General features: G+C 35.7%; 1 protein-coding gene across 1 annotated transcript; it reads right to left on the minus strand.

Moving 5' to 3' along the window:
• Positions 1-23,185: 23,185 nt before the first annotated feature.
• LOC131937690 (eukaryotic translation initiation factor 2 subunit 3-like) lies at positions 23,186-90,545 on the minus strand. Its single transcript, XM_059295293.1, has 3 exons — positions 90,276-90,545; positions 89,899-90,189; positions 23,186-24,265 (listed from the first exon to the last, which is right to left on the minus strand). The coding sequence occupies exons 1-3, from the start codon at positions 90,543-90,545 to the stop codon at positions 23,339-23,341; spliced, it is 1,488 nt and encodes a 495-aa protein (XP_059151276.1). The 3' UTR covers positions 23,186-23,338.
• Positions 90,546-144,179: the final 53,634 nt, after the last annotated feature.

The following is a 144,179-nucleotide window of genomic DNA, read 5'->3' on the forward strand; positions in this document are numbered from 1 at the left end:
ATACTTGAACTTGGTACATCACATACTGCTTGAATACTTGAACTTGTTTCCGACAGTAACGTGTTACTTCATTTAACGAAAAATATACTTCAGTCCAGCTATGTAGAAATCTATAGATGAATACTTCACAATATCTGACATTAAAATGGCACGATGTACACCTCGCACACATAATTTGTTCAAGGCATTTCTTTGGGAAGGGGGGGGGGGGGGTCTAAGTACCCCCCCCCCCCCCTTAGCGAAACGGAATTTATATAGAATATATACATTTAACAGTGTCAGCCCCCCCCCCCCCTCACCCAACCCCGAAGAAAAACGTATGGAAGAAACACTGCACTAGAGTTCATTAAAACAAAACTTCTGGTACGTTGACGAAAATCTTCAGTTGAACAGATATTTCTTACATTAATTGTAACAATTAAACAATAATTGATAGTATTACTTCTATTATGTTTTTTAGAAAACAACTTATTAGTTGAATATAAAACAAGTTAATAAAAAGTCTAGTGACAATTTAAGCGCAATTTCCTTATGTTATAAATAACAATTTTAAATCGAGATAAATCATATATCCAGCAAATAAATAATGAAACACAAGTAGTTTTTTAAATCTCTTTAATAAATATTTTTTTATTACCCCCTATATTTCCGCATATTTTTTAAATCTCGTTAATAAATATTTTTTTCTATTTTATTTTGAAAAAAAAAATATGCGGACGTGTAGGGGGTATTTAGTTGTCGCGCTCTCTATATTGCTATATAGTACTGTAGTGTATTATGTATAATGTAATTTTTAAAAAAATGTGACCGAACGAAAGGATATTTTTGAAAACTTTCTTCAACAATATTGTTCTAAATTGTAGCAGGAATCGATTGGTAAATGTTTCAAGTCGCTAAGTGGTCTGGTTGCCGAGATATGGGCCAAAAACTGCATTTTTTCGAGGTTTTTTGGCTTTTCCGGGAAATCCAGGAAGGAATTCCGGGAATTTTTTTGGCCCACAATCATCTTCGGAACTTTCTTAACATATTTGCTTTGGAACTAGTCCTCGATATTGCTTCGTTGAGGAGGAGATACGACTTAAACCTGCGGACATTCCCAGAAATGACGAGTTAATAATCGTAATTCTCCAGGATGGAAATTGCGCTAAAAATAGTAAAAAGTTCACTTTCATATAGAAATCTTAGCAAACCACTTCTGCATTGAATGCATATCGTAGACATCGTTATAATTATACTATCATCTCTTACTTGGATGATACAATTTCGTAGATTACTGCAAGACCACTTCTGATACCAATGTAACACTTCGTTTTTATTGTGAATTCGTTTTTTAAAGATTAAACAATAGACTGCTCTTCATTTTTACAAATGTATTTACAAAAGTAACGAGTACCTTTATTCAGTTATCAAAACAGTTCAAGTCCTAACCGTCAACACACACAGCTTCCCCTTGCATTCATCTAGGTGGTCCCCCGAACATATTATTTACCCCGATTATATAGCCCTACATTCACTCCCTTTAGTCAGTGAGCGATCTACAAAAAGCATGCAAAATACAGTAATTGGTCGCTCGGGCATTCACTTCCGATGGCCAGGTATTCAACTCTAACAGTATCTTACATTTAGTAACTTCCAAATACTATAATACAAAGTGATATTTAAATGTTAACAGTAATATATACACAATGTCATAATTGATTAGAAAAATAAGTACTTACACACGTTAATATACTTTTTAACTTTCATTAATCATTCACTGAACTGTCGAGAAGCATATTTCTTCTTTATATTTTGCAATTATTTTTTTTTGACTTGGTGTCATCCCCTCGCTCGTGACGCATCTGGCTTGCACTACCACAACATTCCCTACATAAATGATGTCACCCATTTAATGCTAGTTGTAACAGTTACTTCCCATTTACATATATTAAATGATTTAAGGTAGATAAAATACAGTTTTGTTACATCGCTAATTATTTTGGTGAACAAGGTCATGACGTCAATACCACTAATTATTTTAAAGAAATAGCTATGGTCATAGCGGCTTCTCTTTATAAAAGATACGAAGATATCACATATATATAGAGAAAACAATGATACATCCTTCTGAATAATTGACAGAGAAAGAAAAGTTTAGTGGAATATTTTTCAATACTAGTAAACCAATGACCGGGGTGGGTTTGAGACAATGTCTAATTTACTTTTTTTCCAATTGACTTATATGTAGTTAAAAAAAAATAACCATCGACGCAATTATTATTTTTTTTTTAATAGGAAAAAGTTTTTGTGGGGGGATGGTAGCATCAAATATATATATATATATATACATACACACACACATATATATATATATATATATATATATATATATATATATATATATATATATATATATATATATATATATGAAGAGTTTATTTTCAAAATGCAATATATCCAAAATTTGGGTTTCGATAAAATCGCACTTTTCTCCTACACGAAGCCATTGTACAATTTGCTAAAACTGTTTATCAATTTAGGTTCATAACCCTCATATAAATAGGACTAGAATGGTTTTTGAAATGTACCTGTATAAAAAGATGCTTTTTTTTGGTCCCACAATTTGCGTTTCGTTGCAAAATGAGGTATATCCAGCTTTTGTTAAGCTACAAAACGCTGTATATCCATTTTTTTTCTGATAATACATCTAATGTCCAATATTTTAGTTTATTATTTTATTAAAACCCACTTATATTCCCAGTGTTACCATCTTACTACAATTGTACCATGTTTTTCTGTTACTATAAAGTGTTTTTATTGAGTAATTTCAGTTATTTGAACCATTTTCTAAATGATGCAAGTCTCTAACGAGTGACTTTAATTTGAAGAGTACAGCTTGTCTTTTCTACCGTTGAACTGTGTTAACAAAGTCTAAAGAACTAAAAAAAAGTCAACATAAAATAGTTTTAAAAGAAGAAAAAAGTTTATTAGTTTATACTGCAATCATAAAATGTAAAAGAAATAGTATGAAATGAAAGGTTGAAAACAAAAATGAGTGAAGCAAGAAAAAATTAATTCAGACAAACTAGGCACTATCTACATCAGAGTTAGAATGAGCAACATCCTCAGTAGCATCACATAGCAGTGCCTCATAAGAAATCTTTAATCTCTCCTCCACTCTTACGGCTTCGAGAACACAAAGAACAACTGTCTTTTTAGCCACCTTTACACAGTTCTTTTTTCCAGGCTCCTTTGTGTTGAATGAATCCCAGTTTTTTTCCTAAAAAAGTGGATATATTAACCATGTATTATTAAGATAATTCCACTGTAACATTAAAAAAGAGAAATTCCATAATCGGATAAACTTCTGGACAATAGTCAGTTTTTTATTGACAGTAACTGCAGTACGAGCAAATCCAATATAGCAAACTGAAGGTAAAGCTATTTACGTACCAAATGCTGAACAAAAAGAAGACTGGCAAACTTGCAGCTTGTTTCCATCACTACACGTGTGTGTTAGTTACTGTAGAACAATCACTGCTGTAGTAGACCTGTTTGTTTTTTTACAAAACTACTATCAAGGTGCACGAAAAACATTTTTTATGAAAATAAAATTCATTTTTTTTGGTCGGAATTGGGCCCCTAAACGTCGTGCCCCCCCCCCCCCCCCGCAATGCGGGGTCTGGCGGCACTGTAGTTCCGCCCCTGATATAGAAACGTAACGCAGTTTCCCATTTTTTAAACGCCGGTTAAAGAATATGGTTTGTATTTATTTTATGTGAAGAAAAATGTGATTTATTTGCTGTTAGCGTTCCAGATAAAATAAATATAACTGATCAAATCAATTCGAATTTGAATAAAGTAAAAGTTTAATTAGTATTTAATTACAGCAAATCAGTACACAATATGAGAAGTTAAACTGTTTCAATAATCTAAAACGTAGACAAAGCGTGATGCTTAAAGTTTAATAGACATCTGTATTAATACTGTTTAACCTATATTTGTTTATATGTATGTTCTATTAGCGTCAATAAAGTGATGTTTTAATTAATGCAGGATTTTGAGGGTGTAACTTCTATACATGATTTACACTTAGTTAAATTATGTGGTGTTTATTTTATATAAAAACAGTTGGATTAGTATGTGTTTACTAGTTTGTGCGCACAATCAACTGTTTAGGTGCAATGTGCTTATCAATTACATTCATCGGATAAGTTACTCACTGGTTTTGGAGGCTATAGATAAGACTTTTTGACATCTGAGCCACATAACAGAGTTCCAGATTTTTTAAGCGTACAGTAACCTCAATCAAGCAAGTTCCTAATTACTGACAAATCAAGACTCTAAAATTTCACCCATTTTATTTTTGTCAACATTTCTTTTAATTTTTTTTGTTACCTAATTAACATATTGTGTTTTTGTTACCTAATTAACATATTGTATTTTTGTTACCTAATTAACATATTATGTTTTTGATACACTCATCATATTCTAAGATTGTTACCTAATTAACATATTATGTTTTTGATACACTCATCATATTCTAGCATTGTTACCTAATTTACATATTGCGCTTGTAACTTCTTGTTGAAATATGTGCGAGGTGGGGGTTGACGCTATGTCAGTGCCGACCTAATTCTCTTCAAATATATTTTTCTTGACGAACAGTGCAAAAAAATAAAAATTGGAATCGCTGTTTCGGACAATCTCAGTAAACATTCAATTTAAAGAAGTAAATACTTTCGAAAAGGTTTGACAATATGCACGAACCAACGGTTAAAAGAAACAATAACATTTTAAAATAGTAACTATTTTATATAGCTAAGAGTTGCACATTCACACAAAATTGAAATAAAAAATTAGAACTTATAGTAAAGTCGTAATCATTTTAAAATTTATATAATATAAATATGTTCTTTTGTGAAAAATAAATATGTGAAGAACAAATCTTGATGAATTTTTAATCATTTTTATATTAGACTCTTTTTGTGCAAGTAATGTGTTTAACTCCCTTGGATTCGATTAGTTAATATTATGGCAGATAACTATTGCAGGTTAATATTTGCCAATCATACAATATATATTTAAAGGAACTCTTTATAAAAATTTTACATTTATATCAACACGTCTTTACTTATACTCATGTATATTTTAACAGTGATCGTTTCTACGCACAGATCTAGGATTGGAAACGTTGCGTTGTATTACAAATCAGTCTGTATGCTACTTCCCTTTCTTTTGGTATAATGCGTATATTATGTAGGTTTCTAAATGTATCTTTAATGTCTATTATATAGTGTTCCCAACTTATTCTCGTGTCACTTGTTGTTTGATTAGGATGTCGTATATTTTTTGTGTCTTCCCCAATAATGCTTTTTTTCCCCTTAGAATCGTGCTAGTTTTCTTTCTAACAGCTGCTTATGTCATTTCCCCCATGGAGAGGTGTTATGATGTTTAATTGCAACATGCTCTTTATGTTTAACCCTATGTATTATTGTGCTAACCAGTGGCGTAGGCGTAGCGAGGTCGGATGTCACCCGGTGCGGCACTTATTGGTGTCACCCCCAGAGGCGTAGCGGCCCTTCCCGGGGACGAATTTTCGATTTGCACCCCCCCCCCCCCACTCAAACTTTCGATATGCACCCCCCCTTCAAGTTTTTCTCTATATAGTTTGCTAATTTTTGCCTTGGTGTCACCCCCATAAATGGTGTCACCCGGTGCTGTCCGCACCCCCGCCCCCCCCCCCCCTCGCTACACCTCTGGTGCTAACTGCTCGTGTATAAAGGTGTCGCTTGTTGTTTGATTAGGATGTCGTATATTTTTTGTGTGTCTTTCCCAATAATGCTTTTGTTTCCTTGGAATATTGCTAGCGTTTCATTATGGAAGCGGCCTTTGTCATTTCCCCCATAGTGTGGTGTTATGATGTTTAGTTTTAAAATGCTCTTTATGTTTAACCCTATGTAGTATTCTGCTAACTGCTAACGGATGATAATGTGGTTCTGTCCTTATTCTATCAAGATGCTTTAATCGGAAGGTGTTTATTTTAGTTTGAATGTCGTGTAGCCCTATACCTCCATTTAATTTGTTTGTATTAAGGTTTTGTGGCTATTGTTTATAATTGTCTTTTTTAAAATGAATTCTCTAATGAGCTTGTTTTTTTGTTTTTTTTTTAAGTTCAATAGATTTCCTTCCACACAGTTCACTCCATTCGAGTCAGGAGCTAGCTGTGTGGATAGGTTGCATGTTAAAATATACATGTAATACATAGTATTGCATACAAAATTTTACAATGTCATTTTCTTGATTTTCCTTCTGTTTTCTTTGATTTCTTGTTTTTCTTTTCCGTTTTCTTGGTTTTTTATAACATAGAGTACAGGACAATACATGATCGCTTCTCGTTTATGGCCTTGCTTCTTGCGCGTATTACAATCTTGGTTGAGCAGTGGTTGATTCTTAGTTGGTAGTTGTAGTTTGAGTGTCAATGAAGGATGTTCAGATATTGGGAAGATGAGTTTGGCGTCTTGTCGTTGATGTTAGAGTTCATTGAGTGGTATAGAGCTTGGAGAGGGTAGTTGAGGTAGTGTCCTTGAGTTGAAATATCGTTTTTCCTATGTTGCTTTGATTTATTGTACATTGTAGAGAGAATGAAGATGTATCGTAGGGTTTTCTTGCGTAGTCGAATGATCGAGATGATGTTGAAGAATGTTTAGTTTTCGTGATAATGCTATGGCGAGGGTTGTCGATGAGTAGAAATTGAGAGTGATCCAGTAGTCGAGAGCTTTGTCAAGTAGTTGAAATGGGCGAAGTGAGAGTTGCGTAATCGTGAAGTTGTTTGAGTAGTTGATCTTTAAGGGATGTCGAGATGATGGTAATTGACGAAAAATAAGGACGATGGTTACACAATCACACTTATCGAATTAGATCGTTCGTTTTTCTTATTTTTATTATAAAACAAGTGTTTGGTGAGAATGAAACAACGAGAGCACAAAACAATGACTTAGTGAAAAGTATGGACAGTTGTTGATAAGACACGAATAAGTCAGGCAGCTTAAGTTTTAGTGTAATGTTTTAGATGTACTATACCGATAAAGTGTGTTTAGGGAATTATTGTGCGCAAACTTTTTCTTATCAGAAAATAAAAGTTGTATTACCGTCCTAATTAGTTGTCTAAAGATAGAATGTTGCAGAATTTTATTTTTATAGTACGGGTAATCCATTTATAGCAAAAGATGAAGAACCAAAGTATGTACAGAGAAGACAAAATAGTGAAGAGAAGAACTGTATACATTGATGGTATTTGTTATGGGGTTTCGTGAATGTATTGAAGTAGGGAATGGTGTAGTGATACATGCTTTGGGTTAACTGATGTTAAAGTTGGTAGAGTTGATGTTGCGGTAGTAGGCCTACATGTAATGGGTTGAATGATGTTTAAGTTGGTGGAGTTGATGTTGCGGTAGTAGGCGTACATGTAATGGGTTGAATGATGTGTAAGTTGGTAGAGTTGATGTTGTGGTGGTACATGTAATGGGTTGAATGATACTAAAGATATATATATATATATATATATATATATATATATATATATATATATATATATATATATATATATATATATATATATATATATATATATATATATATATATATATATATATATATATATATATATATATGTAACCTTCCCTGAGTCTATCCTGCCCGACAACGCCAATTGTAACGAGTTAAACCACTCATGCTACACAACATCGACTACAGTAGAAAGACTCGAAGATGCAGGTTCGCTATTGATCCTTTTATTACATGAATCAAGAAATGCTTCAATATAACACAATGAATCAACAGGAATGTTTCACAATAATAGTCTGAATCAACTGACCCCTAACAGTCCTCACTAGGCTTCATATAACTGAATCCACATGTCTATTGTCCTTCTTAACACAATATAACCAACTTGATATGTCACACAGACTGACTGATCTAAAGCGAGCGATGAAGAGGGAAGAGAGCGAGTTCAGCCGTCCCCTCCTATTTATCCCTTGTATTCGTACTCATCTTCGTACTTGTATTCCTCCGTAATCGATACTTGTACTCGATGTCTCCGACCACTAGTTGCGCAGTTCTAACGTACAGTCCGTGTCATAAACATCTGCATCCTATCAATCAAAGTTGACAGGCCGTCTGAATCCCCTCGTACCGTTTCCCAAAATAGCACGCGTTGGCTTTGAGATTGTTATCAGTCCGATCCAATAAGCCACCTGCTATCGGTTGCATCAGACTGATATACTGCGTCTCGGCTTATCGTTCGTTATCAGATTTGTAACTAGTAGCTAGGCCTACCCTAGTTACATCCACCCCTGCCTTTTTTTGTGTGTTTTCAACCACAAACAACGCCTGGCAGGTGCACTCCTCCAAAGTCAATCGCACAATCGTAAAAAAATTTTATTCTTCCACTCACTGTCCACGACGTTCCATTCGTATACGATTGACAGTTATACCTATTTCACATATCAACTGTGTCTACATCGTCTTCCTGAGACACAAAACAGTTCTAGAATTCACATCCACCCTTTTCGTTTGGTGCCTTCACCAGTTCAGTTTTATAGCTTTTTGAACCGTCTGTTCTCATACCAGCGCGACCATGAAAGACTTGATGGTTGCTGACAAAAAATTTCGTCTTCCTTCTGTTCCTCAAACTTCTCCGCGGACCACTTATCTGATGGTCTACTGTCTCTCTGCTTCTGGAAGGAACGGGATCCTCTTTGTTGCCGTTATCCTCCACTTGTATATCGCGGTTGTTCTGTTGATGGTGATATGGTTCCGGGATGGGTATGTGAATTTCCGTTATAGTTTCCGGTTCCCTAATTGTCTTGGATTTCCTTGTGTGTAACTGCTCTTCTTGCCTATTCCAATATTTCTTTAATTGAGCAATATTCGCCCACCGATCCGGTTTGGCGTGATCGATGGGTCTTATCTTAAAGGGGCCACCTGCTACTTTAGGCATCTCCACGACTTGCCATATCTCCTGTCCCCAGAGATCGTGGATTTTGTTTCTGCCTAACGGGTGGCTACGCAGTAATACCCTGTCATTCAGTTTGAGTGGCGGGTCCTTTGTCTGTACCGGCGGTTCCCTTCGCCGTGCTTCATGTTCTAATCTTTCCTGTACTACCCTGTACATTTCTCTAATTCTTCTCATATGTTCATTCACATATTCCAGTGCGGTGTATGAGCCAGTCATACTCTCTCTTTTTCCTAGGAACAAATCAAGAGGGAGTCGAGCCTCCCGTCCGAACAGCAACATGTGTGGCGAAAAGCCGGTTGTGGCATGGGGTGTGCAGTTGTATAGATATACCAACTCTGGGAGAAAATCAGGCCAACGTTTTTTTTGTTCAGGTTCTAGTGTACGCAGCAAATCATGCATGCTGCGGTTGAACCGTTCACACTGTCCGTTTCCTTTCGGATTAAATGTGGTTGTTCTAGATTTGTTGATCCCGTAGTGGCTGCACAGTTGGTTAATTACTTCTGACTCGAAGGCCCTTCCTTGGTCAGAGTGTAATTGTCTTGGTATGCCATATTTGATGAACCAATGTTCTATTAAAACCTTTGCCACTGTTTTGGCAGTCTGATCTCGCGTGGGCACCGCCACCGTCCATTTGGTGAATACATCAGTCATTACCAACACATGTTCCGTCCCATCCGATGATTGCTCCAACGACGTAAAGTCCATAGCCACAATCTCTAGTGGTTTTGTCGCTAGTAGGTGTCCTGATGGCTGTCTCATTTTGACAACTGGCATTTTCGCATGCTGACACCTCACACAAACCTCACAATGGCGTTTGACCTCCATTTCCATATTGGGCCAGTAACACCTCCGTCGTAATATTTTGTGCGTCCTGTCCTGACCCTGGTGTCCTGCCCTGTCATGTGCCAACCTTAGCACTTCTTCTCGTAACTGTCCAGGCACCACCACCTGGTGTATTGTCCCATCAATTTGGTCATGAATTCTCCGCATGAGAACCCCATCCTCTATACTGAGACGGTCCCACTAACTCAGTATTTTCTTTGTTTCTCGACCAAATTGTTCTCTTTCCCTTCTTCCTGGGAATTTTTGTTCCTGGACGTATTTCAATAGCGGTTGTAAGCCACTATCCGTTCTCTGGGCATCTCTTATCTTTTTGTGATTAAGGCAATTAACATCACCACTGTCCATATGTTCGGGCTCTGTGGATATGTGCTCCACCCCGGTCTGCCCGTTTTGCATCACTTGTACCCCATGAGGGATATCTGTTGACGCTCTGACCTCACATATTCCTGTCAGCGTTTCTTCCTCATCACCCGGTTTCTCGTAAGGATTCCTTGATAAAGCGTCCGCATTGCCATTGGACCGCCCCGGGCGATGTTTTCTCTCTAGGTCAACGAGTGCCAATTCTGCTGCCCATCGCTGTTCGATGGATCCCAGCCTTGCTGTAATTTGAAGTTCTTTTTCAATATCGGATAATTTCTCTTCAAGTCTTGTTTGAGACTCTTTCATTTCTTCTAGTTTGCCAACACTGTTCTGTTGTCTACTATTTTTATTTACTTCTTCCGATAACAGACACTCTAAAGATGAACATTTCTCCTGTGCTTTTAATTTGCATGAACTTCCCCTATCATCATTTTTCTTAGCCAACAAATTGTTCACTTGAAACTTTTCAACATTCAAGTTCATTTCACAGTTCATTTTTTCTATTAGTTGTGTTTTACCTTTCTTTTTCTCCTTACTGTGTTTCTGTGTCATTTTGTTTACTAAGTCATTACCTCGCCGCTCTGTAGCCTTGACCTGCCTTACAGAGGGCGATCGTTTCACCGGACAGTACCGTGCCATATGTCCGGGTTGTGAACAGGACAAGCAAATTGGTCGACCGTCAGCCGTCCATTGGAGTGATGGAGCGGCAGGTCGCGGCTGTCCAACCTGTCTCTGTTTTGTCCCGTTTTTGCCCTGATTCTCAGCTGTTGACCTGCTTTCTAACCTCTCCAATCGTTGGTCAACCTTAACTAGGTGGGCCAACAGTTGAGCCATCATGGTCTCCATCGTGTCGGCCCCTGTGGGTGGGGATTGTCTCTGTTCAGGCACAGAGACTTTGTCCACCGAACAGTTCGATTGGTCCTCATCCTCGGACCTGCGGATCGCTGAGTTCCTGACCTGAAGGAAGGTCAACTGCGGGTCTTTGTGGACCTCCTCTTTCAACTCTCTTCTTAGGATCGGGGTTGCTAGCCCCTCGATGAACTGGTCCCTCAGTAGGCGTACATCAATGTCCGGTATTTTGCCCTTTACCGAATCAAAGGCCCTGTTCATCCGATGTGAGTACTCCATCACACTCTCCGCCATTCTCTGCCTTAAGCCTACGAACCCTGATAGCAGTTGCGATCCCGACCGTCTCTCGCCAAAGGTCTCCATAATCAGATCCAGCACCTTATCTGGATCTGATTGGATGGTTTTATCGTGGCATTTGACCTCTGCCCTGACCGTCTCTCCTATACTTCCCATCAGCAGTCTTAATCTTTCCTCTGGTGACATGTATCTTGAGGCTCAGGCAGCCCTGACCTCTTCACTGAACCTGTTGGTTAGGGTTGGATCACCGTCCCCGTGAAATTTGTTGATGTGGGACTCACTGGGCAGGACCACAATATGGATCGGCTTTTTGTCCACATTTTGTCCTGGTCCATCTGGAGGCAAAGGGTCATCTTTACCGTTGCCTATCTTGTCTGACTCAGATTGTTGGGCCAGCAGGAGTTTTTGTTCCTTTCCGATATCTAAAATATCACTCCCGCGTCTGCCACTTACACCAAGGAAAAATGTTGCAGCTATGCAGCAGATAGTGTTGCCCAAAAGGGAGCTCATGACACATTTCCAGTGTCCAAGCGTTACATCCATATCTTGGTTGCCATCTTTGCACAGTATTTGTCCAACAACCCAGTTGGAGATACCAATGACAATTATCTGGATGCTGGTGGTCAGCCCCATAGCTGTCCCCAGGGTAGTTGGTGCTACAACTAGGGGTATACTGAGCCACATGCTTGCAGCAGCAAAAGAGCATGTGACACCAAGCCAGAATGATAATGAAAGGTGTCTCATCTCTGTTCTTTTCAATTTCCTCGATTCTGATTTCAGTTTTCCCTTTTATTTATTTCCTTCAAATAAAAAAGACGTTTCTTACCGTGTGTGTATGAAAAATTTTCCTCGTTCCTCAATTTTCACTGTCCCTGAATGTTCGAATTCACACACACACTAAACACAGTTATGCACAAGGTTGACTATGGGTGCCTAAAGCGGCAAGTCTAGTTGAATTCATCCTGGTCGCAGCGCCAATTGTAACCTTCCCTGAGTCTATCCTGCCCGACAACGCCAATTGTAACGAGTTAAACCACTCATGCTACACAACATCGACTACAGTAGAAAGACTCGAAGATGCAGGTTCGCTATTGATCCTTTTATTACATGAATCAAGAAATGCTTCAATATAACACAATGAATCAACAGGAATGTTTCACAATAATAGTCTGAATCAACTGACCCCTAACAGTCCTCACTAGGCTTCATATAACTGAATCCACATGTCTATTGTCCTTCTTAACACAATATAACCAACTTGATATGTCACACAGACTGACTGATCTAAAGCGAGCGATGAAGAGGGAAGAGAGCGAGTTCAGCCGTCCCCTCCTATTTATCCCTTGTATTCGTACTCATCTTCGTACTTGTATTCCTCCGTAATCGATACTTGTACTCGATGTCTCCGACCACTAGTTGCGCAGTTCTAACGTACAGTCCGTGTCATAAACATCTGCATCCTATCAATCAAAGTTGACAGGCCGTCTGAATCCCCTCGTACCGTTTCCCAAAATAGCACGCGTTGGCTTTGAGATTGTTATCAGTCCGATCCAATAAGCCACCTGCTATCGGTTGCATCAGACTGATATACTGCGTCTCGGCTTATCGTTCGTTATCAGATTTGTAACTAGTAGCTAGGCCTACCCTAGTTACATATATATAAAAGTGTGTGTGTGTGTATGTGTTTGTGTGTGAGTGTGTATACACTATTTTTTTTTAAATTCTGATTAGGATCTTGTGGTGCCAACAATTAATTTTGTTTGAAAATCTAAATATCTCCATGGATAACGATATTCCTAATTTAAAGTGAAAGAAAATGAGACAGCCTTATTAAGAAATTAAAATTCGCAGGCCCCGATCTAAAGAAGGTTCGAAACGCGATAGACAATAAAATAAAAAAAATATCATTACCTTATTATATTTATATACATTCGAAGCAAAGTATGTTGACGGCTACTTGGCATTACGGATTTATTTAATTGTTTTCTACATCAATTGTGTGACACCACAATACAAAGGCCAAGTGACTGGTAAAACCCACCCTGACCTTTAAACGCGTATACTTATACACACAATTGATAATTCGTCCTCGGCACCGAAATAGATCGCCATGCTTGTGTACAATACGTTGTCTATAATCTATATAATTTAACAAAAACCATTAATTATTTGGTATTTTTTCGCCCCCATATGGATAGCGCACTAGGCGATCACCTAGTTCGCCTTATAGGTAGCGCCGGCCCTGAATACATATTTACTAACACAACTGTATTTCATTTTCAGTATGTTACAAATAAGTCTAATTCATTTTATCAGCATTATTTTCACCTTGCGTGCTGCAGTTTTACGTATTAATGTGTGTTAAGCGTAAAGAACATATGTTGGAATCGATCATAAAAGCACATTTCAGAAGAAAACAAAAGATACCGTTTTAATAAGAGATACATCAGTACAAGCTATGTCTACATCGATAAGCACGTGTTAATCAAAACTATCGTTTGTTAAGAAAGTACGTGCTTTATATAGTTATAGGTTATAAATACAAACAAAACTAAATTTAAAAATCGTAATATGTATTTAAATCTTAATCGACAAAAATGCTACAACCATATTTTTTTATTATTTGAATAATATTAAAACAAGCATTCATGTATATTTATAAATGCTTCTTTATTTGGAATTTTTTTTTGCTAAAGGTAGTTGGTTTTTGTCCCTTGATCTATTTAATTTCATACACGGCAGACAACTATTGCAGGTTCATTTTAGCAATTTGATTAAACGTATTAATAAATCATGCCATAACAATTCAATAGAACTATCAATCTCTATTCCAATGCTATCAACACATATTTACATATTATACACCTAAACATTTTAATATCGCACATTTCTTATTGTTGCTAGGGTTTAGTTGTTTTATTTTAAAGGGAATAGTTTTAGTTCCTATATTGGGAGACACTGAAATGTAGAACACCCTATAATTGTGTGTAATTAGTTGTATCACTAATTAATATCAATCATAGTTTAATTATTTTTATGAAAATGTAAGGCTGTTGAACAGAAGACGAGTTGGAAATTAAAATACAAACCATCAAATGATGATTGTTGCATTTTTGTTAGAAAATTATCTTTGCATAACCCGACTGGTCTAGTATTTACACATTTTATTTACATAATATAAAACTACATAGCTGATTTATTAATTTATTTTTTTATACCTCAGACATTTACTTTATCACGTCTGTATACCTCAGGCATTTACTTTATCACGTCTGTATACCTCAGACATTTACTTGTTCACGTCTGTATACCTCAGACATTGACTTTATCACGTCTGTATACCTCAGACATTTACTTTATCACGTATGTATGCCTCAGACATTGACGTGTTCACGTCTGTATACCTCAGACATTTACTTGTTCACGTCTGTATACCTCAGACATTTACTTGTTCACGTCTGTATACCTCAGACATTTACTTGTTCACGTCTGTATACCTCAGGCATTTACTTGTTCACGTCTGTATACCTCAGACATTTACTTGTTCACGTATGTATACCTCAGACATTTACTTGTTCACGTCTGTATACCTCAGACATTTACTTGTTCACGTCTGTATGCCTCAGACATTTACTTGTTCACGTCTGTATACCTCAGACATTTACTTGTTCACGTCTGTATACCTCAGGCATTTACTTGTTCACGTCTGTATACCTCAGACATTTACTTGTTCACGTCTGTATGCCTCAGACATTTACTTGTTCACGTCTGTTTACCTCAGACATTTACTTGTTCACGTCTGTATACCTCAGACATTTACTTGTTCACGTCTGTATGCCTCAGACATTTACTTGTTCACGTCTGTATGCCTCAGGCATTTACTTTATTACGTCTGTATACCTCAGACATTTACTTGTTCACGTCTGTATGCCTCAGACATTTACTTGTTCACGTCTGTATACCTCAGACATTTACTTTATCACGTCTGTATACCTCAGACATTTACTTTATCACGTCTGTATACCTCAGACATTTACTTTATCACGTCTGTATACCTCAGACATTTACTTTATCACGTCTGTATACCTCAGACATTTACTTGTTCACGTCTGTATGCCTCAGACATTTACTTTATCACGTCTGTATACCTCAGACATTTACTTTATCACGTCTGTATACCTCAGACATTTACTTTATCACGTCTGTATACCTCAGACATTTACTTGTTCACGTCTGTATGCCTCAGACATTTACTTGTTCACGTCTGTATGCCTCAGGCATTTACTTTATCACGTCTGTATACCTCAGACATTTACTTGTTCACGTCTGTATGCCTCAGACATTTACTTGTTCACGTCTGTATACCTCAGACATTTACTTTATCACGTCTGTATTCCTCAGACATTTACTTTATCACGTCTGTATACCTCAGACATTTACTTTATCACGTCTGTATACCTCAGACATTTACTTTATCACGTCTGTATACCTCAGACATTTACTTTATCACGTCTGTATGCCTCAGACATTTACTTGTTCACGTCTGTATGCCTCAGACATTTACTTGTTCACGTCTGTATACCTCAGACATTTACTTTATCACGTCTGTATTCCTCAGACATTTACTTTATCACGTCTGTATACCTCAGACATTTACTTGTTCACGTCTGTATACCTCAGACATTTACTTGTTCACGTCTGTATACCTCAGGCATTTACTTGTTCACGTCTGTATACCTCAGACATTTACTTGTTCACGTCTGTATGCCTCAGACATTTACTTGTTCACGTCTGTATACCTCAGACATTTACTTGTTCACGTCTGTATACCTCAGACATTTACTTGTTCACGTCTGTATGCCTCAGACATTTACTTGTTCACGTCTGTATGCCTCAGGCATTTACTTTATCACGTCTGTATACCTCAGACATTTACTTGTTCACGTCTGTATGCCTCAGACATTTACTTGTTCACGTCTGTATACCTCAGACATTTACTTTATCACGTCTGTATACCTCAGACATTTACTTTATCACGTCTGTATACCTCAGACATTTACTTTATCACGTCTGTATACCTCAGACATTTACTTTATCACGTCTGTATACCTCAGACATTTACTTGTTCACGTCTGTATGCCTCAGACATTTACTTTATCACGTCTGTATACCTCAGACATTTACTTTATCACGTCTGTATACCTCAGACATTTACTTTATCACGTCTGTATACCTCAGACATTTACTTGTTCACGTCTGTATGCCTCAGACATTTACTTGTTCACGTCTGTATGCCTCAGGCATTTACTTTATCACGTCTGTATACCTCAGACATTTACTTGTTCACGTCTGTATGCCTCAGACATTTACTTGTTCACGTCTGTATACCTCAGACATTTACTTTATCACGTCTGTATTCCTCAGACATTTACTTTATCACGTCTGTATACCTCAGACATTTACTTTATCACGTCTGTATACCTCAGACATTTACTTTATCACGTCTGTATACCTCAGACATTTACTTTATCACGTCTGTATGCCTCAGACATTTACTTGTTCACGTCTGTATGCCTCAGACATTTACTTGTTCACGTCTGTATACCTCAGACATTTACTTTATCACGTCTGTATTCCTCAGACATTTACTTTATCACGTCTGTATACCTCAGACATTTACTTTATCACGTCTGTATACCTCAGACATTTACTTTATCACGTCTGTATACCTCAGACATTTACTTGTTCACGTCTGTATGCCTCAGACATTTACTTTATCACGTCTGTATACCTCAGACATTTACTTTATCACGTCTGTATACCTCAGACATTTACTTTATCACGTCTGTATGCCTCAGACATTTACTTGTTCACGTCTGTATGCCTCAGACATTTACTTGTTCACGTCTGTATACCTCAGACATTTACTTGTTCACGTCTGTATGCCTCAGACATTTACTTGTTCACGTCTGTATACCTCAGACATTTACTTGTTCACGTCTGTATGCCTCAGACATTTACTTTATCACGTCTGTATACCTCAGACATTTAATTGTTCACGTCTGTATACCTCAGACATTTACTTTATCACGTCTGTATACCTCAGACATTTACTTTATCACGTCTGTATACCTCAGACATTTACTTGTTCACGTCTGTATACCTCAGACATTTACTTGTTCACGTCTGTATACCTCAGACATTTACTTTATCACGTCTGTATGCCTCTACTTATTGTTAACTTTTTTATTAGTAATTTCCAGAGGCGTAGCTAGGGAATGGTTGTTGGGGCGGTCGCCCCGGGCGCCGACTCTAAGTGGGCGCTAAAGAGAGTAAACAAAATAATTAGAAAGCTCAGTTTAACCTGAAATATTACACTGTACCCAATCAAAGTTACAAAAATTCACGACTACATGGCTTTACAGTTCAACACGATGCATAGCAGAACCGAGACATCGGCAAGAAAAAAAAATGCTTGACTCGCCAAGACGACAAAGGACAAATCGCTCACTGACATTGTGGGCTTCTGTACTAGTAGAATACAAACTTTTACAACATGACTCTTCTACTGTTTACTCATTTTGTCAATATAATATTAAAATATACACATTAATTGATTGTATTTTATCGCCCTGAGTCGTGTAATGTTCAGCTTATGTAGGTCAATGCTATTATTTTCGTTTTGGCTAGTATCGGGTTGTTATAAACGATATAGATTTACAATAATACAATGTCTTTCTTTCTGACTTGAATTGTTAGAGGTTGGGGAATGGAGGGTGCTGGGGTATCGTTGTTATAGTCATTAACGACTTCCTGATAGTGTTTTAAAGCAAATATTTTCAGTAGCAGCATTGGTACTGTCGAATTAACATATTATGAATTACTGAAAAGTAGAAAATAAAACAACTAAATAGCGGCATATGATACGCCGCCGGTCGGCTGGTATATTTTATTTTACATATGTTTCTAACAATAAGAGATTGGCTACGTTTACGTTTTAGTTGTGACATACAATGTCATAACGTTTGACTTGCAGAAAACGTAGAGTTCTAATAAAATGTTCTTTATCAGCAATGTATTTGCTGCTAACGAAGTTGGTTTCACATAGAACGCAGGTGGCTGTTTCGTGTTCTGATTGTGTGTGCTTTCTTCTTTCTTCGTCGTTGTTGAAAGAGGGTAGCGGGTAGGCGGTATCCGCACACTACCTTCCTGTGTGGGGACTGTATTTTTGCAGATTTTGTTTTCCTGTCTTTTGTTATATTTGGACTGATGTGTTTTGTTGTATAATTATGTATCGATATTAACATGTGCTTTTCTAGCATCATGCTTGTGACAATTTATTAAATAGGATTGATTTTTTTTAGATATACATTCTTATATCTATAATATATAAAGCTCAATTCTGTATGTAACATCTAATAAATAGGATTAATCTTTGTGTTCAAAAGAAAATAAAATGACTGATGCAGCAAAAGGGAGGAGTGGTGTAAATTGAAAGTTTTCTCAGCTATACAAAATAAATGTTACATTTTCTAAAGGTTTCCGCTTTGTAAAAAGAGAAGCCGAATAAGTAAAAGTTGCAAAAAAGTACGAATCATAACTTACAAAGTTGTTGCAGACACATTGTAAGTAAAAAAATGTACTCAATTTTGCATATTATTTTTCAATTAATGTTAATAATCTGTTTACGTAAGTTTTGGAACCAAATGGTGGTATTACCTCCCTTATCAAAATGAAATAATAAATACGGGAGGTAACTGTTACAAGTAAAAATAATTTCGTGGATGCATTTAAATAGGGATTATTGTGATGGTGCAAGTCAAATGCGTCGCGAGGCAGAAATATGCTTTTCCCCAGGTCAGTGATTGACTAATTAACGTTAAAAAGTCTATTTAGTACAGATTGACGATCTCGTAAAGGGAGGGAGGGGGGATGGTGACCCCATTGCAAACTTGCTAACTATAGAGAAAACAATGATACATCCATCTGAATAATTTACAGAGGAAGAAAAGTTTAGTGGAATATGTTCAATACAAGTAAATCAGTGACCGGGGTGGGTTTGAGACAATGTCTAATTTACTTTTGTTTCCACTTGAGGTATATGTAGTTTAATAGAAAAAAAGTGTGTGTGAGGGGTTGGTATCACCAATTGCATATATATATATATATATATATATATATATATATATATATATATATATATATATATATATATATATATATATATGGTAATCTATCGTTTTGGGTACTTAAAATCGCCCGCGGTTATTAATGTATGAAAACGTTACCTCATTGTCAAGGCTTTAATAGAGGTATATTGTGATATGTTTGTGTCAAATATTATAGATAAATGGATAATAAACCTAAATCAATGGCTAAATATATCAATATAGGCCAGAAATCAACTTTAAACAGCAGTGTCTGCAAGCAAGATTTGCTATATAAACAGCAGCGATGTGTAAAATAGAGTGGCTTCCCCCTGAATCTTATAAAAAAAACTTTTTTTTTTTTAATCTTATGGTGTGCGTATGTGTTTTAAGTGCAGTTGGAGGACAAAAGATAGGGGTCGGACTTGGCTCGTTACCTGGCCCTGATTAACATTTTGTTTTTCCACACAAGTGGGAGTAGGCCTACTTGTGGTAGCATGACTACTTGGTATGGCTCTGAGATGTTTACTGTTGTACTGCTTGTGGTGTTACGTCTATTGCTTTGTAATTGCAGGGGCATCAGGGTGTGTTACTTGAACCATTGTAAAGTGTGTCCATTTTTTTATTGTTTCCCTTTCTGTCTTGTATTCGTCGCCTCGAGGTCCATAAGGTCATGTCCTCTACGTCGATGGTACAAGTCGGTCGCAGGAGCTCATCATTCCACGGGTTTTACTAGTCTGTTGATGTAGTCTGTCACGTTATGTTTGTAGTTGTCCTTCATAAGGCCTGAACTACAGAATGTCTTGGTCGCCGTTTGGCTTGGTGTGTTGTGTGCTTGTTCCCTGCCTTGTCGTCTAACAGTGTGTGTGTGTGGGGGGGGGGATTGTAACTTGGCGGTAGGGTGCCAGATCTGCGCATGTACTTATTGAAGAGGGGAATAATCGCGTGGTCTCCCTTTTTACCCGTCGCTCACTGACATCAACAACTGAGTCAGTGAGCGATTTTTTTTTAAAGTTAAGCGTTTCACATACAGTAGCTATCACACAATATTACCCAGGGTTATCCAAACTTGTGTAGCAGTTACACACTTTAAAATAGTGAGGCTATCAAAACAAACCTTTGCTGTCGTAAAATGTATGTAACAGATATTCCTCAAGGGGAGGAGATATATTTGTTTAGATTAAGACTTGTTAGGTCAGTAGCTAGAAACATGTTGAAAGATTAATAACCTGACCAATGAGAAGTTAGATGATAAGCCATGTGAGGCTGAGCAGGAAGTTTAGAATTAGATCGTTGCGTAGTTGGAGGTTATAGTTGAATTGTTGCAGTTCAGTAGTGTATTTACAGATGAATGGGCTTTAGAATGTAGAGTTCCACAATAACAGCTGATATCCGTTAATGTTGGGTGCACATGACAATTTAGCATATATAACAACTACATTACAAATGATTAAGTGTGGGCGCTATCCCACAGCCGTCTTGGTTTGTATTTGATGTTTGATGAGTTGATATGGCCGCCTCTAGGGCCATCAATCTACCCTAACCAAATGACTAGGATCCGCGTAATAAATAACCGATATTACACTTTGATCTTAGCCAAAAAGCCGAAAAGCAAACTGATTTAATGTATACATTTCTGAACAAAATTGTGTCAACAGGAACATGTTAGATATACACCATTAGGTCTAGTTTAAGAATACATTGATTTGATATATAGAGGTGCTTTAAATATGTCTTATATGAAATGATGTGTATTAAATTGTTCAATTCAAGAAAATTATTGAACACATACATAAAGGACACCACTTAACAGTGTGTCTTGTGAATGCAAACATAAATACAGAAGTATCAAATATCGTTTAATATAAAAAGAGAAATACACCTTTTTTTTTAAAATCGCCATCATTAATGTGTTTTGTTAAACTTGAATTTGCTTTTTTTTTTTTTAATATCGCACTTAAGATCCTGTTCACTAAAAGTTGATTCTTAAGCATCATGTACATAACGTATTGACTAGCCGGATAAGGGGTCATCCATAAATGACGTCACACTCGTAGGGGGGAAGGGGGGTCCGTAATTTTGTGATGATGTGTGATGAGGGGGAGGGGGGGGGGGTGTCAGATGTTGCGACGTCACATTTTTGCATTATAAAAAAGCAATGTTAGAAAACGAATTTTAGACGTTATTTCGCGTTTTAGATAACTGTTTTAATAAATTGTAATAGTTTAGACAAGATTTTGGAAAAATATCAATGTTTAAAAAAAATTCAACTGCAATTTTGAGGGGGGTTGTAGGTTGAGGTGTGACGTCATTTTAGGGGGGGGGGGGGGTCTGGCTTTTTGTGACGAAGTGTGACGGAGGGGAGGGGGGGAGGTAAAAATCGTCAAAAAAAGCGTGACGTCATTTATGGATGACCCCTAACATAAATCATGTTCATAATATATTGACTAGCTGGATGTAGGCAAATATAACCGAAGTGGAGCTATGTAAACGACACAACCGTTATATTAGTGAATGTCTTTATGTAGTCGTAGATCTGAACACTATGTATCTCCTCTTCACCCAATGTGTGGATGTTCCAATGAATGCACGTGACTGAAACCCTATGGTTTTGTTTAGATATTGACACATATAATGCGCCACCTTCTATGAATAGGATTGACTCAACATAACATATGTTAGACAACAATACGTTAAGAAGCTTTAGTTTTGTTTAGTTAGACGTTACATTAAAAATCATGTAACCATGGTTTAGATCTAGATTACCAGTAGGGCCTACATGCAGTGTATCGTATTATTGTGTTTAAGGGATTTACTACATGCAAATAACATTTCTAATACATGCCCACATTACTTGTGATCAGGCTCTACTGGTGGCGAATCAAAGAAGGGTAAATGTGATGGTGTTTGTAATGTGGATGTGTGATGGTAATGGTGTGATGGGTTGATAGTTTTTGTGGTGATATAGTGAAGGATGAAGTAATGTGGTGCGTGACGATAAACATTGTGGCGGGGATTGTGTGGTGATAGTGCTGTTGGTAGTGAGGGATTCTATAGGACACAATTGCCGTAGCAGATAGTGTATAATGATAGATGTTGACATTCAAGTACAAGAAACATGTACATTACACTCGACATTTTGGATAATCACGAGAACAGTTAGTTATAGAAGACGGTTTTAAACAGATAGGTGCTGTACATATACACAAATTATGGAATAACGTATTGAATTATTATTTTACTACATTTTTAATGTTTTGTTGAGATCAGTGGCGAAACTAGAAAAAAAGGGCCACCCCGCAGAGAACTTTTTTGGGCCCCATATATATATATATATATATATATATATATATATATATATATATATATATATATATATATATATATATATATATATATATATATATATATATATATATATATATATATATATATATATATATATATATATATATATATATATATATATATATATATATATATATATATATATATATATATATATATATAACGAACATACCAACATAGGATACTCATTTCGGGCTTGTTCGAGTTTTTTTTTAAATAAATTAAAAACACTTGTTTTTAATTAAAATTTATAAACAAGTTACAACACGTCATTTACGTGACTACTATTAATCTGTTTTGAAAATCTTTTTTTTTATTTTTTTTTTATTTTTTTTTTTAAAGTTGTCAAGATTTTATTTATCTGAAACCAAACTAAAATTCTCCAGCACACAAGCTGATAGAGTTAGAGAAGAAAAAAATTGGCTCAGCACATGAACGGCCCTTATGTATACAGGACAATGTGTATCAGGTTATGTGGGAGTCGCTGGTCAGCTGACTAGGATTCAGGTGTAATCTTAACACCTTTTCTAATCTGACCCCAGCCAATCAGCCTCCAGTGCTTCTCTATACGTCTGCTTAGGGCAATTTTCTCCCCGACCTCAGTGCACACAGGTGTTGTTAAACCAATTTTTGCTAAATCAGCACGAACAGCTAACACTCGACCTCCAGTAGACAACGAGCCAATGTTGACCATCAATATCTCATTTTTACTCAGTTTTTGTACCTTAGCAGCCTTCTTATCCCCCTCTGTCTTGACTCCAAGCAATCTTCTAAGGAGGAAGAAGGAAATCTCCAGCTCTGTAAAGATGTCAGGCAGTGCACCAACTGCCCCCAGTACTTGACCAACCAAGCGATCTCCTCTGCATAAAGTTGGGTCCATTTTTGTACCAACACCTATCAAACCACCAGGTACTGCATACTGTAAATCATTCTGTTCAGCATAGAGTGAGATAATTTTTGAAAGAATTGGCCGGCATGTTAGCTTGCCATCCTGATCTCTTGACACTACTCCAGGCCTTACTTCTATCTCTTGGTTTACCTTTAGGACTCCTCTGAGGATTGAACCACCAGCAACACCACCCAGTATATCGTCAACTTCACATCCAGGTTTGTTCACATCAAAGGATCGAATTACAATAAGCCTGGGCTCTGAGAGGAAATCTCTGACAGGCACGGGGATCCTTTTGATGATGTATTCACATATTACATCAATGTTATACTTCAGCTGTGCTGATACTGGAACCACTGGAGCCCCTTCGGCCACAGTTCCTTTAACAAATGCTTGAATATGTTCATACTGCTCTTTGGCATGTGATTCATTTACAAGATCAATTTTATTTTGTAGGATTAGTATATGTTTCAGCTTCATGATTTCTACAGCTGCTAAATGTTCTGATGTTTGTGGCTGTAATGGTTTCTCGCCCTATGTTTATTTTAAAGTTTTTTTATTTATTTATATTATTATTTTTAAATGCATTTCCTTTATATGCTTTGTCATTCTTTATTGTGTATTTTTATTCAAATAATAATTAAGAGAAGTAATTGCTTTTTAATTTGTTTAGTGCAAATCTATTTGAAGTTGCTTAAGAGCAACATATTTGACTATTTAGAAAAGGGAAATAAGTCATGGAAGTGGTTAGAACGTTTGCGTATCTTTCACGCGATGGATTTATTTTCGAAAGAATTTTGCCGACAACAGCATGTGTTTGATTGTATGAGAAAGAGGACTCGAGATGGTGTCTATAGAATAAAGATAATCCAACTCCAGCTGCATTATTATTTTTACAAAACAATTATTAAGTCAAAACTGCAAGAAAATTATTTGTTTTAAACTGTAAAAAAAATTAATTATGGTCGGCTGTGGGCCCCTAAACGGCCCGCCCCCCCCCCCCCGCATTGCGTGGTCTGGCGGCACTGTAGTTCCGCCCCTGGTTGAGATGTGTACGGTGGTTGTACTTTATTATTTTCTTTTGAATGTTCAACATGATCTTGTTATGAGTGGGTTGCACAGGCATTCTTAAATGTGTCTTTAATTTGTATTTAATTATTTATTAATTATTTTCCCCGCCTCAGACACGTAATTTATAGCGTCAGTTGTGTGTTCGCTTTAGTATTACAGTTTTCATCACCGGCTTGTGAGGACTGGTACAGATTTACAATAGTAATATTTCTTTCTTACTTGTAGTCTACTGTTCTTAATTTGTATTTATTAGTGTAGTAAAAATTATAAAAACTTAAACAATGATTTGCTTTTAAAATGTTACTATTATGCATTTTTTTTCATTTTTAAAGACTTTAGGAAACATGGTATAATAGAAAGAAAATAGAGTGACTTTTTAAAATTGTATTAGTATGCAATTTTTTAATTTTTTAAAGACATTCGGAAACATTTTGTTGCTTGTTTTCTGTGACTTATTGTAGTGCTAAATGGGAAGGAACTGGGAATACATCACAAAGAGTACAAACAAGATAACCATCAACCTGTAGAACATAACCCACTCTTCTGACAAATTACACAACTTACACGATGAAATGATGATAATAGTCATCGGGTGTTGTGATGGTCATATTTTGTCACTTCTGATACCAATGTAACACTACGTTGTTATTGTGAGTTCTTTCTTTCAAGATTATACAATAGACTGCTGCTCTTTTTTACAACTTTATTTACCACAGTAACGAATACATTCATTCAGTTATCAAAACAATTCAAGCCCTAACCGTCAACACACATAGCTTCCCCTTGCATTCATCTAGGTGGTTCCCCGAAATTCTCATTTACCCCGATTATATAGACCTACATTCACTCCCTCCAGTCAGTGAGCGATCTACAAAAAGCATGTACAATTCAGTGATTGGTCGCTCACACATTCACTTTCGATGGCCAGGTATTCAAATCTAACACACGTTTTACTCCAAATACAATTTACCAAAAACAGTATGTTACATTTAGTAATTACCAAATACTATAACACAAAGTGATTATTACATTTTAACATTAATATATACACAATATTATAATGGATTAGAAAACTAAGTATTTACAAACTTTAATAGACTTTTTAACTTTAATTAATCATTCATTGAACTGTCGAAAAGCATTCTTTCTTCTATATATTTAGCAATTATTTTTTTTTGACTTGGTGTCATCCCATCAAAGCTTGACTGTAGCTACGTGTACAGTTAATATAAACAACCATAACTGTCAAGATTTGACTTTATATTCGTTAAATTCGTTTAATAATTAGTTGTATATTTTCATCACACTTAAATTACACATACTATTAACATATTTATAAGTTAAAGCTGTTGTAATTTAAAAGACGTATATGTATTATATGTGAGCTAAATAACTATGATTTTATAAGGAAAGCTATAAAATCATGCATATATCGGTAAAGCAAAACATTCAAATGTGTGTATATCATTAATAATGTAAGCCATGACAGATGCATTTATTTGAAATTTAGAAGACCTTATGAGCATCAAAACCGACGATTATGATTTTTGATAAGCCCTAATAGACAAGACAAAATGCATGGAAAATACTAGCGTAACCGTCCTTCGCTTTATAGCTGTCTTACAAACTTTAGTAAGAATGTTTTATCAAGCCATTACAAGTAGGCCTACTGCATTTAAACCAAAGATATTACCTTTTTTTCTTAAGTTGAATGTGTTAAGTATAAACAACGACGGCGATATAATGTTTCTTAGATGAAGAGGCGCTGGTATATCCACACCCCAGTCAAGACATTAGTGTCTTATGTAAGTAGAATTAAAGGCAAGAGTAAAAATACTGTTTCAATTCAATTTACAGTCATTTGGCATAGTTTTACATTATTTTTTCAAAGTATACTTTGATTTTTATAATCAAATATGACGGTACATTTTGAAAACGATGTTGTAATATAAAAGTTGCATCGATGTTGTACACGTCTAACATTCGATGCATGAAGCTAAAGTAACGTTATACAGTTGTACACGTCTAACATTCGATGCATGCAGCTAACGTAACGTTATACAGTTGTACACGTCTAACATTCGATGCATGAAGCTAAAGTAACTTTATACAGTTGTACACGTCTAACGGAACGCACCTCTAAGTCATGTTGGTTTAGTGAAAACACTGTGAGCAAGGGGTTGGGTAAATTTGACGTTTTTTGTAGAAAACACTGTGAACATGGGGTTGGGTAAAGTGGACATTTGTGTGTTGTTGGTACGTAGTAGAATGATTGCAACCCCACTGATGATGTTTGTAAGAATCGTTTCAATAGAGTGAACCACATTATTGTTGCCTCCAGTATTTCCTACACATCCAGGCTTGATCAACTGTTGGAAAGGCGAAATATTTACTTGGTGTGACGATAAACTTTTTTTATTGATAATGTTTTTTGCAGTTTGTTTTGTTATTTTGTTTTCGCATTAGGTTTGTAATTTACATCGTCTGTTTGCTTAGCATGTTCGCTTTAGTATTACGGTTTTCATCATCGGCTTGTGAGAACTGATACACATTTACAATAGTAATATTTTTTTGTCGATTTTTGTTTGTTAACGTTTAAAACTAGTAATACTAATTTATTTGATGGTATAATACAGCTTCAAAGACATAAACATCATTTTGTTTTTGTTAATTGTGTGTATATAAGTTTTAGATTGCCGTTAAGCGTTGCTCAAGCGAAAAATTTTGCTTGCGTTAGAAAGAAAAGTGTACAAATTTAAAACTTCAAGAAATAAAATATAGCTTGAACTAAATAAAACTGTTATGATTAATATCAATTCTGACACGCTTGTATCAGCATACACTGTTGTTTAATATAAATTAAAACGTGTTTCCAAATTCATATCTAATTACCATTAAATTAGTATGTTAACAGTTTTAATGAAAAAAACGAACGAATAATTCCCCCTAAATGTTCTAATTATTAAATGGGAATTTACTACAATGTAAAATTTTGAATTATTTTAGCAATCAGTGAATAGCATCCTCATTAATTGTAAATTACAATTTGATCACTATTTATGAACATAGCTATGGACTAAATGCAAATATGGTTTTAAATTAATGAATTTGAAGTAACAGTAATTTATAACATTGCATTTGTATGACATTTGTTAGGTAACAACATTAAAACAAATCAGTTAAGCAGAACGACGGTATACATGCTAGTAACTACACGTTCACGTCATGTTGATTTTTGGGAAAACATTCAAACTCGATGTAGATAGCGACTGAGATACTTGATTGATGGCGTATACTTGTAAGACGATAATTACATAAACACAATGAGTGAGTTAGAACCATTTCGTTTTGTGTTGGTTATGTATAAAGTAAACACATTTTTTGCATGACTAAACTTTCTTTTGGCAACTACCCTCACCTATCTTGTCTAGTAGTAAATGTACGTATACTGTGCATCAACCACCTCTGTATGTTTAACGGAATAAATGAGTAAATGGGCATATTACAATTATTTTCATTATAGTTGTATTTGAAATACAATGTATTTTTTAAGCATAATTAAAATGCTATTAGTATAAACGTGTATAGCTTTTGTAAATAGTTTGTATAAAAGAGCTGTTATAGTGTACATTGTTACGACATTATGGCGTTTTGTACTAGTAGAAAATTACCTTTGTACAGCATGGCTCTTCTGGTATGTACACATTTTGTCTGTATAATATTAAAATAAACACATTAATAGATTGATTGTATTTTTTCGTCCTGAATCGTGTAATGTTAGCCTTATGTAGGCAAATGCTCCTTTTTTGTTTTAGTTTGTATCGGATACTAAGAAATGATATAGATTTACTAAATACAATTTCTTTCTTTTGTACTTGAATTTTCTTCCACAACCATTTCTTTATGCATAAATTAGAATATTTATTGTTAATTTCATCACACTAGAAATGTGAACATGTTTGTTTATAATAAGTGTATTTGTAGCGTCCTTATCCATCTGCATACTGTTCGCTTTTTTTACGTCTTTGTAATCTGCTGTAAAGACTAATATAGATTTACAATAATACAAGCTCTTTATGGTGTGTATTTTCTTTCTCAATAATTTAGATATGCATACACCAACATATATGATTTATTTAATTTAACTAGAAATGTTAATCTACTGTTTAGTAATCAGCGTGTACTTTTGTTAAAACGTCTCAATAGTAGTAGAAAAAACACAGTGGCAGCTACTATAGGTAAACTAACTTTAAACATGATTTTAGCCCTAACAGTGACACACCTCTACTTAAAATTTATTTTGACTGCATAAACAATGATGATAAACATAGATACAGCGTCAACATGTTTTATTAAAACATTACATCTGATTGCTGGATTCATTAAATCAAGAAAAATCCCTAGCCTCCTGTACATGATGTCTAATCTACGGACCATATTTGCTAAGATAGAATCTATGGAACTCGTATTGCCAACTCACTACTTAATGAGTTGACATGGCACTGTGTTGAAGAATAAGTGTATGGTTTTGATGACGATTTTTAAAAAAAATGTGATTAATATTACTTAATTCTAGTTACTTCCCATTTCTGTTTTAGTTAGAAAAGTAATACCTTTATTAGATAAATTATTCAATCTGTCCAAATTTTTCTTCTTCCGCAATTCTTCTATTAGAATTGTTTTTATTAACACTATGTACATTAGTTAAGAAATATTAGCTCGAGAACATATCTATTAAAGACGGAACTTAATATAAAGCGATAAAACAGATGATCAAGTACTTATGGTCATACAACAATATTTTGTCGATTTGTCGTTGAACTTCTACAAAAAAATGACGTTACTTAAGAAGAGAACTCCGGCTTACATCTCTTTCAAAGGGAAAAAAAAAATTATTACACAAGACAGAACGACAGAACTGCCTCCTTTAAAAAAATAGTTTTGTTAATATTTTCTTTTCGATATCTTATAAAGTACTGAAGATTGTTCTGATAGCTAGAATGGCAACAATCCCTATTGATAAGTACCGTTGTAACCATGCGTTATAACCATTGAAACATACTCTCCATCAAATTTAACATCACTCAACCCATTACTTGCATCGTCACAATAGTCCCTTCTTCAATACCATCACGCACCCCATCAGTATTACCAGTGGCATAGCGAGGGCGGCACTTAATGGTGTCACCCCCAGAGGCGTAGCGATCCTTCCCTGGGACAAACTTTCAAAGTTTCGATTTGCATCCCCTCCTCACATTTTTTTCTCTATATATTTTGCTATTTTTTGCCTTGTTGTCCGCACCCCACGCCCCCCCCCTAGCTACGCCTCTGAGTATTACCATCACAATATACCGTAATTCTCTTCACTACTCCGAGAGCCTCTTCCTTTCACTAGCTTTGGCGCTTCGTCTATTACTACACATTTGTTGCATTCATTTTTAAAAGACTATTTGCAAATAGTTTGTCTTCAGACAATGGATGATGCCGATATTACAAACATCTTGAATCAAGTGTAAATGTTGTTTCATACTTCTAGTCTGGTCAGGTGTATCGTAAAAGCTAAATACAGTATCGACCTATAACATACGGCATATTCATCAACACTATAACAATAAACACAATCAGACTGTTCTAAATTTTGTAACACTTATAGCTGTCGAATTTACAAGTGATTAAGACGGCATTTTAACATGTCTTTTCTGTTTTAAATAAGCCGCATGCGTGCATTAATCCAATGCACACCATTTATCGTAGTCGTAGATATATAAATATGTGCTTTATTTACCTTTATTTTTTTTTGGATTTCATGATCGCATTGACCGAACCATTCTCAATAGTTATATTGTCTACGCTAACACACTCCAATTGTGGATTATTTGAGTCGCTTGTGTCTAGACTTACGCCAAACCCACAGGTAGATTCAACAGTACCCTGGGGTTCAATAGAGCCAATGTTAAGAACTACAGATCTAAATCATTAAACTAAAACTAAAGTTTCCTACCTTATTCTTGCCTTTCAACAAATTTCCAATTATTTTTACTAAGTCATTCTGCTATCGCCGACTCATACTTACTAAAACACATATTTTATAACAAAAAAATGCCCTAACCTAAACCTTTTGTATTTGTTAGTTTTTAACTGGCACTGAAACATCACGAATCAATTGTATAAGTCGTTTTATAGATCAGGTCTGGTCAAGTGTATCGTCACTTTAATACAGTAGTTACCTGTAAACCTATGCAGTAATAATCAGCAACATTACAACAGCGTCCATTAGACATCACATGTTCTGTTTACATAAATTTAGCATAATTTGCACGTCTTGGTTTTCTTCTTTATTTTAAAGTTGCTGCTAAACAATTTGCAAATTTATATAATATTAAATTTTAAAGTTACTTCCACTTTAAAAAAAAGTATCACAACTAAGGTAAATAATCCTTAGGTTTGTTTTTAGATACATACTAGACTACCCGTCATCCCTTGGATAACTGTGGGTTTCGGGGGTCATCAATCAAAAAACATCACGTCTGTCACTCAGATGCATAGCGACCCGTCTCGGCGCCCGGGGACAAACTTTTCGATTTGAACCCCCCCCCCCCCCGCAAGTTTTCGATTTGCAACCCCCCCCCCTCAAACTTTTGATGTGCTACCCCCCCCCCCCCCCCACTCAAACTTTCGATTTGCACCCCCCTCAACCTTTTAATTTATTTTTCCAAACCATTTTGGCGCCCCCTAAGGTCGGCGCCCGGGGACATATGTCCCCCACCCGCCCCCCCCCCCCTCCTCGCTACGCTACTGCAGTGTCACTTATCGTCACAAAAAAACAGACCCCACATTCAAAAAGATGTTTTTTATCATTTAAAAACACCGAAAACACCGATTTCGGACTATCCCTTCATATACTGACGTCACAGGTGACCTACTCAACTCTACTTCACCTGCCCAGTGTCCCGCCAAGTCTCAGACAACATGTTTTTATCGTTTAAAAAACGATTCCAGCCGAGCATGTCTCTGACCACACTATCCCTTCATATGCTTAGGACAGAGAAACAGATGAACCCTACTTCACCTGCCCTGTGCCCCGCGAGTTCCTGATAGTCAACGTTATCATTCACATATAGGGCTTAAGAAAAAATAATTGAACACGTAAAAAAAAAAGTTCTATTAATTTTTATGACACTGACTTTAAAATTTAGCCTTCACTCTCCAAAGCAAATTTTAAAATGCTTTTCTGGCATATCTAGCCCTGGCCACCTATACCATGTTTAAATAATGTGAACACCCGCCATCTTGCTCGTGGTAAACATGGCCTAAAAATGGTCCGAAGTCATTCGTCAGGTCCGGACGCCATATTGTTGTTAGCAGCCGACCACGCCTCCAAGTTAGTTAGTAATCCTACTATATCTAGATATAGAACCTAGATTTAAAAAAATCCCATTTATTCTCGAATTAGATAATCATTGAAGCTAAACAAAGATTTATATAAAATAATTAAGGCCTGAAATAGATTCTAGATGTAGAATTTACATTAAGTCTAGATCTAGAATGTACATTGAGTCTAGTGACCTAGATCTAGGCTAGATCTAGATTCTAGTCTAGAATCTAGGCTAGATTCATAACTTTCCTTCAACAGCTGATCTTTAGATCTAGATCTAGAGAAATTTATTGTAAAACTAATGAAAAAAGACAGTTTAAAATTGATATAAGTGTTGGAACGTAATAAATACAGCAAACGGACGTATTGTTTAAGTTATAGCCGGCAGAAAATTAGCTTTGTAACGCGTTAAACTTTTGAATGGGCCACAAAATCTATGATGGAGTCCGCCATTTTTATTGTACCAAAAAAGTAAACACATCAAGGGACGTCACTATTCCCACAAAGTTTAGTCAATGTTTTAACATTTTCTTGGACAGATTGTAGATCTAGAGAAATTTATCGTAAAACTAAATGAAAAAAGACAGTTTAAAATTGATATAAGTGTTGGAACGTAATAAATACAGCAAACGGACGTATTGTTAAAGTTATGACCGACAGAAAATTAGATTTAGAACGCGTTAAACTTTTGAATGGGAACACAATTTTCTTCGATAGACGCCGCCATTTTATTGTACTAAAGAGTAAACAAAAACCTGTGACGTCACGGTCCCGCCGAGTGTAGTGGTCGTTTTAATCTTTTAAAAAAAAATGGGTTACTCTGCGTATGAATAAATCAATAAATTAATTAACGTCTTTAAATAAATTTGTGATTAACAGTCTGTCTTAAAACAAAAATTTTTCTCTACCTACATACTATTTTACAGCTTTCCACGATGAGTGCAACCATGCGAGATAGTCGATCAGGCAAACAAAAAAACAAACAAAAAATCAAACAAAAAAACAAATAAATATTCAAACATGTAAACAAACTTGACTTTTAGTAGTATATAGATGAACAATAATATAGGAGTAAATAAAGGAACATTAGATGGTTTGTTTTTAATTATTTCAACATGCTTATTAAACCTTTGATTTGTGTACAATATAACATCGAATAGATAAAAAAAAAGCAATAATCATTAATTACTCTGCTTAACCATACAAACTCTACAAATGTTAATTTTGATTATGTTTAATTGCAATTTTTTTTATTTTTTTATCCATGTTTGCATGGACTTGGTTTGGTTAAAAATAAAACAAAATTTAAAATAAAAATGTACGCTAAACATAAAACGCGTGGAAGTTAAAATCCCCGCCCTGCATCATTTATAAACAAAAACAAGATAGACATGATAATATTACAGGAAACTAACTTCAAATCAGCACAACACGTCCAACATTACTGTAACACATTAAATAAAGATAGACATGATACTCTTACAGGAAACTAACTTCAAATCAGCACAACACGTCCAGCATTACTGTAACACATTAGGAGCAGCGCAGGCAGTACACATGTATAAAATCCTACAGACATTTCATTATCTGGTGACTTTAGAGCTCTGGGGTGTACCTGTTGTAAAGTGGGGTGTACCTGTTGTAAAGTGGGGTGTACCTGTTGTAAAGTGGGGTGTACCTGTTGTAAAGTGGGGTGTACCTGTTGTAAAGTGGGGTGTATCGGTTGTAAAGTGGGGTGTACCTGTTGTAAAGTGGGGTGTATCTGTTGTAAAGTGGGGTGTACCTGTTGTAAAGTGGGGTGTACCCGTTGTAAAGTGGGGTGTAACTGTTGTAAAGTGGGGTGTACCTGTTGTAAAGTGGGGTGTAACTGTTGTAAAGTGGGGTGTACCTGTTGTAAAGTGGGGTGTGCCTGTTGTAAAGTGGGGTGTACCTGTTGTAAAATGGGGTGTACTTGTTGTAAAGTGGGGTGTACCTGTTGTAAAGTGGGGTATACCTAATGTAAAGGTGGGGTGTGCCTGTTGTAAAGTGGGGTGTACCTGTTGTGAAGTGGGGTATACCTGTTGTTAAGTGAATACTTGGACCAGGTCGATGCTGGGCGCTGACAAACAATGTACGACGACGATCCAATTTAAATAAAACAGGACGGCGTTCTCCATTATTATATTTTATTACATAAGCTTTACACAACTAAATCGACGGCAGACACGGACGATGACTTCTAGATCCTAACACGACGATAGCAAGACTAAGACTGGCTTCAACATGACGACAACAAGACTAAGACTGACTTCAACTATCTTCCTAACAACCCAAAACATACTCTCCTACGTCACATCCTTATTTATTTTGTCATACATTCAGAATCTTTTATTAATTCTACTACACACATACTCTCAAACCATCAACATCTTTGTTAAACCCATTCAACCACATACATACTCTCAAACTCATTCAATACACAAAAGTCCATTCACAACATACCAGCATCGACCCTGTCCATGTACTCACTTTACAACAGTCCCCATTTTGTCAAGATTGAATAGATAGATCGCTAAAAATCAAAACATAAACTCTAATGAAAGCTCTCGCTAACTCTGAATCTAGCGCAGACCCTGACAAAAGCCCAAACACCTAGTCATCAATGTAATGGGTAGGGATTAGTAATTATAGATCACTAAATATAACTCTTGAAAATGATTGTGCTACCCCTACTCCACCTTTTGCCAACAATGTAATTAACTGAATCCACACTTAATTCATACTTAATCCGCACTTAATCCGCACTTAATCCACACTTAATCCACACTTAATCCACACTTAATCCACACTTAAAATCTACGATGTAACACTATTGGTGGTCCAGACGTGTCTTTGTGTACTAACACCATATTTAATTATCCCAATAAAGTGGTGTCTTTGTGTACTAACACCATATTTAATTATCCCAATAGAGTGATGTCTTTGTGTAGTAACACCATATTTAATTATCCCAATAGAGTGATGTCTTTGTGTACTAACACCATATTTAATTATCCCAATAGAGTGATGTCTTTGTGTACTAACACCATATTTAATTATCCCAATAGAGTGATGTCTTTGTGTACTAACACCATTTTTAATTATCCCAATAGAGTGATGTCTTTGTGTACTAACATCATATTTAATAATCCCAATACAGTGATGTCTTTATACTCTGTTTTTTTTTTTAATTTATTTTTTCGTTTTTTTTATACTATATTTTCAGCTCCCGTTTACTGGTTGAAGCATAGATGTTTATTTTTTGTTGTCGATGATGTGTTGTCTGATATTGTGGCGCTGGTTAGTCTTTATTCGGTCTCTGTTATCGTAGCATGCAGTTAGTATTTGTTTGAAATATTAAATATATTTGTTTTTGAATTTCTGTCCTAGGCTGCAATAGTAATGTTTAGTGTTTTGTAAAGTTTGTGTGCTTGTTGAATGTCATTTAAGTTTGTTTCATGTTGCAGTTAACTATATGTAGTATATAATTCGAATGTGTATGCTTTGAACTTTATATTGCCTTCCGTTACTGTCATATTGAGTGTTGTAGTGTTTAGCATGCCCATTGTTTGTTATACAGTTCCTCTGAATGCATTTTTTAAAACTGTGCTTTAATTTGACTGTTGACAATGGAAAGGAATAAAACAAACAAAATCAGGTATGAATTGGACATACCTGTACATACATGTACATACATTCAAAAATCGCTCAGCTCTAGTCCTGACCTCATGAACTCAGTGATTAGCTGTGTTATAGTTTCATAACAAAAACTCTCATTTCCCCAAAGATGTATCCCTGTATACTAACTGTTAATATTTATAAAAAAATAAATAAATAATGTACAACTGATTTACTAATTATATGTTATTGTTTCCCTAACATTTGAGGTTTTTCATTACTAACTAAAAATATAGATAACATGCATTCATATTAAGAACAAACAATTTTAAAATAAAGATATAATGAACCACCTACAAGTCAAAGTTTCTAAATTTTTCAAAAAATGAGCTTTAGTTTAACCGGTGAGATTTCTTATTTAAAACAAAGTATGCTCAACACAGGAATCTACATGGTGATGATCTTCAAAAACAATTAAAAGTATCTTCATTCAAAGATGGATAAGTCAGTGATAAATGTTTAAATGTAAGAATGAAACTCCAGTCACTAAACATTCTTACCAACTCTATGGCTGTATCAACAATAACTGTGCTATTCGGAAAAGAGTTGTTCAACGAAAACATTACTAAAAAAAGATGTCCAACCAGCACTATTTAAAATAAAAATTTTGCAACTTAAAAGAAAATGAAAACAAGTTTCTTAACGTTTTACGTTTCTAAATAAATTACTACATGGATTGTGCAAATATTAATATAAGACATGTCTTACAATATATTAAGTTTGATTTAAAATTTTAAAAAATAATTAAAAGCAAATGTTGTATTTTCTTTCAAATACTATAGCAATTTTTTTTTAAAAATTGCATTTTGTAACAAAATAATATTTTATTTACCTTACTTTCTTAAAATAATGAAATGGGACGTAACTTCTATATGTCATATTTAATATCTGTGTAAGTTGTTTAGTACTAACTTTAAAAGAATCTAGAAACCCGCTAGGGTTAAAACCTTATCTAAAACTATGGTACCGATAGCAGATATAACTGTGGTTTTTTTACTATGGTGCTGTTTTATTAAAAGTACACACTCATTAATAAAACAATATGTTCACATTTCTAGTTTAATAAAATGAAACCTAGAAGTTCTGGTTCATGCATACATAGATGATTGTAAAAGAAAGTACACGTCAGAAAGAAATTATATTATTGCTATTGTAAACCGGTCTTCACGAGCCGATAATGAAGATATTAAACAAAAGCGAACAATCTGCATATGCATGCAATAGCCAAAAAAATTCAAGTTTGAGATAGAAATACAATTAAGTTATTAATCAATCTGTTTTTTAATATCACTCACACAAAATGTGCAGATACTAGACGTGTCATGTTATGCAAATATAATTATTTTTTTAAATATAAGTATAATAAAATAGTGTTGTCGCTATATTGTGTTCATCTACCTATTTAGTAAGGTATACCTCGAAGGGTATTTGTGAGCTGTTTATGTGCCTTTCAATGTGTGGGTTGATCAAGTAATAAGGTCGGTCATTTGCCGTTGAAAACCATTTGACGTAATAGAAATACTTCTCTTTGCACATACGTCATATTAATACGGCCACTTGTCATGCTAACCTATTTTTATAAAAGCTAGGCATGAACATTCAATGTGATCTTACAAGAACTGCACCTGTAAAATTGTAAAGAAAATCGCCACCATCATATGTTATCATAATCCAAGTCAACAACACTAATCACTGCGATTGGCCTCATCTGTTTTAATTTATTGTGCCATAAAATGTTACATACGTTTGACTTTTGCATGAAGAAAAGACTTACCATCAAATGTTCTTTAGCAGTATAATATTCTGAAAACATTCATCCGTTAAAAAAAAAATTCAAAATACAATGAGATATTATTCGTTCTTCAACATGTGAACTAGTGTTGGGGAATCTCCAACACTTGCTATTTATAGACGTGCTAGGGAATATACTGATAGGAAACAACCGAGTTATTAGATCGTCTAATAGACAACTGTCAATCAGACCATTTGCCTAGTAATAAACAACGTTGATTAAGGTAGTTTCATTAACTAGTTTTATATAAAAATAAATGTTCTTTCATGTGATACAGAAATACTTACGATTTTATTTACCTCAAACTATTTGAATAATATTAAACACGCATAAATGGCCACATATAGCTTAGTATCCACAACGACATTCATACACTTTTTGTAAACAGATACACACACACACACACGCACATACACATACACACACCGTCTCCCCCACGTTGATGTAGAACATGTTGGCGTTGACCACTGAGACGATCTCCTGGTACACTTGCTGGCTGGGTGACGTGGTCGAGGTGTTAGCGACGTCGCCTTATATGTTGGGCTTGTCCAGCCGCTTGAAGCGAACCAGGATCGTCTTGCCGTTGGCGTACTACCTGCTAGACCACACCGTCTAGTTGTGAGAACATTTTACAAAAGGTAGGGTGTAAGAAGTCTGGAGAAAAAGTCTGACAACAATGAAGATAAGCTATGGATGGGGGGATGGGATCTCTAAAAAAGTGTGAATTTATTTGTGAATAATTATTGGCAGACTTAATTCCGTACGCGCTTAGAACATCAATATGTACCACAGTATAACATTGTAAACTAATCAGCCATACTTCTAAAATGTAGTATTCGAAAAAAAAATCAAACTCAACAAGAGCAACAGAATTAGCACCAAACAAAATATAGTTGTTCAATGTTATTTTATTCAGAAAGCGCCTTTCCCCCATACAGTCGTTATCCTACTGTGAAAGAGTATCACGCAAATACAAATACGTATTTGTTTATAAGGGTATGATTTATTCTTTAGCACGGTATAATAAAGTACATAGTTTTATAACATTGGATTGTTTCGTTAATCGATGGTCAATTCTAAGTCTTCAGCCATATAACTTTATTGGTTTTTAACCTGTTTTTAAATTCATCTTTCGTTGTGATTTCTTCAAAAAAATTATATCAGCTTAATTTATGCCCGTGCATTGCAATCTAATCTGGTTAGGTAACGTTTAATTCACTGTATCTTGTCAAATATTACATGTACACTGGGCGTTGTGAACAAAATTACATTAAGAAGACTTAATGTACTAACGGCAGAACATTAACTGATTTGTATTAAATATTTTATGCACCACTATTCGCATCAAGGTCAGCGATTTCTAACATGTGATCTATGCTTATGTCCAAAAAATAAATAAAATATAATATATCAGTAGAACTAGTTTTTGTCTTTTGAAATGACATTTTTTTATGTGCTTTTGTGATTGATCCCTACATTTATTTTATCTATTTAATCGTTTTGAATGTATCGACAAAAATATTTTATGAATGTAAACGTAGAGTTCCATGTCTAACTAATAGCCCATACGACAGGTGAAGTAGAGTTAACTATATTCGGCATATGAAGGGATAGTGTGATCAGCACTATACCCAGCCGCAATGACTATACATAACGTAGTTCAGGTACCCATAAGAGTTTGTGTAGACTCTAGGCGTATTCATGTTATTGGCTAATTGGATCATGTAACATAACTAATCTGTTGATATTAAAATATGTTATTAATCATTTTTCTTATTTGTTTCAAATCCGTAAATTACACGTAATTGTTTTAGTAATATTGAATAGCTTTGTAAATTGCCTAATAACAACTTTAAAAAGAAAATAAAACGTATACGGCAGTAACTTATTGACATGACACATGGACAGTTTATTGATATGCAAGAAGGAGATGGGAAACTTTAGTGTCAGTGAATCGTTTGAGATGTGCTTTAATTATACATGGTGTGTAGAGGATATTTTCCGGCATACGGTGTGTTATAAGCCAAGAAAATATTAACTGTGTCGTGAGCAGGATAAGCATTCTATTTTAAAGTATTGATACAATTAAAATAGCTAGTGCAGTAACATTGATGAGTATCTTAATTAAAACAATGTGCGAATTTTACATCCTTTAAAAATGATAATAACAAAGTCCAATATTCAATATGACAAGGTTTTACGGCCTGCGAAAAACTTAATTAATCATGGTCGATGAATACTTTACAATTTAATTCAACGGAGATTTACGGCATTTAGTAAATTACAATCACTTGATATAACAAAGTTAACTTCAAAAGTACAAATTAGTTTATTATGTTTTTATAAAAATATGTTAGTCATTCACGAAAAAAATACTTTACAAAATGGCACAAGAAGATCAACTAGTTTTAGTAAGAATAAAACCTTTGACTGTGCAAATAGGAGCTGGTGGACCCCGTTGAACGCATGTAGGGAGAACCACAAGTCTAAAGTAAGTTTAATGAATTTCCTCCCCTTGAAATACCCAATGTTATTATTCTGTGTATCTCAGAATCCAGGCCGCGAAGGACCAACTAACAGTTTACAGAAAGTGTGTGTGTGTGAAAGGGGATGGGGGGGAGGGGTGGGAACACGGGTAACTGGTGAGGGTGGAAGAGAATATGGCGGTGTAACAGCTTTACCGCCATGCATGTTTTAGCGTTATTAAAAGCAATATAAAAAGACGAATCGCAGTCCTGAGAGCATTAATACATTGTGGTTTTGTAAGTTTGAAGCGTCTTCATTAAATTAGAAAGTAGTTCCCTGTTTACAATGTATAAATCTCTGTGTTTGAAGATTTATATGTTGCACATAATATTTATTTATTTGTTTGGAAATAAATACACACATCACTGAACATGCCAAAAGAGCTCAGATTGTTCTGACGATTTGCATGTCTACCAAATAAATATTAACGAGCCTAAACCTTATCATTTTAATAAAGTAAAGATTGATAATTAAAAATACAATGATATTTCATAGCAAAGAACAACCAATGTGTTGCACACATTTTAATTATAAATATATCAAAAAAACATTTGCATTTTTTTCAACCAAAAATGTTTTAATGTTAAATTGTATTTGAGAAGAAACAATGCAGATTATGTACCTTTTTTTTCCTTCTAAATATTGACACGGGAAGTAACTGTTATTGGTAAACTTGAAGAGATGTTTACATTGCTAAGAAACTGTAAAAAAGATTAAAAGAAGCTAGAAATCTTAGATGGTGGTGTAATTGTTAGAAGCTACACTTTCAAATTTATGCAGATTTTAGGTAAAACAGTCAGAGAGTACCATTGCAAAACAGGAATGCTGATCTAATGACGCTGACTGCTGTGTTTTAGTGTTCGTTAAAAATTTAAAATTGCTTATACATTGGTTTAGAGTATTTATAGTTCTATTTATTATTATTTTTTTTACAACATACGCATTTTAATAAATATAAGGCCGATTGTTGAGATTCAAGAATGAGACAGGACGTTTAATTTCGGTGTAATGGTTTAGACGCACTTAAGCGAAAAAGGGTAGATGTGTGATGTTGTTAGTTAACAATTAATAAACACATGCATCAAGGTTTAGAATATTCGTTATTATTTTAAATATTTTTGTTATAACGTTCGTGTTTTAGTGAGCATGAGTAGGCGATATCAGAAAAATGAATAAGTGACAAGACGTATGGAAAGTTTGTTAATAGACAATGAGATGGGAAGCTTTTAGTGTTATGTTTTAGATTTAACGATAGAGAATGTGTATTGAACTACTTCCCGCTAATAATTTGTTATAAGCAAAGAAAATGTGTATAACCACCCTCATCAAGTGATATGCGTGTGTGTTTGTAAGCCTTCGTCTGTTACATAATTCAAATATTTACGCAATGTTTATTACAAGAATAAAATGGTGAACAATAATGTGTGGATTAGAGCATTCAAATAAAGGCTATTGTATAGATCAACAAACCGCATGTGCTGAAACTGGAGAGATATCTACAACCATACTCGCTTAGCGTAACATGATAAGTAGAGGGTTGGAAGCAGGTGTTGGTAAGGGTCGTCTACAAACAACGACACACTATCATTGTATAGCTTAGGTTTGAATTGTGTAGCGACGTGTGACGATGGGGATGTTCCGAAAGTGTGACGAAATTTTCGAATTTTAAAACGTTTGAAACTGAATTTCTGCCATAAAATGTCACATTTACAAGCTGTTTTTTTTTATTTATTTTTTTATAACTGATAATAGCAATGGATTTACATATGCGATGAAAACCAAGCTTCGAAAAAAATGTGTAATCACAATACAGACCTTTTGTAGTGCTAGGGTTGGGGTACCATAGTGCAAAGAAAATAGCCACATTATTACAACTCAGGGTAGGATGCCAGCGTTGCCTCCACTTTTACTTCTTTAAACCATTTTGTTTTATCATAATTCTTATCTCTCACACACTTCATTATTTTCTCATTAAATAGCGGTTTGATGTATGTATGGCTGTTACATTACTTTAATTTCAAAGGGAAACAACCAAATAAATACAATTTAAGGCAGAACTGTAAAGTTGCATCGCTTTTTTTTATATTTTCAGAATAAAATTCGGAACAACCATTACATTTTTGTTTGCTTTTCTTAAGTTATTACGTATTTTAAAATAGTGTATTCGTTGAACACTAATGTTTAAAATTACATTTTATAGACAACCCCAATCCCCCATCTAAAAATGTAAATCCTTATTTTGCTTTCCACTGTCCTGGTAATTTAATATTCTATTTTTGATTTCAACAAAAGCAAAGTCTAAAGACATTATAATCCAAGTTAACGGAATCCAATATTTAGCAACACATTACAAAATAAGCCTAAGATAACTGTAAAGGGGAGTATTGGCTTATAAAATCTACAATACAAAAGGTTGAGCATATCGATGCATACCTGTTGTATTAATTCGGGCAGTTGTCGCTTTCCGGCAAGTTTCCATTCGGGCATTTGTCGCATTTGGGCAAGTGTCAATTCGGGCATTTGTGGCATTCGGGCAAGTGTCCATTCGGGCAATTGTCGCATTCAGGTAAATGTCGCATTCGGACATTTGTCGTATTCAAGCAAGTGTCTTTCGAAAATTTGTCGTAGACCCGATAGCGATACCATTAATTAGCGATTGTTAGCATATCGCGATCATATCCATGGTATTATAAATGACAATATATATATATATACAGTATCGTAGATGGTTTATTATGTTGAGCTGGTGATACAGTATCGTAGATGGTTTATTATGTTGAGCTGGTGATACAGTATCGTAGATGGTTTATTATGTTGAGCTGGTGAAACAGTATCGTAGATGGTTTATTATGTTGAGCTGGTGATACAGTATCGTAGATTGTTTATTATGTTGAGCTGGTGATACAGTATCGTAGATGGTTTATTATGTTGAGCTGGTGATACAGTATCGTAGATGGTTTATTATGTTGAGCTGGTGATACAATATCGTAGATGGTTTATTATGTTGAGCTGGTGATACAGTATCGTAGATGGTTTATTATGTTGAGCTGGTGATACAGTATCGTAGATGGTTTATTATGTTGAGCTGGTGATACAGTATCGTAGATGGTTTATTATAATGAGCTAGTCTAACTGACTCGAATCCGCGTGTTATTTAATTAACAAAGAAAAAAAGTTGCTTACACCTAGCTGTGGAATCGCTTAATAGGAAATAGTTAACACACTAGTGTCAGGTGCTTCTCTCTCTCTATCTCTCTCTCTCTCTCTCTCTCTCTCTCTCTCTCTATATATATATATATATATATATATATATATACATATATATATATATATATATATATATATATATATATATATATATATATATATATATATATATATATATATATATATATATATATATATATACTAGCGTACCCGTCCCCCGCGCGTTGCCGCGGGGATAGAATAAAGTCTGACGAAATATATTAGAAGGATATCACCAATGCATTACCAATCATATGTTCTTAGACGCATCACCTTGTTTTCTAAAACTGTGTTATTTAAATGTCAACATTGCCTGCGCTTGGATAATAATTATTGTTTATTAATCACTTACCGAAATAATTAGGTAGAACACACTTCAGTGACCACCCATATGTCAGGGACGTAGAGGGGCGCTCTCAGGAGCCCCCCCCCCCACCCCGATTACACTACCGCAGAGGCGCAGCGTAAGGCCCCTGGCTCCTTAAAACTCATAGGCTAACCCAGCGTGACAAATAGCATCCTGTAAACAATGATGCAGATTTCGTCATTCGCTAAAGTGACACAAATGAACAGGCTTTTTTTCTTGAACACATACAAACATTATTTGACGTGTTTTAAACATCAGTTCGACTGATGCAATATGCTAGCGTTACTAATGGTCTATTATTAGATGCTCGGTCTCAATTTCGGCCTGGATCGTCTAATAATAGATGCTTATTGCATCATTCGCAAAGTGACGAAACTCTACAGTAGGTTCCTCATATTCAAACAGTTATTTTTTCATCTTTCGCAAGGTGACGAAACTGTACAGGATTTCCTCGCGTTACAAAGTTATTTTTAGAAGCCTGTTGTAGTTTTACCGCTGAATATAGATCTAGTAGTACCCCTTACTCGCTATACAGGACGCTCGATTAACGGATGCCAAGTGCCAACTTAGTCGCTCTAAAACTCTGGGCGCCAAACCGTGTATTGACGAAAGTTGTACCCTATATGGCGCCGCCCGTAAGAAACTTTAGTTTTCTTTTTCGCAGAAATATTCTCGGGAGTATTCTCATCTACTTACTAAAGTTTCATGGTACTCGGATGAACCGCATCCGAGTTTTATTTTGTATATACCGTATATAGAGAAAAAAATCGCTCCCCCCGGTGGTGCGCCGCCCTTGCAATATTAAACAATATTTTTTAAAGAACCCAACCATTGAGTAATCTAATCATCTCCCCAAAGTTTCATGGTACACGGATGAACGGTGTGAAAACGAAAAAAAAACAACGAAATTTTATAAACCGTATATAGAGAAAAATCGCAGCCGCCCGTGGCGCCGCCCTTGCGAAATTAATAAAGGTTTTTTTTTTACAGAACCCTTCCCTGAATTGTTCTAATCAATTCCCCCAAAGTCTCATGGCTATCGGATAACGGTGTCACAACAAAATCGACTTATTTTATAAACCGTATATAGAGAAAAATCGGACCCTCCCGTGGCGCCGCCCTTGCGAAATTAAATTTTTTTTTTTTACAGAACCCTTCCCTAGAGTGGTATGATGAATTCCCCAAAGTCTCATGGCTATCGGATGAACGATGCCAAACCAAAATCGACTTTTATTTTTAAATACCGTACATAGAAAAAAACAAATCGCGCCCTGTCGGGGCGCCACCCCTGCGAATTTGAATTTTTTTTTTCGCAGAAACCTCCCCAGGAATATTCTCAACAACTTCCCAAAGTTTCACGGCGATGTGATGAGAGGTGTAGTATCGCATAAAGGACAGACACACAAACATACATTGCTTTTTATATATATAGATAGGTAGATAGATAGATGTAGAGGAAAATCGCACCCTCCCGTGGCGCCGCCTTTGCGAAATTAAAAATTATTTTTTACAGAACCCTTTCCTTAGAGTGTTATTATGAACTCCCCAAAGTCTCATGGCTAGCAGATGAACGATGTCAAACCAAAATCAACTTTTTATTTTTATATACCGTATATAGAGAAAAACAAATCGCGCCCTGCCGGGGCGCCACCCCTGCGAATTTGAAATATTTTTTTTTTCGCAGAAACCTCCCCAGGAATATTCTCAACAACTTCCCAAAGTGTCACGGCGATGTGATGAGAGGTGTAGTAATGCATAAAGGACACACAGACACACACACACACACACAAACATACATTGCTTTATATATATATATATATATATATATATATATATATATATATATATAAATATATATATATATATATATATATATATATATATATATATATATATATATATATATATATATATATATATATATATACATATATATATATATATATATATATATATATATATATACAAACATACATTGCTTTATATATATATATATATATATATATATATATATATATATATATATATATATATATATATATATATATATATATATATATATATATATATATATATATATATATATATATATATATATATATACATATATATATATATATATATATATATATATATATATATATATATGTATATATATATATATATATGTATATATATATATATATATATATATATATATATATATATATATATATATATATATATATGTATATATATGTATATATATGTATTTATATTTATATGAATATATAATTACATTTAATATCAAGGGGATGCATATATGTGTGAAGTGGAGTAGGTAGTTGTCCAATCAGTTGAGATGTGTAACCATGCGTGTAAATCTAAGTGAGCCGGATGTCGTATCCCACATGAGAGTTCAAGTTTTGCATGACGTGACAGGACCGCCATCTCACAAAAAGCACGGTTCGTGTCTGTAATTAAGGTGTCAGTTAAGTCAAGGCCAGTAGAACTGTGCCTAGAACTGGGCCCCACCCATCCCCACCCGCTCTGTACGCCACTGCCTGAACACTATGGGAATACTAGGGGCCTTTTAAGGATTTTTAAATTTGTTCTACCGCAGAAAAGAGGCCAGATTTCGGTTATCTTTTTTTAAAATTATGTATTAACAGTAAATATAAAATCTTCAATGTAAAATGTTACATTTTTCCAAAGAAAAAAAATGGCCCCTTTCTTTCATGTGCACCTATATTGCTTTTGCTGGCTTTTCGGTAGCTACTCCGCTAAAGCGTTATAATGCCCAAATAATAATATGTATATTAACTGCACATTCGATAAAACATTAAACTTATTTCATTAACGGCTATCACTGTAAATAGTGTGTATGCACATGAACAAAAACATGAAAGAATCATCCTTGAAAATCTGCTTGAGCCTAGCCTAGGATTGGGTGTGTTAGATATGTCGCTAACTCTCTTTTTATCAAGCCTGGGATGGGGTGTGTTAGATATGTCGTTAATTCACATTTTATCAGGATTATGTCCACCTCGTATAAAGCAGTTTTACGTAGTAGTGTGTATGTTTGATTATAAAAAGTAGGAAGCCGTCACAAAACACGATTCAGAAGACGAACAATTGTTTAATGTGTACTTATATATATTATTTACACATGTTTCTAACAATTAGAGATAGACATAAGCGAATGGCACAAGATAAAAATATCTGACCTTGATGTGATACTGGTGGATGACATATTTCATGCTAATCAATTGATATTCCGACTTTTAGTACATTAAGTCTTCTTATTGTAATTTTGTTCATAACGCCCAGTGTACCTGTAATTATTTCAAATATTTGAGGATATTAACATTATATATTTAAGAAAGTCATCAACTGTTTGTGTTAGTTTTGGTAGAACATTATTTCACTTTAATGTAGCCAGTTATAGAGCGTTGTGTGTAAGCTCTACAGACATGATTAAAATACAAAAAATTAAACTTTTTTTCTTTTTTTTTTATTAATTCAATTGTTTTAAACATTTAAATCAGTAATAATAATATATTTATTAGATTTTACACAGCATCAAAGACATGAACAATGAACATCAATTGCATATATAATAATCAAAGGGAGAAAATAAAATGGCATAAGAACTAAATTAAATTAAGGTGTGCAAACTAGGTTTCTCTTCACTACTTAGTTTAGTGCAAAAAATTAAACAAAGAAAGTTTGACGTAAAAAATGAATTGTACAGACCAGGGGTCGGCAACCTGCGGCTCGCGAGCCGCATGCGGCTCTTTTGATATCAAGATGCGGCTCTCCAGCTCCTTGCACAAATACTAATAATCTTAATAAAAAATAAAATATTTGAAATAAAAAAATGTTAGTGGCTCTTTAAAACCAGGGAAATTTTGAAAATTGTAACTTTTGGCTCTTCCGCCTCAAAAGGTTGCCGACCCCTGGTACAGACTATCATTAATTTAAAGAAGAGATCAGACGTTAAAAAATATGCATCTTATATCATTTAAAGTTTAATATTTAAACATACCTCTGTAAAAAAATGGTATTTAAATTTTCATTATCATAAACATCTAGTTTTTTTTTTAAATTATATTTTGTTGTAAGAAGAATAATAACCAGAGTTTTAGTGCGGAATTTTAAATCATTTCTTTATAAATCTCCTATTGTGTAAGGTTGCTAGTTTATGTCCCCTGATTGTTTTAGTTTCAATCAGGGCGGATAACTATTGCAGGTTAATATTAGTAGCAAATAGTAGTTTAAAGGAACTCTAAATACTTTGTGTTTCTGGTTTTGACAGAAACGCGATTAAAACGTGTCTAACGAAAATTAAGGAAGTTGTTTAATTTAGCCACTACGTCACTTTATAAATATTCTACGTCGATTTTCGTGATGTAAAAAAAAATACCCTTACGACACCCTAAATGATTTTCTATTAGAAATTAAACGGAATACTAGAATTAACGTACAAACACATTCTTAATACCTAGTAGATCATCTATGACTACCTGCCAGTATGTATATAACGTTTCTTGATAAAATGGGTCGAGAACAGGATTGGTATGGATATCCCACTTGATTACTTTTGGATAACGGAAATAAAGCGATCATTGTGGCTTAATTTTATCATCTGCTAGGAGATGAATATATTTGTTGTAGGGCTAGCGTCGTAATTGATGGCTGTGTGTTTTAGTTTAAATATATTAAATAACGTCAGGGTAAAGTGATTTAGCAGATTGATCTGTTTTCTGAGCAAAAGTTGTGAGTAGAGTCTATTTAACGATTTATGAATATGTGACCAAAGTATCAAAGAAATGATGTATAACTTACGGTTTGTTTTATCTTTAAACAATTTAATGAAATATTGAAAATCAGAATGGTTGCTCCCAATGTATTAACATTACTTCACTTGTTTTATTTAACTGTAAATTTAATAAAAATTCTTGATAAATCAATTTCATCAGCAACTGTTGGTGTCAGAAAGAATAATATTGTTCAGTAACTTTGTTCAGGGCGCCGAGTATACCTGTAATTATTTTCAATGTGTGAGGATACCAGTGGCGTAGGCAGGAGGGGGGTTAGGGGGGGTCATAACCCCCCCATAGACCCCTCGGTATATAGAAAAAGTATGAGGGGGGGGGGGTGCAAATCGAAAGTTTGAGGGGGGGGGTGCAAATCGAAAGTTTGAGGGGGGGGGGTGCACATCGAAAGTTTGAGGGGGGGGGGGGTGCAAATCGAAAGTTTGAGGGGGGGGGGTGCAAATCGAAAGTTTGTCCCCGGGTAAAAATTGGACCCCCCCTTGAGACGATCCTGGCTACGCCACTGGAGGATACCAACACAATATTGTTCAGTTTGATATCAACTGTTTATGTTAGTCTTAATTAAACATTATTTGCCTTTCTTTAGCTAGCTATGGAGAGTTGACGGTTGCACCTAAAGATATTATTCAAATGCTTAGACAGGGATTTAACAAAAAACATTGTATGTTAAGAAATATGTACTTTATACAGTTTAAAGTAATATATTTAGACATGACTCAAAGTAAAATATTAAGTTGTATTTACATTTTAACTTACATAAAAAGTGTATTAAGATTTTAGTAGTGATATTCGAACTTTTTACTTTCTCTTATATACGAAGTATAGAAAAAGTCTTGCAATCATGCAAAACAAAATCGAGATTTTTGCAAATCTCGACGTTTTAGGGCTCCCTGAGTCGGAAAAACATAGTTTTGCTATGTTGTCCGTATGTCTGTGTGTCTGTGTTAGGTTGATGAAATTTCATATATAAGCAGTATATCAAAATCGTAGATCCGTATCGACTTTAGAGCGATTTCCGATAACCGGAAGTGGAACTTTTTCTACTTTAAAATTTTTCAAAAGCCTGTAACTTGAGTACTATTTCAGATAGATAAATTAAATTTCAAATGTAAGTAAAAGTTCTAATTCTCTGCCTTCTATCAAATTTTGATTAATTTCCGTCGGAAGTAGTGATTTATGCTATTTCCGATTTCTCAAACAACGCATGTGAATTTATAAAGTACTAATAATATCCCGCACTATTATGCACATTTTATTTGGCGTTCACTTGGTGTGCAATTCTTTTTTTTTTTACTAGATTCTATTCTATTATAAAACGTTTAAGTAATTAAAAAATAGATTAAAAATATTGTCTATGTCGCGAGTTGCCATCCCTCTTAGTGTTATATTAGAATATTCGAGAATGTTTAGGGGAGATCATTCCCGGTTTATTTGATGCATACTACCGTGATGACTTTTAAATTCTTCTTTATTTAATTATCGTGCACAGTTGGTGGTTTATGTCCCTTGTTTGTTTGAGTCTCGATCAAGGCATATAACTTGTTCAGGTTAATATTAGCAATTCACGCAATAGTAGTTTAAAGGAACGCTACATTACATATTACAATCATATCAATATATATTTACTTATGTACCTTTGTATTTTAATTTACATTTCTATGCACACGTCTAGGATTGGAAATGTTGCTGTAACACATGAACCATATCCTTATCGAAGGCAATTATTTTGTAGAAACAGCTCTGATCATAGAGGCTGCTCTTTATAAAATATACGCGGGCCATCATCTCCACATTGTTACAGTAGTCAAATTGTTGCAGCTAAACAAGTTATAAGGTTGACTGTAGCTACGTGTAGGCCCTACAGTTAAAACACGAACAACAATAAATGTAAGTTTTGTTTTGTATGAGTTTATTTTGTTTAATACTGACTTATATATTTTCACAAAACATATATTATGCAAACTATTAATATATGTATATATTTAAAGCCGCAATATTTTGTTAGGATTATATTTAATATATATGAACTAACTAACTCCCTGATTGTATAGACGATTACATAGGAACGCTAAAAGAGCATGCATGTATCGGTCAAACCAACATACAGATGTGTATGTAGTGTTGATAGTGTAAACTATGAAACATGCATGTTGATAAAATTTAGGACACATTATGTGGATCCAAAACGTCGATCGAAATGTTGAAATGAGCTCTAATATGCAAGACTAAATGTATGAAACAAAAGAAAAGAAAAAAACTAGTGTACCCATCCCGCGCGTTAAAATTGGTTTAAAAACTAAATTAAAATAATTTCATCAATTATTTACACGTAGTGTATTTTGTGTAAGCTGTAACCTTGTTTTCTGAAGCTGATTAGTTAAGTGGTCGGCGCTCTACTGGATCTTCATAGTTGGGGTATGGGTTTGTCCACACTCCCGCCCAGTCGCCTGTGTCTTATGTAAGGAGAATTAAACATAAGCGTATACATACTGTTTAAGAAAACATTGTTATGTATGTCCAATTATTTTGTTACAATTAGCTAACACTTGTGTAATATAGTAGTTGCCTCGATGAATGAAACTTAATTAACATTATATGGTAATACACATCTCACTGAACATACCTTTAAGTCATGTTGATTTAGTGAAAACACTTTGAGCATGCGGTTTGATAAAGTTGACATGTGTGTGTAATGTTGGTACGTAGTGGAGTGAGTGCAACCCCACTGATGATGTTTGTAAAAAATTGTTTCAATTGAGTGTTGATGTCTCCAGTACGTAGTGGAGTGAGTGTAGCCCCACTGATGATGTTTGTAAAAATTGTTTCAATTGAGTGTTGATGTCTCCAGTACGTAGTGGAGTGAGTGTAACCCTACTGATGATGTTTGTAAAAATTGTTTCAATTGAGTGTTGATGTCTCCAGTACGTAGTGGAGTGAGTGTAACCCTACTGATGATGTTTGTAAAAATTGTTTCAATTGAGTGATGATGTCTCCAGTACGTAGTGGAGTGAGTGTAGCCCCACTGATGTTGTTTGTAAAAAATTGTTTCAATTGAGTGTTGATGTCTCCAGTACGTAGTGGAGTGAGTGTAGCCCTACTGATGATGTTTGTAAAAATTGTTTCAATTGAGTGTTGATGTCTCCAGTACGTAGTGGAGTGAGTGTAGCCCCACTGATGTTGTTTGTAAAAAATTGTTTCAATTGAGTGTTGATGTCTCCAGTACGTAGTGGAGTGAGTGTAGCCCTACTGATGATGTTTGTAAAAAATGTTTCAATTGAGTGTTGATGTCTCCAGTATGTAGTGGTTTGAGTGTAACCCCACTGATGATGTTTGTAAAAAATGTTTCAATTGAGTGTTGATGTCTCCAGTACGTAGTGGAGTGAGTGTAGCCCTACTGATGATGTTTGTAAAAAATGTTTCAATTGAGTGTTGATGTCTCCAGTATGTAGTGGTTTGAGTGTAACCCCACTGATGATGTTTGTAAAAATTGTTTCAATTGAGTGTTGATGTCTCCAGTATGTAGTGGAGTGAGTGTAACCCTACTGATGTTGTTTGTAAAAAATGTTTCAATTGAGTGTTGATGTCTCCAGTATGTAGTGGAGTGAGTGTAGCCCCACTGATGATGTTTGTAAAAAAATTGTTTCAATTGAGTGTTGATGTCTCCAGTATTTCCTAAACACCCAGGCATGACCTACTGTTAGAAAGGCGAATTATCTACTGAGTACGATTTAAAGAAATTTTTTATTATTGATCTATACATTTTTTTAATGTGTGTAAATACGAAAAGCAACTACTTTGGCGTAAGCCTATAAACATTGCTCAAGCGGAAAATTTCTACTTGGGTTAGAAAGAAAAATGTACAAATTCATAACTTTAACACATAAAATATAGAGAATAATAATAAAAATCAGTTGTGATTAATATCGAATCTTACGAGCTAATATCAGTACATAATGTTTTTGAATATAATTGGTAACATGTTTCCAAGTTCAATTCTAATTACAATAACATTATTATGTTAAAAGGTATAATGAGAAACATTAATGATTAATGCCCCTTACTATTTTCTAATTATTAAATGGCATGAAAATACAATATATGATGTTAAATTATTTTGGCAATTGTTGAGAAACAACCACATCCAATGTTAATTACATTTTGATCACTATTTGTGACTAATACAGTGGACTATATGCAATTATTGTTTTAAATTAATTAATTTGAAGTGACAGTAATATATAACATTACATTGTTCTGACATGTGTTGGTAACAATATCAAACTACACGTGAACTACACGTTCACGTCACGGTGATTTTAGGTTAACATTTATGCTTGATGTAGATAACAACTGAGGCAGTTGATCGGTGACGTATTATTGTAAGACAATAATTATATAAACACAATGAGTGAGTTAAAATAGTTGTGCTTTGTGTTGGTTAAATTTAAAGAAAACATATCTCTTTCATGACTAAGATTAATATTTGATCAAACCACGATATGCCTGACTAGCAAAAAGGTACGCGGTGCTTGTATCATCAACATTTACGGAATAACCTGATACATAAGTATATTTGACACAAATCTTTCAACAACTTGCTGATTTTGACCACGTAAAAATGATGATAAACACCGAGACAGCGTCAGAATTGTATTAAAACATTACAGCTGACAGCAGTGTTCATTAATACAAGTAGAATCCCTGGCCCCTGTTATTGTTCAATCTAACGACAATATTTGCTAAGACATAATCTGTGGAAATCGTAGTGCTAACTCATTGCTTAATGTATGGATAAATATTGAATAAAGTATTGAAAGTGTTGAATAATATTTTTTTTAGTTTTGATGACAATTTTTATGTTTCAATGAGAATTGCATTGTTCTGGTTACTTCCCTTTCAATAATCTAAAAGTAACAAGGTACATAACTTACAACTATGTACACAAGAAGATATAAATTCAAAACAATTACAAAAACGTAATACATATATAGTTTAAATAAGTATTTTTTTAAATAAAAATTAAATGTTTTAGAATATTATCAATGTTTTTTATAATATTTGTTTTCTATTTTTTTATTTATATATTTATAATTACGCACGTTTAAGCTTTATTAGAAACATAATTTGGTTCATTGAGAACATTTCAATTTAACAAAGATGCATGTTCATGACGTAATAGTCTTTCGAAATTATTTTTCAATAACACACTAAGACTTTGCATATTAATTAACGAATATCAACTCCTGAGAACAGGCCAAAGTGAAACGAAACTTGACCTAAAGCGATAACAAAGAAGATGATCGAATCATTATGATTATGGAAGAAAAAAAAGGTTTAAGAAAATAATAAGATGTGCAGATCAAATAATAATAAGATCTTTAAGAATATTATTGAACACATCTTTACATTGCAAAGTAAATTAGACATAAAACTTGTTGATTATGATCACGAAAGATAATGATGATATATGTTGTAAACACATGGACACGTCTTTACGGGTGATCTATTGCATAGCACACTATGTAAGACGAATAATAAGATGAAGCAATATATAAGAACAAACAACGGCTCTTTAACAATAAAAAAGCTTAATACTAAAAATAAAATATCTACACAACACAGACTATTCTAAATATAAATACATAAGCTAGTACACAAACTAAGATACAGTGGCTATCTAACAGTACACAAACTAAGATACAGTGGCTATCTAACAGTACACAAACTAAGATACAGTGGCTATCTAACAGTACACAAACTAAGATACAGTGGCTATCTAACAGTACACAAACTAAGATACAGTGGCTATCTAACAGTACGCAAACTAAGATACAGTGGCTATCTAACAGTACAGCTCTGATCTACTCAAACCATGTTGGAGAACTGACTAAAAATAGGGCATTGCTGGATGTGTGTGTTGTGGTGACGTCAAACGCACCTGAGTTGCAGTAGCAAAAGTGTCAAAAGTTATGTAGTTAAAGTGTAATGTGGGCTTGTCGTTTATATGTATGGTCATCATATGGAACCGTAAGGTACTTTGCTGATATAGAGTTTCAGAGAGAAGCTTGTCAAACGTTTCATTAAAAATATATTTCAATTTACAATATGAATGCGAGGGAAACGTGTATTAAACACAATGTTTAACGTTTACAGATTAAGCCTGTAAGTAAATAGGATATTTATTTTTATGTTTTTTTTTTTTTTTTTTAAAGATTAAACTCATGATCAATTGTATTTTAAAATCTTTAAAGACAATACTTTTATAATTTACCAACGTTATTGTTAATGATTTATTATATAATCTTAAACACAATTCAGCATTGATCAGCGAAGTCTTGTAAAATATCCTTTTAATCGCGTTTCTGCTCAACACCAGAAACAATAAGTATTTAGATTTCCTTTAAACTACTACTTCGTGAATTGCTAACATTAACCTGCAATAGTTATCCACCTTGATCAAAAACTGAAGATGTTAATACGAACTATCATTTTTTTTCCTTGAGTTATGTATGATTACTCAACTTTAAACTACTTAAAGTACATACTTTTTCAGTTCGGATCTTTTTGAATTATATAATGCTAAACCATCCATTTAGGTTAAAAAAATTTCCAGTTTGTTTACGGTACGGGTGACCAGAAAAATCAGCAACCTGGAAAAAAAAGTTCAAACAGAAAATAGCGCTTGTTTTCTGTGATCATATTTTCAGATTTCGCATTTTCCGTTGCTTATTATGTTTTGATATTTTTTTTTCCGATGCGCATCCTTCTGGGAAACGAGACGGTCGGTTCTTCATGCTGAAAATGTTGCGGCTAACACTGCAAAAGCTTGTACCAGTTACCAAAGCAGTTTGCCAAAAGAACTATACAGCAGCAGTTGGTGCAGTCCAAAATATTGATCCCATCCAACAGTTTTTTCTTAGATACAATTAGAGAGTGCTGTTCCAGATGTACATGAGGTTAGTTAGTTGATGTCACAGCATAATCTGAAGCCACCTTAAAGAACACGCTAGGTAATCTGGAGAGGGCATAGGGAGCTAAAAGTGTTGATATGACACATGGACGAGACTGATGAAAAAAGTTATACAGATACTGGACAATTACAACAATTGCAACACAACCAGCTTCGCTAGGGTAGCACTCATCAATAGAGACTACCAAAAATAATATTTATAGCCACAGTAAGTTCAATACCAACCCACTTCATAAAGTAAACAAACCAGGTAATTCATTTTTAAAAATAACATTAGATATATCAGTCACCAGATATTAATACATAACCAACTAAACGGTGGGATTGGGCTGCACGACATTAATACATCAGACGCAAGCACTCACCCTACACGTATTTTATTATAAAAACACATAAAAAAATAATCTAACTAGATATGTATGTTTTTTTTTTTCTAATTATTAACTAGAACTAAAACATCATGCATCAACTGCACATGTAGTTTTATACTTTTACTCTTGACAAGTGTATCGACAAACTTTAATGTAGGTCTTTACATATACACAATAATAATCAGCGTACATTCAACACCGCATGCATAGACTGTTTACCTGAATTCAGCAAGATTTGAATGTGTACCATCAACGTATATGTTTTCTTGTTTCTTTTGAAGTTGCATGTAAACAATGTTGCTGTAATTTAATGTTACTTTTGACAGTAACTTCTATTAAGCCTTTTTTTTTTTTTTTTGCTCAGCATGGTAAATAATCCAGCGATATTTTTCCTAAATAACTAATAAATAATAATACAACGGTAATTGCAAAAAAATTACTTATTTAAATGTAACTTTTTAAAAACATAGGTTTACTCTATTACGTTGTTTAATGTGACAATGAATAGAAATTGTATAACGTTGACTATGAGAGATGTACTTTGACAGACGTTATATGCTCTACCTTATTTATGTGTCCACTTGAAAAACTTAATTTCAATATATGACAGCATTTTAATATTACATGATCTTTGTTTTTTATCGACATATTTGATTTTATATAATACAAATTTTATGTTCAGACAATTATTTTAATCAGCCACTCTTCTTTTGTCATATACAATAATCTAGTGAGATCATGTTGCTAATATGTACAATATCCCTCACCATTTACACCAATAAAACCGCAACATTAGCCCACCATCTTTATTACTCGCTTTATTACAACATCAATTGCACCGTTAACATTATCCACTACCAACACAAACAGTAACACAGTTTTATGTACACCACATCATTACGCACTAACAACACCAACAACATCACAGAGCCACCGTCGGCATTATCACTACTCACTATCATCACAAACATTATCACATCACCCCATACATCTTTACCATCCATAATGTACTGTCGAATTCACAAATTATGAATTACTGAAAAGTAGAAAATAAAACAACTAAATAGCGGTGTCGGCTCGTTAAAAATATTTTTCTACACAGGAATGCGACAACGGATTAAGCAATTAATTGGCACCACAAGTCCCATTAGCAAATACGTTCCGTAGATTTGACTTTATGTACAGGGGGCCAGGATTTTTTCTTAAATCAAGGAACCCTGCAATCCGATGTAAATTTAAACACAATTTTAACACTCTTTTGAAATGTGTTTATTTTTTATGTTTTTTTAATTGCTCAGTAGCTATAGGCCACTGTCAGGGCTAACACTTTGTTTAAAGTTAGCTAACTGATAAAAAATGCATAATAATAAAACTTAAAAGGTCAATCTCTTTTTTATTATACTTATTGTACACCCAGCGTTTCGTATCGATTAAAACACAGATTGAATAATGTTCAGTTTTAGAACATCAGTCACTCGTACATTTGTAAGCCACCAAATCCAAGTACCGGGTGACTCGGGGGCCTAGAGCATTCGAGGGATGTGTGGGCGTAACCCCACAGTGATCGATGGCGAGATTTGCAATTACGTGCTTGATTAGTTGAGTTGATTCGACCAGATCTAGACCCCGGCAGCCGGTCCTAAAAAGGGCTGACCAACCAATGGTTAAGATCAGTGCAGGCTCAAGAACATAAACTAAACTTTAATCTCAGCCAAATAGGAGAGAAGCAATATTTTTTTTTTTAAACGGAACACCAGAACGGTATCCAAAACATTGATAAAATTGAAGTTTTGCAATTAAATACAATAAAAATTTAACTTTCTAAAGGTTAATAGTTTTAACAGTAATAAATGATTATTGCATTTTATATTCCATGTCAAATTGTACATTGATCAAAGTTTTGATAAAAAAAGTGTTAAACAAATTGAAAACAAGTGATCTTACTTCCTTTCAATTACTCTAATATTATTGTTCAAAATGTATACAAAAACAAACGTATGAGTTATTTACCCTACTTGCTTACAAATGTTTAAAAGGGAAGCAACTTTTAAATTTAACGTAGAAACTTGAAAAGAAAGAAAACCAAGATGGTGGTATAAGTGTCAATAGATACACGTTCAAATCATTTTGATTTTAGATAGACAGTCAAAGCATGTGATGTCAAATGGACGCTCTTGTAATTGTGCTGATTATTATGCGTAGGTTTTCAGGTAGCCACTATATTAAAGTGGCGATACACTTGACCAGACCTGATGTATAAAACGACATATACAATACATTCCTGATGTTTTAGTGCTAGTTAAAAACTATTAAATACAAAAGTTTTGGGTTAGGGCATTTGTTTTTGTTATAAAATGTGTTTTTTAGTGAGTATGAGTCGGCGAGAGCTGAATTACTACTAAATAATCATTTGAAGTTTGTTGACAGGCAAGAATGAGATATTAATCTTTAGTTTTAGTTTATTGATTTAGATCTGTAGTATTAACATGGCCTCCATCGAATTAAATCTGCCTGGGGGGGGGGGGGGGGGGGGGGCTGGCAAATCTTAACATACTCAAATAATACACAATCGCAGTGTGCTAGCTTGGACTATATGACTATTACGAATTGTTCGATCTATGCCTTTATGAAATTCAAAAAAGGTAAATAAACCACATTTTTATGTGTACGATTACGATAAATGTGTGTATTGAATTATTGCACTTATGCAGTTTGCTTAAAAAGAAAGAAATGTTGGAATGTCGTCATCATCACTAGTTGGATAGCATGCATCATGTACATAACATATTCACTAGCTGGATAACATTCATCATTTACATACAATTGACTAGTTGGATAACATGCATCATGTACATAACAAATCGACTAGCTGGATAACAAGTAGGCAAATATAACAGCAGTAGATACATGTAAATGGCACAACAGTTACATCAGTGAATGTATTTATGTAGTCGTAGATGTGAACACTATGTATCTCTTCTTCAAAAAGTGAGTAGATGTTCCGATGAATGCAAGTGACAGAAACCATATGGTTTATTTTAGATATTGACACACATAATGCGCCACCTTCTATGAACAGGATTGACTCAACACGACATAAAATAGTAGTTAAAAATACGTTAAAAAGCTTTAGTTTTTGTTTGTCGTTACATTAAAATAACATTTGACTATAGTTTAGATCTAGGTTACCAGTTCATGCAGTGTATTTTATTATTGCACATAAGCGATTTAGAGCACATAAAACACCATTTCTAATAACTGCCGGCATTACTTGTATGGATATTTGAAGACAGACTAGCTGCAAAGTTTATTTATGCAATACTAATAGACGAACATCCATAGCATGAGTAGTGAGAGTTTCTAAGTGCGGTATATCGAAGAATTGTAATTGTGATGGTGTTTCTAATGTGGGTGTGTGATGATAATGATATGAGGGGTGGATAATTTTTGTATTAGAAAGTTAAATGGTTATGGTGTGGGTGATATAGTGAAAGATTAAGTAATGGAGTACGTAACGATAAATATTGTGGAGGTGATTGTGTGTAGTGTTTAATTATAGATGGTGACATTCGAGTGCAAGGGACATGTTCATAACACATCGACTTGTTGGATAATCTCTAATACAGTTAGTTATAGAAGACGGTTTTAAACGGGTACGTGTAGTACATATACATACATTATGGAATAAGTTATTGAATTATTCCTTTACTACATTTTTAATGTTTTGGTCATTATTTTTTAATTTTTTTAAAGGAAAATAGAATAGGCCTAAGCGTAGGACGATATGTATGATTGTTATAAAAAGTAAAGCGTAGTTAGTCTACAAAACATAAAACGTATTTATTTAACTTTTATATTTCTGTGCTTTGACCATATGGGGTTTGATTGACCACCTGTGATCTAAGACCTTCTGCTGAGAAAACACATGTGGTCAAACCCCCTATGGTCAAACCACCTATGATCAAACCCCCTATGGTCAAAGCACCGCTATGGTCAAAGGCCCGCTGTGGTCAAACCCCCTATGGTCAAAGCCTCTATGGTCAAAGCTCCGCTGTGGTCAAACCCCCTATGGTCAAACCCCCTATGGTCAAAGCACCTGTGGTCAAAGGTCCGCGCACCATTATGATATTTAAGTATGATTATATATATAAATATATATATATATATATATATATATATATATATATATATATATATATATATATATATATATATATATATATATATATAATATATATATATATGTATATTTATTCATATAAAAACAAAAACATGTGAACGGGTAAAGTATTTTTGCTAGGTCTGCTAGAATAATAAAACCAGTAATCAAATTATATAACTATAATTATTGAATAATATGTTCAATAGTTTGGCATTGTATTCTGTTTGAAAGTTTGGTTAAATCTCGCTCATAACTTGTTTTCAGCTTCAAGCACAAACAATCCACTTCAACAACGATAGGCTGTTTCACTTTCCTTGCCGTTTCTTTGTGATGAATGTTTCAATTCGGGAACTGAGTTTATTCCAGGCATCTCTTCAGGTGCCCCCCCCCCCCCCGTGAAGAAAGTCTACCGCCCCCGAACGAAATGGACTTTAAATAGGTAATATATAGTTTTAACAGTTTCCACCCCACCCAAGAGATATTAGTCCGCCCTCCGCCCCTCCCCCAAAATTTCAAGTGCCCCCCCCCCCCCCCCCCGGAGAAAAAAAAGTTCTGGAAGAAACTCTGTTCGGGAATCTACAATTTAATATAAATTGCATTAAAAATAGGGAGTAACTAAATATTCAAATAAATAGCGAGTGTTTATTGTTTACCTTTAATATTATATCGTTTTGAAAAAAAATATTTTTGTGAGTTTAGAAAATATAATAAAATAATTATTAATACTTGTGCATGGAGCTGAAGAGCCGCTTCTTGACATCAAATGAGCCGCTTGCTGCTCGCGAGCCGCAGGTTGCCGACCCCTGGTATAGAGTATTGCCTCTATCCAGATTTGAATAACATGTACAGACATTAATCAAATAGAGATAAATCATTTCGATCAAAATTAAACTCGAACAAGCGAAAGCATGTTTGCACCTAGCTACCCCATGTCATACAAATATGTACTATATAGAGTTAAAGTCTTACATTTAAATAAAACTTAAAAAAAAGCAATTTAATCTTAATCGCCAAAACTTTATATTAAAACTATTTTGTTCTATAGAACACAGACAGGCTATATTACAACTAGGCAGGTCACCATAGCTCAACTACCGTCTCCTCATGTAGAGAGCACAACTAGGCAAGTCACCATAGCTCAACTAGTCTCATGTAGAGAGAACCACTAGGCAAGTCACCATAGCTCAACTAGTCTCATGTAGAGAGCACCACTAGGCAAGTCACCATAGCTCAACTAGTCTCCTCATGTAGAGAGCACCACTAGACAAGTCACCATAGCTCAACTACAGTCTCCCTATGTAGAGAGCACCACTAGGCAAGTCACCATAGCTCAACTAGTCTCATGTAGAGGGCACCACTAGGCAAGTCACCATAGCTCAACTACAGTCTCCTCATGTAGAGAGCACCACTAGGCAAGTCACCATAGCTCAACTAGTCTCATGTAGAGAGCACCACTAGGCAAGTCACCATAGCTCAACTAGTCTCGTGTAGAGAGCACCAATAGGCAAGTCACCATAGCTCAACTAGTCTCATGTAGAGAGCACCACTAGGCAAGTCACCATAGCTCAACTAGTCTCATGTAGAGAGCACCACTAGGCAAGTCACCATAGCTCAACTAGTCTCATATAGAGAGCACCACTAGGCAAGTCACCATAGCTCAACTACAGTCTCCTCATGTAGAGAGCACCACTAGGCAAGTCACCATAGCTCAACTAGTCTCATGTAGAGAGCACCACTAGGCAAGTCACCATAGCTCAACTAGTCTCCTCATGTAGAGAGCACCACTAGGCAAGTCACCATAGCTCAACTAGTCTCATTTAGAGAGCACCACTAGGCAAGTCACCATAGCTTAACTAGTCTCCTCATGTAGAGAGCACCACTAGGCAAGTCACCATAGCTTAACTAGTCTCATGTAGAGAGCACCACTAGGCAAGTCACCATAGCTCAACTAGTCTCATATAGAGAGCACCACTAGGCAAGTCACCATAGCTCAACTAGTCTCCTCATGTAGAGAGCACCACTAGGCAAGTCACCATAGCTCAACTAGTCTCCTCATGTAGAGAGCACCACTAGGCAAGTCACCATAGCTCAACTAGTCTCCTCATGTAGAGAGTACCACTAGGCAAGTCACCATAGCTCAACTAGTCTCCTCATGTAGAGAGCACCACTAGGCAAGTCACCATAGCTCAACTAGTCTCCTCATGTAGAGAGCACCACTAGGCAAGTCACCATAGCTCAACTAGTCTCATCATGTAGAGAGCACCACTAGGCAAGTCACCATAGCTCAACTAGTCTCATGTAGAGAGCACCACTAGGCAAGTCACCATAGCTCAACTAGTCTCATGTAGAGAGCACCACTAGGCAAGTCACCATAGCTCAACTAGTCTCCTCATGTAGAGTGCACCACTAGGCAAGTCACCATAGCTCAACTAGTCTCCTCATGTAGAGAGCACCACTAGGCAAGTCACCATAGCTCAACTAGTCTCCTCATGTAGAGAGCACCACTAGGCAAGTCACCATAGCTCAACTAGTCTCCTCATGTAGAGAGCACCACTAGGCAAGTCACCACAGCTCAACTAGTCTCATGTAGAGAGCACCACTAGGCAAGTCACCATAGCTCAACTAGTCTCCTCATGTAGAGAGCACCACTAGGCAAGTCACCATAGCTCAACTAGTCTCATGTAGAGAGCACCACTAGGCAAGTCACCATAGCTCAACTAGTCTCATGTAGAGAGCACCACTAGGCAAGTCACCATAGCTCAACTAGTCTCCTCATGTAGAGAGCACCACTAGGCAAGTCACCATAGCTCAACTAGTCTCAAGTAGAGAGCACCACTAGGCAGGTCACTATAGCTCAACTAGTCTCCTCATGTAGAGAGCACCACTAGGCAAGTCACCATAGCTCAACTAGTCTCCTCATGTAGAGAGCACCACTAGGCAAGTCACCATAGCTCAACTAGTCTCCTCATGTAGAGAGCACCACTAGGCAAGTCACCATAGCTCAACTAGTCTCCTCATGTAGAGAGCACCACTAGGCAAGTCACCATAGCTCAACTAGTCTCATGTAGAGAGCACCACTAGGCAAGTCACCATAGCTCAACTAGTCTCATGTAGAGAGCACCACTAGGCAAGTCACCATAGCTTAACTAGTCTCATGTACAGAGCACCACTAGGCAAGTCACCATAGCTTAACTAGTCTCATGTAGAGAGCACCACTAGGCAAGTCACCATAGCTCAACTACAGTCTCATCATGTAGAGAGCACCACTAGGCAAGTCACCATAGCTCAACTAGTCTCCTCATGTAGAGAGCACCACTAGGCAAGTCACCATAGCTCAACTACAGTCTCCTCATGTAGAGAGCACCACTAGACAAGTCACCATAGCTCAACTAGTCTCATGTAGAGAGCACCACTAGGCAAGTCACCATAGCTCAACTAGTCTCCTCATGTAGAGAGCACCACTAGGCAAGTCACCATAGCTCAACTAGTCTCCTCATGTAGAGAGCACCACTAGGCAAGTCAACATAGCTCAACTAGTCTCATGTAGAGAGCACCACTAGGCAAGTCACCATAGCTCAACTAGTCTCATGTAGAGAGCACCACTAGGCAAGTCACCATAGCTCAACTAGTCTCCTCATGTAGAGAGCACCACTAGGCAAGTCACCATAGCTCAAATAGTCTCCTCATGTAGAGAGCACCACTAGGCAAGTCACCATAGCTCAACTAGTCTCCTCATGTAGAGAGCACCACTAGGCAAGTCACCACAGCTCAACTAGTCTCATGTAGAGAGCACCACTAGGCAAGTCACCATAGCTCAACTAGTCTCCTCATGTAGAGAGCACCACTAGGCAAGTCACCATAGCTCAACTAGTCTCATGTAGAGAGCACCACTAGGCAAGTCACCATAGCTCAACTAGTCTCATGTAGAGAGCACCACTAGGCAAGTCACCATAGCTCAACTAGTCTCCTCATGTAGAGAGCACCACTAGGCAAGTCACCATAGCTCAACTAGTCTCAAGTAGAGAGCACCACTAGGCAGGTCACTATAGCTCAACTAGTCTCCTCATGTAGAGAGCACCACTAGGCAAGTCACCATAGCTCAACTAGTCTCCTCATGTAGAGAGCACCACTAGGCAAGTCACCATAGCTTAACTAGTCTCCTCATGTAGAGAGCACCACTAGGCAAGTCACCATAGCTCAACTAGTCTCCTCATGTAGAGAGCACCACTAGGCAAGTCACCATAGCTCAACTAGTCTCATGTAGAGAGCACCACTAGGCAAGTCACCATAGCTCAACTAGTCTCATGTAGAGAGCACCACTAGGCAAGTCACCATAGCTTAACTAGTCTCATGTACAGAGCACCACTAGGCAAGTCACCATAGCTTAACTAGTCTCATGTAGAGAGCACCACTAGGCAAGTCACCATAGCTCAACTACAGTCTCATCATGTAGAGAGCACCACTAGGCAAGTCACCATAGCTCAACTAGTCTCCTCATGTAGAGAGCACCACTAGGCAAGTCACCATAGCTCAACTACAGTCTCCTCATGTAGAGAGCACCACTAGACAAGTCACCATAGCTCAACTAGTCTCCTCATGTAGAGAGCACCACTAGGCAAGTCACCATAGCTCAACTAGTCTCCTCATGTAGAGAGCACCACTAGGCAAGTCAACATAGCTCAACTAGTCTCATGTAGAGAGCACCACTAGGCAAGTCACCATAGCTCAACTAGTCTCATGTAGAGAGCACCACTAGGCAAGTCACCATAGCTCAACTAGTCTCATGTAGAGAGCACCACTAGGCAAGTCACCATAGCTTAACTAGTCTCATGTACAGAGCACCACTAGGCAAGTCACCATAGCTTAACTAGTCTCATGTAGAGAGCACCACTAGGCAAGTCACCATAGCTCAACTACAGTCTCATCATGTAGAGAGCACCACTAGGCAAGTCACCATAGCTCAACTAGTCTCCTCATGTAGAGAGCACCACTAGGCAAGTCACCATAGCTCAACTACAGTCTCCTCATGTAGAGAGCACCACTAGACAAGTCACCATAGCTCAACTAGTCTCCTCATGTAGAGAGCACCACTAGGCAAGTCACCATAGCTCAACTAGTCTCCTCATGTAGAGAGCACCACTAGGCAAGTCAACATAGCTCAACTAGTCTCATGTAGAGAGCACCACTAGGCAAGTCACCATAGCTCAACTAGTCTCATGTAGAGAGCACCACTAGGCAAGTCACCATAGCTCAACAAGTCTCCTCATGTAGAGAGCACCACTAGGCAAGTCACCATAGCTCAACTAGTCTCATGTAGAGAGCACCACTAGGCAAGTCACCATAGCTTAACTAGTCTCATGTACAGAGCACCACTAGGCAAGTCACCACAGCTCAACTACAGTCTCATCATGTAGAGAGCACCACTAGGCAAGTCACCATAGCTCAACTAGTCTCATCATGTAGAGAGCACCACTAGGCAAGTCACCATAGCTCAACTAGTCTCCTCATGTAGAGAGCACCACTAGGCAAGTCACCATAGCTCAACTAGTCTCATCATCTAGAGAGCACCACTAGGCAGGTCACCATAGCTCAACTAGTCTCCTCATGTAGAGAGCACCACTAGGCAAGTCACCATAGCTCAACTACAGTCTCCTCATGTAGAGAGCACCACTAGGCAAGTCACCATAGCTCAACTAGTCTCATGTAGAGAGCACCACTAGGCAAGTCACCATAGCTCAACTAGTCTCGTGTAGAGAGCACCACTAGCCAAATCACCATAGCTCAACTAGTCTCATGTATAGAGCACCACTAGGCAAGTCACCATAGCTCAACTAGTCTCATGTAGAGGGCACCACTAGGCAAGTCACCATAGCTCAACTAGTCTCATGTAGAGAGCACCACTAGGCAAGTCACCATAGCTCAACTAGTCTCCTCATGTAGAGAGCACCACTAGGCAAGTCACCATAGCTCAACTAGTCTCCTTATGTAGAGAGCACCACTAGGCAAGTCACCATAGCTCAACTAGTCTCGTGTAGAGAGCACCACTAGACAAGTCACCATAGCTCAACTAGTCTCCTCATGTAGAGAGCACCACTAGGCAAGTCACCATAGCTCAACTAGTCTCATGTAGAGAGAACCACTAGGCAAGTCACCATAGCTCAACTAGTCTCATGTAGAGAGCACCACTAGGCAAGTCACCATAGCTCAATTAGTCTCCTCATGTAGAGAGCCCCACTAGACAAGTCACCATAGCTCAACTACAGTCTCCTCATGTAGAGAGCACCACTAGGCAAGTCACCATAGCTCAACTAGTCTCCTCATGTAGAGAGCACCACTAGGCAAGTCACCATAGCTCAACTAGTCTCATGTAGAGAGCACCACTAGGCAAGTCACCATAGCTCAACTAGTCTCCTCATGTAGAGAGCACCACTAGGCAAGTCACCATAGCTCAACTAGTCTCATGTAGAGAGCACCACTAGGCAAGTCACCATAGCTCAACTAGTCTCGTGTAGAGAGCACCACTAGGCAAGTCACCATAGCTCAACTAGTCTCATGTAGAGAGCACCACTAGGCAAGTCACCATAGCTCAACTAGTCTCATATAGAGAGCACCACTAGGCAAGTCACCATAGCTCAACTACAGTCTCCTCATGTAGAGAGCACCACTAGGCAAGTCACCATAGCTCAACTAGTCTCAAGTAGAGAGCACCACTAGGCAGGTCACTATAGCTCAACTAGTCTCCTCATGTAGAGAGCACCACTAGGCAAGTCACCATAGCTCAACTAGTCTCCTCATGTAGAGAGCACCACTAGGCAAGTCACCATAGCTCAACTAGTCTCCTCATGTAGAGAGCACCACTAGGCAAGTCACCATAGCTCAACTAGTCTCCTCATGTAGAGAGCACCACTAGGCAAGTCACCATAGCTCAACTAGTCTCATGTAGAGAGCACCACTAGGCAAGTCACCATAGCTCAACTAGTCTCATGTAGAGAGCACCACTAGGCAAGTCACCATAGCTTAACTAGTCTCATGTACAGAGCACCACTAGGCAAGTCACCATAGCTTAACTAGTCTCATGTAGAGAGCACCACTAGGCAAGTCACCATAGCTCAACTACAGTCTCATCATGTAGAGAGCACCACTAGGCAAGTCACCATAGCTCAACTAGTCTCCTCATGTAGAGAGCACCACTAGGCAAGTCACCATAGCTCAACTACAGTCTCCTCATGTAGAGAGCACCACTAGACAAGTCACCATAGCTCAACTAGTCTCATGTAGAGAGCACCACTAGGCAAGTCACCATAGCTCAACTAGTCTCCTCATGTAGAGAGCACCACTAGGCAAGTCACCATAGCTCAACTAGTCTCCTCATGTAGAGAGCACCACTAGGCAAGTCAACATAGCTCAACTAGTCTCATGTAGAGAGCACCACTAGGCAAGTCACCATAGCTCAACTAGTCTCATGTAGAGAGCACCACTAGGCAAGTCACCATAGCTCAACTAGTCTCCTCATGTAGAGAGCACCACTAGGCAAGTCACCATAGCTCAACTAGTCTCATGTAGAGAGCACCACTAGGCAAGTCACCATAGCTCAACTAGTCTCATGTACAGAGCACCACTAGGCAAGTCACCACAGCTCAACTACAGTCTCATCATGTAGAGAGCACCACTAGGCAAGTCACCATAGCTCAACTAGTCTCATCATGTAGAGAGCACCACTAGGCAAGTCACCATAGCTCAACTAGTCTCCTCATGTAGAGAGCACCACTAGGCAAGTCACCATAGCTCAACTAGTCTCATCATCTAGAGAGCACCACTAGGCAGGTCACCATAGCTCAACTAGTCTCCTCATGTAGAGAGCACCACTAGGCAAGTCACCATAGCTCAACTACAGTCTCCTCATGTAGAGAGCACCACTAGGCAAGTCACCATAGCTCAACTAGTCTCATGTAGAGAGCACCACTAGGCAAGTCACCATAGCTCAACTAGTCTCGTGTAGAGAGCACCACTAGGCAAGTCACCATAGCTCAACTAGTCTCATGTAGAGAGCACCACTAGGCAAGTCACCATAGCTCAACTAGTCTCATATAGAGAGCACCACTAGGCAAGTCACCATAGCTCAACTACAGTCTCCTCATGTAGAGAGCACCACTAGGCAAGTCACCATAGCTCAACTAGTCTCATGTAGAGAGCACCACTAGGCAAGTCACCATAGCTCAACTAGTCTCATATAGAGAGCACCACTAGGCAAGTCACCATAGCTCAACTACAGTCTCCTCATGTAGAGAGCACCACTAGGCAAGTCACCATAGCTCAACTAGTCTCAAGTAGAGAGCACCACTAGGCAGGTCACTATAGCTCAACTAGTCTCCTCATGTAGAGAGCACCACTAGGCAAGTCACCATAGCTCAACTAGTCTCCTCATGTAGAGAGCACCACTAGGCAAGTCACCATAGCTCAACTAGTCTCCTCATGTAGAGAGCACCACTAGGCAAGTCACCATAGCTCAACTAGTCTCATGTAGAGAGCACCACTAGGCAAGTCAACATAGCTCAACTAGTCTCATGTAGAGAGCAACACTAGGCAAGTCACCATAGCTTAACTAGTCTCATGTACAGAGCACCACTAGGCAAGTCACCATAGCTTAACTAGTCTCATGTAGAGAGCACCACTAGGCAAGTCACCATAGCTCAACTACAGTCTCATCATGTAGAGAGCACCACTAGGCAAGTCACCATAGCTCAACTAGTCTCCTCATGTAGAGAGCACCACTAGGCAAGTCACCATAGCTCAACTACAGTCTCCTCATGTAGAGAGCACCACTAGACAAGTCACCATAGCTCAACTAGTCTCATGTAGAGAGCACCACTAGGCAAGTCACCATAGCTCAACTAGTCTCCTCATGTAGAGAGCACCACTAGGCAAGTCACCATAGCTCAACTAGTCTCCTCATGTAGAGAGCACCACTAGGCAAGTCAACATAGCTCAACTAGTCTCATGTAGAGAGCACCACTAGGCAAGTCACCATAGCTCAACTAGTCTCATGTAGAGAGCACCACTAGGCAAGTCACCATAGCTCAACTAGTCTCCTCATGTAGAGAGCACCACTAGGCAAGTCACCATAGCTCAACTAGTCTCATGTAGAGAGCACCACTAGGCAAGTCACCATAGCTCAACTAGTCTCATGTACAGAGCACCACTAGGCAAGTCACCACAGCTCAACTACAGTCTCATCATGTAGAGAGCACCACTAGGCAAGTCACCATAGCTCAACTAGTCTCATCATGTAGAGAGCACCACTAGGCAAGTCACCATAGCTCAACTAGTCTCCTCATGTAGAGAGCACCACTAGGCAAGTCACCATAGCTCAACTAGTCTCATCATCTAGAGAGCACCACTAGGCAGGTCACCATAGCTCAACTAGTCTCCTCATGTAGAGAGCACCACTAGGCAAGTCACCATAGCTCAACTACAGTCTCCTCATGTAGAGAGCACCACTAGGCAAGTCACCATAGCTCAACTAGTCTCATGTAGAGAGCACCACTAGGCAAGTCACCATAGCTCAACTAGTCTCGTGTAGAGAGCACCACTAGGCAAGTCACCATAGCTCAACTAGTCTCATGTATAGAGCACCACTAGGCAAGTCACCATAGCTCAACTAGTCTCATGTAGAGGGCACCACTAGGCAAGTCACCATAGCTCAACTAGTCTCATGTAGAGAGCACCACTAGGCAATTCACCATAGCTCAACTAGTCTCCTCATGTAGAGAGCACCACTAGGCAAGTCACCATAGCTCAACTAGTCTCCTCATGTAGAGAGTACCACTAGGCAAGTCACCATAATAATTAACTATAACAACGTGCACGATGTTTACATTAAACTGTTTAAGGTTGACATATCAAATACGTAAGTATATTGATTCAAAATAAAACAACACATAACCACCACGACCCACACACCTGCACACTGAATTTCAACAGCGACATCAAGACGTGAATAAACGGATACCTTAGATGGGTGCAGTCTAAAATCATAAACAAAACGCTCACACAAGCACACAATACATACAGCCAATATGAACCAATAGTGAATTACAACGACAAACCCATCGACATAATCTAACCCCACCAAAACAAGATTCCCTACTTGTATACCATCGAGCAACATCCTTTCAACCAACTTTAGCATCACTCTATCATTTATTTACACCAAAACAACATTCCCTACTTATATATCATCAAGCACCCAATCAAAGTTTCTTCCAGGCATCTGTTCGGGGTGAAAGGGTTCCAACCCCTTCCCACCCCCACCCCCCCCCCCCCCCCGAAGCAAGTCAACCCCCTCCCCCGAACGAAATGGAATGTACATAGAAAATATATACTATTACCCGTGTCCGCCCCCCGTCCGCCCCTAGAAAATGTCGCCCCCCCCCCCCCCCCCAAAAAAAAAATATATCAAGTGCCCCGCGGAGAAAAAAGTCTGGAAGAAACACTGCACCCCATCAGTAGTACGATCCCATTACACCGTGGTTCTCTTTACTTACAGACCTATACACCTACGAAATAACAATCAGAACTACTACAAGTGCGCCCATTAGACATCGTGTGCACTTAAATCAGCATGATTTAAACATGTATCTATTGACACTTATTCCACCGTCTTCGTTTTCTTGTTTCCTTTGAAGTTGTTACCAAACAATATGCACTTTTTTAAATGTTACATTTAACAGTTACTTCCCTTCTAAAATATTCAAAACACATAAGGGATATAATCCATATATTTGTTCATAAATACAGTCTAAGCAACACGATAAGAGGGAATCAAATAAGATAATATCGCTTTTTTCATATTTTATTTTGCAAGGTTTTATTAAAACTGCACAACTTGTACGATTTGACACAAAACTGAAACAACAAAAAACATTTTTGTACTCTATTTAACGAGTACAACTATCGATTTTTAAATTTACAGACAATTTAATTGTAAAATTTAAGGTTAACAGTTTTACTATTATCTCGGATGGAAAACGTTTTGTTTTTAAACAAATGCATTTAAAAGATTAATTATATCGATAATATATTAACATACCGTGGCGTACACATGGTATAAAAACAATTCTAACATGTGTTCATAAACAATAACAATATACAGTATCAATAATAATCATTAAAAAAGTTTTAAAAAACCCACGTTTTCTGATTGAACTAAAAAGTAGAAAATAAATGCTATAGGCCCTACATCACAATAATGCAAGCGATCACTCTACTATAAGCGATGAAAAACGTGGGGCGCCGAAGTAAAAGTTATATTACTATTGATTAGATAATACTATTGACTTTTATTAGGGAGCTTGTAGAGAGTCAACAGTATTAGAAACTGTAAGAAAATCACGGCGCCCCACGTTTTTGCTCGCTTATAGTAGAGTGATCGCTTGCATTATTGTGATGTAGGGCCTATAGCATTTATTTTCTACTTTTTAGTTCAATCAGAAAACGTGGGTTTTTTAAAACTTTTTTAATGATTATTATTTTCTACTTTTTAGTCTTTGTCTGTTTGTTTGCATTAAAATCTTGCTATCGATTTTATCTTTTCACTTTTTTTGGGTAAACGAAGACAACTCGTAAAAAGACAACTCGTAAAAAGACAACTCGTAAAAAGACAACTCGTAAAAAGACAACTCGTAAAAAGACAACTCGTAAAAAACACGTTGTTTGAATACGTTACTGACTAGAACACATAGATTTGAACCCGTGTCGAGTGGGATAGCAATCGTGTGCCCAACCACTCGACCATATCGTCTCCCCCAAACTGGCCTACCTCCTGTAAGTTTAAACTCGGTTCAAGCTAAATTCTCTGCCCCTAAGCCTGTGGCGACATGTGATCGTTCGCTTCACTGCGCGCGAGGTACGCGTCGCTGGTTTTTTTTCTAATGGCTAGCAGAGGAGAATTATATATATAGATTATATAGCGGTCTAAAATGCTCAATAAAATGTTTCCATTGATCAGTTTAGTAATAATAACAATTGAATATTCAATGGTCATCCAAAAGAAAGCTTCCCTGAAAATTTCAGCGCGCTAGCTAACTGGGAAGTGCCAGAAATTTCGATCGCAAGATTTGATTGGAAAGACAAACAAATAAACACACAGAGAAAGCAAGTTAAAGAAAACGTGGGAAAATCATGCATGTTTAACACAAAGAACTATTATGCTTTTGGAATAATGTTGACATCGTCTACTTATACAACATTTTTAAATAATATATTTTTTATAATTTATTATTTTCTAAAATTATTCTCAAGAAAATTGAAGATAAACAGTTTGTGACGTGGTAATCTTATAAGGTAACAATGTTTTAGTAGTTAGTAAGCGAGAGTGAGATCCCCTTGAAATCTGCATACAGTGGTATATAATCAATCGCATCTTTGTATATAATGTGTCATATGCAAATATCGCCAGAACTAACAATGGAGTTGCGCCCTTTCTTGATTCCACTTAGGCAAGAGCCGGTAAGAGGAGCCACACGGACGACGTTTTAGGGGGTTTAATGAAATCATGGGCCCCACTAGTTTCAGCTACAACCATCACAATGGACCTACCGAACATTGAAGTAACGAACCTATTTAACACTCAAGCTACTTAACCAACGGTCATTCAAGTCACCATTAACTCAAACGGCACTCCTAATCTTCCTGGAAATTTAATCTAATTAGCTCACACCAGCAACGGTCATTTAATGTACCATTAACACAAAAGGCCATCCTAATGTCCCTGACCATTTAATTCACAACCTAATCACACTAGATAAAGCTGCTGAACTACGGACGTGCAGAAACCTAGTATTTCACGTTTAAACACAACGTATATAAACGACATCCAAATCTAAACCACGGCCCATACACCTTAGATTTTACATTATATAAACAGGACAAAATTAGCGGCACCCTCAGATGCAGTGCCGGCACCAGGTTATTTAGCGCCCGAGGCAAAACTTATTAAAAGCGCCCCCCCCCCCCCCCGCAATACGCCTCTGATAATACGGGGGCACGAAAACAATTGAGGGGGGGGGGCGCTTTTAATAAGTTTTGCCTAGGGCGCTTAATAAACTTTCGATTTCCAACCCCCCGCCTCTCAAACTTTCGATTTGCACCCCCCCTTAAACTTTCAATTTCCACCCCCTCAATCATTCGTTTTGCACCCCGTCCTCAAACTTTCAATTTGGCGCACCCTACGGACAGCGCCCTAGGCGACCGCCTATTTCGCCTTATAGGTAGCGCCGCCCTGCTCAGATGGTTTCACCCTTCTCTCTTCGACGACACAATACTACAAGCACTTACACGTATATGTGTAAACCGCTGTCTTATGGCTAGAACTAGGTTAGGGTAAAGTTAGGAAGTAATTTGTTTTAAATATAGATTATCATCCTGTCTTTGGATGTAAACTCCATAACGGAAATGTATCGATCGTTCGTAGGTAAGCCAGGGACGTAGTGTTATGGTTAGGGTTTATATTGTAGTATTAAGGTTTTGGTTTAGTTAGCGTTGGGATTGTATATACATGGTCTAGTATGGTATGTGTGTAGGTTTGGTATTGTAACGAGGTGGTCTAGTGTGGTGTGGGGTAGTAGGGTTAAGGTTTAGTGAGTTTGTTGAGATAGGGTTACACTGCCTGTTGTGTGGTTTGGTTAAAAAAAAACATTTTATAACGAATGGATAAAGTGATTTAAGCTTTTGATATGTACACTGGACATCGGCTTTAAGAAGAATATGTTTGTGTCAGGGTTAACATGTTTCTGCATTTTATTAGTCTTATACGTTCTACGTTTTTAGATTTGGAGAGGGGACGAGGTTGGGCTGACAGAAAAAGCTTTTAAAAAAGTGCGCCATATCGAAATTAATTTATCGCCATGTGTTCACAAGCCGATGGTCAAAATTGTAACACAGAAGCGACTCATCTAGAGTCATGCAGTCGCGATAAATTGCAAGTGAAGTAGAAAAACAAAATAAAAATCATTATAATACGTGTTTTAATATTTTGTAAACAAAAATGGGTTCACACTGGAAGTGGCATGTTATGCAAAGCTAATTTTCTACCAAAACATTAGCTAACAAAGTTACTACAATTTGCACAATAACAGTTATTTTCACAGATATTTTTTTTTAAGTAGTTATAAGAGGTTGTATTTTCCTAAACTTATTAATTTATCACACCTTTTTTTTTTATTACTGTCTACTACACGTAACACAAAGTCGCTTGAATCTTCTGCTTCAACTAAAATTATTCTAAAATTATTCCACTTGAACAGCTTCATGCTACGGATATCGTGTGCTCAGTCTTAATTATAGGGGAATAACCGGTAAAATATTTTGAAAAACAAGTACACAGAGTTACCTTTTTATTATTTTAACTTACACATTTTGATTGAATTATTCCCTTTGTTTTTGCGAAGTTATAATGTGCGTTATTTTAAAATTTACTTGTTAATAAAGCTACACAGTGGCGTAGCGAGGTCTGGTGTCACCCGGTGCGGCACTTAATGGTGTCACCCCCCCTCCCCAGAGGCTTTGCGACCCTTCCCGGGGACAAACTTTCAAGTTTTCGATTTGCACCCCCCCCCTCAAGTTTTTCTCTATATATTTTGCTATTTTTTTTGCTTTGGTGTCACCCCCCTAAATGGTGTCACCCGGTGCGGTCCGCAACCCCCGCCCCCCCCCCCCTCGCTACGCCCCTGAAGCTACATAAATAAAACAAGCCTTGAAGAGATGCATACATCTTAGTGTTTGCGCTAGGTGTTGTACTTTGATTGTATAAATGTTGTCAGGGGGGATGAATGGAAGATCTTCCGCCAGTTGTGATGGTGGGGTAAGGCAGCAATCACCAAATGTGAGAGTGGGGGTGATGAAGATAATGAGAATCCAACACACACGTTCAAGTCAAATATAATTGTATTTATTAAAAAAAAAACTACACTATCAACTTTCTACCTAACTAATCTATAATGTACTACTACTACTTCTATCTAACTAATCTATACTATGTACTTTCTAATACTACAACTAACTACGCACTCTATCTAACTACACCTCCATGACCAATTCTAACACACTACATTTTAACTCTCTACTAAACTCTACATCTTTACCTAGCTCAGACCGCTCTCTTCTATCTATCAACTGTCTACCTAGCTCTACATAATTACGTCCTCTCCCTACTACGACCTATTATCACCTGCCTCCTAACTGCAGATCCACGCTTCAGTGGTCAGATGACCGTCCCACGTGACAGGTCAGCTCCTGTACTTTCATTGGTCTCTCTAACCAACTAACTGTAACCTGTTTCTATTAACTTCTACCACTTGAACTATCCGACCGAACTAGCGTCATCACAGATGTTTTCCTTTGCATAAATGTTGTCTAAACTTGCAGAACTGTTGTGTGGTATGTTGTGTTGCGGCGTATGTGAGTCTTCCCTGAGTATCTGTAACAGTGTCGCTAATCTTGTATTTATTCTCTGATGTGGAGAGTATGCTTGTACCTCGGCAGTGATGTAGACCTATGCTGTGTACTGCCTGTGCTGCTCCTAATGTGTTACAGTAATGTTGGACGTGTTGTGCTGATTTGAAGTTAGTTTCCTGTAATAGTATCCTGTCTATCTTGTTTAACGTGTTACAGTAATGTTGGACGTGTTGTGCTGATTTGAAGTTAGTTTCCTGTAATAGTATCCTGTCTATCTTGTTTAATGTGTTACAGTAATGTTGGACGTGTTGTGCTGATTTGAAGTTAGTTTCCTGTAATAGTATCATGTCTATCTTGTTTAATGTGTTACAGTAATGTTGGACGTGTTGTGCTGATTTGAAGTTAGTTTCCTGTAATATTATCATGTCTATCTTGTTTTTGTTTATAAATGATGCAGGGTGGGGATTTTACCTCCCACGCGTTTTATGTTTAGCGTAGGCCTCCATTTTTTTTTATTTTAATTTTTTTTTTAATTCGAACCATTTGAGACCGAAAACTAACATGGATAAAAATAAAGTTTTGAAATTAAACACAATCAAAATTAACATTAGCAAAGTTTTTATTCTTAAACAGATTAATAAATTATTATTGTTTTTTTTAACATCTCCATGTTAAATTGTCCAAAAATCAAGGATTTAATAAAACATGTTGAAACAATTAAAAACAAGCTATCTAATGTTCCTTTATTTACTCCTATATTATTGTTCATATGTATCTAAAAACAAACCTTATGATTATTCACCTTATTTGTGATACATTTTTCAAAAGGGAAGTAACTTTTAAATTTAACATAAAATAAATTTGCACATTGTTTAGCAGCAACTTTAAAAGAAAGAAGAAAACCTAGACGTGCAAATTATGCAAAATTTAGGCAGACAGAACATGTGATTTCTAATGGACGCTGTTGTAATGGTGCTGATTATTATTACGTTGGTTTACAGGTAGCTACTGTATTAAAGTGACGATACACTTGACCAGACCTGATGTATAAAACGACATCACTGATTCATGATGTTTTAGTGCCAGTTGAAAACTAAGAAATACAAAAGGTTTAGGTTAGGGCATTTGTTTTTGTTATAAAATATGTGTTTAAGTAAGTATGAGTCGGAGATAGCAGAATAACTTAGTAAAAAATAATGGGAATTTTGTTGAAAGGCAAGAATAAGGTAGGAATCTTTAGTTTTAGTTTAATGATTTAGATCTGTAGTTCTTAACATTGACTCTATTGAACCCCAGGGTACTGATGAATCTACCTGTGGGTTTGGCGTAAGTCTAGACACAAGCGACTCAAATAATCCACAATCGGAGTGTTAACGTAGACAATATAACTAATGAGAAGGGTTCGTGTCAATGCGTCCATGAAATCCGAAAAAAGGTAAATAAAGCACATTTTTATATCTACGACTACGATAAATGATGTGTATTGGATAAGTGCACGCATGCGGCTTATTTAAAAAAGAAATAAATATTAAAATGCAGTCATCATCACTTGTAAATTCGTCGCTATAAGGGTTAGTTAAATTATAACTTTCTGATTGTGTTTATTGTAATAGTGTTGATTAAATATGCCGACACTGTATGTGGCTTTTACGATACACTTGACCAGACTAGAAGTATGTAACAACATTTGCACTTGATTCAAGATGTGTGTAATATCGGCATCATCAATTGTCTGAAGACAAACTAGTTGCAAATAGTCTTTTAAAAATGAAAGTAACAAATGTAAAATAATAGACGAAGCGCCAAAACTAGTGAAAGGAACAGGCTCTAGGAGTAGTGAAGAGAATTACTGTATATTGTGATGGTAATACTGATGGGGTGCGTGATGATATTGAGGTAGAGAATGTTGTGATGATGCAAAAATTGTGTTGAGTGATGTTAAAGGTGGTGGTGAGTATGTTGTAATGGTTTTAAAGGTTCCTATCAATATGTATTGTTGTCATTCTATCTATCATAAGTTCTTTAGTACTCTATAAGACAACACAACAGCCGCGAACTCTGTAAACTGGTAGGTGATAAACTCTAGAGCAAGGTCATTTTATTTATAACATCGACTAGCAGGTTACTGTCGAATACATTATTACTGTAGTCAACTAGAGTCGTGCATGGTCTTTCAACGCCATCGAGTAAATTATCCGATAATGTGAGTTACAAGAACCATGCGGCTAAATGTTTTATCGTGTTTTTTACATTTTTTTTTCTGAAAAAACATGCTACACTTATTATTATAAGGAATTAAACAATTAGAAAAACATGTTACGGCGTGTCGCTTTTAGGGTTAACATTAAATGGTACCGGGTTTCTTCTTTTCAAACTATAAAAGAGACCCATTCAAAAGTAATTTCTGTTATGGGGGTCACATATTAAGGCATCAAATGTGACAAGTATTTACAACTGATTTCAAACTAAGGCATTTTTTTTTTAAATTTCGTTATTTATGCGAAAAAACATATGCCGTGTAACTTATATTATCAAATAATTATAGCATCCTGGCTGACGATAAAATAAACAAATAGGTGATAGCTATATTTCCATTAAAAGAGTTCTAATCCAGTGTTCACAATGATGATAATTTATGATTAACATTAATTATTTCCTAACTTAACCTAACACAGTTCTAGCCGTAAGACAGCGGTCTACACAAATCTTGTCAACGTGTCTCCCTACACACATATATTGGTGTGTCCTTAACTCCACCCTCTTTTTATTCGGTCAAAGTTTTGATAATTTCACTTTTCTTCTTAGTTTTCAATTCTTCTAAGCCAGCATGATTATGTTTTAAAATTATGTTGTTTTTGTCCATCTATTTTCTCCAATTGTATATTTGGCTAATTAGTTTATTGTCAATGACATAATTTAAATAACAGCTGATTGTACACCTTGAACTACAACACATAATTTATCATTTTAATTAACATGATGTTAGGATATGCTGTGATGTGTTAATCAAACCCTAAGACAGTTAATTTATTTAAAAAGTTAACCTTTTAAACATGACGAAAACGGGGACAACCGAAGTAGAGTTAACTTTTTTTTTAAACCTCAGCATATGAAGTGATAGTGTGGTCAGCACTATGCCCAGCCGATTTTTTAGAGCGGGGTGGACTCAGGGACGGCCTATTGACTTGAACCCTATTCAAACTTGATATTTACGGGTTATCAGTCCAGCTCTCCAATGCTAGGCCGCTCCGTTCACCCGTGTATGTGTATATGAAGTATATACTCATTTTATTTTTTGTAAGGAAAATCAACATAATGTTCTATCTTGTCTAAAGCCTGTTTTTTATTTCCTTGAGCATACGTGTTTGATCAAATGCTTATATAATCGCTTTATATCAAGTTTCGTCTTTTTATGGCCAGTCCTTGAGAGTTTATATTCTTTTATTATGTGTATAGTGCAGGGGTCGGCAACCTTTAGGGGCTGAAGAGCCAAAAGTTGCAATTTACCAAATATCCCTGTTTTTACAGAGACACTAACATTTTATTTTAATATTATATTTGACTACAGTTATATATATATATATATATATATATATATATATATATATATATATATATATATATATATATATATATATATATATATATATATATATATATATATATATATATATATAGGTTTAATTATGAAATACTATTTATTCAATTTATTTTAATAAAAACAAACATTAAAGTATTTTATCTAGCTCTGCAAGAATAATAAAATCAGTAATCAAAGTATATGACTTTAATTATTCAATACTATTTACAACAGTTTCGCCTTGCATGCCTTTGGAAAGTTTGTTTAAACCTAGCTAATAAATTGTTTTCAGTCTCAAGCACGCCTCTAGATTTTAATTTTTTAGTTGGCTTCTATACTTTGTATTATATTCATGCAAGAAAACGCTTGCTTGCATGAATATGTTGACCCAAAGATCGTCTTCACTCCAAATGCCAAATTGTTCACCTCACTGTAGCATTCTGGAAGACTATTCCATGCGTCACATAGTAGGGCCTCAACTCGCGGCATTTCTTTTTGGTTTGAAAGAATCTACTATGACTATGATCGTCAGAGTAGTTTCATTTCTTTTGAATTGCTCAAATCTCTCAGTGAACCCATCATTCATTTTGTTTATAGCAATGCTGAAGCGATTCATGTTAAAAAAAGGGAAAGGGGGGGGGGGTATCTTCCTTAACGACCATCTGATAGTGTTTTAAAGCAAATATTTTCAGTGGCAGCAATGGTACTGTCGAATTCACAAATTATGAATTACTGAAAAGTAGAAAATAAAACAACTAAATATCGGCGTATGATACGCCGCGGGTCGGCTCATTAATTTATAAAGTACTAATACTATTCCGCAATATTATAGACATATTGTTTGCCGCTAACTTGGTGTGCGATTCTTATTTTTACGAGATTCTATTAGATTTTTAAAAGTTAAAGTAATTAAAATTGATGAAAAGTTATTTCTATATTCTTAGTTGCCATCTCCCATAGTGTTATATTAGAATATTCAAGAAAGTTTAGGGGAGATCACTCCCGGTTTGTTTTTTTTACTGCCACTGTCCAACTAAAACGAAAGATATACTTCAAATTGCACTTTAGCATGTAGGGAACGGGGAAAAAAATATGTAAATAATGTTGACAAAGAGGGGAAAGGTAGTTTAAGGTTTTTTTTTTTTTTTTTTTTTTTTTTTTTTTTTTTTTTTTTTTGTAGAAAGATTGTTGGTTGTAGTGCGTTGATAAAGTAAACGATGAAGCGATGGGGTGAGTAACGATAAACATTGTCGAATGGATTTTATGATGATAGTGCTGTTTGTTGTGAGGATTTATATTGGACACACTTACCTAAGCGGATAGTGTATAATGATAGATGGTGAAATTCAAGTGCAAGGGACATGTACATAACACATCGACTAGTTGGGTAATCTCTAATACAGTTATAGAAGACTATTAAACCAGGGGTCTCTAACTTGCGGCTCTTTTGATGTCAAGATGCGGCACTCGAATTCCATGCGTAAATGTAATATTAGTTACTGCTTATTTCAATGTACTTCATATTAAAGTGGCCATCCCAAATTGAAAAACAAAAATCATCGTCATATTATTTTCTCGGAAAAGAGGATTGCCTCGAAAAAAAAAAAAATACTTGTTTTTTTTTTGTTAAAGACAATGAAAAAACTTTAAAAAATAAACCGGGAGGGATCTCCCCTAAACTTTCTCGAATATTCTTATATAACTCGGAATATATACATGATTTTTAATTACTTAAACTTTTAAAAATAGTGCCGAATATTATTAGTACTTTATAAATTTACATGCTTTTTTTGAGAAATCGGAAATAGCGTAAATTACTATTTTCAGTCAACGGAAATTACTGATAATTTGAAAGAAGGTAGAGAATTAGATCTTTTACTCACATGTGACATTTTATTTATCTATCTGAAATAATACTCAAGTTATAGGCTTTTGAAAAATTCAAAGTAGAAAAAATACCACTTTCGGTTATCGGAAATTGCTCAAAAGTTGATACAGATCTACGATTTTGATAATGTTCTTGATAAGAACGAAGAAGAAGAAGAAGAAAATAAAATACTTAATTATGAAATTTCATCAACCTAGCTGTAACGGTACTCAAGTTATCGTGTTTACACACACACACACACACACACACACACACACACACACACACACACACACACACACACACACACACACACACACACACACACACACACACACACACACACACACACACACACACACACACACACACACACACACAGACACACAGACATACTGACAAGATTGCAAAATTATGTTTTTCCGTATCAGTGAGGTGTGAAACGTCGAGATTTGTAAAAATCGTGATTAAACCAATGCTACTGTTAACATGAATCACTACAACTATACTTTAAACAAAATGAGGGATGTTTTTGCTGAGAAATGTGAGAAATTAAAAAACAGATTGCGTTCATAGTAGATCCTCAACACAATAACACATGAGATCAACATTGAGCCATTTGGAAATGATGCTGGTTCGCTTCAAATGCAATTGATGGATTCGAAAACCAAGCATTTGTTGAGTAGTAAATTCACATAACTCAAGAGCAAGTTGGAGATTAAGAAAAGCACGCAAGTTGCACTTCACAACTACAGAACTCTAAAAGAAATGTCGCATGTTAAGTCACTAATATTTGACGCATGGAACAGCTTTACAGAATGCTACAGTAAGTTGAAGAAGTTGAATCTGGAGTGCTGACGATGTTAAGGTCAACATATCGTGCTAACAAGAGTTCTCTTAAATCAATTTAATAAGAAACTAACTAACAAATAAAATGTAAAGGCGTGCTTAAAAATGAACAAAGAGTTATTAGCCAGATTTAAACAAACAAACTTTCAAATTGCACACAAGGCCAATACTCCGATTGACGTAACCAATGTAAATATTCATAATCCTCATCAAATACCAATAATTGAAATAAAACTATTACATTGTGTAAATTGTTGGTTTTGGCTCTATTGTGTCAAAAGGTTGCCAACCCCTGTATTTAAGAGATCCGGGTTGAACATATAAACACATTTATGCAATAAGGTATTAAATTATTATTTTAACTTTTATTTTGGTCAGATGTGCATGGTGGTGTTAAATGTAGTGTTTTTTTTAATGTACACGAAGTATTACTTTATGAGTGGGTCGTCTGGTGTACAAATTATATGCACAATATAAACATTTTATTTGTTATTATAGGAATAATATCTTTTTAGAATTCTGGGAACTTATTACAAGTTATAAAACGTATACAAGTTTTGCATTTCAACAAAATTACAATACATTTTTTTCAACGTTTGTTATTTTGAGTATACTAATAACAGATTAGTAAACCAGTAGTTATATGCATACTTTTAGCCATGAACATTTTTTAAAGTAAAATAATAAATATCTGTTATGTTTTTCATTATCTTGAACACATATTGAAAAAGTGGTTTTAAAAAAATGACAATGGATTAATCCCATTTAAACATAAGACTAACAAATGCAAATACAATATTGTCAATGGCATGTGTAGCCTGAACGATCCACTCGTTATAAAAAAAATGTCTTGTAAATAAGAAAGCTACTGCTTTACTGTCATGTATAATACGCTTGTGACTGTATATGACTGCAATCCCTTACCACATCAACCCCATCAAGTTTAACATAACTCACTCCATTTATTACATCGTCACACCATATGTAAATATAACATCCATAATCATCACTAAAGCCAGCATATCATCTTCTACGACATAACCATTTTGATGTACATACCCTACAATATCACATCATCCCCTACACTGCCCTACACCATCAACATTACGCATTGCAATTACTGAGACTAAAAGTGACATGACTAGATTTTCTAGTTTGGTTTAGAATTTAGATTATTTTAATTTTAAAGTACTTTGAAGAGTTATGCCCCATGTACATATTCAACAAAAGTAAGGGGAATTAATTTTAAAATGTAAAAAGATACGATATGTTTAGATTTATTTCAGAGTAATTTAGAACAAAAGCTACAATAGTTTTCATTTTATTTTATAAAAAAGGTAAAGTTGTACATTTCTGGAAGTAAATACCATTTGTTAAAAGAAAAATTATAATTTATATTTGTATACATAAGTATAAAACTTAAAAAAATATGTTTTATGTTTTGTTGACTTACGACGCCTTACTCTCTATTATTTGCTGGGGCTCTGAATATCTAAGCCTAAATTTTTTCCTATACCAGGGGTCGGCAACCTTTTGAGACAGAAGAGCCAAAAGTTACAACTTACAAAATTTCCAAATTTTTAAAGAGCCGCCAATATTTTTATATTACTATTATTAATATTACGATCTTTAATTAGGATTTAGTATATATTATATATATATATATATATATATATATATATATATATATACTAGCGTACCCGTCCCCCGCGCGTTGCCGCAGGGTAGAAGTAAGTTTGACGAAATGTATTAGGATTTCATCGACGCGTTACCAATTATATGTTCTAAGACGCGTGACCGTCTTTTCTAAAAGTGAGCTATTTAAATGTAAACAATGCCTGCGCTTAAATCATAAATATCGGGACACAGGTTTACCTACACGACCGCATGTAAACATTGAGTATACATTAATCACTCACCGAAATAATGTTAGAACACACTTCGGTGACCGCCCATGTGTCAGAGACGCACAGGGGCGCTCTCAGGGCCCCCACCCCCACGATTAGACTACCGCATAGGCGCGGCGTACGACCCCTGGCTCCTTAAACTAACAGGCGCCATCGTCCAAATAGCATCCTATTAATAATGATGCAGATTTCGTCATTCGCTAAAGTGACACAAATGAATAGGATTTTTTTCTTTAACACGGCTATTAATAATGATGCATATTTCGTCATTTGCTAAAGTGACACAAATGAACAGGATTTTTTTCTTTAACACGTAAAAAAGTATTTAACGTGTTTTAAACATCAGTGTGACTGATGCAATATGCTAGCGTTACTAATGGTCTATTATTAGATGCTCGATTTCAATTTCTGACTGGCTTGTCTAATAGTAGATGCTTATTGCATCATTCGCAAGGTGACGAAACTGCACTGAAGGATTCCCTCGCGTTACAAAGTTATTTTTAGAAGCGTGTTGTAGTTTTACCGCTGAATATTATAGTACCCCTTTCTCGCAATGCGGGACGCTCGATTAACTGATGCTAAGTGCCAAGATAGTCGCTCTAAAACTCTGGGCGCCAAACCGTGTATTGACGAAAGTTGTACCCTATATTCTCAGGAGTATTATCATCTACTCCCTAAAGTTTCATGGCTCTCGGATGAACCGCATCCAAGTTTTATTTTTTATATACCGTATATAGAGAAAAAAAATCTCTCCCCCCCCCCCCCCGGAGGGCGCCGCCCTTGCAATATTAAACAATTTTTTCTTTGCAGAACCCTACTATTGAGTGATCTAAACATCTCCCCAAAGTTTCATGGTACACGGATGAACGGTGTGAAACCGAAATAGACTTTTATATTTATAAACCGTATATAGAGAAAAAATCGCAGCCTCCCGTGGCGCCGCCCTTGCGAAATTTAAAAAGGATTTTTTTTTACCGAACCCTTCTTTGAATTGTTCTAATTAACTCCCCCCAAAGTCTCATGGCTATCGGATAACGGTGTCACACTAAAATCGACTTTTATTTTTATATACCGTATATAGAGAAAAATTGCACCCTCCCGTGGCGCCGCCCTTGCGAAATTAAAAATGATTTTTTACAGAACCCTTCCCTAGAGTTTTATAATGAACTTCCCAAAGTTTCATGCCTATCGGATGAACGGTGTCACTGCAATTCACTTTTATTATTCATATATACCGTATATAGAGGAAAATCGCACCCTCCCGTGGCGGCGCCCTTGCGAAATTAAGAATTATTTTTTTAACAGAACACTTTCCTAGAGTGTTCTAATCAACTCCCTACAGTCTCATGGCTATCGGGTGAACGCTGTCAAACCAAAATCTACTTTTATTTTTATATATCGTATAAAAAAACAAATTGCGCCCTGCCGGGGCGCTACCCCTGCGAATTTGAAAATGTTTTTTAATGCAGAAACCTCCCCAGGAATATTCTAAATATCTTCCCAAAGTTTCATGGCGATCGTGTGAACGGTGTCACTGTAATTCACTTTTATTATTTTTATATACCGTATATAGAGAAAAATCGCACCCTCCCGTGGCGCCGCCCTTGATATATTAAAAATGATTTTTGTACAGAACCCTTCCCTAGAGTGTTCTAATCTACTCCGCAAAGTTTCATGCCTATCGGATGAACGATGCCAAACCAAAATAGACTTTTATTTTTATATACCGTATATAGAGAAAAACAAATCGCGCCCTTCCATGGCGCCGCCCTTGCGAATTTGAATTTTTTTTCGCAGAAACCTCCCCAGGAATATTCTCAACAACTTCCTAAAGTGTCACGGCGATGTGATGAGAGGTGTAGTAATGCATAAAGGACAAACATGTTTGATGGTAAACTGATAGTGACATCAGACTGATGGTGATGGTAGACTGATAGTGATGGTAGACTGATGATGAAACTGTAGAAACACCAAACAGACACAGGGGAAAAATTGTCCGTGTAGTTAAATCATTCCGATAAGTATTCCGTTTGTTTTTTTTTTTTGGTATCTGGTGGAATGATAAAAATCTAGCCAATGTGTGTCTGTGTGGTTGAATATGGAAATTGAGGAGATACAATTTGATTTTTTAATCCATCAGTCAGTATCGTAGTCCGTATAGTTGACTACATAACGTAATTTCTACCTGATGGGTGGTCTAATTAAGAGATAAACGAACGCTGATTAAAGTTTTTAACGTAGAGGGTAGAGGTGCGATTTTTCTCTATATACGGTAAAAAAAAATTGTATGCGGTTCGACACAGTTTATCCGAGTGCCATGAAACTTTGGAGAGTAAATGAAAATACTCTGCGAAAAAAAAAAAAATTCTTATGGGCGGCGCCCGAGTTAGTGCATTTTTTTTAATCAATACACGTTTTGGCACCCAGAGTTCCAGAGCGGCTATGTTAGTACTTGGCATCCGTTAATCGGGCGTTCTGCATTGCCAAGTCGTAAGTACTATATTCAGCGGCAAAACTGCAACAGACGCAACCGCCGGCACCTCGTCCATTTTACGACCCGAAGAGCCCCGGGCTCACCTGCGAGCACTTTAGCGCCTACATTCGTTTTTTTTTAAGTCTGTACACTATAGACACGATGGGCAACAATACGTTCATTTTAAACAGCGCGATAGGCTATGGATAAATGGATTGCTATAGTCGCTCACTAAATTGAGTCACTGCCGGGTGCGATTTGGCGCCCAGGGCTATCCCGTGAGCACTAAGCGCCTACCTTAGTTTTAAGGAGCACACTACAAAACGATATTCCGACATTCGATAATTAAACCAAGCTAGGGGCCGTACGCGGCGCCCCGGCGGTAGTGTTATCGGGTTCACGAGAGCGCCACTTACCGTCGGTAGTGATTAACGGTGATATTACGGTGAGTGATTAACTTACACTCAAGGCTTACATACAGCACGCCATGATGGTGGGCGGTAGTGTAGGAAACCAGTGCCCCGATAAATATGATCCAAACACAGGAATTGTTTACATTTAAATAACTCACGTTTTAGGAAACAAGGAAGTAGTTCTACATTGAAATATCGAGTAACTAAATGTTCTAATATAATAGCGAGTATTTAATGTTTATATTTATTATTATATCGTTCATTACTGAGTGTTGCAGACTAATACATTTATGAGTATTAAAAATAAAATAAAATAATTATTTATGTTTGTGCATCGAGCTGAAGAGCCACATCTTGACACCTAAAGAGCCGCATGCGGCTCGCGAGCCGCAGGTTGCCGACCCCTGTCCTATACTAATTAATAAAATATAAATGAACTTAAAAACAAGATAACAGAAACCTGACAGACAAGACTTTCAAAAAACCTTAGCCGGCCCTTGCTCTGTCCTGATGATAATACGGACACCGCGCAAACCACCAGCTGGCCTGTGCCAACACCTTTAATGGATACATATTCAAATGAAACTGTAAGTAATCTTCAAAGTGGGAGAAAAACCGGAGAATGTGTCACAAAAGGAGAGCCCTGTACCCGTAAGTACACTCTTTAAAAAACGCTTGCGGTGACCGTACCTGGGCAGCATCCAAAAAACACGTTACGTATGCTGATTAAAGAAATAAAATACGACGAATTCATATTAGAGGACCTATATACGAGTGAACTGAACGTAAGTCGTTCTAAAAAATTCTTAATGTCTACAACTTGGGGAAACCAAGCAAATGGTTATCTCTCTCAAATCAGATGAAATTTACAACTCTCTACATTTGGCAGTGATATGTGAACATTCGGATTATTGTAGCAGCATTTTGCTGCTGCATGTGGACAAAAATGGTCAGATGGGTCATTTAAATTGGGTACCCCCTACCATTACCCAGAACATGATCAATAAAATTATGATTGAAATATCAGAACCAGACACAATAGTTTCAGCTCTTAAAATCGGGACGAGTGATAAGTGGGCAGTCGATTTATGTCCGAACGCTCCTTTAAATGATTTACCCCTTTACATTGATCTTGAGATCGGTGGGGAAACTTACACCTTGTTACCACAACTCAATGGTATGAGATCTAAATGCCCCCTGTGTGGCACAACCAAACATGGACCAGCCGCCTGCCGAAGTTCGTATGTAAGGGAAAGGGACAATATATCGATAGACAACGATGGTGACTACTTCGATAATGATCAACTTATAGACGACAGTGAATATGTGTCAGACGACGCCACAGAAATCGAGCCAGCCCAAGAACCAGCCACAGTCATAGCCCCATCAACAGAAGGAGAATGTACAATAGTTATGCAAGGAAGAACAAGCCTCCACGGAAAAATAAAAAAAATGATAGTTTACGAAGCAAAGAAAATAAACACATTATTGAAACTGATACTATCCATAGCCCTAAACGGCCAACCCCAACCCCAACACGCCCAGCCCCAAAGGACAGAACCACGACAAAAAGGAAAACATTTAATATTATTTTATTATTAATACATTTCCTAATCTTGCTGAATGTGTGTTTGATATTGAGCCTTGATACCAAATTTGGCTTGATTAGCTCAAACGGTTCAAAAGTTATAGACCAAGTTTGAAAAAGATAAGTGAAAACGGTGTTGGGTCTGTGAGCTCAGGAAATGGGAGAAATTAGGCCAGGGAGACCCGGACCCAAAGGGTTACAATTAAAATTCTGATTAGTTTAAAAAATAATAAACTAGAATAAACCATAAAGACTGTGGCAGATAGTCAGTAAACACTGAATAGCACTGATTAGTTAATGTATATTTTGTTTTATGTCTTACCCATTTCATTATCGATTACATTTTCTCAAGCCTTACCCCTACCAAATGATAGTCTAAAGTCTAAACCTTAAATCAAATCTATTAATAATAATCCTGACAGCTATAGCAACATTGTAAATCTGCATCAGTCCTCACACGTCGCATGATAAACACAGTAAAGTTACAATGGACGCCGTGGGACAACGTCTAGACCGTTGATACATTTACAAATCCGAGACTAACAAATTTAAAAAAAAAATGTAAATTTAATACTGTCAATGGCGTTTGTAGCCGGAAATACTTGTCATAAATAAATAAATAAATAAATAAATAAATAAATTTAAAAAAAAAAAAAAATATATATATATATATATATATATATATATATATATATATATATATATATATATATATATATATATATATATATATATATATATATATATATATATATATATATATCTTGTACATTAGAAAGGCAATGCTTTACTGTCACGCTAGTGACCGTATATGTCTGCAATCCTTTACCGAAAAAAAACAAAAAAACATCAAGTTTAACATAACTCACTCCATTAATTACATCGTCACACCGTTTTTAAATACAACGTCCACAATCATCACTAAATCAATTACATCTTCTTATACTCCTTAATGATTTTGATGTCCCATCCCCACAACATCACACCATCTCCTACACTGCCCTATACCATCTAGTACTAGGTTAGGGTTAAGTTAGGGGAGTACATTGTTTTAATTATAAATTATCGTCCTTGATGACTTTATATGTGAACTCCATGACGGAAATGTAGCGATCGTCTTTTAGCTCGTTTTGTCGTCAGTCAGAAAATGTATTGTGTGGTCTATTTCAATGTCAAGGTTAGGGTTTAGTGAGGGTAGTGATTGTATGGCCATGGTCTAGTATGGTGTGGGATAGTCGTGTTAGGGTTTAGTAAGCATGAGGTTATATGAGCATTGTCTAGTAAGGGTGGGGTAGCATGTTTAAGTGTGGTTTAGTATTGTATGTAGTTTATCTGGTATAGTGTGGGATAGAAGGGTTAAAGTTTAGTGATGGTGTTGGTCTTGGGTTATTGGGTTATTGGGTTGTGTAAATTAGTTGAAATAGATTGCAAAACGTAGAGATTAAGTTGGTTTAGAATTTGGTCTGTATCCTGAGCAAGACTTTAAGTACAATCTTTTGGTTGAAAGGTTGGTATGTAACTGATGTAGTTTAACAGGTAGGCCTATATTGTTTTCTAATATGTTTTTTTTTTTTTGCAAAATCAACAAGAACATATTTTCTGTCACATAATTATCTGGGTCTGATCAGTACTACACTCTATTACTGTCTTGTGCGGGTCACGGGTCTGGTGCGGGTCACTGGTCTGGTGCGGGTCACTGGTCTGGTACGGGTCACGGATCCGGTGCGGGTCACTGGTCTGGTGCGGGTCACTGGTCTGGTGCGGGTCACTGGTCTGGTGCGGGTCACGGGTCTGGTATGGGTCACGGATCCGGTGCGGGTCACTGGTCTGGTGCGGGTCACGGGTCTGGTGCGGGTCACGGGTCTGGTGCGGGTCACGGGTCTGTTGCGGGTCACTGGTCTGGTGCGGGTCACTGGTCTGGTGCGGGTCACTGGTCTGGTACGGGTCACGGATCAGGTGCGGGTCACTGGTCTGGTGCGGGTCACTGGTCTGGTGCGGGTCACGGGTCAGGTGCGGGTCACGGGTCTGGTGCGGTCACGGGTCTGGTGCGGGTCACTGGTCTGGTACGGGTCACGGATCCGGTGCGGGTCACTGGTCTGGTGCGGGTCACTGGTCTGTTGCGGGTCACGGGTCAGGTGCGGGTCACGTGTCTGGTGCGGGTCACGGGTCTGTTGCGGGTCACGGTTCTGGTGCGGGTCACTGGTCTGGTGCGGGTCACGGGTCTGTTGCTGGTCATTGGTCTGGTGAGGGTCACGTGTGTCAAGCCTATCCTGAGAGCCGCTGACCCTCATATAAATAAAGCCTTCTATTATTAGTCCTACGTTTTTTTAGGTGTGCATGTAACATATTGTTTGAACATTAGGAAAATTATTATTACGAGCCGACCCGCTGCGTATCATACGCCGCTATTTAGTTTTTTTTTTTTTTTTTTCTACTTTTCAGTAATTTATAATTTGTGAATTCGACATTACCAATGCTGCCACTGAAACAATTTGCTTAAAAACACTAAACCCCCTCCCCCCCCCCCCCCCACGTGAAAGCAGCCTCCTCTTAGTTACCTCCTCTTAAGTTTAAAATCGTTTCAAACTAAATTATCTGCCCCTAATAGCCGTCACCAAACCCGTCTCTATGATTGTAAAATGTAAACAGCGTGAACCACAGCTCACCAGGCCATGTGAGGGGGTGGGGGTGGGGTGGTAGCGATAGAGAGGAAGAGAGGGGACTGTAAGGCGCGCTTGCAGCTTGTTTTCTAAAGGCTCCCAGAAGAGAATTATATATATAGAAGATTAGGAAACTTATTATTATTGCGGTGTCTGGCGGCACTGCAGTTCCGCCCCTGCACACCATCCTCAACATCACCTATTGCAATTACTGAGACTAAAGTGACACGTCTAGATTTTCTAGTTTGGTTTTGACATTTTTAATTATGTAAAAGTATAATGAACATTTATGCCCCATGTTCTAATTATAAACATGTAGGGGTATTAATTAAGAACTATTATTGGCGAGGCTATTTCAAGATTTTTTCAAGAGTAATTTAGAAAAAAGCAACAGATAGTTAATTTTGTTTAAGAAAAAATAAATATTGATAGACTTTTGCAGAACAATACCTTTTATTAAAGATAAAAGTATTTCTTTATTTATATAAAAAAAAACAATACTTATAAAACATACGTTTTATGATTTGTTACTCACGACGCTTTACATTTAATTACGCTCATATGACCGTTCACTTTTGCAATATGATTTCTATAGTAATACATTTATTAAAAGTACAAACAAGCACATTCTAGAGTTGTTTTTTTTTTTTTTAAACACGATTAGAAACATTAGCCACTAAACCTTAATAGAAAATATATTAAATCGAGGCTTAGGGGTACACGCCATTCATACCCATATCAACACCTTCCGATTAAAACATCTGGATAGAATAATGATAGAACCACATTATCATCCATTAGCAATATACAACATAAGGTTAAACATAAAGAGCATTTTGAAATTAAACATCACAACACAACACTATGGGGGGGGGGGGGGGAATGACATAGGCAGCTGTTATAAAGAAAACTAGCACGATTCCAAGGAAACGAAAGCACTATTGGTGAAGACACAACAAAATATACGACACTCTAATCAAACAAAAATACACGAGAATTAGTTCGACCAGGGAACACTATATAATAGAAATTGCAGATACATTGAGAAACCTACAAATATTAGCATAACACCAAAAGAAAGGGAAGTAGCATAAAGACTGATTTTTAATACAACTCAAGTTTTACGAAACACAAAGTCAAATCAAAATGTTAAAATATCATGTCACTTAAACAATGAAAGCTGTATAAATAAAGAAGAATTTAAAAGTCATCACAACAACTTTGGTTATTATTCTTCAAACAGAAAAGTATAAAATTAAGATAACTGTTATGTCGATTAAAATGTAAATACAATTCATATATTTTGTTCATGTGGTATGTTTAAATATTTAACTTTAAACGATATAAAGTATAAAGTTAATAACTTTGGGTCGTTTGTTTCAACATACATTTGCGTTCAAACTTTGTAGGCCTACAGTGCGCCATTTTTTTGTGTATATGTGTTAGATTTATGTATATTAGTCATGTCTGGAGAGGTAACACAATTCTCTATAGGGCTGGTAAGTAGTTCATCAACCAGTTCTATGGCTCATGCGGGTTTTATTGAGCTGAAAAACTGGTTGTTGACCTACTTACCAGCCCTATAGCTGGCTAAATTAAAGGGAATTAATGTTCTACCAAGACTAACACAAACAGTAGTTGACTATCTTAAAGATATGGTGTTAATATCCTAACACATTGAAAATAATAACAGGTACATTGGGCATAATGAATACAATTACAACAAGAAAACTTATCGCACTAAAAGTCAGAACATAAATTGATTAGCATGAAATACGTCATCTAACAGTATCACATCAAAGTAGGATATTTTTATCTTGCGCCATTCGTTTATTCTTATCTCTAATTATTAGAAATATTTGAAAAATAAAATAACAATTTTAGTTAACATTTTTTAAAAAAAAAACTAAATAGTACAATTAAAGTGCGAAAAAAAAAGTAAATTAGACATTCTCTTGTACCCACCCCGGTCATTGATTTATTTATATTGAAAATATTCCACTAACCATTTCTTCCTCTGTAAATTATTCAGATGGATGTGTCATTGTATTCTCCATAGTTAGCAATTGTGCAATGGGTTCACCCCGCCCCCCCCCCCCCCCCCCCCCCCCATCCATTTAGAGATCGTCAATCTGTAGGCCTACTTAATAGACTTTTTAACTTTAATTAGTCAATCACTGACCTGGGGAAAAGCATATATCTGGCTCGCGACGCATTTGACTTGCACCACCACAACATTCTCTATTTGAATGCATTCACGAAATTATTGTTACTTGTAACAGTTACTTCCCGTATTTATAATTTAAATATACTAAGGGGGATAATAAATCCGTTTTGTTTCAAAACATACTAAAACATTATATTAATATTAATTTAAAAATAATATACGTATTGTTGTTTTTTTTCATTTAAAATGTGTCTTAAAAGCTTTTAAGTTATGATTTACAACATTTTTTTGTAATTTTCACTTATTAGTCTTCCCTTTTCACAAATCGGAAAGCTTTAAATAAGCTAACATTCATTTTGTATAGTTAAGAAAACTTTGAATTGACCCCTTCACTCAACATTTCGACTCGGGTTCCCTATTTTCTTTCGAATATCAATCTCGCCACGGATCGCTGTGGTGTTGCGCCCACACCTCACTCGAAGTGCACCATGCCCTCGAGATGACTCACCCAGTACTTGTATTGGGTCACTTCCAATTTGTACGAGTGGCTAATTTTCTATTTTTTCAGCTTGACGACACCCACCTAGGTCAGGGGTCTGCAACCTTTTCAGACAGAAGAGCCAAAAGTTACAATTTACAAAATTCCCAAGTTTTTAAAGAGCCAGTATCTTTTTATTTTAATATTATAATCTTTGATTAGGATTACATATATATATATATATATATATATATATATATATATATATATATATATATATATATATATATATATATATATATTGATATATTGATATATATATATATATATATATATATATATATATATATATATATCAATATATCAATATATATCAATGTATGTAGCATGTAAGTGTGTGTGTGTGTGTCTGTTTGTCTTTTATTCATTACTATACCTTTCATCATCCGATCGCCATGAAACTTTAGGAAGCTGTTGAGAATAATCATGGGGAGATATTTGCGAAAATAAAATGTTAAATTCGCAAATAGAATAGCGATTGTTTAATGATTATATTTATTATTATATCGTTCATTACCGAGTGTTGCAGACTAATATTTTTATGTGTTTCAAGAATTAAATAAAATAATTATTAATATTTGTGCATAAAGCTGAAGAGCCGAAACTCGACATCAAAAGAGCCGCATGCGGCTCGCGAGCCGCAGGTTGCCGACCCCTGACCTAGGAGAAATCTTAGGTGGGAGATTCCGTCACAAATACCAGCAAAGCAACTTATCATATCTCAAATACTTAATACTTCCTCATCTACGATACACAATTAGTTGACTGCCCACAACTTCACGATTACTCTGACGACACCCACCTAGGAGAAATCTTAGGTAGGAGGTTCCGTCACAAACACCATCAAGTCAATTCAACATCACTCAAAGATCAACTACTCAAACAACTTCACTAGTACTCAACTCGCATAAAAATAGACACTAGTCAACAGCCTCACCTCGCCCAATTCAACTACTCAACCAAGCTTTCGGCTACTCGATCACTCTCATTTTTTTTTTCTTTTTTACAATCTTCTACACATCAATACCACGAAAAATAAACTTTCTTCAACAACTTTATTTCGCCCACTTCAACTACTTGCCTACGCAAGAATACAACGAACAATAAATCAAAGCAACCTATGAAAAAATATATCTCAACACGAGGACACCATCTCAACTACCCTCTTCAAGCTCTACCCCATTGGAACAACTCTACCATCAACGACAAGACACGAGAATCGTCCTTTCAACAATGCAACATCCCTCATTGATACTCTCAAACTACAACGACTATACAAAACTAGATGCTACCAACCAAGAATCAAGAACTACCCTACCAAGATTGTAATACACGCAAGAAGCAAGGCCAAAGAACTGCGAGAAGCGATCATGTTTTGTCATGTTTTGTCATGTACTCTATAACTGTTATTTTAATTAAAAAAAAACGGAAGTAAAAACAAGAAAACAGATTGACACGGAAAATACGAAAAGCACGGATTCAATTGCTTAAATATGTATAATATTTCATGTATGTCTATGCTCATGTAACCTGCCCTTGCTGCCTACCCTGCTCGATTGGGAAAGCAGCAAAACAAGTACATTATTAAAGTACAAAAAAAAACATATTTTCGAAAAAATAACACAATACACAGAGATACTTTTTTTCGTCTTGTATAAGTCTCAGTGTTGTAGATTTTTCTTTTTATCGTGACCAGCTATTGTTTATGTGGTGGCAGTTGCTGATTTTTTTTTTACTATTTTCGTCATGCGACTTATGAAGACCGTTGCATATTTACAATTTTTAAACTAATCCTGAAATTTCTTTCTTAAATGTACATATCATTTACAGAATAAAGAACATATACTTTTTTAGGGGGGGGGGGGTTCATTGAACATTAGCGCTTTGCTATTTCTGAAAGATAAAAGTTATAAATTGGATAAGATTTGGATATAATGATGAAAATGGTGGGTTATAGAAAAACTTTATATTAGCGAATTTGTCTCCAAAAGTTGGTGTGGGCTTCCTAAAAGAGGGAAGAAGTACAATTAGTTATACATGAATTATACATAATATATTATATACAATAGGTGATTATTAGCATTCACACTTTTCATTTGTACCTATCATCTGCAAACATTCTTCTTTTTATTTTTGTTTTATTTTTGTATTTTTTTGTGTTTATGTTTTATGTTTTAGTGTTAACATAATCAATATTTTAAAATATATAACTTCAGAACAAATCATTTTAATTAATTGAGCGTGTATGTATAGAGAGAGTCATGAAATCAATAACGTTAAACACAATGTACAGTTTAGTAATAATAGTGTAATAACAAGGTAAATAAAAAATGTATATAACTACATTTTCCTAACAATCACAGTATTAATGTGGTTGCCTCCAATTCCTATTGTATTTTATTTTAACATTTACCACGTTTTAAACGCGTGTCAATCCAAAAGTAAGCTGGAAATTGTTAGTAATGATCAGAGTCCATAGTAGTGAAAAAAGGATGGCTAAGATTAAAAGTAATATACATAGTTTAGTAAAATAAAAGAAAGGTATATAATTCAATTTCCCCAACAGTTACAATATTTATTGGGTTGTTTCTCCTTCCTACGATTTACTTTTAGATTTTGTTGATATTTTCCAATATATTACATAAAAAGAAACATTAATTTAAGGCTTCAAAAACATGTTAATCATAAAATGAGTTTAGCATAGAAAGAAAGCCCAAGACATTGTTTGCAATAATTAGAATCCATAATAACTGAAAACAAAGTGGTTGAAATTAATATTAATATTGTTAGTTTAAATTAAAGGTGAAAAACTGCAGCCAACCTAAACTCCTTACAATTTATTCGATTAGTTCCCCTGCAAATGAAGAAAGAAAGAGAGAAATGTATATCTCATGTGTGCTGCTTGGTTCCAAAGAAAACACAAAATATGCATATAACAAGAAGTAAGAAAATATAGAGTCAAACATGAAAAACATCAAAATCAGAAAACACATCTCACGAATGTTCAAGATAGTGTCAGTCTCCTTGACTCAAACCTAACTAGTGGATACCTGAGATGTAGCCTATATTAAAAGGGGAGAAAGAGGATATTTCTGAATGTGTTGACTATATTCCAGTGCCTTAAATCACGACAGTGTTGCCTAGTCTTTTCTTAATCACTGTCCTAAATATTGCTTCTAGATCTATATCGTTGTAGGTTTTTAGTTCAAATTTACATTTTTTTTTCTAGTAGTGCAAACAGTATGTCTAAAAATAGCTATTGCAGTAATTTTATTGTCATCGTCTTTTTTATTTTTAGATTTATTGATAATGTTGAGGGTAATTGCTTTGCTTAATGCGTCAGTGTTGGTGGTTTCTAGTATTGTCCCTAAAGTTTGTCTTACTGTTAGTAGTGTTGTGCATTCTAAATAAATATGTTGTTCTGTTTCTTGTACCTGTTGTTTACATATTTGACATGTTATTTTAATGTTCGTGTTAACATTTGTGTTTCTGGAGATCGCTGTATCCTATATATTTTTTTCTTTTTGTGTGTTGTTATTGTTGTGTAAGTTTCTGAAGTATCGCTAATACCTACTGTTTTGAATCCTTTAGCCTATTTAATTCGGTTTTGAAATGGTTGTAGTTGTCGCACTACTAATGTATCATACATTTTCTTGGTTTTCTCTCCTATTATGTTATTCTTTTTTATCTTGAATATTTTAAAAACATCCATATAAAAGCTGATTATCTCTATTCCTCCATAGTGTGGTGTCATGTTATTTGTCTTTAAAATTGTGTTTATTATATGGCCTATATAATAATGTGCTAAAGGGTGATTGTGCGGTTCTGTTCTAATTCTATCTAGGATTTTTAAATCATTGATATATGTGTTTATGTCGTGCAAACCCATTCCTCCGTTTAATGTATTCTGTATTAGTGTTTGATAATAACATAAAAACATTTTCAATTATTAAATACACATAAAAGCCACTATTTATTTTAAAAAAACTATATCGACTGATCGAATTATGTATCTTTTAAAGGTATTACTTGTTTAGTTAAAAAATGAATAACACCAATATGAGAAACGCAAGTTATTAGACTTTTGTCAATCAAGAATGTTTATTTTTTAGTTATGTTAAGCCACTGCATTAGATAATTTAGTGTATGCTTTTATATTATATGGATGTAAGCAATGTACTGAAAGACAGTCGGCTTCTGAAGGAATTAGACATAATCAAAGATTAGAATGGTGTCTTGTTTTATTTTCTATGTTCGTCATTTTACTACTTTAACTGTCTTATAAGTCTCAATGAGCTTTAAAGCCTGTTTTACCCCTTATTCTGCAAAAAATAAATAAATGCTAAAATGTATTAAAAATATATTTTTTACATTTAAATTTAATTTAATTAAGTCCTTAACATATATTAACTTATATATTATTGTATTACAATAAATTGAAAATATTGAAAAAAAAACTTTTTTTTTTCAGAATTACACTAACTTAAGTATTTAATACCATTAAATATAAAATAAATTAGTATTGCTGTAAATTCACTAGTGCGTGATATTAAAATTATAACAAACCAGAATAATAACAAGGAGCCGAACCGCGGCGTATCATTCGCCGCTATTTAGTTGTTTTATTTTCAATTTTTCAGCAATTCATAATGTGTGAATTCGACAGTACCAATAATTTAAAATGTAAATACAATTCATATTTTTTTCATATGGTATGTTTAAATATTAAACTTTAAATGATATAAAATACATGTGTTATTAACTTCGGATAGTTTCTTCCAACATATAATTGCGTTCAAACTTTGTAGGCCTACTGTGCGCCATTTGTTTGTGTATATGTGTTAAATGTATGTATATTAATCATGTCTGGAGAGGTAACACAAGCAGTTTTTATTGATCTGTAGAACTGGTTGGTGACCTACTTACCAGCCCTATAGCTCGATAAATCAAAGGGAATTAATGTTCTACCAAGACTAACACAAACAGTAGTTGACTATCTTAAAGATATGATGTTAATATCCTAACACATTAAAAATAGTTAAAGGTACATTGGGCGTAATGAATGCAATTACAATAAGAAAACCTAATGCTCATAAAGTAAGTAAGAACATGAATTGATTAGCATGAAATATGTCATCTAACCGTATCAAACCAAGGTCAGATATTTTTATCTTGTGCCATTCGTTTATTTTAATCTCTAATTGTAAGAAATATTTGTAAAATAAAATAACATTTTTTGGTTAATTTTTTTTTAAACTACATAGTATCATTCAAGTGGGAAAAAAGTAAATTAGAAATTCTCTCGTACCCACCCCGGTCATTGATTTACTGATATTGAAAATATTGCACTAAATATTTCTTCATCTGTAAATTATTCAGATGGATGTATCATTGTTTTCTCTATAGTTAGCAAGTTTGCAATGGGGTCACCCCCCCTCCCTTTACGAGATCGTCAATCTGTACTTAATAGACTTTTTAACTCTAATTAATCAATCACTGACCTGGGGAACAGCATATTTCTGCCTCGCGACGCTTTTGACTTGCACCGCCACAACATTCTCTATTTGAATGCATTCACGCATTTATTGTTGCTTGTAACAGTTACTTCCCGTATTTATAATTCAAATATACTAAGGGAGATAATACATCCGTTTTGTTCCGAAACATACTTAAACATTACATTAATATTAATTTTAAAATAATATGCGTATTGTTATATTCTTTTGCATTTAAAATGTGTCTTAAAAGCTTTGTAAGTAATGATTTACAACATTTTTTTGTAATTTTCACTTATTAGTCTTCCCTTTTGACAAATTGGAAAGCTTTAAATGAGGTAACATTCATTTTGTATAGTTGAGAAAACTTCTAATAGAAATCAGTTTGTCTTGCATAATCCTGGGGTTCTTCATTTTCTTTAAAATATCAAATCTCGCCACCGATCGCTGTGGGTATGCGCCCACACATCCCTTTAAGTGCACCATGCCCTCTAGATGAGTCACCCAGTACTTGTATTGGGTGGCTTCAAATGTACGAGTGGCTAATTTTCAATTTTCTATTTTTCAGACTGACGACACCCACCTAGGAGAAATCTTAGGTGGTAGGTTCCGTCACAAACACCATCAAGTCAATTCAACATCCCTCAAAAATCAACTACTCAAACAACTTCACGTGTACTCAACTCGCATAAAATAAACACTCGTCAACAGCCTCACCTCGACCATTTCAACTACTCAACCAAGCTTTCGGCTACTCGATCACTCTCAATTTTTTTTCTTTTTAACAATCTTCTACACATCAATACCACGAAAAATAAACTTTCTTCAACAACATTATTTCGCCCACTTCAACTAATTGACTACACAAGAATACCATACGATACAACTTCACTCTCTCTCAAACTACAACGAACAATAAATCAAAGCAACCTGTAATAACTAATAATAATAATAAGATATTTAATATATATATATATATATATATATATATATATATATATATATATATATATATATATGTATATATATATATATATACACATATATATATATATATATATATATATATATATATATATATATATATATATATATATATATATATATATATATATATATATATATACAGTAATAAAATAATAAAAGATCAAAGGGGTCAACAACATAAATAACAATAATCAACACCACTTTCCACTAACTCAGGGATCGGCAACCATTTGAGACAAAAGAGCCAAAAGTTACAATTTACAACATTACCCGGTTTTTAAAGAGCCACTAACATTTTTATTTCAATAGTATATTTGTTTAGGATTATATATATATATATATATATATATATATATATATATATATATATATATATATATATATATAATCCTAAACAAATATATTATATATGTAATTTTAAATAAATAGCTTTGAATATATGAAATAATGATATTTTTTCAGATGTTTCGTAATTTAATAATTTACCGCTCACCATGTATTCAACAAAAAAGTTTTTTTTTCGAAACAAACCACCTCTTCAAGCAAGACATAGTCCGGGTTTTCCTTTCAGTTTTACACTAATTATTAGCTGGTTTAGTTTCTTTGTGATATCCACTATGAAGTTGAATGTTTCATTTCGGAATGGACAATGTAATAGGAAGTACATTGAGATAGGGAGTAACTAAATATTTTAATATAATAATGAATGTTTATTGCTTATATCTACTGTTATTTACTACTCGCTTATTACCGAGTGTTGCAGACTAATATTTTTATGAGTTTTGAAAATAAAATAAAATAATTATTAATATTTGTGCATGAAGCTGAAGAGCCGCAACTGGACACCAAAAGAGCCGCATGCGGCTCACGAGCCGCAGGTTGCCGACCCATGCACTAACTGCTTTACACACTAGCACACGCTCTGACACCTGTCATCTGACACACCTCACGTGAACACTTCTCGCTCCATGTAAACACACTCAACCAAGGGATACAACTATACACCAAAGGGAGGGTACCTGTCGTTCTAGCACACAACACACACACACACACACACAAGCAGGGACACGTAAGGGACGTAACACTCTCCTGCAATAATGAGGAGGAGGGAGAGTGTTTATAATTATCTGAGCCATTCTTCAAACATTTCATAATCTGGTGACTGTAGAGCTTTGGGGTGTCCCCCCATTTTGTCAAGATTGAATTGGTAGATCGCTAAAAATCAAAACATAAACTCTAATGAAATCTCTCGCTAACTCGGAATCCAGCACTGACCCTGACCAAAGCCAAACACTAAGCCCCTGTAGCATTAAACTATCTGTATTCTATATGTCTAGTTTGTGTGCTTGGGGTTTTATATTGCCTTCACTTCCTCTTAAGTTGAGTGTTGTAGTGTTGAGTCGTCCCATTTTCTGCGACAGGACTGGGCTTCTTAAAGGTTTGAGAGTTGGGGTTTACTTGAGTTATAGGCCGACAGTTGTTAATAGAACTAAAAATAATGTCAATCTATACCCGGCACTAATCGTTGCTCAAACTGAAGTTTTACTTTATGAAAAGAATACGAATATAGGTTTCTTAAAGTTTGTAGTTTTTAAATATAATAATATAAGCATACAGTACATTTTAATACATGTCAAATCGTACAACAAATGAAGTTGTGATAAAAAATATTAAAAAACTTTAAGCATCGTGTGCACTGAAATCAACATAATTTGAAAGTGTATCTATTGACACTTCTACAACTGTCTTGGTTTTACTATTATTTCTTTTGAAGTTGTGATTCAACAACTCTCGCAGTTATTCAATAGCCACTTCCCTTTTAAAACAGCAAAGGTAAATCATCCATACATGTGTTGCTAAATAACGTTTAAACAAAAATGTAAGAGGAGTTGAAAGAAAAAAAATATAGTTCTACCAATTTTATTAAACATATTTTGTGCTAACTGTATTAGTTGTAACATTGGACACGTGATAGAAATAACGAGAAATATTTATTATTCCATTTAAAGATTTAGATTTTTTATATTTTATTACTCATTTCGGTAAAATAGTAAAACTTGAATTTAAAAAATGTGATTTTGACTACATGCCTTTTTATTTTTATACAGATATATAATAAAAATAGATTATATTTGCAATACCTTGGACGATACATTGTATTAAAACACTATTAACATTTGTAAATTAAAAGTTTAGATAATTTATTGTACACTTTTGACCGAAACTGCTATTATACTTCTGTAATATGATGCATTATTCTAGATGTAACTGTTATAATTTAATATTATACATGCTACATGGCTTTAAGAGTAATATGTTTGTATCGGGGTTTGCACGTTACAGATGCATTTGTATTTGTCTTAAAAGTTCTACATTTTTATATTTGGGAGAGGGGGGGGCGGGGTTGGGCTGGCAGAAAATGTTTGTTTAAGAAACTGCAAGTCATATCGAAATTATATTATTGCCAAGTCTTCTCTAGCCAATGGCAAAAACAGTAAGACAAAAACGACTCATCTAGAGCCATACAGACGTGAAAAATGTGCAAGTGAAGTAGAAAGAGCAAATGAAAATAATTCTATACGTTTTAATATTATGTAAACAAACGCTGTAGACATTGGAAGTGGCATGTTATGCAAAGCAAATTTTCTACCAAAACATAAGCTAACAAATCTGTAACAATTTGCTATTATTTATAGATATTTTACAATAATTGTAAGAGGTTGTATTTTCCTACACGGATTTACTTATCATACCCTTTTTTGTATCTTACTGTCTACTACACGCAGTACAAAGTCGCTTGAATCTTCTGCTTCGACTACAATTATTCTAAAATTATTCCACTTGAACGGCTTCATGCTACGGATCTTGTGTGCTCCGTGTTACTTAAAGGGGAATAACTGGTAAAATATTTAAAAAAAAAACAAGTACATGGAGTTACGCCCTTTATTATTTTAACTTACATAGTTTAATTGAATTATTAACTTTGTTTTTGCGAAGTTAGTATTGTACGTTATTTTAACATTTACTTGTTAATAAAACTACATAAATAAAATCAGCCTTGAAGAGATGCATAAATCTTAGTGTTTGCGCTAGGTTTTGTACTTTGATTGTATGGATGTTGTAAAGGGGGGGGGGGGGGGTGGATGGAAGATCTTCCGCCAGTTGTGAGGGTGGGGAAAAGCAACAACCATCAAATGTAAGAGTGGGGGTGATGAAGATAATGATAATCCAACACACACGTTCAAGTCAAAAATAATTGTATTTATTAAAAATGTACACTATCAACTTCCTGCCTAACTAATCTATACTGTACTACTACTACTTCTATCTAACCTTGCAGAACTGTTGTGTGGTATGTTATATTGCGGCGTATGTGAGTCTTCCCTGAGTATATGTAGCAGTGTCGCTAATCTTGTATTTGTCTGATGTGAAGAGTATGCTTGTACCTCGGCAGTGATGTAGAACTATGCTGTGTACTGCCTGCTCTAGTTATAATATGTTACAGTAATGTTGGACGTGTTGTGCTGATTTGAAGTTAGTTTCCTGTAATATTATCATGTCTATCTTGTTTTAGTTTATAAATGATGGAGAACGGGGATTTCACACTTTTTATTTTATTTTATTTTTTTTATATTTAACCCAAATAAATGTAAAGGGATAGATAAGCCAACGTTGGATAAACTAAAGTTTTGAAATTAAACAAAATCAAAATGAACATTTGCAAAGTTTTTATGCTTAAACAGAGTAATGAATTATTATTTTTTTTAACTACTCCACGTTAAATTGTACAAAAATCAAAGTTTTAATAAAGCATGTTGAGACAATTGAAAACAAGCTATCCAATGTTCATTTAACTACTCCTATATTATTATTCATATGTATCTAAAAACAAACCTAAGGATTATTTACCTTACTTGAAATACTTTTTTCATAAGGGAAGTAACTTTTAAATTTAATATTAAATAAATGTGCACATTGTTTGGCAGCTACTTTAAACGAAAGAAAAATACAAAGACGTGCAAATGTTGCTAAATTTAGGTAAACAGAACATGTGATGTCTAATTGACGCTGTTGTAATGGTGCTGATTATTACTGCGTTGGTTTACAGGTCGCTACTGTATTAAAGTGACGATACACTTGCCCAGACCTGATCTATAAAACGGCATAACTGATTCATGATGTTTTAGTGCCAGTTAAAAACTAAGTAATACAAAAGGTTTATGTTAGGGTATTTGTTTTTGTTATAAAATATGTGTTTTAGTAAGTATGAGTCGGCGATAACAGAATGACTTAATAAAAAAAAAAATGGGAAATTTGTTGAATGGCAACAATAAGGTAGGAATCTTTAATTTTAGTTTAATGATTTACATCTGTAGTTCTTAACATTGACTTTATTGAACCCCAGGGTACTGTTGAATCTACCTGTGGGTTTGGCGTAAGTCTAGACACAAGCGACTCAAATAACCCACAATTGGAGTGTGTTCGCGTAGACAATATAACTATTGAGAAGGGTTCGGTCAATGCGATTATGAAATAAAAAATAAATAAAAATAAACCACATTTTTATATCTACGACTACGATAAATGATGTGTATTGGATTAGTGCACGCATGCGGCTTATTTAAAAAAAGAAATAGATATTGAAATGCCGTCATCATCACTTGTACATTCGACGCTCTAAGTGTTAGAAAAGGTAGAACAGTCAGATTGTGTGTTTTGTTATAGTGTTGATTAATATGCCGCATGTTTATAGATCGACACTGTATGTAGCTTTTACGATACACTTGACCAGACTAGAAGTATGAAACAACATATACACTGAATTCAAGATGTTGGTAAGATCGGCATCATCAATTGTCTGTAGACAAACTAGTTGCAAATAGTCTTTTAAAAATGAATAGTAACAAATGTATAATAATAGACGAAGCGCCAAAGCTAGTGAAATGAATAGGCCCTATGAGTAGTGACGAGAATTACTGTATATTGTGATGGCGTGACTGCTAAGGTGCGTGATGGTATTGAAGTAGAGAATGTTATGTTGATGCAAGTAATGGGTTGAGTGATGTCAAAGTTTGTGGAGAGGTTGTTGTAACGGTTATAACGATATTTATCAATAGGGATTGTTGTCATTATAGTTATCAGAAGTATCTTCAGTACTTTATAAGATATCGAAAAGAAAATATTAACAACAACATTTTTTAAAGGAGGCAGTCCTGTCGTCCTGTATTGTGTAATAAGTATTTATTTGTTCCTTTTTGAATGAGATGTAAGCCGGAGTTTTATTCTTAATAACGGCATTTTTTTTTGTAGAAGTTCAAAGACAAATCGACAACAATATTCTTGTCTTTAAAAGTGCAATTGATATCACACAAAGACCCAGCCTCCTGAATATATTAAAACATTATATATAAAATACTATGTTAAAAAAAAGAATGATTTTAAGTGAAATGTTAATGCAACGATGGCTACTGTGATATTTGAAGTCTGACAAGTGCGTGTATTATAGGCAAACTTTTCTAATGTTGTCGTTGATTGGGTAAGGAGCTAAACTTCAACACGTACACTTAGAAAAATTATGCTGGACACTCAAGGTAAAATTAGAAGATAAGCTGGATGTTTTCCTAAAAGTGAGGTGTCCATTTGGGCATTTGTTGCAAATATTCATTCTAGAAAACGGCCTTTTGACACGCGACATTCAAGCAAGGGTCTTTCTTGAAAACGACCGGCTGCCTTTTAAAATAGTGTCAAACACAAATTGACACTAGGTTATAGTGAATACTTGTGTTTTAAAGGCGAAGAACACGTACACAAAGCTATTTTTTTATTCATCTTATGCATATGTTTTTTCGCAACCTTTAGCAAGATAAAACTTAAGTTGTTTTATTTATTTTTTCCTTTAGTTATAGGTATATATTATAGGTATTTAATGTAGATTTGACTGATATACTTGACCGGACAAGAGGTTGATTTAAACAGAAAGAATTATGTTAGATTGTTGGGGTTACGTAATATTTTTGGAATTAAATACATACTGGATAGCCGATAGGGGCATTTGCTTTTGTATTTCAATTGCTGTACATTGTGTTTAGGGAATATTGCTCAGTGAGAACAGAATGACTCAGTATACAAGTCGAATGGATAGTCGGTTGGTAGGCGAAGATAAATAAAAAAGCTTTAGATTTAGTTAGGCATTTGATGAGGAGAACATATAAAACATATAAATGTTATTGTTTAATGTGTTACTGATACATGCAATGCATGTAATTCTTGCCTGCAAGCGATTTACTCAACACAAATAACATTTTAATAACTGCAATTATCACGTGTACAAATATATTAAGATAGACTACTGCTATGTTCTTTTTAAATGCTTTTATTTAGCTTGTTCACTCAGAGTAAGAATTTTGATTGTTTTATACAAGTTTTTTTTTTTTTTTTTTCTATAGACAAACAAAATATATATTTTTTTTCTTTTTACCTTATGTAGGTAATATTTTTCTTTAACTACCAAATATTTCATATTAAAATAAATGTATTGCTTACAATAACTTTGGCCTATGAGTGGATACCATGCTAAGTTGCGTGTACCTTAACCATCAGGTACCGCTCAGATGTGGGTCTATTAATAACGTCCGACTGACTGAACCCGTCAACTCGAGATTTTTGGATTGGTAAACGTGTGTTATCCTGCTCGGCCATTCCAACCCATATACTTGTTATAAAACATAGTTCCCTACCCCAAAGTTAATACATGTAACATAACGGACACATATGATGTAGCATAGTTAAGCACATCCAGAGGTTACACCATTGATAGGGTTAACGCCATGGCAAAAAATTTAGAGTGGAATAAAGGCGTGTTAAGTATTTTGAATAACAGAGAAGTCATCCGACGACAGGGTTGGTGGGGGGGGGGGGGGGGTGACTGCAAAATCTAGTGACTTACGATGAAAATTATGCTTTTTCCACATGAATTAATGAGTTGATCATAACATCACCAAATCAATGCCATATTGCAAAATCGGAAGGGGATGTCACCAATTGCAACTGTATATATTGGCCTATGTAAACCTTAATATATACATACATGCATGCATACATACATATATAACACATTGGGTTTTTTTCGGGACGGGGGACCTTGTGACGCCACTACATTCTAAAATAAAATATATGTAACGATAAAGATATATTTAGTGTTAAAATATATTACATTTGTATTTCTTGTTTTGCAATTTTTACAAGGGTTTAGATTGCTTCTTTTTACAGAATAATATTAAATATGGAGTATTAAAAATATTTAGTAAGTAAAGATGTTATATCAATATTTGTGGTTATCGACATTGGAGACAATGTTGAGTTTACTTTCTGTTCCCGATATTCTTTATAGTATCCGCCATTATATTTTAGATCTTTTGAGATGCTATATTATTATTTTTGTGTGTATGCAAACTGCCAATGTGCCTTGTCAATAAGTCATTTTTTGTATGCTCGCTACGATTCAGTCTCACCCAACACACATCTTTTTTAACAAAAACAAATAGGAATAGCCAATACACTAACCCAATATATGTATATGTATTCGTAATTATTAACTGGCAATAACACGACATTAATTGATTGTATATGTTGTTTAATACGTCAAGTCTTGTCAAGTGTATCCTCAAACCTAAATACATTATAGACATATCCATCTACACCATAACACACATGTTAATTATAACGGCAACACACAATCGCATGCTATAACAGGTATACATGAAATCATAATGGTTTGGTCGTTTAATTTATGACACTTATACCACCCTCTTGGATTTCTAGCTTCTTTCAAAGTTTTTACTAAACAACTTACACAGCTAAATATGGCATATAAAAGTTACCTCCCATTTCATTATATAAAGCAAGTAAGGTAAATAAAGTTTACTTCTGTTCTTAAATAATTTTAAATATAAATGTAATATTAAATTAAAAAAAAATTCATTTCCTTGTATGTTTCATAATTTTTAAAAAAATTTAAGCTTCAGTTATAGTACGAATTGACATGTATTTAAATTATCTCTATTAATTTTTTTTCCTATATTTAAAAATATAAAACTTAAAAAAAAACAAAATTGCATATGTTTTTAAAAAAACAACTTCAGATCAAACAATGTTTCCTGAAGTATACTCTGCCACTTATATTTATACTTTAACTTTATTTACCTCTCGTCCCCATCACCACCACCCCTGTGATGAAGTACTATGTTAAACAGTGACAATGATGTATTATCCAAATACATTTCTAACAACATTAATGTAACTCCCACCCCTCAACCCCTATGTCCCCACTTTGTGTCGCATCATTTATCATTTGGCATTTCATTTTCCTATTGTTGATTTTTGTGTATTGTTTTATTTATAAAGCTTACAAACATTGTAAAGCTATCATTTTTTACTATATTACTATTATCATATATGTAAGGTACTTTGGTCCACAACGTACAAATGACCCCAATGACCCGTACTCCTTTTGTATTCATTGTATTATCACCAAATTAACACTTACAGTTGTTTCGTTAACTTTACTAATTCTTTTATGTGAACACCAATTTTTTGATCTATAAAACTCCACTGTATCCCCACACGTGATAGCTACACGCCTACCCACCCCTAACCTGTCGGTACTAAACATTCATCTAAACATAAACACCGACTTGAACATACCAACCTTTCACCCTCCCACTAAATCGCTCACACAGCAATCTGTTCGTCTAACCCTCCCCCCCCCCCCCCCCCCCCACCCACACACACTACAAATGGTAACACCTCAGCAGTCAGATAACACAGCACAAAATTTGACGATTGGCTTGCCTTAAAACACGCAGACACCCTCTCCACGCCTCGTCAGACACATCTACCCACTCCCCCCTCTCCCCCTCTATCCACTTACCCTCAGACATGAAAACACCACTTTCCCTTTAACTGTTCCAACGACCCCACCACCCACCCCAACATCAATTTCGAATATCTATTCATTTACTTTTTAAAGTTCTAAATCTTGTTTCTTTCCCCTCATTTAATACACAGCAACCTTTTGAAAACTCAATGCGACCAGTACATAAATAAACACTCTTTTAACTAGTCAACTTATTTTGTTTCCCTACATAGAAAATGCTCCACTGGCCCTTTGTCATTCTCGAAAAAAAAAAAACTTTCCACTCCCCACCCAGACTTCTGACACGTTTATTTGACCTTCACCCCTTTTACTGCCATCTTTTGTAATGTTTGTTACAATCATATACATGACACCATGTAAATATTCATTATGTACATGTTCAAAAACTTTCGTTTTCATTTGAAACTATGTAAAAAATGTGATGTTGATGTACTTGTTTTAATTGCAAATAAAAGTATTAAAAAAAAAAAAAAAATTATACTTTAACAACTGCAACTCCACTAAATATTGCTGCGCTGTAGTGTGCAGTACTGTACTGTGTTACCGCTATGTCCCGGTGAAAAAACTAGTTTTAATCCCCAAAATTAAGATGGCCGCCGCTTTCATTTCCCTTTAATTAAGCACATATACGGAGGTAACTTTAAAAAGTTGTAGAGAAAGCATGTTTTTATCTGCTGTTTAGTAACAAGTTAAAAAAAGACATATGGACGGACATATAATGGCTCTGGTCAGGGACGGAACTAGCGATGTCTAATGGACGCAAATAGAATGGCCCTGATCTACCATGGGGGTAGGGGATGTGGGGGATGAGACAGACCGTTTAGGTTGCCGACAGCTGTATAGTTGCTGTACTAGTATCTTTATTTTACAGGCACTATACCACGTTATGTCTCAAACATTAAAATCCAATACACAAACTGTAATGTAAAAGATGGGAAAAACATCAAATTTTAATGACTTCTGTGACTTGTGGCACGTAACACCTTTCAATTGGCATTATATCTCTTTGCCCGGTCCTTCAAAGTGTACTGTGGCGGGATGCATACACACATAGACATACATACGTATACAACAACCATACTATTTTTAGTCAGTTCTTCCACATGGTTAGAGTAGATTAGTGAAATAACACTAATTAAGTATTTAGATTAGTGATGCACTGTTAGATAGCCACTGTAGCTTAGTGTATGTACTAGCTATTTTAATTATATTTAGAAGTGACTGTTTTGTGTAGATGTTGTATATTTATAGTATTTAGCTTTTTTTTATTGTTAAGGAGCAAATTATTTCTTTTTATATATTGTTTCATCTTGTTGTTCATCTTACATGTTGTTGTACACAATAGATCACCCGTAAAGGTGTGTCCGTGTGTTCATTACATATAGCATCATTATCTTTCGTGGTCAAAATCAATAAGTTTTATGTCGACTTTACTTCACAATTTAAAACTATAATATTCCTTTTCTTAAACCTGCTTGTTCTTCCATAATCATAAGTAGTTGATCAGCTTCTTGTGTTATTGCTTTACATCATCTTCGTCTTAATTTGGCCTGATCTCGATTGTTGCTATCTGTTAATTAATAATGTATAGTGTATTCAATGTTTTTTTCTTTTTCTTCTCTTTTTTTTTTTCCCTCAGACATGTAATTTACAGCGTCAGTTGTGTGTTCGGTTTAGTATTACAGTTTTCATCACCGGCTTGTGAGGACTGATACAGATTTACAATTGTAATATTTCTTTCTTACTTGTATCCTACTTTCATTCATTTAAGATGGTTTACTTATACATAGATCTAATACAAAACGTCTAAATATAAAAAAATAAATAAATAAAAAACAACCTGAAAATGCAAATGTGTAATTAAATGATGATTCAAGGGATTTTTTTTCCCTTGGCGTAGTGGGTGAGGGGGGGGGGGGGACGGGGTGGATCTTGGGTTTTTAAGTAAAGCTGAAATAAATGTGTGATTACAGAGAATTACAATGAAACAAATTCTAAGCAACCGGGAAAGTGTATTCAAATGAAATAAACATAATTTCAAAACAGGAAATGATTGCAATATTGATTTAATTAAACGTTCTCGACTGATCAAATTATGTATCTGATAAAGGTATTGGTTGCCTAATTAAAAAATAAATAACTGGTACATTACAAACATATTTCTAAAAACAGCATTGATAAAATCGTATAGGCATTATTTTTTGTAAACTAATACTATATAAACTATTTGCATATAACGTTTGTGTAATTATTTTAACGTTGAATCCCCTATTGTAAATAGTTACAAGTTACATCTATGCTTATTAAAAAATTTTAAATGGGAAGTAATCGGAATAATGCAATTTTCATCGAAACAAAAAAGTGTCCTCTGAACAAATACAACATTCTTGAACACAGTGATGTATGCACACATCAAGCAATGAGTTGGCACCATGAGTTCCACAGATACTGTCTTAGCAAATACGGTCCGTAGATTGAACTTTGACAGGGGGCCAGGGATTCTACTTGTTTCAATGAACACTGCTGTCAGCTGTAATGTTTTAATTCAGACGTTGCCTCTGCGTTTATCATAATTTTTATGTGGTCAAAATCAGCAAGATTTAAGTAGATTTGTGTCACCGCCAAGGCTAAAACTTTATTTAGATTTAGGTTACCTAAAGCAGCTGTAACTTTTTGCCTTTTCTACTAATGTTTAGTAGTACACACTCATTACATAATAATAGGTCCACATTTGTAGCTAGATTAAATGAATCTTAGATCTTCTGGTGTATGCATACATAAATGATTCTGAAAGAAAATACACGGCATAAAGAAATTGCTTCGTTGCAAATCTATACCAGTCTTCACAGCCGATGACAAAAATAGTAAAAGAAAATCAAACTTGTCGCAAAGACATACACACGCCAGAACTACATTTACTAATAAACAAACATGTTCACATTTGATGAAATGAAACTTTGATATCCCCGTTAATGCATAGAGAAATGCATGTGGAAGAAAGTACACGTCAGAAAGAAATTGTATTGATGCAACACAGGTTAAAAACCACTGATCTTTGAGTAGTGACAGGAAGAATGGTAATTGTGATGGTACTAGTGATGGGGGAACGGATGGCAATGTAGTAGATACTACTGTGATGGTACTAGTGATGTGGAAACGGATGACAATGTAGTAGATACTACTGTTATGGTGCAAGTAATGTGTAAAGTTGCCTCAAAGTTGGTGGAGCAGATGTTGTTATGGTGATAGTTGTGCTATTCATTAGGGAATCTCGATATAATAGCGATGATAAATATTTAAAGTATTCCATAGAACATAATATCAGCCAAATCCCAACCCTCAATGGACTCCTACGTAATTGATGAGTAGATAGAAACCAGTAGAAACATTTATCACCTGACCAATGAGAACTGAGATGACCAGCAACGGGCAGCTGAGCAGCGATAGTGTCATAACTTAGTCAAAGAGCAGATTGTTTTGTTTTATCAGATTGCTGGGTCTGATTGTTTTGTTGTATCAGATCGATGGGTCTGACTGTTTTATTGTATCAGATCGATGGGTCTGACTGTTTTGTTGTATCCGATCGCTGGGTCTGACTGTTTTGTTGTATCAGATCGCTGGGTCTGACTGTTTTGTTGTATCAGATCGCTGGGTCTGACTGTTTTGTTGTATCAGATCGCTGGGTCTGACTGTTTTGTTGTATCAGATCGTTGGGTCTGACTGTTTTGTTGTATCAGATCGCTGGGTCTGACTGTTTTGTTGTATCAGATCGTTGGGTCTGACTGTTTTGTTGTATCAGATCGCTGGGTCTGACTGTTTTGTTGTATCAGATCGCTGGGTCTGACTGTTTTGTTGTATCAGATCGCTGGGTCTGACTGTTTTGTTGTATCAGATCGCTGGGTCTGACTGTTTTGTTGTATCAGATCGCTGGGTCTGACTGTTTTGTTGTATCAGATCGCTGGGTCTGACTGTTTTGTTGTATCAGATCGCTGGGTCTGACTGTTTTGTTGTATCAGATCGCTGGGTCTGACTGTTTTGTTGTATCAGATCGCTGGGTCTGACTCTTTTGTTGTATCAGATCGCTGGGTCTGACTGTTTTGTTGTATCAGATCGCTGCGTCTGACTGTTTTGTTGTATCAGATCGCTGGGTCTGACTGTTTTGTTGTATCAGATCGCTGGGTCTGACTGTTTTGTTGTATCAGATCGCTGGGTCTGACTGTTTTGTTGTATCAGATCGCTGCGTCTGACTGTTTTGTTGTATCAGATCGCTGGGATCTGTTTTGTTATATCAGATCGCTGGGTCTGACTGTTTTGTTGTATGAGATCGCTGGGTCTGACTCTTTTGTTGTATCAGATCGCTGGGTCTGACAGTTTAGTTGTATCAGATCGCTGGGTCTGACTGTTTTGTTGTATCAGATCGCTGGGTCTGACTGTTTTGTTGTATCAGATCGCTGGGTCTGACTGTTTTGTTGTATCACATCGCTGGGTCTGTTATGTTGTATCAGATCGCTGGGTCTGTTTTGTTGTATCAGATCGCTGGGTCTGACTCTTTTGTTGTATCAGATCGCTGGGTCTGACTGTTTTGTTGTATCAGATCGCTGGGTCTGTTTTGTTGTATCAGATCGATGGGTCTGACTGTTTTGTTGTATCAGATCGCTGGGTCTGACTGTTTTGTTGTATCAGATCGCTGGGTCTGACTGTTTTGTTGTATCAGATCGCTGGGTCTGACTGTTTTGTTGTATCAGATCGCTGGGTCTGACTGTTTTGTTGTATCAGATCGTGCGTCTGACTGTTTTGTTGTATCAGATCGCTGGGTCTGTTTTGTTGTATCAGATCGCTGGGTCTGACTGTTTTGTTGTATCAGATCGCTGGGTCTGTTTTGTTGTATCAGATCGCTGGGTCTGACTGTTTTGTTGTATCAGATCGCTGGGTCTGACTGTTTTGTTGTATCAGATCGCTGGGTCTGACTGTTTTGTTGTATCAGATCGCTGGGTCTGTTTTGTTGTATCAGATCGATGGGTCTGACTGTTTTGTTGTATCAGATCGCTGGGTCTGACTGTTTTGTTGTATCAGATCGCTGGGTCTGACTGTTTTGTTGTATCAGATCGCTGGGTCTGACTGTTTTGTTGTATCAGATCGCTGCGTCTGACTGTTTTGTTGTATCAGATCGCTGGGTCTGTTTTGTTGTATCAGATCGCTGGGTCTGACTGTTTTGTTGTATCAGATCGCTGGGTCTGACTGTTTTGTTGTATCAGATCGCTGGGTCTGTTTTGTTGTATCAGATCGATGGGTCTGACTGTTTTGTTGTATCAGATCGCTGGGTCTGACTGTTTTGTTGTATCAGATCGCTGGGTCTGACTGTTTTGTTGTATCAGATCGCTGGGTCTGACTGTTTTGTTGTATCAGATCGTTGGGTCTGACTGTTTTGGTGTATCAGATCGCTGGGTCTGACTGTTTTGTTGTATCAGATCGTTGGGTCTGACTGTTTTGTTGTATCAGATCGCTGGGTCTGACTGTTTTGTTTTATCATATCGCTGGGTCTGTTTGGTTGTATCAGATCGCTGGGTCTGATTGTTTTGTTGTATCAGATCGCTGGGTCTGTTTTGTTGTATCAGATCGTTGGGTCTGACTGTTTTGTTGTATCAGATCGCTGGGTCTGTTTTGTTGTATCAGATCGCTGGGTCTGTTTTGTTGTATCAGATCGCTGGGTCTGTTTTGTTGTATCAGATCGCTGGGTCTGTTTTGTTGTATCAGATCGTTGGGTCTGACTGTTTTGTTGTATCAGATTGCTGGGTCTGACTGTTTTGTTGTATCAGATCGCTGGGTCTGACTGTTTTGTTGTATCAGATCGCTGGGTCTGACTGTTTTGTTGTATCAGATCGCTGGGTCTGACTCTTTTGTTGTATCAGATCGCTGGGTCTGACTGTTTTGTTGTATCAGATCGCTGGGTCTGACTGTTTTGTTGTATCAGATCGCTGGGTCTGACTGTTTTGTTGTATCAGATCGCTGCGTCTGACTGTTTTGTTGTATCAGATCGCTGGGTCTGACTGTTTTGTTGTATCAGATCGCTGGGTCTGACTGTTTTGTTGTATCAGATCGCTGGGTCTGACTGTTTTGTTGTATCAGATCGCTGCGTCTGACTGTTTTGTTGTATCAGATCGCTGGGATCTGTTTTGTTGTATCAGATCGCTGGGTCTGACTGTTTTGTTGTATGAGATCGCTGGGTCTGACTCTTTTGTTGTATCAGATCGCTGGGTCTGACTGTTTTGTTGTATCAGATCGCTGGGTCTGACTGTTTTGTTGTATCAGATCGCTGGGTCTGACTGTTTTGTTGTATCAGATCGCTGGGTCTGACTGTTTTGTTGTAACAGATCGCTGGGTCTGACTGTTTTGTTGTATCAGATCGCTGGGTCTGTTTTGTTGTATCAGATCGCTGGGTCTGACTGTTTTGTTGTATCAGATCGCTGCGTCTGACTGTTTTGTTGTATCAGATCGCTGGGTCTGACTGTTTTGTTGTATCAGATCGCTGGGTCTGACTGTTTTGTTGTATCAGATCGCTGGGTCTGACTGTTTTGTTGTATCAGATCGCTGGGTCTGACTGTTTTGTTGTATCAGATCGCTGGGTCTGTTTTGTTGTATCAGATTTCTGAGTAGTAGGGTGTGCACCTCCCCTCCTGTCTCCACTTCTGCAGAATGTGGCGGCTCATCTGTGGGTGAAGTAGGGCAAAAGTCAACGGCCTACTTGTCACTTTTGGCGATTTTTAATGCGGTATTCGGTTCGATTTGCACCCCCCCCCCGTCTAAAATTTCGATTTGCCCCCCCCCCCCCCCACTAAAACTTTTGATTTTGACCACCCCTCCTCAACATTACGATTTGCACCCCCCCCCCCCCTCAAAATTTCGATTTGCATCCCCCCCCCAACCTTTCAATTTATTTTTCCAACCCACGTGCCCCCCCCCCCTTGCCACCCTACTTAATGCTATCTAAAACAACATTGACTGTTTCTTTGATGAAGGCGGGTGTGACCCACTTTAGCACACCTCCTTGACCTTTTCTCTCCACGTCAAGCAAGAGTATGCTCGAGCAGAGGTTGGATTTCTTGGAGATCTCTCTCATCTGTAGACTCTAAAACAATTATTCTCAAAATATTGTAACTAGCCATTCGCTTAACGTCCCTAAATTATACAGTTTTGTCATTTAACGCTGATGTATACCCCGTTCATGGATTTATAATTCTTCTATAATCAGTTTATCAAACGTAGCAGATCTTTTGCCTTTTATAAGTTATATTAGATTATTCTTTAGGTGGGTACCGACTGCCCCCCCCCCCCCCTTTAGTTTAATATGTTTGAAAAATGATTTCTCTGAACTCACATTATGTTCTTCTGGGTTTGTTTAAATGTTCACTTGGCCGAGTCCCTTACCACTTTTTCCCGACCAGACATATTTTTTTTCTTTATTGATGAACGAGTGTTCGAAAAACATAAACATTATAAAACATGAGGTAAATAATTTGGAGTACGATTGACCATACACCGGCAATGTTGGTAAAATGAAAACACACCTTCTTAAAAAATGAAGTACTTAATAAAGCTAAGGGTATTGCATCTAAATTAAACTAAATATTTAAAATTTAATCTTATACTAAATCTTTCTACTGGTTCTATCCATTGGCCAGTCAATCTTTCTACTGGTTCTATCTACTGACCAGTCAATTTTTCTACTGGTTCTATCTACTGACCAGTCAATCTTTCTACTGTTTCTATCTACTGACCAGTCACTTATAAATCTTTCTACTTGTTCTATCTACTGACCAGTCACTTATAAATCTTTCTACTGGTTATATCTACTGACCAGTCAATCTTTCTACTGGTTCTATCTACTGACCAGTCACTTATAAATCTTTCTACTGGTTCTATCTACTGACCAGTCACTTATAAATCTTTCTACTGGTTCTATCTACTGACTGGTCACTTATAAATCTTTCTACTGGTTCTATCTACTGACCAGTCAATCTTTCTACTGGTTCTATCTACTGATCAGTCAATCTTTCTACTGGTTCTATCTACTGACCAGTCACTTATAAATCATTCTACTGGTTCTATGTACTGACCAGTCAGGTATAAATCTTTCTACTGGTTCTATCCACTGGCCAGTCACTTATAAATCTTTCTACTGGTTCTATCTACTGACCAGTCAATCTTTCTACTGGTTCTATCTACTGACCAGTCAATCTTTCTACTGGTTCTATCTACTGACCAATAAATCTTTCTACTGGTTCTATCTACTTACTAGTCACTTATAAATCTTTCTACTGGTTCTATCTACTGACTTGTCACTTATAAATCTTTCTACTGGTTCTATCTACTGACCAGTCACTTATAAATCTTTCTACTGGTTCTATCCACTGGCCAGTCAATCTTTCTACTGGTTCTATCTACTGACCAGTCACTTATACATCTTTCTACTTGTTCTATCTACTGACCAGTCAATCTTTCTACTGGTTCTATCTACTGACCAGTCACTTATATATCTTTCTACTTGTTCTATCTACTGACCAGTCAATCTTTCTACTAGTTCTATCTACTGACCAGTCACTTATAAATCTTTCTACAGGTTCTATCTACTGACTGGTCACTTATACATCTTTCTACTGGTTCTAAATCTTTCTAATGGTTCTATCCACTGGCTAGTCACTTATAAATCTTTCTACTGGTTCTATCTACTGACCAGTCACTTATAAATCTTTCTACTGGTTCTATCTACTGACCAGTCACTTATAAATCTTTCTACTGGTTCTAACTACTGACCAGTCACTTATAAATCTTTCTACTGGTTCTATCTACTGACCAGTCACTTATAAATCTTTCTACTGGTTCTATCCACTGGCTAGTCACTTATAAATCTTTCTACTGGTTCTATCTACTGACCAGTCAATCTTTCTACTCGTTCTATATACTGAGCAGTCAATCTTTCTACTGGTTCTATCTACTGACCAGTCACTTATAAATCTTTCTACTCGTTCTATCTACTGACCAGTCATTTATAAATCTTTCTACTGGTTCTATCTACTGACTGGTCACTTATACATCTTTCTACTGGTTCTATCTACTAACCAGTCACTTATAAATCTTTCTACTGGTTCTATCTACTGACTGGTCACTTATACATCTTTCTACTGGTTCTATCTACTGACTGGTCACTTATAAATCTTTCTACTGGTTCTATCTACTGAGCAGTCAATCTTTCTACTGGTTCTATCTACTGACTGGTCACTTATAAATCTTTCTACTGGTTCTATCTACTAACCAGTCAATCTTTCTACTGGTTCTATCTACTGACCAGTCACTTATAAATCTTTCTACTGGTTCTATCCACTGGCTAGTCACTTATAAATCTTTCTACTGGTTCTAACTACTGACCAGTCACTTATAAATCTTTCTACTGGTTCTATCTACTGACCAGTCACTTATAAATCTTTCTACTGGTTCTATCCACTGGCTAGTCACTTATAAATCTTTCTACTGGTTCTATCTACTGACCAGTCAATCTTTCTACTAGTTCTATCTACTGAGCAGTCAATCTTTCTACTGGTTCTATCTACTGACCAGTCACTTATAAATCTTTCTACTGGTTCTATCTACTGACCAGTCATTTATAAATCTTTCTACTGGTTCTATCTACTGACTGGTCACTTATAAATCTTTCTACTGGTTCTATCTACTGACCAGTCACTTATAAATCTTTCTACTGGTTCTATCCACTGGCTAGTCACTTATAAATCTTTCTACTGGTTCTATCTACTGAGCAGTCAATCTTTCTACTGGTTCTATCTACTGACTGGTCACTTATAAATCTTTCTACTGGTTCTATCTACTAACCAGTCAATCTTTCTACTGGTTCTATCTACTGATCAGTCACTTATAAATCTTTCTACTGGTTCTATCTACTGACCAGTCACTTATAAATCTTTCTACTGGTTCTATCTACTGACTGGTCACTTATAAATCTTTCTACTGGTTCTATCTACTGACCAGTCAATCTTTCTACTCGTTCTATGTACTGAGCAGTCAATCTTTCTACTGGTTCTATCTACTGACCAGTCACTTATAAATCTTTCTACTGGTTCTATCTACTGACCAGTCATTTATAAATCTTTCTACTGGTTCTATCTACTGACTGGTCACTTATAAATCTTTCTACTGGTTCTATCTACTGAGCAGTCAATCTTTCTACTGGTTCTATCTACTGACTGGTCACTTATAAATCTTTCTACTGGTTCTATCTACTAACCAGTCAATCTTTCTACTGGTTCTATCTACTGATCAGTCACTTATAAATCTTTCTACTGGTTCTATCTACTGACCAGTCAATCTTTCTACTAGTTCTATCTACTGAGCAGTCAATCTTTCTACTGGTTCTATCTACTGACCAGTCACTTATAAATCTTTCTACTGGTTCTATCTACTGACCAGTCATTTATAAATCTTTCTACTGGTTCTATCTACTGACTGGTCACTTATAAATCTTTCTACTGGTTCTATCTACTGACCAGTCACTTATAAATCTTTCTACTGGTTCTATCCACTGGCTAGTCACTTATAAATCTTTCTACTGGTTCTATCTACTGAGCAGTCAATCTTTCTACTGGTTCTATCTACTGACTGGTCACTTATAAATCTTTCTACTGGTTCTATCTACTAACCAGTCAATCTTTCTACTGGTTCTATCTACTGATCAGTCACTTATAAATCTTTCTACTGGTTCTATCTACTGACCAGTCACTTATAAATCTTTCTACTGGTTCTATCTACTGACTGGTCACTTATAAATCTTTCTACTGGTTCTATCTACTGACCAGTCAATCTTTCTACTCGTTCTATCTACTGAGCAGTCAATCTTTCTACTGGTTCTATCTACTGACCAGTCACTTATAAATCTTTCTACTGGTTCTATCTACTGACCAGTCATTTATAAATCTTTCTACTGGTTCTATCTACTGACTGGTCACTTATAAATCTTTCTACTGGTTCTATCTACTGAGCAGTCAATCTTTCTACTGGTTCTATCTACTGACTGGTCACTTATAAATCTTTCTACTGGTTCTATCTACTAACCAGTCAATCTTTCTACTGGTTCTATCTACTGATCAGTCACTTATAAATCTTTCTACTGGTTCTATCTACTGACCAGTCACTTATAAATCTTTCTACTGGTTCTATCTACTGACTGGTCACTTATAAATCTTTCTACTGGTTCTATCTACTGACCAGTCAATCTTTCTACTGGTTCTATCTACTGACCAGTCACTTATAAATCTTTCTATTGGTTCTATCTACTGACTGGTCACTTATAAATCTTTCTACTGTTTCTATCTACTGACCAGTCACTTATAAATCTTTCTACTGGTTCTATCTACTGACCAGTTAATCTTTCTACTGGTTCTATCTACTGACCAGTCAATCTTTCTACTGGTTCTATCTACTGACCAGTTAATCTTTCTACTGGTTCTATCTACTGACCAGTCAATCTTTCTACTGGATGTATCTACTGACTGGTCACTTAGTAATTATTTTAAATGTGTGAGGATATTAAGATTATATATTTAAAACAGTCATCTACTGTTTGTGTTATTCTCAGTGGGGCATTATTTCCCTTTAATTTTAGCCAGCCATAGAGAGTTGTATTATCTCTCCAGACATGATTAAAACACAAATAATAGACAGTAATAAATAATTTTGTGCACAGGCGAATAAAGAGAGAGTATAGTTTGAAGGGAAAAAAACCAAAGTTAAAATGTATGTACTTTATATTTGTTAAAGTTAAATATTTAATCATAATCTAAATCAAAAATAAATATTTTATTTACTTTATAATCGAAAAGAAAAAAGATTTGTTTAGATGATATTTTTCTGTTTGATTAATATAATCGAAAATATCGTGATGACTTTAAAATCGATCTTTATTTATAAAGCTTTTATTGTGTAATGTTACTGGTTTATGTCCCCTGATTGTTGTAGTTTCTATCACGGCGGATAACTATTGCAGGTTAATATTTGTAGTAAATAGTAGTTTAAAGGAACTCTGAATACTTAGTGTTTCTGGTGTTGGGCAGAAACGCGATTAAAAGTTGTTTAAAGAAAAGAAAATTAAGAAAGATGTTTAACATAGCCACTACGTTCATTTATAATTATTATACGCCGATTTTTGTAATGTAAAAACAATTCCCTTAACCCTACTTACCCCACACAACAAACCCCAGTCAAAAACAGTCAGTAGTACTTGGGTTGTTAATTTAAGCTTTTAATTTTACCCTAAGTTTTTAAATATAAGTTTATTTTGATGACTCAAAAATACATCGCTTCTCTAAAAATTTTCTATTAGAAATGCCAGGCCTAAAACTAACCCTAAAGTACAAACACATGCTTAATACCTAGTAGATCATTTATGACTATCTGTCACTTGTGTATAACGTTTGCTGATAGGATTTGTATAGAAACCATAATTGATTGCTTTGGATAACGGAAATAAAGCGATCATTGCTGGCTTGTTCTGTCCTTTGTTAGGAGATGAATATATTGTACAATCTATTACAGCGGGTTGTAAGACTAGCGTCATCCCATCATATTTAATCATAAACTAAGCCAACAAACTAACCACACTGATCACTGCGATTGACTCCATTTATGTTTTAGTTGTAACAAAAAATGATTCATAAGTTTGAATTTAGCAGAAAACGTATAGTTCTCGTCAAACGTTCTTTATCAGCACTGTATTTCCTGCTTTCATAGTTAGTTTAACACAGGTAGCTGTTCCGTATTCTGATTGTGTGTATGTGTTGTCTTTTGTCCTTGTTATTGTTGAGGGGACTGTATGTTGTAGAGGGGACTGTATGTAGATGTCGTTGCCCTGTCTCTATTTATATTTGGGCTGATGTGTTTTGTTATATATGTATCCATGTGTTTTGTTATATATGTATCCATGTGTTATGTTATATATGTATCCATATTTTGGCTGACATGTTTTGTTATAAACGTATCCATGTGTTTTTATATATATGTATCCATGTGTTTTGTTATATATGTATCCATGTGTTTTGTTATATATGTATCCATATTTGGGCTCATGTGTTTGTTATATATGTATCCATATTTGGGCTGATGTGTTTGGTTATATATGTATTCATATTTGCCTGTTATTTTATATCACATGATTCGTTAGTTTGTGAAAAGTTGGTATTTGCCTTTCATGCCTGTGACAATGCGTTAATATTGGTTTATTTTATTTTATTTTGTTTCTTTTATTGTTTTTTTCGTAGAGTGTTCGTTGTATTGGAAAAAAAATGAACCTATTTATCTGTAACTGCTTAACTATATTTGAACTGAAGTTTTGTAGCTATACAAAATAAATGTTACTTTTTTTTAAAAGCTTTCCGAAGACTGAATATTCCAACACATATTAAATCATACAACATATGAAGCTGTTGAATGAAACATAAACAACAATCCACATATTTTTTTTCAATTACTAGCAATAAAATGTGTAAATGTAATTAGGAACAAAACTTGTGTATTATCTACCTTAAAATGTTTAAATTAGAAAATTAGGAAGTAACTGTTTACAAATTTAAACCTTCTAAATATAGAGAAATCAATGCTAAATATAGAGAAATCAATGCTACGTCCAACTGAACAAGTTGCAGAGGAAGACAAGATTAGTTGAATATTTTATTTTAGAGAAATCCCTGGGAACTAACTGGAATATGTGATATTGAATCGATGTGTAAAAAAAAAAAATAATTATAAAAGAATCTAAAAAAACATATAAGGCTGTATAAGTGTAGTAAATGACATCTTCAAGTCATGCTAATTACAGGTAAAAAAGAATATTCGATTGCAAAACCGTATATTTACAGGTCTCTAATGTATTAAAGTTTGATGATACACTTGTCCAGATTAGAAGTATATAAGTATTGATTCATACTTTTTAGTGCTAGTTGATAGTTACAAGTTAAATCAATATAACTATGACAAAAGTGTTTACATAATAAAACAGGGTAATTCCGAAGCCTTGGTTGGTCCAGTAATTACTACCTTGATATACGTTAAGGTTAATGTACCCTGGACAATCTGGTCATCACTACGATATTATAACTGGTCTTTCAGTTAGGCTTAGTGTGAGGATTACAATCCCTTAAATATCTAGTTAAGTTGCATCATTTAGTTATGTGCCACCGTCAATGCTAAAACCTTGTTTAGTTAGGGTACCGATAGCAATCTGTAGCTGTGCGTTTTTTTTCTACTACTATTTGGCCGTTGTAATAAATGTTCACTCTCATTAATAAACAATCGGTTTACATTTCTAGTTAGGAAATGAATTATAGATAGGTCTACTTCATAAAGACAAGTTATTACTGCAAATCATTATAATTATGCTTTCACTCGCAGAAGACGAAAATAGTAATGCGTCCTATGGCCAGAGTTCGAGACTGTCGGGTGAGTTATCCTGTACTCTATCTCTGGAACATTCGACCCAATAAACCAGCCTGGCCCTCAATAAAACATAAGTAGTGATCTACTGATGTGTTGTCTTTGTAGTTCCATGTTCGCCTTTACTTTTTATACTTTTGGAACAGTGGCGTAGCTACCATAAAGCTAGCGTAAACAAGGAATAGGGGCCCAAGACACTTAGGGACCCTTTTCCCTCTTTAAAAAATATAAACTTTTTCAATGGAAATTTAATATTTGTTTTTTTTTGTTGTAGATAATTTTAAAAAAATAAATAGAAAAAAAATCTGTTCTACTCTAGAAATGTTTAAACGTTCCAAAAAGGTCCCTCCCCCCAGTCCTTTCTTACTGTACAGACAGTGGCATTCAGTATGGGGAGGGGGTTTGGGGTCGAATAGGGCCCATCCGTTATAATAACACTACAGCCGTTTTCGCATTGTAGGGCTAGACATTGAGAGAATTAGCCTATAAATGACCTTCGACTTTTTTGTGAGATTGTACGTGTATCGCTATAAACCTCAACAGACTGGAAAATTACTTACACCTCTCTCTTAACTGTCTGCCCTCCTTGAAATTCCATTCTGCTATGGATCCATATAATTATGTATCCATATTTGCATGTAATTTTCTAGCACAGGGGTCGGCAACCTTTTGAGACAGAAGAGCCAAAAGTTACAATTTACCAAATTTCCCAGCTTTTAAAGAGCCGCTAACACTTTAATTTCAATACATCTATATATTCTAATATAATTTCGCGTGTTTATTGTTTATATTTATTATTATATAGTTCATTACCTAGTGTTGCAGACTAATATTTTCATGAGTTTTAAAAATGAAATAAAATAATTATTAATGTTTGTGCATGCGATTCAAGAGCCGCACATTGACATAAAAAGAGCCACATGTGGGTCGCGAGTCTCAGGTTGTTGTATAAGATTGATCTTTGTATTCAAAAGAAAATAAAATGACTCAAGCATTCGTGAAATCCAAACGATATAAATTACAAGTTTTTCTCAATTATTCAAAATAATGTGACCTTACTTAAAGCTTTCCTATTTGTGAAAAGGGAGAAATAAAAAGTATAAGTTACAAGAAATAATAAATCATAAACGTTTTCAGTTTTGCAAATACTTTTTAAATAAAAACTATACAACATTGTGCATATTTATTTTCAATTAGTATTAAATTAATGTTAATTATGTGTCGGAATCAAATAGATGTATTATTTCCCTTAATCGCTTAAAAAATAAAAACGGGAAGTAACTTTTACAAGTAACAATAATTGCGTGATTACATTCAAATAAGGAATATTGTGATAGTACAAGTCAAATGCGACGCAAGGCAGAAATATGCTTTTCCCCTGGTTAGTGATTGATTAATTAAAGTTCAAAAGTCTAATAAGTACAAATTGACGATCTCGTAAAGGGAGGGGGGGTGAGGTGGTGACACCATTGCAAACTTGCTAACTATAGAGAAAACAATGATACACCCAACTGAACAGCTTACAGAAGAAGAAAAGTTTAGTGGAATATTTTCAAGTTATGACCGGTGTGGCTGTGAGACAATGTGAACTTTTGAAAAAGTTTAGTGGAATATTTTCAATACAAGTAGATCAATGACCGGGGTGGGTTTGAGACAATGTTCAAATTTAATGTTTGTTTCCACTTGAATTATATGTAGTTTTAAAAAAAAATAATTTAACAATCGACGCTTTTTTAATAGGAAAAAATGAGAGTGGGGGGATGGTAACAACAATTGCATCTGCATATATTGAGACATATATATATATGTATATATATATATATATATATATATATATATATATATATATATATATATATATATATATATATATATATATATATATATATATATATATATATATATATTTATTTATATATATTTATATATATAGGACTATAAAACATATTGCATATGCATGCTATTGATGTTGGTTATAGGTAAATGGGGTTGCTTATTTATGTTTATTTTTTATGGGCTATAGTTAATTCTTCTTGATAAAATGTGTCGTCCACATTATTTTCAACATTAGTCTGTTTTTTTTTTGTATAAGAAAGAAATATACCAGCAGTCAGCGTAAATAGAATGTTGATTACGTTGAAGTTTTGCTAGTCTTTAAAATACATATTACATAGAAACTAAAACAATCAGGGGACTGAAACCAGTAACCTTACACAATGAAAGAGGTATAAATAAAGAAGGATTTAAAATTCCGCACAACAAATGTGCTTATAATTTTTCAGACAGTGTAATAAAATAATAAGCCAAGTTGTATATCTATTCAATTTTTTTTTCAATTTTATGTATGAGGTATGTTTAAATATTCAACTTTAAAGTATATAAAGTACATAATTTGTAAAACAAGATCGTTTCTTTCAATTGATGGTTCAGTTGTACGGCCTTCGCTCCAAACTATCTATCTTTATTTAATTAATGTTTTAATCATGTCTTGAGAGGTAATACACACCTCTCTATAACTGGCTAGATTAAACGGAAATAATGTACATCCAAGACTCACACAAACAGTACTTTACTTTCTTAAACATAAAATGTTAATATCCTCACACATTTAAAATAATTACAGGTACACTGGGCGTTACGAACAAAATTACAATATAAGATCTAATGTACTAAAAGTTGGAATATTAATGGGTTAGCATGAAATATGTCATCCATCAGTATTACATTAAGGTCAGATATCTTTATCTTGTGCCATTCGTTTAAATTTATCTATGATTGTTAGAAAAAATATGTAAAAAAAAATATATAAGTACACATTTTTAATTTTTTTTTTACATTTTTTCTTCTTCTAAACCTTTTGTGACGGCTTTCTACATAGTATCAGCACACACTAAAAACATTACTAAGTAAAACTACTTTATACGAGGTGGACATAAAATTGATAAAATGAGAGTTAGCGACATATCTAACACACCCCATCCCAGGCTTGATAAAATGAGAGTTAGCGACATATCTAACACACCCCATCCCAGGCTTGATAAATTGAGAGTTAGTGACATATCTAACACACCCCATCCCAGGCTTGATAAAATGAGAATTAGCGACATATCTAACACACCCCATCCCAGGCTTGATAAATTGAGAGTTAGTGACATATCTAACACACCCCATCCCATGCTTGATAAAATGAGAGTTAGCGACATATCTAACACACCCCATCCCAGGTTTGATCAAATGAGAATTAGCGACATATCTAACACACCCCATCCCAGGCTTGATAAATTGAGAGTTAGTGACATATCTAACACACCCCATCCCAGGCTTGATAAAATGAGAGTTAGAGACATATCTAACACACACCATCCCAGGTTTGATCAAATGAGAGTTAGCGACATATCTAACACACCCCATCCCATGCTTGATAAAATGAGAGTTAGCGACATATCTAACACACACCATCCCAGGTTTGATCAAATGAGAGTTAGCGACATATCTAACACACACCATCCCAGGTTTGATCAAATGAGAGTTAGCGACATATCTAACACACCCCATCCCAGGCTTGATAAATTGAGAGTAAGCGACATATCTAACACACACCATCCCAGGTTTGATCAAATGAGAGTTAGCGACATATCTAACACACCCCATCCCAGGCTTGATAAAATGAGAGTTAGCGACATATCTAACACACCCCATCCCAGGCTTGATAAATTGAGAGTTAGTGACATATCTAACACACCCCATCCCAGGCTTGATAAAATGAGAGTTAGAGACATATCTAACACACACCATCCCAGGTTTGATCAAATGAGAGTTAGCGACATATCTAACACACCCCATCCCATGCTTGATAAAATGAGAGTTAGCGACATATCTAACACACCCAATCCCAGGCTTGATAAATTGAGAGTTAGTGACATATCTAACACACACCATCCCAGGTTTGATCAAATGAGAGTTAGCGACATATCTAACACACACCATCCCAGGCTTGATAAAATGAGAGTTAGCGACATATCTAACACACCCCATCCCAGGCTTGATAAAATGAGAGTTAGCGACATATCTAACACACCCCACCCCAGGCTTGGCTTACGGTCTAGTGCGGGTCTCATATCTTGATATAAATAGTAACGAATTTTTAATGATGATTGTTTCATGTTTTTGTTGATCTGCATTCATAATATTTACCGTTACAGCTGTTTAAGAAATAATTTTAAAGTAATTTTGCGATTTAGCAAATAACGTAAACAAATGTGCTCTTCTATCGACACCCAAAAGTTCATTTGTACATTATTGTGGAGCAGCGACGTAGCTACCGAAAAACTAGCATCATCTAGGCATAGGGGCTCGTTGAAGAAAGTGGCCCTTTTTCCTCTTTGGAAAGATGAAAAATTTTTCATCTCAGATTTTGTATTTTGTTTAAATAAATAATTGTAAAATAATGGAAATTTCGTTACTTTTCTGCTGTATAACGGTATAAAGGAAAGCGTGAATGATGGAGTAATGGGTGAGTGACAATGAAAGGGGTGGATGGGTTGTTATGGTGATAGAGTTGTTATTAGTGTAGGATTCTATACGACATAATTTCATATCGGAAAATTATAGAGGATGTCATTCTAGTGCAACGTATTTTTCATAATACACCGGCTAGAAGGGAAATCTCTGATATAGTATAGTTGTATATTACTAATGTATGTGATGTACTTAGTCAAAATTACCAGTGAGTAAATTGTTTGTCAGGTAGGTAACAGACACTGTTAAGGGACATAAATCAGTAACATTGCTCAAAAGAAAGCGTTGCAAATAAAGAATGGTTCATAAACCATCATGATAACTTTTTTTTAAAATTATTTTTTAAATAGAATAAACAATAATTTTAATGCTAAGTTTTGTTGATTAAGATTAAATTTTTTAAAATTTAAGTTTTATTTTAATATAAAATTTAACTAATTATATAGTACATACTTTCATAACTTGGAATAGCTAATTATAAACAAGATTGAGAGTGTTCGAATATAATTTATGTTCGAAAGGATGTATTTTTATTTAATTAGTTAAATGTCTGTACATTTTATTCAAATCTGGATGCTCAATACACTAAAGCCTGTAAATGAAATAATGTTCTACTAAGACTAACCAGACCTGTAGAATACGAACATAAATTAATTGTGTTAGTATTCTTACACATCAAAAACAGTTACAGGAACAAGGGGAGTTTCGAACAACATTGCTTTAAACGCTGTCTCTACTTGTTTGCATGTCGCTATAAGCTGCCTGTAAAATGGGGTCAAAAACCCCCTGGACATAAACCCCCTGGACATAAACCCCCCGACATAAACCCCCTGGACAAAAACCCCCTGCGACATAAACCCCCTGGACAAAAACCCCCCGCGATATAAACCCCCTGGACAAAAACCCCCCGCGATATAAACCCCCTGGACAAAAACCCCCCAATTGAGGTTTATATAAGGAAAAACCAAAGATGACGAGAAACAAAATTAATATAAAAATACAAAACAAACATTAGGAAAAAACTTTTATTTTTATTATAACTTTAAAAAGACAGATTGTGAGCGATGCCTCGCAAATGCTCAATAATGGTGGACTCATTAAAATTTTTAACAACAGTTAAAATTCGAGAGCTGCTATCAATATATTTTTTTTTCTGTTTTGGTAAACAGTGACCTGAATTAATCTGTGTACAATAAACCTCTTGGAGAGATTGTTCCTTTTTAATAAAGTCAATAAATTTCCAAATATTTGGGTGGCAACATCCCATATGCGACTGAAAACTTCTGTGCCAGCCTTCAACTGAGTTGTTTGTTTTTGGCATATGGTCTTCTGCACGTGTGTGCATGTTCCAAATGTCAAGTGGAAACATAGGTTGTCTTCGACCTCGACGATGTGGTCTGCCAATATACTAGTCCTCAAAGTAGTCTGCAATCGGCATTGCTTCTTGGGGGAAAATTTCCAATAATTTTTCAAAGGCATAACTCATGTGTTCGATGGGAACAAAGGCCAACGCAGGTAGCATTCTGAGCTTGAGAGCAAATTCACTATCAACGTGGTAGAGTTGTTGAAGGCCAGAGTCCTGAATTTTTCTGTATATATTTTGGCTAAGATGGAAGAAACGTCCTTTTACCTCACACTCTGGAAATACCCTTTCAACACTTTTTATCACAGCCATTTCAAAGTCAATCATAATAGAAATTGGTTGCAGGTTTGTGTTTAAGACCGTTAGCTGCTGTAAGAGTGCTGTGTATGTTTCCTGTGTTTTGTTTTGAAGCAAGGCATAAACACATGGAACATTGACCAATGCATGGACTGTGTACAGTTGTGAAAACAATGCAGGAGCTGTTTTGAATGTACCATCCATAAACCAGTGCTGATTAACCTCCAATAACCTAAGGTTGTCCTTGGTTCCAAACAAAAACATCCTATCTTTTGATTTGGCACCGGAATCGTACAGAAGAAATTGTTGTCCATCTTGTGTCATTGTATATTGTTCAGGAATGATTATATCATCAACATTCCTTGGATCAGACAGTGGGTGTTTTAGCGTTTGACGTTGACGCCTGATGTTACGCCGTATGTGTGGAATCGAGGGCAGCTTAGCCTTGGCATCTTCAGTAATCGTAGTAATGGACTGAGTGATGATCTGCTGGGGTGTTGCTTCCGTTTCTTCTGCCAGTTGTTTCATCTGCTGCACTACTTTACACACTTCCAGTTGAGATGGATCTGGTCCATGCGAATGTTCATTACATCGTCCAACAAGCTGTTCACCACGAATCTTTATTTTTGCTTTGCATTCTGCCTTGTTGCGTCTTTTGGAACACTCAAATGACACAACGCCGTTCGCCAGATCTTTTTGCTTGACATAAACATAGCCTTCAAAAATCACCTTTAAATTTCCTTTATTGGATTGAACAAACTCCATTCCAGAAAATATACGATTTGTCGAGAAATAAATTTGATTTTATATTTATACCATGGTTCTGTATGCCAAGGTGGATATGAACCAAGCTTCCGCCGGTGAATCCCTCACATCTTTTGAATTGTTAAGAATGTGTTGCTTTGATCCGCACGGCTCCCACATGTGGATGACCTATATCTAAGGTGTTGTCGGTGCCCGATCTTTGATCAAATACAACTAAGGTCACTCCTTGATTTCGAAAAGCATTTTTTTAGGTAGAAACTATTTTCTTAAATTAATTTAATGTAATTTTTTTTTAATTTCTTGGTTCACATCATCGTTATTTTTTCTTTATATAAACCTCAGTCCGGGGGTTATTATCCGGGGGGTTTATATCGCGGGGGGTATTTGTCCAGGGGGTTTATGTCGCGGGAGGTTTTTGTCCAGGGGGTTTATGTCGCGGGGGGGGAGGTTTTGTCCAGGGGGTTTATGTCGGGGGGTTTATGTCCAGGGGGTTTTTGTCCAGGGTTTTTTTGACCGGACAGTTACAAAAGTCCTATAAAACTCGTTTGTCAGGCCATCTGGACCCGGGACTTTGTTTGAGTTCATTTATTGCTTCTAGTATGTCTTCTTTAGAGATGGGCGTGTCTGTTTTCCTGTGGTCCTCGTCGTCTGCCTTTATGGTAATTTTTAAATATTTGTTTTGGGTCACCAGGTGTCAGCATTGACCTCTTCTGATTCAAAGAGTTGTTGATAAAATGTAGTACAACTTTGTTTGATGGCTTCCTGTGTAGGTTGTCACCGTTCCGTCACTGCTTTTAATGATGTGGATGTGTTTGTTGTTGGCGTGTATTTGCTCGAGTATTATATTGTAGTGTTAGGGTTATTCACTCCCTAAAGTATTAATCCTTCTTTCAAAATGAGAGCGCCTATATATTTATATGTATGGAACTTGTTTATTTTTCCAGTTTCATCTATTTGTCTAGAGTGCTTTTGCAAATAATTAGTGTGTCTAATTAAGTTTCTAAGTATTTCTCTTGTTGCTTTCTTGCAATGCTGATTTTCCTAACTGTTTTAATAATGAGTTTTGTTATTACATGTTTAGATGCTTCTCAGAGTTCTAATACGTGGAATTGTTAGTGTATCCTAAATTTATATTCTTTCTACATTAAATTCTACTCATGTGTATTTCCAATAACCTGTTTGATTTTACTTTTGTAAATTTATCAGTTTTGTGACAACTATGTAGAAGTTTATAAAATTAAAATTTTGATTTGTTAAAAAAAAAAAAAACCATAATGGCTGTGGCAGATAGTAAGTACACATGCATAGAATGAAAGACACTGAATACTTAATGTATATTTTGTTTTAGGTCTTACCCGTTTCATTATTGATTACCTTTTCTCAAGCCTCACCCTTACTAAAGGATAGTCTAAACCTTTCATCAACACTAGTAATAATCATCCTGACAGCTATAGCAACATTGTAAATCTGCAATAGTTCTCACAGGTCGCATGATAAACACAGTAAAGTTACAGTGGACGCCGTGGGACAAAATATTGTCAATGGCGTGTGTAGTCTGAACGATACACTCGTTACAAAAAAAAAATAAGAAAGCTACTGTTTTACTGTCCTATATAATACGCGTGTAACCTTACCACATAAAACCCATCAAGTTTAACATGACTCACTCCATTATTTACATCGTCAAATCAAATTTAAATACAGCAACTATATGCATTACCTCAACCATTACTAAAACAATTACCTCAACTTCTACTCCATTACCATTTTGATGTGTCATCCCCACAACATCATACCATCCACAACACTGCCCAATACCATCAACATTACACATTGTAATTACTGACACTAAAAGTGACACGTCTAAATTGTCTAGTTTGTTTTTTTGAAATTTTTTTTTTAATTATGTACTAGTACTTTGAAGAGTTATGCCCCATGTATATATTTTACATATTTAAGGGAATTTATTCACAACTGTAATTGAATACGCTAATTTAAGATTTATTCAAGAGTAATTTATATAAATGCTACAAATAGCTGTTGCTTTTTAATAATAAAATAAAAAAATGGTAAATTACTGCATGTAAATACCATTTAATGAAAGTTTAAGTATATTTTATATATGTATACAAAAATATAAAACTTAAATAAATACGTTTTTTGTTTTGTAGACTAACGACGCTTTACTTATTATAACGTTTCCAGGTTGCGACATGTGTTCAATTTTTCCTATAAAAATAAATTTAAAAATAATGAAAACATTAAAAATGTAGTAAAAGAATAATTCAATACGTTTGTTGATAGACATGAGTGGGAGAGATATGAAGCTTTAATGTTAGTGTAATGGTTTAGATGTAATGAAACGATAAATGGTGTATTGAACTACTAGAAAATGGGTATTACCGCCCTTATCGATTGTATAAAGAAACAACGACACGACAGTACAATTTCATGTAGAAGGTTTCTCTGCGGTATGTCGTAATGTCAATATATTCACGAGGCTGGTTCTATGTTTGATGTCGTTTGCATTTTCAAAGACAACACGATTTTTGTCGATTTATCTTTGAACGTCTAGGCTTTGCTCTAAAGTGTCCATGCGCTAACTTAATCCTGCTTAAAAGTTGTATCTATATTACACACGTTCGCAGATCTTCAGAAACGATTTTTAATACACAACGCAAGTAAATACAATTTACGTGTCGTCGTTTGACTTGATACAAGAGATTTCCAGATTTTCATGTCAGTCAAACATGTAACTAGGAACACAATACACAATAACCATATTTTATTGTGTGATTACTTTGTTGCGGTTCCCGCCCTACTATTCTGCAATTTGAAATAATTTGTTTTCTTTTAAGTCGATCTAAACAAGCAGTGTCTATATTAGGTGTCCTGACGTAACCTATATTATCCCATGTACTCAAAATGTTAATATATATTTTTTAATGTCATTACTCAAGAGACAAACTCTTGCTTTGCCGGCTTCAAAGTGGAACAAACAAGTAATTACTACACAAGACAGGACGACAAAATTGTCTCATCTTAAAGAAAATATCTGTATAATCATGCTGTTAATATTTTCTTGTCTATTCCTAATTTATATTGTTTTAATAATATAGTAGGTACATTATTTTGATTTTGAAATTGAAGTTGTTTTTTTTTAAATGGGGACTTGATAAGGTTTAAATTAGCAGAGCAAAAGACACTGTATGAAATGTTTTACATTTTAATTCATGTTTTATTTTAATTATTTTCTTTTTGGTACTACGTAATTTTCTATCAGAAAATCCAGATTAATAAATTTGTGGGGATGGCCATTCTGTTGCCTCCTTATCGCTGCATCCGGTCAGTTTGTTTTAAATTCCCTCCCCCTCACAAAAAACTATGTTATTTTACTAGTCTTAGACCACAGCTCACTTAACACAAAAGGCCCCACCATCTACCTAATGTCGCTATGTAACATATAACAAAAACAAATGGAAGTTACAAATCAAATAGTGATACAAATTAAATTAAATTATTTCATTTTTTTTTCAAATGACCTGTTTGATTTTGCTTGTGTATATTCATCAGTTTTGAAACAACTATTTTGGAGTTTAGAAAAATGTTGAATAGTTAAAAAAAATACACCATAATGACTGCGGCACTTAGTAAGTACACATGCACAGACGGAATGACACTGATTACTTAACGTCTATCTTGTTGCATGATATTTTATTATCAATTACCTCTTCAAGAGCCTCTCCCCTACTAAAGGATAGTCTAAACCTTACATCAACCCTATTAATAATTATCCTGACAGCTATAGCAACATTGTAAATCTGCAGAAGTCCTCGCACGTCGCATGAGAAACACAGTAAAGTTACAGTGGACGCCGTGGGACAACGTCTAGACTACACTAGACCGTTTATAAATTAACGAATCTGAGACTAACAAATACAAATTTAATACTGTAAACGACCAGTGCAGCCAAAACACTCGTCATAAAAAAATATCTTGTACATAAGAAAGCTACTGCTTTACTGTCCTATTTAATACACTAGTGACCATATATGTCTGCAATCTCTAACACCGCAAAAAAAAAACCATAAAGTTCGGCCGATTAAAATAACTCCACTATACTCCACATACGATAACACACTAAGATGTAAATGATTGAAACTGTCAACATTTATTTTATTTTGTGAACAACTAAAATACGTCCTCTATAATTTGTATACGAAAAAGAATTTCATAAAAGTATATACATATACAGCTGTGGTTGTTGTTGTTTTTCTGGGGTGGGGGGGGGGGGTGGGGTTCTAGTTCCACCAACAATGATATTGAGTTAATTTGTTAGTGTGCTGTTATAGTTGTTTAGGTTTGTGTTTCTATTACAAAACTATAAGAAAAAATATTTATTTTTGAGTTACCGCAAGAAACGTCTTTTAAACCATGGGTAACAATAAAAGCTTAAACTACCTTTTTTAAGGACTATGGGGGAGGGGGGGGGGTTCGTTTGTTTCTATATTTTGCAACACATTACAAAATAAGCCTAGGATAATTGTAATGCTGAGTATTGGCTATGCTAAACATCTGCTTGCGATTAACATCCGAATTACAAAGTATTTATCATATAGATACATAAAGGTTGTATTGGTAAAGATTGTATTACCTAAATTTAGTTGTAATTCTTAACGATATGGTTCTTGTGATACTGCTACGTTTCCAATCCTAGACGTGTGCGTAGCAATAGTCGAAATTAAAATATGCAGGTGTATAAATAAATATGTATTCATTTTATTGTAATATTTTAATATACAGTTCCTTTGAATTATTATTGCATAATTTGATAATATTAACCCGTGATAGTTATATCTCATAATCGTTATTAAAATTTTCAAGGGACTTTTTTGCGCAAAAAGTAGTTACAAATAAAGAATGATTCAAAAATCATCATGATAGCATTCTATATTATATTTTAGTAGAAAAAATAATTTAGTTTTAATTGAATTTAGCTTTTAATACATTTTTGTATGTTACAATTTTTAGTTGCAGTTTAATTTAAACCAACAACTTTTAAATATGTGAGGTACGTTTTTTTTTTTTAATTTGAGATAGTTTAAGTTGATTGATATTATCATTTTCCGGGAGAGCTAAATTATCTTCTATCTTTATTTAATGTTGCCCCACTCAACCGGATAGGCGGATATTTCAAGGTAGCGTGCCCTCATCGCCAAGGGTCAATTTTATGTCATGGACATTTTGGAATGATAAATCAGTATGAGTATTACAAAGACACTTCTCCCACGGTCGTTTCTATTTCTGTCCATGGGTGACTACAATGTGAACTTTTGACTCATCAGCTATGGACTGAGCACAGTAAACTAAGCAGTCAAGAGAAACCGAGTTTACACACCTTATTTTAATCTAGTTCTTATGCCATTTTATTTTCTCCCTTTGATTATTTTATATGCAAATGATGTTCATGTCTATAAAACAAATTATTATTACTGATTTAAATGTTTAAAACAATTGAATTAAAAAAAAAACTGAAGACTGTATAGATATAGATGTTTGAAAGGGAAGAATGTTTGCTTTGATGTGTCTCGTTGTGATAACACAACTTTTCCGATTGCTTTAAATTTTGTATCATTAAATTAATATGAAATGATAAGTTCAACTGACTTGCTGCTCTCAACTCATCGCAACAATAGTTATGTTTAGTTCAACCACCTTTACTGCCCACATTTATCACGCTCATTACATAAAAAAAACTTAAGATCAAAACAGAAATAAAAGCTGCGAAGGTTCAAAGGCTGCCATTGACACAAAACGTCAACAACACAAAATATGTTCGGAAAATGCCTACTAAGGAGAGGCCGATCAGAGAATAGCCTACGGCAAAAATATGCAAAACACAATGGTGTGCCTAAATTTGTTTTATAATTAATTTTTCTACCACGGATTGAACTAAATACGTAACAAAAGTTGAGATTGTTGTGTAAATTATGTCTGAGTATTTTTACTTGCAATTGCTATAAACCATAAGGCTTTTAACGTCTATAAATAATGTATGTTATAAAAAAATACAACCCACAACAATAAACATACAAAAGTTTACAATTCTTCACAAAGAAATCGAAATATTTCTAAAAAGATTTTTGTGACTTTTTTTCTGTGACTATTTCTGTGACTTTTTTTCCGATAAAATTTTTCCATTGTGACTTTTTTTCTGTGACTTTTTTTCCGAGCAACAAATGTGACTTTTTTCTGTGTTTTTTTTCCCTATGACTTTTTCCGTTCACCTGGGGGGGGGGGGGGGTTAGTGTTTTAAAGCAAATATTTTCAGTGGCAGCATTGGTACTGTCGAATTCACAAATTATGAATTACTGAAAAGTAGAAAAAAAAAACAACTAAATAGCGGCGTATGATACACCGCGGGTCGGCTCGTACTTTTATAATTTACCAGCGTGTGTGTTAATTATTTATTTTAAAATTGTATACAAATTAAACTAATAGGAAAAGCCACTTAGAATGTGTGATATTGATTTGTCTGTTAAATGCTTCATGTTTTTTAAGAAAACGTTAGACAATAGGTAAAATGACTGACGTCGCAACCTCAAATCCTGTTGATTTCATATCAAATAATCGCATCACGATTAACTGGTGGTTTTCGTTTCGTACATTAGATTGTTTATAGTGGAGAGCAAGTGGAATGGTGTTTAGTGGTGCCAGTTATAATGGGATATACGGTTATATAATAGTGATGGTGTTAGAATGGTGTTAGAATGGTGACTGTAATAGTTGGGTATACGATAACTGCACTATAGAGACTCACCCTAATGTTGTTTTAGCGAAAATTCACTTGTTTGAAAGCGCCACGTTGCCGAATGGAATCTACCACGCATATAATAACACTTCTTCATCAAATTTTATAAAGTTCTAAATTCGAATACATTTGAAATAAAAAGAAAACCACAATAAAGTTTCAACTAAAACTATATTCGATATAATGAAACACACTTATCTGTAAGCGGTAGATAACACTAAAAAAACGTCTAATAATTCCTAAGAGTACAACATCACAATTTATTATGAACTAGAATTGACCGGTTTACAATCAGTTATTTACGCAGTAGTCTCTTCACAGGGTTCGAGTGGTCCACACACAGGGTTTGATGGTCCAGACACAGGGTTCGAGTGGTCCACACACAGGGTTCGATTGGTCCCGACACAGGGTTCGAGTGGTCCCGACACTGGGTTTGATAGTCCCGACACAGGGTTCTTGTGGTCCAGACACAGGGTTTGTTTGGTCCTGTGACCTACTTAGGTCGAGTCATTTTTATTTTGACATTGTATAATTCCTTATATGGAATGATGGTGTAACACCTGGGGTTTTTCCATTGACTTATTAAGGTGTTTGAGACATAAAAATTTTCCATTAAAACCTGATTGAATGATTCTGATCAGATGATTATCCCAACCAATGGCGACATGAGTTGAGGATAACCTCCCCTGTCACAGAAGTCTTTAATTGCACTGCACACTCGCAACACGAGGCAGTTTTTCTTGACCTGGCAGTCTACGAGGCCGTTTTACCTTGTTCAGGCAGCCGTCCATATTGTCCGGCTATAGACTCTGACCATTTGAACGTGAGAGTACTTAAGACCTGTGTGTGCCTTGCTTTCTTCAGTTGATTTAGTCTTCTAGTTTAATATTACTTGTCGTTAAGTAATTCTAGAAACTACAGCAGTGTTGTGTGGCCTGTGGCTGTTCTTTTGACAGTGTAGAAATCTGTGATAGTGATTTTTCCTACATTTTGTAAGTTGTGTTTTGATATTTTATACATTAAATATTTTATCTAGTTCATCTTTGTGTTCTGCCACAACTGAGTTCGCTGGTTAAATGGTCGTATGTAGATTGGATGAGTGTTAATTACAATAGTATCACTAGCTTCCCTAGACATTGATTTCGAGCCCTAGTGGTCGTTGTGTTAAGTGTTCATCCACTTAGGCCGTAAGGCATTTGCATATGACCCTGAAAAAAGAATCCGGGGACGTTCTCCTTCTATTTAGCTGATAGATAGGTTAACGTTACAAAGTGGGGTCTCGCCGAGATTTAATCTGTCGTTCCAGTTGTTGGTTATATCAGTTGAATACTAAGGTTAGTTGGATTTAGTTGTTTTTATATCCAGTAGCGCAGTGTTCTTACAACGCGCGCTCAGGCTAGAGTATCTAGGTCAAATAAGCAGACGTGTCACGTCCTACATTTAGAGGTCAAGTACACGGCCCAACGCTGTGTATTAATTTAAAGAATCTAGGCTTGTTGTGATTTTCAAGTTAGAGTTATGGAGTCTTTTTTGGCTAATCCTACTGTTGAAGATGTAGAAAAGTTGAGTAGAAAAGTTTTGGTTAGTGTTGTTAAGGAATTGAAATTGGATTATTCTGTTACGCAGAAGTCAGAGGTGTTGAGAGATAAAATTGTTGTTCATTTCATTAATGAAGGAGTATTTGACGAAAGTTTGTTAGCTAGTGTGTTGCTCCGCGAGGAGAAATCTATAGAAGAGAGGGAGCTTCTATTAAAAGAAAAGGAGTTAGAGGCTAAAATTGCTTTAGATAAGAGGAGGTTGGAATTAGAGTTTGGTCAAGTTAGTGATGTCACTTCTCCGGTAGATCCAAAAAAGTTGTCGGTAGGGCAAGTGATTGCCAAATTTGGGAAATTAGTTCCTAAATTTGATGAAACAGATTTGGTCGTTTTCTTTAACTCGTTTGAGAGTTTAGCGAAGACATGTGAATGGCCCGAAACTTCCATTACTGCTTTATTGAGCTCTGTCCTTACTGGGAAAGCTGCAAAAACATACCAGGCACTCTCTCACGACGTTCAAAATAACTATAGTTTGGTCAAAACTGCCATTTTAAAGGCCTACGCACTGACGCCCGAGGCCTATCGGACAAAATTCCGAACACTCCGCAAGTTACCCACACAATCATATGTGGAATTTCTCTTTGAAAAGGAGAAAATATTTTCAAGGTGGCTACACTCTGAAGAAGTTTCTGAGTTTGAGAAACTCAGGTCACTTATCCTAAGGGAAGAATTCCTATCGTCCCTGCCTGAAGAGATACGACTACACATACTGGATAACAAGATAACTGACATCCAGAAGGCTGCTGAGTCGGCTGACACATATATGTTGGTGCATAAGAAACCACCAGTGTCAGGAAACCGCCTCAACCCCGTGCTTCCCCTTTTTGGCAGCAATCATCCTGTTGGCCAACATTTGAAGGCATCACAGTCCAGAGAGAAACCAAGATCAACTCTCAATCGTCGAGCAGTATGCCAGTTCTGCAAAAGGCCTGGTCATCTTGTCAAGGACTGTTACAAACGTCTTCAGAATAACAGAGAGGTGGTGCGTACTTCCGCGCACTATGCTCTATCCCCTCAAGCAGCCAGTTCAACTATGAACTCTAGAACTCAAAAGGACTCTAACCCTAAGTGTCCGCAAGAAGGTAGTCAAGTCTCCACACATTATGTGCAGTCACATTTTGACTGTTCTCGCCACCATCCAGTTTCTTCCGAGTCTACCGATCTCGAGGGATCGAGAAAAGTTGACTTTTCATCTTTTATTGCTGAAGCCATCATTAGCAAACCAGGTGATCCGTTGTCTCAGCGGAATATCACCGTCCTAAGAGACACAGGAGCGTCACAATCACTCCTTTTGAAAAGTTCAATGGACATTACACCAGAGACGAACACCGGAAAGATTTCCATTATCCAGGGAGTGGGGACAAAATCTACTGTCGTCCCTCTACACAAGTTTGCCCTGAAACATCATCTCGTCGAAGGTGAGGTCATTTTAGGTGTGATAGATAGTATTCCTGTCCCAGGAGTACACCTACTTCTAGGGAATGACCTTGCGGGAAGCAAAGTATACCCCTGTACGGTTTCAGACCCTTTGTCAACAGTTCCAGATGATGATAATGAACTGTATCCTGCATGTGCGGTGACAAGAAGCCAGACCAAACAATTGGCTGACACAACGTCTGAACCACACCCGCCATCATCGTCAAGAAATTCGACTCCCAAACTGGAGTCTATGCTTCCAGAAAATACAAGCCTGGGCTTACCCCTGAGAATATCTCAGGAAGACATCATTAAAGCTCAACAAGTCGACGCGGAACTCAAAGCAGCGGTCGAAAAATCTCTATCATCTGACGATGGAGAATATTTCTCCGAGAACGGCCTCTTCTTTCGTCGCGCTATACCAGTGATTGCCTCACCGGCCGAACCATGGTTGGGTAAAAACCAGCTGTGGATCCCTCCACCTTATCGGCACGAAATACTTAAGCTGGCACATGACCATCCAATGTCAGCGCACCCAGGTGTCACTAAAACGACGGCGAAGATCAAAGAACTGTTCTTTTGGCCCAAAATGAGAAAAGATGTGTCGCGTTACTGTAGAAGTTGCACGAACTGTCAGTTGGCCGGAAAGCCAAACCAGACAATTCCTAGGGCCCCTTTGAGTCCGATTCCTGTGTTAGAAGAACCTTTTTCTAAAATCGTCATGGACTGTGTAGGTCCCTTGCCTAAAACCAAGGCGGGCAACGAGTACCTACTTACCTTTATGTGTTCAAGTACCCGTTTTCCCGAGGCGATTCCCTTACGGAACATTAAGGCAAAGACTGTAGTCAGAGCCATGACCCGGTTCTTCACTACCTTTGGATTACCTAGAATCGTGCAAACAGATCAAGGCAGCAACTTCACCAGTCACCATTTTCAGGAAGCGCTAGCCAAGCTAGGCGTTACCCACATCACCAGCTCAGCCTACCACCCTCAGTCTCAAGGCGTACTTGAGAGGTTCCACCAAACCCTCAAAACCATGCTAAGGACATTCGCTAACAGTAACACCCAATGGGATGAGTCTGTTCCTTGGATTATTTTCGCCGCGAGGGACTGTGTCCAGGACTCTTTAGGCTACTCGCCTTTTCAACTTGTGTTTGGACATTCTGTCCGTGGCCCCCTGAAGCTGATACACGAACGTTGGACAGGTACCAGTGATCATCCAGTGGAAAACTTCGACGATTTTCACGTTCGACTGAAAGCCGTGTGCGAAATGGCTCACAAGAACTTAAGAAAGGCCCAAGTGAGAATGAAAGGACTGTATGATAAGAGTTCTTGTAAACGAACATTCAATCCAGGCGACAAAGTTCTTGTGCTAGTACCTAATCTGAACAATGCGTTATCCTTGAGATATTGTGGACCCTTTACTGTGCATTCAAAATTAAGTGATTTGAACTATGTTGTCAATACGCCCGACAGAAGAAAGAAACAGACAGTGTATCATGTCAACTCACTGAAAAAGTATTATGATAATTGTAACAATTTTCATTCCACAGCTAAAATTACTTTACCTGTATGTTCAAATGTTTCTGATGATGTGATACATGATAAATTGAAACCCCCAAAATTGGTAAATTCTTCCTTTTTAGATAATTTGAATGTCCACCTTATGCATTTGTCCACAGAGGAAAGCCAAAGATTGTCTCAGTTATTTGAGACATTTCCCTCTATCTTTGGGGATGTCCCCAAAGAAGCGAAGGTTCCACCTCATGGTGTAGACGTTGGTGACGCAAAACCCATTAAACAACACCCCTATAGAGTTAACCCGGAAAAAGCTGCTTTGATAAAAGATGAAATTGACTATATGCTCAAGAATGATATCATTGAGCCCAGTTTCAGCAACTGGAGTTCCCCATGTCTCCTAGTCCCGAAAGACGGTGGATCTTTCAGGTTTGTGACCGACTTTAGGAAGGTGAATGCGCTCACCAAAGCTGATTCCTATCCCTTACCTCGGATAGAAGACGTTATTGATAAAGTGGGTCAGGCTAAGATAATTTCCAAAATTGATTGACTTTCAGGATACTGGCAAATCCCCTTATCTGACCGTGCAAAAGAAATATCTGCTTTTGTAACCCCTAATGGTTTTTATAGATACAAACGCATGCCCTTTGGTATGCGAAATGCTGGTCAAACTTTCCAGAGGGGTCATTAACTCTGTCATTGCGGACATAGACCAATGTGAGGCCTACATAGATGATATAGTTGTATTTTCTAATACTTTTGAAGAACATATTGTTCAATTGACTAACCTTTTTAGAAAATTGTCTGAAGTTAATTTTACTGTAAACTTACATAAAAGTGATTTCTGTAAAGCTTCAATTTCCTATTTGGGTTATCAAGTGGGAACGAACCAAGTTCGGCCCATTGAAGCTAAAGTAGATGCTATTGTAAGGTTACCACCTCCCAAAAATTGTAAAGAGATCAAAAAGTTCCTTGGGATGGCTGGTTACTATAGACGGTTCTGTCAAAACTTTTCAGCTATTGCTGAACCTCTTACTGCATTATTGAAAAAGGGTGTTGAATTTGAATGGTCCAATAAATGTCAAGAAGCTTTTTTAACCATTAAGTCATTTTTATCATATGCTCCTGTTATGGCTGCACCAAATTTTAGCAAGCCCTTTAAACTTGCCATTGATGCTAGCAACTTAGCCATTGGCTCAGTCCTATTTCAAGAAGACAACATGGGAATTGACCATCCCATTGCCTTTTTTTCCAGGAAGTTAAATGAGAACCAAAAGAATTATTCTACTATTGAAAAAGAAGCTTTAGCTTTGGTTTTGTCATTACAACATTTTGAAGTCTATGTCTCTTCTTCAACCAATCCAGTCAGAGTGTTTTCTGACCATGATCCCCTGAAATTTACCTCTAAGTTAGGACAGACAAATCAAAGAATATTGAGATGGTGCTTATATTTCCAAAATTTTAATCTGGAAATTTCACACATTAAGGGTAGTGATAATGTTGTGGCTGATTGTTTGTCAAGGATGTAAAATCTTGTTACACACATTGATCATGTGACATGCTTTGTGGTTCATTAAGACCATAAACAGGTTTTGTTTGAGTGTCACTCATATGAAAATGAGTGATGTGAGTTTTGAATTTTTTTCAAAATTCCAATCCTGTTGAATATTTTGTTTATTTTCAGGTGAACCTTAATTAAAGGTGGTTTTGGATTATATGTAATCTTTTATAATAATATGTCTCATATGGCTCCATTGATATTGTAGCTAGTCATTGAAATAAAGGTCTTACCCTGGCGGGTTTACCACTTTTAATATTCTCATGGAAAAATTGTAATTCCCTTTTTTGAGGGATTTTGATGTATAATTACTTTTTGAAGGGTTACTCCCCTTTCACCAATTGTAAAAGTTGGAGTTACTTCCCTTTTATGTTCAGGGATATTTTCACATGGTATTATGATTTTGATTGCCTACATTTGTAAAACATTTTTTTTATTTTCATTGCCAGATTGGTTCCTTATGTATGTTTTTGTGGAACCTATCTGTCACTTCCAAAAAGGGAGGGGATGTGACCTACTTAGGTCGAGTCATTTTTATTTTGACATTGTATAATTCCTTATATGGAATGATGGTGTAACACCTGGGGTTTTTCCATTGACTTATTAAGGTGTTTGAGACATAAAAATTTTCCATTAAAACCTGATTGAATGATTCTGATCAGATGATTATCCCAACCAATGGCGACATGAGTTGAGGATAACCTCCCCTGTCACAGAAGTCTTTAATTGCACTGCACACTCGCAACACGAGGCAGTTTTTCTTGACCTGGCAGTCTACGAGGCCGTTTTACCTTGTTCAGGCAGCCGTCCAT

This window comes from Physella acuta, unplaced genomic scaffold, assembly GCF_028476545.2.
Source record: "Physella acuta isolate Inbredline_101_S28 unplaced genomic scaffold, ASM2847654v3 ptg000218l, whole genome shotgun sequence".
In the NCBI taxonomy this organism is placed as follows: domain Eukaryota; kingdom Metazoa; phylum Mollusca; class Gastropoda; family Physidae; genus Physella; species Physella acuta.

Bases quoted from the DNA above. Each gene is read 5' to 3' on its own strand.
- LOC131937690 (XM_059295293.1), bottom strand. From the start codon at position 90,545: ATGAGGGTCAGCGGCTCTCAGGATAGGCTTGACACACGTGACCCTCAC. The intron at 90,190-90,275 runs GTGACCCGCACC...GACCCGTACCAG, and splicing joins CCCGTGACCGCACCAGACCC to ACCAGTGACCCGCACCAGAC. The intron at 24,266-89,898 runs GTAATAGAGTGT...AAATAAACATAG, and splicing joins CCCGTGACCCGCACAAGACA to GGCGAGAAACCATTACAGCC.